General features: G+C 36.1%; 1 protein-coding gene across 1 annotated transcript; it reads left to right on the top strand.

The window, feature by feature from the left end:
- Positions 1 to 67,288: 67,288 nt before the first annotated feature.
- MAP3K7 (mitogen-activated protein kinase kinase kinase 7) lies at positions 67,289 to 143,927 on the top strand. The gene is given in 18 exon segments (XM_047733596.1): positions 67,289 to 67,711; positions 81,561 to 81,671; positions 84,734 to 84,799; positions 85,303 to 85,348; positions 86,429 to 86,567; positions 96,188 to 96,312; positions 99,507 to 99,635; positions 101,401 to 101,531; positions 103,314 to 103,395; positions 106,115 to 106,245; positions 106,924 to 107,053; positions 110,804 to 110,884; positions 120,191 to 120,255; positions 132,886 to 132,942; positions 132,944 to 132,987; positions 137,418 to 137,484; positions 138,602 to 138,717; positions 140,563 to 143,927. Coding segments are annotated over 18 exon segments (1,821 nt in total). The 5' UTR covers positions 67,289 to 67,591; the 3' UTR covers positions 140,744 to 143,927.
- Positions 143,928 to 144,179: the final 252 nt, after the last annotated feature.

Genomic DNA, 144,179 nt, shown 5'->3' with positions numbered 1-144,179 from the left:
CCCATACCCCCTCCTCAGATTTGATAATTTGCTAGAACAACTCACAGAACTCAGGAAAGCACTTTACTTACTATTACCTGTTTATTATAAGATACAACTCAGGAACAGCCAAATGGAAGAGATGCATAGAACAGGGTCTCAGGGGACTGGGGCGCGCACAAAGATTCTATGCTCTTTCTGAATGCACCACCCTACCAGCACTCCCACATGTTCTCCAACCTGGAAGCTCTCCAAACCCCTTCAGTTAGAATATTTATGGAAGCTTTATTACATAGGCATATTTAATTAAATCATTGGCCATTAGTATTTACTCAAACTCCTGCCCCAGACACCAAGGAGTGGGGCTGAAACTTCCAACCTTTTAAAAGATTAGGTTGGTTCCCCCTGGCAACCAGCCTCCATCCTTAGGTTATCCAGGAGCCCCTCCGCAAATAGTCATCTCATGAGCATACAAAAAGACACTTATCCCTTCAGAGATTCCAAAGGTTTTGGAAACTATACGCCAGGAAATAGGGGCACAAGCCAAATACATATTTCTTATTACGTCACAGTTCATTTCTTTGTTTTACAGAAAATCCATAGTGCTAAGGTAAGGTAATGCATATTAAATTCTTTTTAAAAATCAAGTCCTTGGGCACCTGGGTGGTTCAGTTGGTTAAGTGGCTAAGTGTCTGCCTTCAGCTCAGGTCATGATCCCAGGATCCTGGAATCAAGTCCACCATCGGGCTCCCTGCTCAGCTGGGAGCTTGCTTTTCCTGTTCTTCTTTGCTCATGCTCTCTGTCACTATTTCTGTCTCTCTCAAATAAATAAATAAAATCTTTTAAAAAATGTAAAACAAAATAAAAATCAAGGCCTTGACTTAAAAGAGCCTCACGTTAATACACAATGGGTTTAAGCTGGGAGTTGTGCTCATGATTAAGATTCTCTTTACAAGAAATCAAACCTGAACACAGAAGTTGCTGTCACTAAAAGTCACACTGCTAACAGTTTTATGAGTCTTCTGAAAATGATCAAGTTGACTTAGAAGATGAAGATTTGCCCGAGAGATGTTTTTGGCAACGCACAGTTCCTTGTTGAAATGAGATACAACGGGAAACACAAAAATGCAAAGTTCATGGGAATATAATTTATTTAATGGACAACACCATCTTATTTGGTTAAAAGAATGTGTTTCCAGCTAGTAGCTCCCTGTTATATGCTATTACAGAGCAAACTGTTAGAGTTACCAGACAAACCTGCTAGAAAAGAGTAAGTACACTCTTCCAGAATCACTGACATAACCTCAGCTTTAACAGTCCAGGTATATGGTTTCTATTCACAGTTACAGACTCTCAGAGACACCCATGTACTCCACATCTATGTCTCTGGGAGAAAAAACCTCTTATTAAATTGATTTGCCCTTTGTCACTGTCACAGATATGTTTTCCCTGTTTTGACAGGTAGTTGTAATTCTATTAGCAGCCCATCGACTTCCCTGTGAAATCGATCTGTGTTGGGCTAGCTGGATCTTCTTAAACTGGCTGATTTATTGCTTCTGCATGTTTTTAGAAAAAGAAAGCACGTGCATGCTCACAAGTAAGCTAAAGAGTCAAGGAGCAAGAGAGGAAGGAGAGAAAAACAGTCCTCTGTCACCACAGTATAAAGTATCTAAACGATATTTGAAAACAAATCATTTTTAGCCTCACTGTTGGCTGCCTCTGTGACAGGTGAGCTGTGACCTTTTGTCAGCAGCCTAGCTGAGATGTCTGTGATGCCAGCCATATAAATGACTGTCAAATTCCCTTACTAATTTATTTTGCTGTCTCATGTACAAACTAGAAGAAATTGCTCACTTTGCATGTCCTCAATGTCGATCTATCATGTTTACCTAATTTTGATCTTGTACATCACATCTCACAGTAACCAGAAAACAAGTAGCTGCCTCCAGATACCCCTGTCTCTGCCTGAAACCTTGCCATTGAAAGGAAAGCACTCAAGCCAATTTGCAGGAGATCACAGTTTGCCAGAGGTCAGAGACAGAAATCACCACAGCATTTTGTTTAAAGAACCACATCAGAAAAGAAAGAAAGGAAAGAAGAGAAGGGAAAGGAAGGAAAAGGAGGGTGCAGGAAGGGAAGGGAAGGGAAGAGGCAGGGAGGGAAGGGAAGGGAAGGGAAGGGAAGGGAAGGGAAGGGAAGGGAAAAGAAACTTAACACACACCCTTGTCTTAAAGTTCCATCCCAAGATTTATAAAGAAATCAAGCAATGCTAAATTAAAATGGAATTTGTAAAGACGAAGCAACCTGAAAATAAGTTGATTTTCCTGGTATTAAAGAAGAAAATTATTGCACAGTTACATTTCATTTCAAACTGAAAATTATTCTAAATATTCTAGTGTTAACTTCATGAACATAAGTATGAATAACATCTCATGAGTACCATTTGTAATTTCATCCTTGAGCAATATAGTGAACAGGCTAATTCTAAGCAGAATTAGTACTAGAAAATAAAGTAGGAAAATTGCACTTCTGCAACCTTTCTTCTCCATTTATATATCCCCTATACATTTAGGGACTTTCAACCAAGACACTCCATTCACTCTTACCTTCAGGATAACAATGGATCTTTCTCCATTTTCTTTACCCAAACCTTTTCAGATGGTAAGCCAGCAAAGTGATAAAGTAATGTTTATATAATGACAAACTAACAAGACTTAGTATATTAACTCTCCCAGATTTTGCATTTTTCCTGGAAATTTTTATAAACACAATAATCAAAAATAGAGACTGATGATGAGAACCCTCAGCACCACTGAAGATAGATCAGTAGATGGGGATATTCGTCAGCAGGGGTACCTTTCAACAACCTTCAAATGACACACTTAGAATGTGCTGTTTCTAAAATGCAAAATATAACTCTTCTGTCCTACAGAGCCCTGTAGACACTGACAGTCCTGTGCTGTGCTGTGCTATATTATCAGCTTAGTTAAGCTGAGACACCCTGAAACTTCCAGATTAAGTTGGCCCAAACAGGAATTTGTGTAGGACTGGAAGACAGAAATGAAGCAGCAAACTTTACTCATGAAAGAAGGTTACAGTTAGACATTGTAGCAAAGAGATGCAGAGCAGCCTGGTGGGTCCCAGCTTATCCTCACTTTCCTCTGCTCTGTACCCAGCTCTTCTTGACAACAAGATGGCCCTGCTGGCCAACAGTGGCCCCAGGCTCAGCTATAGACCCTCAGAGGTGGTAACTACACAAAGCAACAGATTCCCAAAGATCTTTCCATGGTCTGACGTCGGCAACTTGATGAGCTATGCTTCTCAGATAACTCAACACAGATTTCCGTGCAAGCTCTGACTGATCCATCTTGGCTAGTGCTTCAGGCATGATGGTTAATAACTCCTTCTCAGATCCTCAACTCCCTTTCAGGGCTGTACCTCCCCAGTTCCTCCCACATTTGTGTCAGGTCTAAGCCCTATAAAAAATCTCCTATTCACCTAATACTCACAGTGCCCCTGCTTCCTAACTAAACCTGACTGATACAGTCCCCTGCAGAGGATCTTTATAGAGGCATATCCTAATACATGTGAGGCTGTACACATATGCATGATTCACAGCCATAAGGTACTATCTGTTACCAAGTACCATAACCAAACTTAAACCTATATTATATCTGAATCTCTGACTTGTGTTGTGTGAAATGAAATTCATAATTTGTCTTTAAAATTGTTTATTTTATCATTTTTAAAGCTGAGCCTGACTTTCAATATGTGCTCTCTATGCATTAGCTAAATTAAGGAGGTTACAGACTCAAGGTTCAAAAACAAATTACCAATGTAGTGATCATCAACAACCATCTTGAAACTCCAAGCTAAATAGATGGTATTATACCATTTATCCTCTTAAGTGGGGTCCCAGGTCATGAATATTTGCAGTTCCTGATCAATATTAGTCCTAAGTCAGAGGTTGAAATACTTAGATCTCGGAACACAGAGTACGTAGGATAAATACAGATCCCAGAATGTGTCCTATCTAAAATTTTGTACAAGTTGGGAGGAGGGAAAGGCCAGTTTATTTTGTTTCATTGTGGTAAGAACATTTAACATGATATTTATCCTCTCACCAGATTTTTAAGTGTGCAATACAGTATTGTTATCTATAGGTACAATGTTGTACAGAAGATCTCTAGAACTTATTTATCTTAAATAACTAAGAAGCACAGGCCACTAAGGTCTGATCGCATCCCCAAGAAATCAGTGTTTAGCTTATGGCCTCCAAGTGTCTTTTTCTTTAAGATTTTATTCATTTATTTGGTAGAGAGAAAGAGAGCAAGCACAAGGCTGAAGAGCGGTAGGCAGAGGGGGAAGCAGGCCCCCCACTGAGCAAGGGACTTGATCCTAGGCCCCCCAGGGTCACGACCTGAGCTGCAGGCACATGTTTAACTGAGCCACTCAGGCATTCCTCCAAGTGTCTTGATAACAGAGTTGACTTAGGTTGGAGTCATATATAACATAGCAGAGTTGTTATCCATTCACAGTTGCTATTAAAATTTAAAATGACATGCATAGATACTGGTTTCTATTTTATTTATTTTAAACTTGGATATGCGTGTAATGAGGAAGGGGCTTGAGTAAAGTGTAGGAAGGAGACCAGTGCAGTATGAACAATGGAAGATTCACAAAGAAAAGTAGAAAAGACAAGACCAATTCAGTATGAACAATGGGAGATTCACAAAGAAAAGTAGAAAAGTATTCATGCACTGAATAGTAAAAGATGGAATGGAGGTACATAGAGATAATAAGGAGGGCCTAGAGTTTAGGAAAAGTAAGGGAGGAATTTATAAGCACACATGTATACACATGCTGATTATAAAGTATGAAGGCCAAGGGAATTGGAAGATAAACTTTGGGAGGGATAGACTTGTCAGCCTATAAATGTTGCCTTTGGATCTGATGCTCACAACTGGACAAATCAAATTTGGTCAGGGCCAGGTTCACATACTCACTGGAAAGTTGACTTATGAAACTGACAGGTGCACTAAGACCACTCTTAAAGGGACCTGCTTCTGTCACTTAACATGCATGATAGCAAAGTAGGACTTCAGAAGGGAGAAACACAAACTTCTTCCATGAATTTTACCCCCATTTACTGTATGGATTGAAGGGGGCGGAGAATGAAAGACCTGCATCAGTAAATACCACAATCAGAGAATTCTAGCTACAACTTTTTTCCTCATAGCGAACTGACTTTTAAAATCCTATCTCTAAAACCATTGAGGCTGGAAACATAACTATAATATGCAGAGATTTTCTTCTTTGTCATTAATATCAAGTGCTGAAAGAGTGCTCAGAATTGCACAAGTCACACAAACAAGCACAATACCTGCCTCTGAAAGAAGGTTTCAGAACATCACAAAATAGCATAAATAAAAGAAGAAAAACTTCTCTGAAGTTACTTGGGTGTCAGATTACATCTGTAGAATCAAAATTATATCACAATATTCTGGTCTGATTTTTAATTTGCTTCAAGCCAAGTAAACATGAATAATGAGAAAGAAATCTCAACCTAGGAGCTGATAACATCATAAACTATATAAAGGACACTTGGTTGGTTTCTGTCATAAAATTCCATCATAAAATCACACCTGCATGAAAGAAGTTTTTGCCAGTTTCTGTCTTTTCCCCTCAAAATAGCCATCTCTGCCAAAGGACATTCAGTTCAATGCCTGGAACTATCAGTTATTAGGGCTTGTCAGCAGTCAGAAATCATTCAGATATACTTCCTGCACCCCTCTGAAGCTATAAATAAAAATTGTACACTAGCACATACTGAACAAAAGGATTTGGGCTTAAATGACAGCACTCAGAATTTAGGTTATATAGAAATAAATATTTTGTGATAAGGGAAGATAAGATATTGGAAAGGGACATATTGAGAGAGACTAGAGCCCCCTCACCTCTCTAAAATGATTTGAAAACAACATGTATTTTTCACCAGGACCCCACAAACCAAGAACTCAGGTATATAACAACAACAAAAAAAGATTGTATCTATTCATTGCTTTATACATTATCAAATTCTACAATTCTATGATTAAATCAGAGAAGCAACATGGAGAAACTTAGTCCTCATTCTCATTCTTTTATAAAATATGAATCCTTCCATGTCTTTATCACCATTTTCCCATTCATCAAAATCACCCATGAATGGGGTTATTAAGCTTGATAGCAGAAATCCAAGAATAATTGGAGGATCTCTGGACTTTGGTTCAAGAGACCTCAGTTCCAGTTTCAACACCACTCTACTAGCTGTGTGATCTTGTTAAAAAAAAAAAAAAAATATATATATATATATATATGTGTGTGTGTGTGTATATATACCTATATATGTATATGAATTAACTGCTCTGATCCTCAGATTATTCATGAGTAAAGTACAGGTCATGATCCCAGGTTTACCTTACCTACATCACAGGTTTGCCATATGGATCATAAGCAATAATGTCTATGAACTGCTTTGTAAACTATAAAACATAAATCATGTAATGGTGTCACTATCGCTATATGACAAGTGGCTGTACAATCATATCCAAATCACAGAAAAGCAGATTGTGCTCAGTTAATAAGAACATATAATGCAGGGGCGCCTGGGTGGCTCAGTGGGTTAAGCCGCTGCCTTCGGCTCAGGTCATGATCTCAGGGTCCTGGGATCGAGTCCCACATCGGGCTCTCTGCTCAGCAGGGAGCCTGCTTCCCTCTCTCTCTCTCTCTGCCTGCCTCTCTGTCTACTTGTGATCTCTTTCTGTCAAATAAATAAAATCTTTAAAAAAAAAAAAAAGAACATATAATGCAAATTCAGTGAATAGTAAGCAAACACCAGCAGGATAGGGTCAGGGAACAAAAACCAACTGAAACGTTTACCCAAGTTGTTATTGAACAGATGGAAACCACAAGGTCTCTGCCATACTTCATATTCTCTGGGCCTCCTGTGTTTAGGGGACAGATTTGTCCCTTTCAGCTTTTCAATCCTTGATATATTTTTCCACCACCTTTGTTACACTGAGATTCACTGTGTTAAAGCTACTGACATCTAGCTCTCAGGAATCTAGACACTTGTTCAACTTTAGGGAGTATAGAATACGAAACGATTCTCTGTCTTAGGCCCATGAGGGTTTACATTTAATTTATGAATGTAGGTTGGTCTACCTTTGCTCTGTGGTGTATTCTTAATCTAGAAGGCTTTAAACTTTTTCAAGGCAGTGGGATGGGCAAAATAAAATTTCTTAAAATGAGGAGATAACCAAAAACCAAGATATTCCAGAGAAACTTATATAGAAATTCATATAGAATGACATACTATTTCTGTAATACATTTGTCATAATAATTAAAATTATTTCAAGGTACCTTGCAAAATATAAAAGTACTAAATAACAATTATAAAACCTTACAGGTAAGTGTTTGATGACAGATATGGAAAAAAGATGAGGTGTGACAGATAAATTCTCTTTTCTTTTGAAATATAATATAATAGAAATAAATTGTGAAGTTCAAAGAGGCATTTAAATTTCAAGACTCTGCTAAATATTACCTATAGGTATACCCAGGTACTTTATGGCCATTTTGTACTTTATGGTTTTCTTCACAAAATTTATAGAACCCGTTTTAAATTTTGTTAAGACAATAGATAACTTGAAATTGCACTAAATGTCTCTAGTAGCCAAAAATGGCATCCTTAAAAACCAAGATGCTTTTGTGATGCATAGATGATTCAATACTCAAATGCACAATTTCTATTGATAATACCTGAATCTATTTAGCCCAAATTAGCAACCTCATATAAATATACTAAAAATAATTCAAGAGTTAATTTTCTATTTAAGAGACTATTTAGGCTCTTCAATTACCCATGTCCATTCTGGTGTACAATTTTTAATCATTTTAGAGATTATCCCTCCAACAGAGTTCTAGCTTTGTTATTTTGTCTTGCTATTTCAAAAGTTGAGGTTATAGTCTTTTCCTTGTTTTGAAAAATGTGTGTGCTCCTGAAAGCTAATAAACCAATGTGTATTTACAATGTGTTAGGTTTCATACTCTGTTAGGCAGTAACAGACACAGAAGACGGTCCCCACACAAGAATCAGCCAAAAATCAAGCCAATGAATAATTGAGTGCTAAGTTGTGCCATAGAATACAAAAATGTTCTTGCAAATCAGAGGAAAAAAGAACTCTAGGAATGGAATTGTTCAGTATAATCTTCCTGGAGGAGAGGATTTAAGCTAATCTTTGGAATATAATTTAGGATTCAGGGGAAAGGTACTGGATTTTCAAGTTGGGAAAAGTCTCTGAAGAAATCAGTCCAAAGTCCAGACTGACTGGAAATAAGGGATGATGTTAAAATGAAGGATAAATTTGGCTAGGCAGAAAAATCATTTCACACAATCTTGATAACCTGACAAAGAAGCCAGGCTTATGCCAAAGATAGCCATTAGGCTACTTCATGAATAAGGATGTAACATGAAAGATTAGTGTTTAATGGAAGCTTCAGGTAACAATTATATGCAAAGAACTGAATGGAGACACCAAAAGCTGGGACACAAGTTTGGAGGCACTTACATATATCTAGATGGTAGTTTCAGAATCAGAAAAAAAGGTATAGGACAGAATACCTGCAAGAGAAATCACTGAGTATTTTTTCAGATGTGGAAACTAGGGGTTAGGAAGATTGTATGACTTGTACAAGTCAATCATCTCCCCAGTTAGCAGCAGTCAGGACTAAAACCTAGATTTCTGAACACCTAGAAAATGGGAGATATTTTGAAGAAAGAAATTGCAGTTCTTGATCATAGGCAAGTTTGGCAATAACAATAAAGATGGAAAGCATAACGCTAACCACTGTGGTTTAGATTCTAAAGGTAAATAGTATGGTTTAGCAGTGCTATACAACTAACCACGAGGGAAATAAGAAAACTAAATGGGGCAAAGCTAAGGAGTTAGAATCTTATTATGTTGAATTTTAGATGATGGTAGAATATCTAGGTGGACTCGTCTTACAACAATTGAAAATAAGGAACTGTTCAGGGCTGACAGCACATTTCTACAGCTCCTGCCCAGACCTCTCTCCAGACTTCCAGTATCATCATATATCCAACCACTCATCTGACACTGGCACTGCAATTTATATTAGCCCAAACTGAATTCATTGTCTCAATTCTCTCTCTTGGTTAGTGCCATTATCCATGCTGTTCATTCACTGGAAAAATATTTATTGTCACTCACGTCAGTAACCTGAGATTCATCTTCATCTCCTTCTCTTACCTCACTAACTACAGCCAATCAGTGACCAACTCCTCAGTCACGTTTCCTCCTTCCTATTTGTTCATCTTTACTACTGCCATCTTGGTTTAGACTCTTGTCAACTCATGCCTGGTTTATGGCAATAGTCTCCTAACTGGTTCCATTGTCTGCTCTGGATCCCATTTTAGCCTTACTCCATATAATTACTAGAATGGTGTTCTAAAAAGCAAGTCAGACCATTAGGTTACTAATTTACTTATAATTCCTTGATTACTATTCTCATAATCTATATGGAGTTTAAGGCCTCATAATCTTATCCTTGTTTCCTTCTTAGGAGTTTCAAACAATGGAAATATATGGAATTGTCTGAGTCTATATGGTTTACATCTCAGTAGCTTTGACTGGGTAACTCTCGCTTCTTGGATTGGCCTTCTCTCCACATCTCCCCTACCCATACTTTCCACCCCTCCTAGCTACTGAACAATTCTCCTATTGAACAATTCAGTTTTGAGTTCAAAACTGAGCTCAAAAATGACCTCAAGCTTCTCCTTTATATCTCCTTTGTACATAACCCATATTAATTTATTGCAAGTATAGTTGAATGTCTATAACTTCACCTAGACTGGATGGTCTTTGAAAGCAGAAATCATATCCTATTCACCAACTGTATCTCCTAAAAGAGAGCCTTGTTAACAGTATTTACTTTACAAAGGTCTGCATTTATGCATTACATAGACATCTGAGATAAAGACACACATTTGAATGAGTCTGGAAGTGCAAAATTCCCAAACAGATTGCTTCAGAGAGCTAGATGACAGTTAAGGTCTAACAACAACTAAAGAGGCCATAAAAAAAGACAAGAGAAGGAATGATTAAGTACTTTTCAAAAAGCCAAGCAAGAAAATAGTTTTAAGGAAAAAATAGGAAGAAATCATTTAAAGGGAATTAAAAATATTAAGATATATTTATAAAGTTATATTTATTATATTTATTAAAGAGATTTATGATTAATATAACAGTGAAAAACTAAACAGTCCAAATTTCAAAAAAGGATACCTCATGACATACTGATTTGATAAAACATATGATGCCAAAGGGTTAAATATGAAAATGCTCATGTACAACAATGCTAAATGAAAAGTAGCAAATAATGCTGCACAACCCATTGATTATGAGCATATAAAGATCAATGAACTTAAATTAAAATACTGCAGATGAATTTTTTAAAGATTTATTTATTATTTATTAATTTATTGTTATTATTTATTATTTATTTATTTATTAAGATTTATTTTTTATTATTATTATTGTATGTGCATGCAAGCACCAGTGTGGAAGGGGCAGAAGCAGAGAATCTTCAAGCAGACTCCCTGCAGAGCCCAATATGGGGCTGATCCCACAACCCATGAGCTTAGGAACTAAGCCGAAACCAAGAGCTGAACGCTCAACCGACTGAGCCATCCAGGCAAGTCAACATTGCAGATGAATTAATATAGTTACTGCACTAAGACAAAGGAATTAAATAGATGTTTTCTGAAATATTTGTTTCATTTAAAAGTTTAATTTTTTTAAGTAATGAGTGTTCTCAATATTGAACTCAATTGAAAAGGTCAGTTATTTATAAATAAAGTCATGTCTTAACCTGGGCTTGATAGTTCCTACTCAGAAGTATATAGTACTGGGTGCCTGGGTGGCTCAGTGGGTTAAAGCCTCTGCCTTCAGCTCAGGTCATGATCCCAGGGCCCTGGGATTGAGACCTGCATCAGGCTCTCTGCTGAGCAGGAAGCCTGCTTCCTCCTCTCTCTCTGTTTGCCTCTCTGCCTACTTGTGATCTCTGTCTGTCAAATAAACAAACAAATTCTTTTTAAAAAAAATGTATATAGTACTGAGTCCTTTTATAAAGAAACAATGCATAACAAAAATTATCAAATCATGATGTCTTTGCTTTACAAGCTCAAATTGTTATGGTTTGTTTTTTTAAAACAAGACATACTTGCACTAACTAATATAAAGTTATTTTATGGTTGTGATGGCCTTCACTCTAAAACATGAATAATAGGTTTGACTTTACCAGTTCTGTTTCCTAAATTAAAGTTTCCAAAAGTTCTTTATAAGTCAATTACATGCTAAGTCAAACAATAATATATATGGAAGACCTAATTATTAGGAGTAAAAGTGTTCAGGACACCAAGTCCCTTTATTCCTAACCACCTACATAGAGCCATCATTACTTCCTTGGGATATCATAAGAAAAGGTTTGGGTATAGATAATAGGTTGAAATAGGAGAGCCAAATTAAAATGCCCCAGGCAGGCTAGGTAAATTAATGAATCAAATCAAACTTAAGAGCACATGCCCATCCATAAGAGAACAGTAGCTACTCAATTCCGTGACAGGTTGCTCTAAAGAAATGCCAGTTCAGTGTTGCCACAGCTTCACATTAAGCAAGAGAAGGAAGAAATCCAGATTTATCTGTAAAATCTCACAATATAAATGTCTCTTATGTGAATGATGATATTAGAGAATAATTGGGTCCATAGTCCTAGCTAGGCCCAATTATTGCAGGTCATATTGAAGGTCATAGCTTGAAAGTTTTATTTCACTTATTCAGTGTTTTTTAAAATGTTGAGTTTCTGCTCCATTCCAGGCACTCAGTTAGGCAAATGATTAGCAGGAGTTATTAAGGATACAGGCCTAAGGTCACTATGCTGAAGAAAAGTTTACAGAGGAAAGCAGGGAGGCCCGGTCAGAAAACCAAAAGGAGATCTAGTGTGCTCTGGAATAGAAGCTAAGAAATCACAGAATTCCAGTGAAATAAGGACTGAACAATGTTAGAATTGAAAAATCAGAAGTTATGGGTGATGTTAGAGAGAAACATTTTGATATGTGCTAGGAACACAGATGGAATAACATAGAATGGAGAAATAAATGGAACGGGAGGAATTAAAGGCAGCAAATATGAAACAGACTTTTGAGAAGTTAAAAAAAAAAAAGGAGAAAAGATCTATTGTATAATAGCTATAGTATACCATGTAGGAAGAGTTTAAGAATCCTTAAGGATGGTAACACTTAAGCAGCTTTGTAATCTAAGGGGTAGTCCCCATTACAGGGAAAGAGGTTTAAATACTGTGGATATTTAAGATTCAGGAGAGAGAATGGAAGACAGAGAGGAAGTTTCTAGGGGATGCAAAAGGGACTGTACTGGGGTGCAGCTGAAAAGAATTGGCCTTAAGTGGTATGACAGAATTCTTATCTTAAGAGAACAGGAGAAAGAAATAGGAATTGGGTAAAGATGAAAACAAGTATGGGGGCTACATTGTAGGGGTGGTGGGAACAATAAAATGGGTTAATTTTTCTCAAAATAAATCTCTTCTCTAGAGAGTTGTGTCAGACCACATATAAACCTCAAAGACTTCTCTTTATCTGAAGGCCCATGCATCCTAGTCCACAATCCCTTTCCCCAAGCCCAAACATTGAGGTTGGCATCATAGAGCTTATCATTTCAACAGAAGGAAAGGAAAGAAAAAATGAATACATTTTTATTTCTTCTGAACCTGAGGTATCATTAACATAAAATTGTAAAATACTTAAAATGTACATCCTGGTGGATTGATATATGTATGCACTGAGAGACAAGTCTCCCATCAGGTTAATAAATGCATTTATTTATTAAATTGGGGAGTTGCAAACATTAAGTTCTACTCTTTTAGTCAATTTCAATCATATATGACAGCATTATTGACTATAATTGCAATGTTTTACATTAGATCCTCAGAACTTACTCATCTTATAGCTAAAAGTTTGTACCCTTTTGCCAGCCCCTCCCTATTTAATTGATCCTTCAGCCCCTGGCAAACATTTTTCTATTTCCTGTGTCTATGAGTATGATTTTCATTTTTTTATATGAGAAATCTAAAAAAAAAAAAAAAGATCTGAGAGACACTTTACTGAGGAGACCTACTTTTTGTCATTGTATGTACTTGGAGCTCTTGTCAAAAATTAGTTGACCATGTATGTGTAGGTTTAAGTCTGGGTTCTCTACTCTGTTCTATTGATCTATGTGTCTGTTTTTTATGCTAAAACCATCCTGTTTTGATTACTATTGCTTTGAAATATAGTTTGAATCCCCTATTGAATTATTCAATATATTTATATTCTTCAGCTCTGTGATTTCTGTTTGGTACTTTCTTATATTTTCTATCTTTTTGTTGAAATTCTCACTTTGTTTATGCATTGTTCTCTTGACCTCAGTGAACAGCTTTATGCCTATTATTTTCAACTCTTTATCAGAGACATCACTTGTCCCTATTTCATTAAGGTCTGGAGTTTTATCTTATTCTTTTGCTTGGAACATATTCCTCTATTTCTTCATTTTTCTTCACTCTTTGTGTTGGATTTTATGCACTATATAAAACTTCCACCTTTCTGTCTTGATGGAGTACTCTGTAAAGTCTGGAAACTTATCTCAGCCCTAGCTCTTGGTTTTCTCAAACCTTTGCGATTGTCCAGATTGCCCTCTTCATTCTTAATGGCTCCCAGTAGTTGAGGCTATGCCTAAACCTGTCCATGTACCAAAGGGGAGGATGTCAGTAAGCACCTAGATGCAGTCAGATAGAAAGCCAGACACTTGGGCAGCAGCTTTTAAAGTATGCAAGTAGACCTCTTCCATGAAAAGAAAGATGGAGTTGGGTATTTCTGTCTGTTCCCTGTGTACTGAGTCCAAGGGGGATAGCCAGTTAAGAACTATTTCTTTCATTGCTACAGATCTGTGGGGCCTGAGAACATAAGCCCCATTGGCTTTCACAGTCAGATGATCAAGGGGTACATCCTCTGGGGGCAGCAACAAAAGCCAGGGCATCAGACATGTGTATAAGCTCCTTCCAGGGAGAGATCAGCAACCTGGAGTACACCGGAGGGAAAACACGGAGACGACACCTACCAGCCTCCCAGGTTTTAGGTGAAGATCACAATCAGCCCCTAAAAGTGTGTCAAATTAGAATCCTGACCCTCAGACAGCAGCTTTTAAAGTAAATAAATAGGCTTCTTTCAGAGGAAGATTGGCAGATGATGTCTTTGTCTGCTCCCTCTGTGCTGAGCCCTGAGGGGAATAGCCACACTAAGTCCTTGTGAGTCCATTAAGAACTGTTTTTTAGCTCATGATAGTCTTATGGGTCTCATGGAAGAAAGCCTTTGGCTTTCAGAACTAGATGTTTAAGGGCCCCATCCCCCAGGTGGAAGACTTAAAAATTGGGGTGCTAAATGTTCAGTCCAAACCCTCTGCACCTCAGGGAGAAGCTTGGAGTGGAGTACCTTCCAGACTATATGTCACTTTGCTGGAAGTGGGGTTTATGGTATGACTTCGTCTCAGCCTTTCTTATCGATTTTAATGTGTATATTTTTTCATTTGTCAATATGTAGTATTCACTCTGCTAATTTCTGGATTTCTTTCAGAGGGAATTTCTCCATTTATAGCTATAGATTCAGTGTGTCTGTGGGAAGAGGTGATTTCAGGAGCCTCCTAAATTGCCACCTTGAACCAAAGCTCACAGAGGACATTTTAATACATCTAGAAACTCCTAGAGAATCAATGATAAAACTATCTCAATAAATTAAAAATTAATCAATATAAGAATATACAGAACTAACATGTAAAAACCAGCAACCTTCAACTATTGAAGATGGCAGAGGAGTAGCAGAGTGAAATGACATCAGGTCATAGGAGTTCACCTAGATAGTTATCAAACCATTCCGAACACCTATAAACTCAATAGGAGATCAAAGAGAAGAAGAGCAGCAATTCTAGGAACAGAAAATTGACCACATTGTGAAAGGTAGAATGTGTGGAGAAGTGAATCTGAAGCAATGGGAAGATAGACTGCGGGGGGAGGTGCCAGCTCCTGGCAAGCAGTGGAGCAGTTGAGCACAAAAATTAGAACTTTTAGAAGTCTGCTCCACGGAGGGACATGGCTCCAGAGGCTAAGTGGGGGTGGAGTCCTCGAAGGGACAGTGTGGTCTCAAGTACCACGGGGTCACAGAAAAATCAGGGATGTCTGAGTGTGGCAGAGCTACCAAGTATTGGAGCGAGGAAGCTGGCTACAGAGACAGAGCCAAAGAGTGAGCTCTCAGCTCGGGGTAACCTTTAGGTGAAGGTTACTGTGATCTGCAACACAGTAGGGCCACTACTCTTTGAGGAGGGACCCGACAAGTGGCAGATCCAGGGAGACTCACCTTCATCCTCTGGAGGGACAGCATGGCAGGAATCTGCTGGGTTTGGAGACTCCAAATGGGGTTGTGTGCCAGAGACAGAAATGCTCAGTCACAGGCCGAGTAAGCTCGGAGAGACCAAGGAGACAGGAGTGATTGACCGCTTTTCCCTGAGAGCCCACTGAGAAGTGGGACATGAGCTCTCAGCTCCCCCAGCTGGAGATTGGGAGGCCACCATTTTCGTTCCTGTCCTCTAGAGCTCTACGGAAGACATTCAGGGAACAAAAATCCCAAGAGCAAACCTGAGCAGATTTCTTAGCCTGGCCCCTGGCAAGGGTGATGCAATTCCGCCATGCACAAAGGCATTTGAGAATCACTACAACAGGTCCCTCCCCCAGAAGATCAGCAAGAACATCCAGCCAAGACCAAGCTCACAGATCAAGGAGAACAGTGGAACTCCAGAGCTAGGGGAAAGCAACACATGGCATTCATGGCTTTCTCCCCATGATCTTTTAGTCTTGCAAAGTTAAATTAAATATTTTTAATTTTATTCATATTCTGATTTTTTTAACTTTCCCTCTATCCTCTTTTAATGTTTTTAACTAGTTTATCTTAACAATACTTTTCTTTAAAAAAAAAAAAGATTTTTTAAACCTTCTTTATTATAGTTATATTTTATCCATCATTGTATTTGACCTTTTTTGTATATAGGTTTTTTTTTTTTCCAAAAAATTTTTGGGATACAATCTCTTCTAATAGGTCAAAATATACCCTAAATCTAGCACAGGGCTTTGTTCTAGACTCCAGCCTGTGCCTATTTTCTCTTTTTTTTTCTTCTTTCTTTTTCCAGCCAACTTATCGTATCACTTACTTTTTTTAGAATTTCTTTTAATTTTCAACTTTACAGTCATATTCTATCCTTTCATCATGTTTACCCTTATTTTTGTGTATATATATAAGTTTTTTCTTTCTTTAAAATTTTGGGAGGTAGTTTCTTCTAAGAGACCAAAATACACCCAAAATCAAGTGGGTGGCTCTATTATATTCACCAGTGTGTGTGTGTGTATTTTTTTTTAATTTATCTCTATCCTCTTTCTTCTCCCCTTGGTTGGGGTCTCTTCTGATTTGGTTAGTGTACATTTTTCTGGGGGCTCTTCTGCCACTCTTTTAGTATTTTATTCTCTCATTTATATATTCTTACCTGGATAAAATGACAAGGTGGAAAAACTCACCACAAAAAAAGAAGAACAAGACACTGTACCAAGGGCTAGGGACCTAATCAATACAGACATTGGTACTATGTCAGATCTAGAGTTCAGAATGACAATTCTCAAGGTGCCAGCTGGGCTTGAAAAAGGCATGGAAGATATCAGAGAAACACTGTCTGGAGAAATAAAATCCCTTTCTGGAGAAATAAAAGAACTAAAATCTAACCAAGATGAAATAAAAAACATATTAATGAGGTGCAATCAAGAATGGAGGCTCTTACTGCTAGGATAAATGAGGCAGAAGAGAGAATTAGTGATATAGAAGACCAAATGACAGAGAATAAAGAAGCTGAGCAAAAGAAAGACAAACAACTACTGGACCACGAGGGGAGAATTTGAGAGATAAGTGATACTATAAGATGAAACAATATTAAAATAATTGGGATCCCAGAAGAAGAAGAAAGAGAGACGGGGGCAGAAGGTATATTGGAGCAAATTATAATCGAGAATTTCCCTACTATGGCAAAGGGAACAAGCATCAAAATCCAGGAGGTACAGAGAACCTCCTCAAAACCAATAAAAATAGGTCCACACCCCATCATCTAATAGTAACACTTACAAGTCTTAGTGACAAAGAGAAAATCCTGAAAGCAGCTTGGGACAAGACGTCTGTAACAGGGGCACCTGGGTGGCTCAGTGGGTTAAGCCTCTGCCTTTGGCTCAGGTCATGATCTCAGGGTCCTGGGATCAAGCCCCACATCAGTCTCTCTGCTCAGCAGGGAGCCTGCTTCCCTCTCTCTCTCTGCCTACTTGTGATCTCTCTCTTTCTCTCTGTCAAATAGAATAAAATAAAATCTTTAAAAAAAAAAAAGAAGTCTGTAACATAGAATGATAGAAATATTAGATTGTCAGCAGACTTATCCACAGAGACCTGGCAGGCCAGAAAGAACTGGCATGATATATTCAGAGCACTAAATGAGAAAAATATGCAGCCAAGAATACTATATCCAGCTAGGCTCTCATTGAAAATAGAAGTAGAAATAAAAAGCTTCCAGGACACACGAAAACTAAAAGAATTTGCAAACACCAAACCAGTCTTACAGGAAATTTTGAAAGGGGTCCTCTAAGCAAAGAGAGAGCCTAAAAGTAGACCAGAAAGGGACAGAGACAATATACAGTAACAGTCACCTTACAGGTAATACAATGGCACTAAATTCGTATCTTTCAATAGTTACCCTGAATGTAAATGGGCTAAATGTTCCAATCAAAAGATACAGAATGGATTAAAAAAAAAAAAAAAAACACCATCAATATGCTATCTACAAGAGACCCAAAGAGACCTCCAGATTTAAAGTGAGGGGCTAAAATACAATTCACCATGCTAATGGACATCAAAAGAAAGCTGGGATGGCAATCCTTATATCAGATAAATTAGATTTTAAGACAAAGACTACAAGAAGAGATGGTGAAGGACACAATATCATACTCAAAGAGTCTGTCCAAAAAGAAGATCTAGCAACTTTAAATATAAATGCCCTTAACATGGGAACAGCCAACTATATAAACCAATTAATAACAAAATCAAAGAAACACATCGGCAATAATACAATAATAGTATTATTGTATACTTACACCCCCGCTCACTGAAATGGACAGATTATTCAAGCAAAAGATCAGCAAGGAAATAAAGGCCTTAAATGACACACTGGACCAGAAGGACATCACAGATATATTCAGAACAGTCCATCTCAAAGCAACAGAATATACATTCTTCTCTAGTGCACATGAAACATTCTCCAGAATAGATCACATCCTGGATCACGAATCAGGTCTCAACCAGTACCAAAAGATTGAGATCATTCCCTGTGTATTTTCAGACCACAATGCTCTGAAGCTAGAACTCAATCACAAGAGAAAACTTGGAAAGAACTCAAATACCTGGAGGCTAAAGAGCATCCTACCAAAGAATGAATGGGTCAACCAGGAAATTAAAGAAAAATTGAAAAAATTCATGGAAACAAATGATAATGAAAACAAAACTGCTCAATATATGTGCAAGGCAGTATAGGTGGTCCTGAGAGGAAAACATATAGCGATACAAACCTTTCTCAAGAAACAAGAAAGGGGGGCACCTGGGTGGCTCAGTGTCTTAAGCCTCTGCCTTCAGCTCAGGACATAATCCCAGGGTCCTGGGATTGAGCCCTGAATCAGGCTCTCTGCTCAGCATGGAGCCTGCTTCCCTTCCTTTCTCTCTGCCTGCCTCTCTGCCACCTGTGATTTCTGTCTGTCAAATAAATAAATAAACTCCTTTAAAAAAAAAAAGAATGAAAGAATGAAACAAGAAAGGTCTCAAGTACACAATCTAACCCTACACCTAAAGGAGCTGGAGAAAGAACAAGAAAGAAACCCTAAACCCTGCAGGAAAAGAGAAATCATAAAGATCAGAGCAAAAATCAATGAAATAGAAACCAAAAGAACAGTAGAACAAATCAACAAAACTAGGAGCTGGTTCTTTGAAAGAATTAATAAGATTGATAAGCCCCTGGCCAGACTTATCAAAAAGAAAAGAGAAAGGACCCAAATAAATAAAATCATGAATGAAAGAGGAGAGATCACAACACCAAAGAAACACAACAATTATAAGAACATATTATGAGGAACTATATGCCAGCAAATTTGACAATCTGGAAGAAATGGATGCATTCCTAGAGACATATAAACTACCACAACTGAACCAGGAAGAAACAGAAAACCTGAACAGACCCATAACCAGTAAGGAGATTGAAACAGTCATCAAAAATCTCCAAACAAACAAAAGCCCAGGCCCAGACGGTTTCCCAGGGGAATTCTACCAAATATTTAAAGAAGAACTAATTCCTATTCTCCTGAAACTGTTCCAAAAAATAGAAATGGAAGGAAAACTTCCAAACTCATTTTATGAGGCCAGCATCACCTTGATCCCAAAACCAGAAAAGGATCCCATATAAAAAGAGAATTACACCAATATCCTTGATGAACACAGATGCGAAAATTCTCACCAAAATACTAGCCAATAGGACCCAACGGTACATTAAAAGGATTATTCACCACAACCAAGTGGGATTTATTCCAGGGCTGCAAGTTTGGTTCAACATCTGCAAATCCATCAATGTGATTCAATACTTTAATAAAAGAAAGAACAAGAACCACATGATACTCTCAATAGATGTTGAAAAAGCATTTGACAAAGTACAGTATTCTTTCTTGATCAAAACTCTTCAAAGTGTAGGGATAGAGGGTACATACCTCAATTCATCAAAGCTTTATGAAAAACCCACAGCAAGTATCATTCTCTATGGGGATAAACTGAGAGTTTTTCCGCAAAGATCAGGAACACAGCAGGGATGTCCATTATCACCACTGCTATTCAACATAGTACTAGAAGTCCTAGCCTCAGCAATCGGACAACAAAAAAAATTAAAGGCATCCGAATCAACAAAGAAGAAGTCAAACTCTTTCTTTGCAGATGATATATACTCTATGTGGGAAACCCAAAAGACTCCATTCCAAAACTGCTAGAACTCATATAGGAATTCAGTAAAGTGTCAAGATATAAAATCAATGCACAGAAATCAGTTGCATTTCTCTACAACAAAAACAAGACAGAAGAAAGAGAAATTAAGGAGTTGGTCCCATTTACAATTGCACCCAAACCATAAGATACCTAGGAATAAACCTAACCAAAGAGGCAAAGAATCTGTACTTAGAAAACTATAAAGTACTCATGAAAGACTCATGAAAGAAATTGAGGAAGATACAAAGAAATGGAAAAACGTTCCATGCTCATGGATTGGAAGAACAAATATTGTAAAAATGTCATTGCTACCTAAAGCAATCTACACATTTAATGCAATCCCTATCAAAATACCATCATTTTTTTTTTCAAAGAAATGGGACAAATAATCCTAAAATTATATGGAACCAGGAAAGACCCTGAATAGCCAGAGGAATGTTGAAAAAGAAAGCCAAAGTTGGTGGTATCACAATTCCAGACTTCGAACTCTATTATAAAGCTGTAACCAAGACGGTATGGTACTGGCTCAAAAAAAGACACATAGATCAATGGAACAGAATAGAGAGCCCAGAAATAGACCCTCAACTCTATGGTCAACTAATCTTCGACAAAGCAGGAAAGAATGTCCAATGCAAAAAAGACAGTATCTTCAACAAATGGTGTTGGGAAAATTGGACAGCCATATGCAGAAAAATGAAACTGGACCATTTCCTTACACCACTCGCAAAAATAGACTCAAAGTGGATGAAAGATCTCAATGTGAGAAAGGAATCCATCAAAACCCTTGAGGCAAACACAAGCAGCAACCTCTTCCACCTCAGCCACAACAACTTCTTCCTAGAAACATTGCCAAAGGCAAGGGAAGCAAGGGTAAAAGTGAACTATTGGGACTTCATCAAGATCAAAATCTTTTGCACAGCAAAGGAAACAGTCAACAAAACTAAAAGACAACTGACAAGATGGGAGAAGATATTTGCAAATGACATATCAGATAAAGGGCTAGTATCCAAAATCTATAAAGAACTTAGCAAACTCAACACCCAAAGAACAAATAATCCAATCAAGAAATGGGCAGAGGACATGAACAGATATTTCTGCAAAGAAGACATCCAGGGCCTACAGACACATGAAAAAGTGCTCCACATCACTCGGCATCAGGGAAATACAAATCAAAACCATAATGAGATACCACCTCACACCAGTCAGAATGGCTAAAATTAACAAGTCAGGAAATGACAGATGTTGGAGAGGATACAGAGAAAAGGGAACCCTACTATACTGTTCATGGGAATGCAAGTTGATGTAGCCATTCTGGAAAACAGCACAGAGGTTCCTCAAAAATTTGAAAATAGAGCTACCCTACAACCTACCCTACAACCCAGCCATCACACTACTGGGTATTTACCCTAAAGATATAAATGTAGAGATCCAAAGAGGCACATGCACCCCAATGTTTATAGCAGCAATGTCCACAATAGCCAAACTATGGAAAGAACCTAGATGTCCATCAACAGATGAATGGATAAAGAAGATGTGAGATATTTTATATACATATACATATATATATATATATATATATATATATATATATTTGTGTATATGTACACACACACACATATATATGTATAATGGAATACTATGCAGCCATCAAAAGAAATGAAATGAAAATGAAATCTAGGGGTGCCTGGTGGCTCAGTGGGTTAAAGCCTCTGCCTTCAGCTCAGGTCATGATCCCAGGGTCCTGGCATCAAGCCCCACATCAGGCTCTCAGCTCAGCAGGAAGCCTGATTCCTCCTCTCTCTCTCTGTCTGCCTCTCTGCCTACTTTTGATCTCTGTCAAATAAATAAATTCTTTAAAAAAAACGAAATGAAATCTTGCCATTTACAATGACATGGATAGAACTAGAGGGTATTATTCTGAGCAAAATAAGTCAATCAGAGAAAGACAATTAACATATGATCTCTCTGATATGAGGAATTTGAGAGGCAGAGTTGGGGGTTTGGGAGTTAGGGAGGGAAAAATGAAACAAGATGGGATCAGGAGAGAGACAAACCATAAGAGACTCTTAGTATTACAAAACAAACTGAGGGTTGCTGGTGAGGGGAGCGGTATGGAAAGGGTGGTTGGGTTATGGACATTGGGGAGGGTATGTGATATGGTGAATGCTGTGAAGTGTGTGAGCCTGACAGTTCAGCTGTACCCCTGGGGCAAATAATATATTATATGTCAGTAAAAAAAATTTTAATAAACAACAAAAAATAAATATATAAATAAAAACCAGCAACCTTCAAATGCACAAATAATAAATAGAAGATATGATGGAAGAGAAAACCCCATTTACAACAGCAACAAAAAAATTAAAATACTTAGGAAAAAACTTAACAAAAAAATGTTCAAAATGAATATGTGAGTAAAACTATAAAACTATATGAATAAACTACAAAACAGTCCTAAATGTAAAGATACTCTTTGTTCTCAGTTAGAACATTTCAACATCATCACAATGACAGTTCTCCCCTAAAGTTAATTTACAAATTTAATACCAACCCAATAAAAATACCTACAAGTTCCTTTCTAGAGCTAAATAAGATAATTCTAGAGTTTATATGGAAAAAAAAGGCAACTTATAGAATGGGAGAAGATACTTGCAAATGATATATCTGATAAAAGATTAGTATTCAAAATATATAAAGAACTTTTAAAATTCACCACTCCAAAAATGAATAATCCAATTAAAAAATGGGCAGAAGGCATGAATAGATATTTCTCCAAAGAAGACATCCAGATGGCTAACAGACACATGAAAAAATACTCAATATCACTGATCATCAGGGAACTGCAAATCAAACAATACTGAGATATCACCTCACACCTGTCAGAATGATTAAAATCACAAGAAACAATAGGTCTTAGCAAAGATGTGGAGAAAAAAGAACCCTCTTGCACTGTTGGTGGGAATGCAAACTGACACAGCCACTCTGGAAAACAGTATGGTGGCTCCTCAAAAATTTAAAAATAGAATTATCCTATGATTCAGCAATCACACTATTATGTATTTACCCAAAGAATACAAAATACTAATTCAAAGGGATATAAGAACCCCAATGTTTATACCAGCAATACCTACAATAGCTAAATTATAGAAACAGATCCAGTGTCCACTGGCTGATGAATAAAAGAAGATGATAAATAAGATGTGGTTTATATAGACAATGGAATATTACTCAGCCATAAAAGGAATGGAATTTTTCCATTTGTAATGACATAGATGGAGCTAGAGAGTATTACACTAAGTGAAATAAGTCAGTCTTAGACAAATATATAATTTCACTTATATGGAATCTAAGAAACAAATGAGCAAAAGGGGAAAAAAGAGAAATAGAGAGGCAAACCTCTCCTCAGAAACAGACTCTTACCTGTAGAGAACAAACTGATGATTACCAAAAAAAGAGGTGAGTTGGGGAATAGGTTAAATAGAGATGAGGATTAAGTGTGCACTTATCATGATAAGCACTGGGTGATGAATGGAAGTGTTGAGTCACTCTATTGTACACCTGAAACTAATACTACACTGTATACTAACTAACTGGAATTTAAATAATATTTTTTCAAATTTATTTATTTATTTATTAGCAAGAGCACAAGTAAGGTGAAGGGAGGAGGAAGAGGGAAAGAGAGAATCTCCAACAGACTTCCCGCTGAGCACAGAGCACCATGAAGGGCTTGATCTCAAGACTCTGAGATCATGACCTGCGGCAAAATGAAGAGTTGGATGCTTAACTGATTGAGCCACCCAGATGCCCTTAAATAAAAACTTAAAAAAAAAGAAAAAGAAACATGAAAGTATACTCGGAAAACATAGAAAAAGAAAAGCTAGGAGAGGGTACAATTCCTAACAGATTAAAACATACCAAAGAATAGTATACTATTGGTGCATGAATAGAATGACGAGAATAAAAAGTTTACAAACAAGACCACCTATATATGGAAATTTAGTATATGATAAAGGCAGTACTCAAATTACTGAGATGATGATAAATGTTTTAATAAACAGTATTGGGACAACTAATAGCCATTGGAAAAAGATAAATCATTCCTAACACATACATTAAAACAAAATGAAACAACACAAATACTCGAAGAAAACACAGGTAGATTCCTTTACAATGTGGCTAGAGGAAAAGACTTATTAATAAATATTCAAAATCTAGATACAGTATAAGAAAATTTAAAAAATTTTACTACGTAAGAATTAAAAAACCACTTGCTTGACTTAAGATATCATAAGACAAACACAAAAGACAAATGACAGAATGGGAGAAAAATCTGAAACAAATATTACAGATAAAAGGCTAATATCTCTGACATAAAAAGAAATGAGGAAAAAAAATGACCAAAAATCCTCTAGAAAAGTAGACATGACATGAGCAGTCAATTCACCAAAGAAAAATAAATTTTAATAACTCTAAACATGAAAAGATGTTCAACTTCACTCATAATAGATAAATTAAAATAACACTGAAGTACCATTTTTTACCCATCAAACTGGCAAAATAGGAAAGCTTGGCAATATACTGTGTTCATGAAGTTATGGAGAAAAGCACTCTCATGCAAAACCCCTGGGATGCAAAATGATACAACCCTTATGGAGGGAAATTTAACAATATACAACAAAACTGCAAACACGTATATCTTTCAATCCAATGATCTCATTTCTAAAATTTTTACCAAGAAGTTACAGTTCTAACAATATGAGATTATCTGTTTCCACATTATTTGCAATTGAAAAATCTAAAAGCCCAAACAAGAGGTTGAATGAATTAACTGTGGTATAAACACACAATGAAGTATCATGTAACAGTAAAAAAAGATTGAAAAGAATATCTCTGAACTGATATGCAGTGATTTTCATACCAATGCAAAATGCATATATAATACACTACTTTTGGCTAAGAAAGAAGAAAAAGTAGGAAATATACAGGAACATGCTTGTTTTGGAAAAGCCATACTTGTACAGAGGTGGAGGGAATGGAATGAAAGGGATAGATGAGGGACTGAGGATACCTAGGTATATCTTTTTGGATTCTTTTGAAAGGATGTTATTGTTCCATATATTCAAAAAATAAAATTAAATCAACAAATATGAGGAAAACTATAAAATTAATACAGAAATAGGTGATCCAAACTGTATTTTAAATAAATAATATAAGCATGCCATGTGAGAAATAGAGAACTAACCAAAATTACTTTTGAACAGTGGCTAGAGAATAAAAGATTTGCAAACAAATCTGGATCTCATCTCAGTGGGTCTGTTTTTGTGTAGTAAAAGGATATGAATTCTTAAACAAGTTGATGTGCATTGAAGGATTAAACAAATGATTAAATGTGTTGATGTGGCCAGAGCCAGATTTCTTTTGCAGAAGAGACATCCAAATATGGAAGACAGAAAGGCAAATGAAGAATTTTGTCCTGCTCAACGGGGAGCCTGCTTCTCCCTATGTCTCTCCCCCTGCTTGTGCTCTCGCTCTCTCTCTGTCAAATAAACAGATAAAATCTTAAAAACAAACAAACAACAACAACAACAACAAAAACTTTGTGAATTTGGATTGAAATTAGAGTTATCAGTATGCACCCATGATTTCTAATACACAAAAACACACATACAAGTTATACCCACTAAATGGGTCTCAGAGCAATGAGCATATTTAACATCTCATCTTGGTTTCTAAATGTCATTCTCTACTAATAGGACAAGAGTTCCTTGCAGAAATGCTGATTCCAGGTCTGTGGCAGGAAAAGTTTAAGATCAGCCTTAAACATCCTTTTATAGCAGAAAGTTAAAAAGCACTCAAAAAAATGACGGAAGCATATCAGAAAAACACAAAGCCAGATTAAAAATGTATTCTGGGGCAACTTGAGCATGAAAATAAAACAGTAAGAATTATAATCCAATGACTAAAATAGGAATCCATGAGTTCATACTGATACTAGAAGACAATGATGATGATAGATGGTAGGTAGATACATACATACGTAAACTTTTCTCGTGTATCTTTAATATTTTTCGGGCACCTGGGTGGCTCAGTGGGTTAAGCCTCTGCCTTCCGCTCAGGTCATGATCTTAGAGTCCTGGAATCGAGCCCCGCATTGGGCTCTCTACTCGGCAGGGAGCCTGCTTCCCCTTCTCTCTCTGCCTGCCTCTCTGCCTACTTGCGATCTCTCTCTCTGTCAAATAAATAAATAAAAGTCTTTAAAAATATATTTTTCAATATTAATTTCATTGATTACTACCAATAATAAATTTTAGGTTCTTCTATTTCTTCTTCAAAATGTCTGCCCATGTTGTTTCTTTTCATTTCGATTGGAGTTTCAGTATCTTTTGTAAGACTATAAGCTGTCTCTCTCTCTTCCATGTATACATTATGATGGCAAAACTTTATCATATTTATTGCAACTATTTTTTAATTTGTCATTTTTAATAAACAAAGCTTTTAACTTAAAAACTCCTTCTGACACTACATGCACATTAAGAAAAATACTTACTGCATTGTATTCCTTCCAACATATTCCTTAATTTTTCCTCACAAAAATAAAATAAAATGTCACCCAAAATCCCTACAAGGCACCACTAATGCCAAAATGGAAGAGGAAAGGAAAGAGACAGAAAAGAGGAAGCCCAACTGTGAGGGTTAATGAGAGAGAAGTCATATTCCCTCCATTGTGCCTTAAACCATTCAGTTGCAATTGGGAAGGACATCAGAAGACAAAAATGCTCTTCTTCCACAGAGAAATTAATTACTTTCTTAGATTCTAAACCCTTCCAATGAAAAATTTCCTGTTGCCCAGAAGCACCATTCTAATTAATGATCTTTAGTTTCTCAGGTAAGCTCATGCTGCACAAATCCCTTCTCAGCTTATAAGAGAAGAGGCATTTAAGGAGTGAACTGCGAGCTGAAAGAACAGGAGAGTTACACAGAGGAAATGAACTGACAGCTGGGGTCCATGCGTCCCACTCTTACGCTTGGAGCCCATGAGGGGCTACAAGGATCTTTGTCCCCTGGCTCGGTAGAAAGGAGTGTGTGCTGACTCAAAGCTCTGGCACATTCTTGAAAAATCACTGCACAGTTAACTTCTAAATTACTGAGGACAATTGTAGAGATCAATAGAAAACACCAACCTCTAAAGACATTTCCTACAGCATAATTTGAAGAAGTAGAATACGTGAAGCAGTGAGCCACAGAAAATCAGGTCTTAGCACTAATTAGAAATTTTTCTAAGCTTTCTCTCTCACGAAAATCTGTTCATCGGATAAAGGACCAATTTGAAATATGGTTGGTTTACAAATTATCATTTGGGCTGAAAATAAAATGAACACCCCGATATTTGAACCAACATTTTAAATAAAATTGTGAGACTGATTAATTACTTGCTGTTAATAAAATTGTAATGGAAATTGATTATTCACTAGTAGTTAAAAGCTGTTTTCCACATCAGAATGAAGACAGCCTATGGAGCAAGAAAAATAAAACACCCTCTAGAGTATCTCATTTACTCACAAAGGGAAGAAAAAAGCCTAATACCGTGTCCCCAGAAACATAACTTCTTCCCTTAAACTTTGATTTTATAGCATTTACTTGCAACAACTTAATAAATGCTTACCTCATGGTTAGCTATTAATCTCAGCTAGGAAAGCCATCTTTTTCTTTTATAGCATGATCCTGCCTGACCTAGAGTCACAGAGATACCACAAAGCACTATAGTATGTATGTCTTTGTGTGAGTGTGTGTATATCTATCTGTGTGGGGTTTTGTTTTTTTTTCCCCCAAGTAAATCATTTAGAGGTCATTTCTCTTCTTCTTAAAACAGAAATTCCTGCTTACCTTCTACTTAAATCCACCCATGTCGTTTGATCTCTGTAGGTGTGGTTCAACTGTTTACATTGATGTGTTGTCTGAATTACAGTATCCTGAGAATACTTACCTGCCAAAAGCCACTCTTTTAAAGAGAAGAAAATTAACTCTCCTTGAGCAGATCAATTGGAGCATGTTTTCTCTTCAAAGGGATACAATCTTATAGAAAGGAGGCCAGGGTTGTTAGTCAATGCATCATCTTTTTTTAAATGAAAGTCACAATTTCTTTCCTGACTGGTTTGATCAGTCACTGGCAATAGTTCTATTATCCGCTTCGCATGTGCAGATTCAAAACGTAGTATAATTTGGATCTACTATCTTTCATTTCATTCTTTTTATATACCCAGGTCACATCTTAAACATAATTCCTTCATTTCTCTTAAATATTCCCTTCTCATATATTGCAAAGCTTAAATTTGGGTCCATTGTTTGATTGTCCTTTTTTTCTAGTTATGAATTCACTCTATCTTCTCATTCACATGAGACCAATTAAGTATTATTGAGGATACAGTTTGCTAAATTTTTAATACTTATTATAGTAAAATATGTAAATACAAAAACAGAAAACAAATGAACAAATAGGAATTGTAAACATATGTTAGGACCAACTAAATATCAGCAAGCGTACATAGTTATATTCTAAAGTCATATAAAGATTTTCCTGCTGAACATTAGGCAGACTAGAATATTAAGATATAATATTAAGATATCATAATTTATCACATAATTTAATGTTTGCTGTAAGAAAAATTAGGAAAATATAGATATGCTTAATGAAAATAAACACCTCTCACAATTCCAGTGCCTGAGATAACCACTGTTAACATTGGTATACATGTTTTCTGGTTTTCCCCACTCTTACATATGTTGTTTTTTCTAACAGTAGTGGGCTTCATACTATATAACCTGCTTTGTAATGTGATTTCTACATCAATAAATACACACCTGAAATATTCTTTATGGCTGCATTTTATTAATACCTTAATTTGATTAGCCAAACCTTAAGATCCTTAGATTCTATATCTAGACCCATTTTTTCATTATAATTTTTACTAACTAATTGCTTTATAATTGTTAATGCATAATGAGGCTCCACTTAATGCCTACTATTATATAAAAACATCAGTAAAAATATTTAGCTCTTAGAGGAAGCCATGTATCATAAAGTGAAATCCAGCTAAATAAATTTTTTATTGAACTACATCATTTAGTTCCTTGGGCTCATCTGCTATCAATTAGGGTGATAAGCAGGCACTCAAAAGCTAGCTTTTCAATTATGTTTTCTACCTTTCAACTGAAATGTTCCTGTCATTGCATATCGTGTAGTAATTCTGAAAAGGCTTCATCTTAGCAACCAAGTGATAACTTTAAAATCAAGAATCTGAACCAATTAATTCCTAACATTAATTACTTCTTTTAAAACAAAAGGCACTTTAAAGTAAGTGACTGCAAATATACTTTTTAATCCCACTAACAGTCCTTATCTCTTTTTCTCCCAGCTCACAATTCTGTTGACAACTCATGCTCAGACTCAAATCATCATTCAAATCATAATTAAAGCATAATTCTGAGCTCTCTTTGTACATGCTAATTCCACAACCACCAGATGTAAAAGCCACACAGAAATTCCTATAGAGTATTATTAGCTTGCAAGGAGCAGAATTAAGATGCATAAAAGTATCTTCTATAGCAAGTAAATATTTTGGTTTTAATTACATTATTACCTTGTTTTATGCAACTAATTACTATGATTTATTGTATAATTAACTCTCAGAAAAAAAGTATTACCAAAGCAGTTCTGCAGCCTTAAACCGAAGATAGTATAGACAAATGATTTTGCCTATACCCTCAGTTCCCTTAAAAATATAATGTAAAATATTTTTTGTAATAGGTTAGATAAATCTCTTTTCTATTCTCCACTCATATATAAAGTTATCATATACTACTGGTATTTGCTGATTTATTTCTCTATAAATCCCAGGGCAATTTTTTTAAAAAAGCGTATTTTCAAGCCAGGGACAATGTATTAATCTCTTTATTCCCCAGCACCTAGCCCAGAACTTGAAATTCAGCAGGTGCTCCATTAGCTCTATTAAATAAATTAATGAATTAATTATTTAAAGTATTCTTTTAACTTAATGACATAAAAGCATTATTCTTAAATATTAGCTGGTATCTATTTCAGCTTTACAGATTAAAAGCTGCAGCAGTTAAAGCAAAGACTGAACATTAGAAATAATAACAGTTTGCTATAGATTGAAAACAAATGAACTCATTCTGAGACTCCGCAGTCAGTCATTCATAAGCTTCTTGAGCTCCCTGCCCTCTTGCAGTTTATGACCTCAGCCAAGCCTTTCTACTCAAATAGAGCCTTTTGTTCACTCTGGGGCCGTCCTTTGTTCTCTCTAATTTGTACCAAAATTTTAAAGGTTATGAATACTTGCAGTGAAGCATAGCTCTGAACTACATTCATTCACACTTAGGTGTTTTGTTGTTGTTGTAGTTGTTTTCTTTTAACTACAAAACCAGGGACTGGCATTCACTTACTTCATGATAACCTAATTGGACGTAACTTTGAACTCAGGATGTTCTTCAAATGTCCTCCTTGGTCACATAATAGCGAACCTTGCCAAATTCAACTAGGCCAACCTCATCCTCCTAGGAATAGTAGCTAGCAATAAAAAGTGTAGAGTTATTCCTTGCTTGAAACTATACATACCTGAATTCTTTTCAGATTAAAAAAAAGTGTGGTAAATTATGTTGCAAATGACAATGGGTGAACATAAGCACAGTTAAATACATAAATTTTCTCTGCCTATTACTTCTAGGTCTATTTCCTTCTTTTTGCTATGCTTTTTGTTTAATATTTCTTGGACTAACGTGCCCTCTAATGGTTAAAATAAAAATACAATCAGAACCATAAAAGAAGCACCAACACATTAAATCCAAGGAATAATTCTATTTAAAAGATAGTTCTTTGACTCAAACCTATGTCTTCAGGATTAAAATGGACATGCCTGTAATGAAGCACAAATGACTAGCATTTTATCTGCTCTGTACAATAGACAATGCAAATGAGATACAGCAAACAGAACTTGGTCAAAGAGATTTAAATGTTAGTTCCCATAAAAAGGCATCAAGTGTTTTTAATAATGTCTATAATTAAGGCTTGCATGCGCTGAAGTTGAAATATAGATTGGGATTATGCCGATTCTAGTATTATACTTTAAGCATTAATTTAAGAAAGATAATACTCCAAAACAGATTATTTGGGTCCTTCCTTCATTTTTATTTCTCTAACCTAAAATGAAAGGCTGTCTCAATCTCCAAAAAATATATGTACACAAAAAGATTTAAATAGCTGTGCTATGTGTTCACAATTTACCCTCAGTGTTTGTGCTCTCTTATTTGTGGTTAAGCTGTAGTGTCAGAGAGTAATGGAGATTCAGTAATTACCCAGTTAATGCGACCAATGGCAATCGTCCATTGAGCTAAGGGAAGAATTCAGGGAGAAATTTGCTTGAATGATTTAGCTTGGCTTACTAAGTTCAGGAAAATTATTGTAGTTTTACAACACAATGTTCTTCTAAAAAGGTTTTGGTTAAGACAGAAAAACATATATACAGAAAATATATTTAAATGTATCTGAAAGAGTAGAATTGAAATCAAAGGCATAAACAAAGAATATGATGCTTAAAGATGTTCTGCCATGCTTAACTATATATTGTTAGTACTTCAAATAATTTGTTTCTTATCAAAACATGATAGTATGTCACGAACAGGGAATTTTCAAGCTCCCTTCCAATTTTTGATGCATTAAAAAAAAAAAGAAGAAGAAGAAGAAGAAGATAGCCTTTTCTCTATCTCAGAAAATAAAAACATTATTTTTCCTATTGTATATATGGGGTAACTGTCATTGAGGTGAACTGACCTACCAAATACTGCACAAAGACAGTGGCAAAAGCAAGATTAGAATTTAGAATTGTTTATACAGTTTGCTGATTTTAGCTAGTGCTTTGTGTGCATCAGAGGAATGTGTTACTCTGTTAGAGAAAAAAAATTACATTTTCCTGAATTAGGATTTCCGTCTTTATCTTTCAATATTAATTTTATACAGTACATTCTGTACTCTATTCACATGATACTATTTTTTTGTATTTTAAGTGAACAGTTAAAATACAAAATACTGGAAAACTACTGAAAGGGCTGCTGCAGACAAAGGGACCCTGTTTCTGTTTGTGCTCCCAAGTGAACTTAAGCAAGACCTGAAAAATTCTGTTCCTCAGTTGCTCCCACTATGAAGGAGATTGAATTAGATAACCTCTGACTTCTCTTCTAATTTAAAACTAGAGGACTTTTTAAAATAGTGCACATGAAAAAAAATATACAGGCATTTTATAAATATAACCTAAAATTAAGGATTTTTTTTAAGATATTATGATTTTTCTTTCTGATTTTTATCATTATATTTGAACATTTTGCAAAAATACTCAATAATATTCAAACAGATTAGGATAGGAGAAAATATACAGTGAATGCCCTTTTAAACTACAACCACTGAGACTTAATATAAGTGATTCCATAATAATCTGCCTTTATTTATGTTGCTTTTGGTTTCATTGCTTATTATTTGTTTTGCTTTGTTTTGGGCTCTTACATTTTGAAGACAGGAATTATTTTCTCCTCGTGGTATCATCATACAAAAAAAGGATACTCAGTAATATTAACCAATACAATCAAAATTAAGTTTAGCAATTTAATGAATAAAACAACTGAGACTAGGTGAGTAAATAGTCAATACAAGAGGTGAATGAATGTATTCTCATATTCTTAAAGGAAAACTTAGAAACAATATGTCAAAGGCTGTAAAAGTATATGTAATAAATGTACATTTGCACCAAAATCAATACAATAAATGATTAGAATCAGAGACATCTTGGTTAATAAAGATGAAAATAACTATCTAAAACATCAATACAGGGCCCCTGGGTGATTCAGTGGGTTAAGCCTCTGCCTTCAGCTCAGGTCATGATCTCAGGGTCCTGGGATCGAGCCCCACATGGCACTGGGCTCTCTGCTCAGCAGGGGGCTGCTTCCCCCTCTCTCTGTCTGCCTGCCTCTCTGCCTACTTGTCATCTCTCACTCTGTCAAATAAATAAATAAAATCTTAAAAAATAAAAAAAAGAAGTGCAAATTCTTAAAAAAATAAAATAAAATAAAAAATAAAACATCAGTACAACATGGAGTACCTGGGTGGCTCAGTCTGTTAAGTGTCTGACTCGACTCTTGATTTCAGTTCAGGTCATGATCCCGGGATTGTGAGATTAAGTTCCACACAGAGCCTCAAGACCTGTTTCATGCTTTCCCTCTCTCTCTCTCCCTCTCTCTCTCTCTAATAAATAAAATCTTTAACAACTTTTTAAATTAAAAAAAAAATCAACACAACCCACACTAGAATTGGCATATATTGCTCCCAATCCTTGAATCTCATAATTCCCTACTATAAAGAAAGTGGGAGGGGCACCTGGGTGGCTCAATTGATTAAGCAACTGCCTTCGGCTCAGGTCATGATCCTGGAGTCCCAGGATCCAGTCCCACATGGGGCTCCCTGCTCAGCAGGGACTCTGCTTCTCCCGCTGACCTTTCTCCTCTCATGCTCTCTCTCTTTCATTCTCTCTCTCTTTCAAATAAATAAATAAAATCTTTTAAAAATATAAAAATAAAGAAAGAAAGTGGAAAATCAAGGAATAATGGATCCAGTGGTTTCTCTGTGATTTCTCACACAAAGTCAGCATTGTGGAACCTCCGTGTGGTTTCCAGCAATTTAGTGGTAGCAGGGATTGGAGGCTGTGCCAAGGAACCTCAGTGCATTGACTGAAAACCTCCCTTGGTCCCTGTTTTCACCAGCTTTCTTTCATTCTTTTATTTCCTGGAAGCAAGAGCAAGTCATTCCCGTCTACCAACAAAAACTGAACCCAGGTTTGTACATATAGCTCATGTGTAGACCAAAGAATAGTCAGGAGTCTCCATTCCCTGCCTTTATTCCTCATTTAAGTCAGATGTTCCTTTTTTTTGCCTCTGCTTGCCCTGGGCCCACCATGTGGTTATCATTCCTGCTTCCTTGAAGCATGCGTAAGATCCGCACCTTAGGAAGAACACCAAGAGTCATCCACAACTGCAGTCTCATTCTATAATTTCTGATTTGCAATACCAGGTATTTTTATTGGTCTCTAAGCATCCACTTCACAACCTCCTACCCTGGATTTCCAATTTTTTATGGACCCTAGGATTGCAAACCTCTGAGATCTGCTTAGCCCCTCAAAAACTACTGCTATTCAAGACCTGCCTCCACAACCATCAGTGCTGGATGCATAAGAGGCAAAATAAGGAGATGGTTAAGAAATAAACTTTGGAGCCAAAATACCTGGCTTTGCATCCCACCTCTTCTAGTACTAGCTTTGTGGCTTTGGACAAATAATTTAACCCTTCTAGACCTCAGATGCTTCATCTATGAAATAGAGACAAGAGTAGCTACCTCACAGAGTTATCATGAGGCTTAATCATGTTTTTGCAAGTAAAATACTGATAATATTGCTTGGCACATAATACGTGATAGAAATGTTATCTATTATTAGAATAGCCAATTTAATTTTTTTCCTCGGTCATAATGACTGAACAATAAAAATTAAATTAATTTTAATGATTCAACCTTAGCTTGGCAATCTTAGCTCTTATTTTTTTATAATAAAAATGCTCATAAATCCTAGTTACCCAGTTTATACCTGTTGTCTTGGGGTAATTGTTAACAGCAACCTCTTTTATTTTCAGTGTCCAGATTTGGAAAATAAAGTATATAACCACACTAATTATAATTAGAATGCTGATCAGTTCTGTATAATTAGGAGAATGAATTAGATGGCTTCTGAAGTTAAATAAAACATGAAGGTTTTCATTAAAATATATAGGTTATAAATGAAAAGAAATATTTGAATCTTTTATAAATAAAGTCTAAAATATTAGGAAGTGTTATTAGCTTTGGTTAAGATGACATACTTTGATGGCTTTTTTTTTTTTTTCTTTTTGAATAGAAAGAGTTTGAACTTACCTGTGGAGAGCTACTTTCATTTCACTTATTCAAAATGATGAGAACCTCTCTGGAACTATGCCCTTGTTTCCCCTTAATTTTTCCTCTCCTCTTCCTTACTTAGTTTTACTCCCTCTTCTCCAACTAGATATGAGGTGGAATGGGGAGGGGACAAGAAAAAAAGAGAGCTTTACCTCTCTTCTTAAACTCAACCATTAAATCAGAGTTCTCAAAGAAGCTGGCCAGTCTCCAATCCAAGCTTGGTGAGCAATCACTCCTAAAAAAATATTAACTGAACTTCCTTAAATATAGGGAAGAAAAAAAACAGATTTTTTTTTATTTTTTTAATGATTTTGTTTATTTATTTGACAGAGATCACAAATAGGCAGAGCAGCAGTCAGAGAGAGAGGGGGAAGCAGGCTCCCTGCTGAGCAGAGAGCCCGATGTGGGGCTTGATCCCAGGACCCTGGGGTCATGACCTGAGCCGAAGGCAGAGGTCTTAACCCACTGAGCCACCCAGGTGCCCCAAAAAAACAGATTTGTAAGCATTGGCTGTCACTGCATGATATCTACAGAATGACAATATCGAAGCTAAGAAGTAGTAACATCTTCATTTAGTTCATTACTAACATTTTAAAATACCAAAAGCCAGAAATATCTTCTGGAGGATGACAGGACTTTCTAAAGATTAGGTAAAAATATACCATATGGGAATTGCTTTTATTTCTTATCTTTTTTTCACCATACAGAGTAGCTTTTCCAATTTGAAAATTATACTATTTATGTCCATCTTTAATTGCATTGTTTTGTTATAAGGCATTGATTGACAAAAAAAAATTAGACCAAATAGATATTACTTATAAAGGATATATTGTAATCAATACTACTTACTTAAAAAGTTGATTGATCATATAAACATAGCTCCCAATTATGAAAAGTAGAGATTTTTATATACCTCAGTAGACATGCAAAATTTAATCTTAAATATGAATCACACTATAATTGCTTGATTGTTGCAATGAGCTGAAAGAAAAAAAAAACACAAGGATCCTGCAGAGAACAAGAAATTGTGAAAGCAATCATAGAGGGAAATAATTGTTGCATTTATGATTCTTTCAATTATGGATTATGGAAACGACTGCATGGCAACCTCTTCAGTTTCAAGACAGCATGGTGTTTTATATAATAAGGCTCTGAATAAAGTAACTATTATCAATAGTGTTTGCAACTTAATTGGCTACCTTTGAAGCTAAAGAGGTCTTTTTGCTTTATACCTTTGATTCTCAGCTATATTTTAAAACATTGGCATTCTGTCCAGCTGTTTAACTTCCATTTATGTTCTTAGATTCTCTGGAGGATAGTGCATATACGTTTTACTAGAGCTGAGAAACATTTTCACTAGGGAGGAATAAGCACAGAATCTGTTAAGCATCCATAAATGTATGTGTTTATCCAACAACATGCCTACATTGCACCTCTACCCTATTATAATTACATTCAATTTTAAAAGGAACATCACCTTAAGCCACAAGTAGAATTTATTAAGTTCTCAAATAAAGCCAGCCTCTAATGCCTAGTGCATTTACCAGAATAGTATTAAGAAGGATGCGTTCCCTGTTTAAAGATTTGTCTAGAAGAGGCCTTGCCTTAAATAGGCTTTGGCCTGATACGGGCTGATGTTCTCAAAGGTATCTGTACCAAGAGAAATGCCAGTTAATGAGGATGGCAGTTTGAGAAATGACAGTTTCACTGCCCTGGTTTAATCAATGGAGATGGAGGAGGAGGAGGAGTCGTCATCTTGGTGTAGCCAAAAAAAGTGAAGGCTTGTTAATGTAATACTGTAAATCAAGAAGAAAAGAAAGTAAAAATGTACACCTCACTATTAAAAGTAGAAATCAAGAATTATATGATCTAAAAATCTTGGAGGGTTAAATTTGGGAGAGAGAAACATTCATCTCACGCTAATTTCAATAATCTGTCTCATTTGATTTTCCTATAGTGAGGTCTCAGCTATTATATGACAACATCCTCTTTGACTTATGCCATAGAAAATAAATGTTTATTTAATGTCTGTTATGTGTCTTTTGGTCAGTATTACCAAGGCAGAAAGTGTTAGAGAGTGTATTATTAAAGATAGTTAAGGAGCAATACACTGATTCACATGATGAACTTTCTACATCATGGTACTATGTCAAATAACTCGGTATTTTGACTCATTCCTCTAAAACTATTTTCTGTTTTTCCTGCATGATCTGTACATATATAGAAACATTTGGAGGGGCGCCTGGGTGGCTCAGTGGGTTGGGCCTCTGCCTTCGGCTCAGGTCATGATCTCAGAGTCCTGAGATTGAGCCCCATATTGGGCTCTCTCCTCAGCAGGGAGCCTGCTTCCCCCTCTTTCTGCCTTCCTCTCTGCATACTTGTGATCTCTGTCAAATAAATAATAAAAACTTTTAAAAATTTTTGGAAGGAAGTAAATTCAGTTCTGGGCCGTAAGCTCCCAGCCCTATTTCCCACTTCATCAGTCCCTACAGGAAAGGAGTCCTTCTATCCCTCACACAGTTCCTGCTGCACTTGGCCCTATATGCCGCTGGCCCTGAACAAAGGTATGTTATAATTTCAGACATTTAAAGGTTCCCAAAATACCTCCCCAAGAAATCCAATACTGATAAAAGCCACTTTTGTGGCTTTTCCTGTACCTCAAAGGATTGATTCCAGAAATCCCTTCTTAAAATACAAATATGTTACCAGAAAACATAATACTTTATCATCCTCTATGATAGCAACACCAATTTGTAATTTCATAAGCTCTTTGTTAGAAAAGGCACTGAAAAAATGACGTTAGTATTCATTCATTCAAACATTTGTTGTCAGTCTACCACAGCTAGACTCAATGTAATGATCAGCTGGGATCTCAAGATAAATAAAACAGTATCCATACCATCAGGGAGTTTACTGTCTGGTGGAGAAGATGGAGATACACACACACACACACACACACACACACACATATATATGTATATAATTTCATTGCATATATTAGATGAGTCTTAATAAAGAATCATTTTTTAACAAAAAACAGAAACTCAATTGGACAAGTTAAATAAAGAACATATTAGCATAAATAGCTAAGAGCTTCTAAAAGGCAACTACAGTCTCAAGACGGACTCTAATAAGAACTGAGAAACCAATGAGAAACCAAGACAGGTCTCTACTTATTCTCTTTCTTAGCACATCTCTCATATATGCTCCCATTTTCCTACCTTTTCCCATAGATCAACGTTCTTGGCTTGTATATAGGACCACATCAGCCTTTGACCTACTCATCCAACATCCATAGCCAATGAATTCACTTTCTCTATTAATTCTTGGAAAGAAAAATCTGACTTAATCCTGCCCTAGTCCTAAGACAGATTCTCCTAAAAAGGAAGTGTGGGAATGAGGAGGAAATAATTACCACCTTTAATTCAATAAGGTAATTTCAAAGTGAGCCTGGAAGGAAGGGCAGACATCTTTCAGAGAATCAAAGGGAAAAATGCAATCCAAGCAGGCACACTGTCATGTTCAAAGGTATGGATGGAGAAAAGCAGCCTTTTTAAAGATGCACGTATGAAGATCCACAGTCAAGTGGCCACTGATGATGTTCAGAAGATAGGCAGGGATCAGAAGACAATGTACTTTCTATGCTCTGCTAAGGAGTATGATTTTTTATCTGAGAGCTGATGCAAGTGGGGTGTCAAAATTTTTAACCAGAGGAGAGAGCAAAGCATCCCCGTGTTTTAAGAAAAAATAAATACATAAAGCGAAACAAAAACTCCAACAGGAGGTGAAGGATGGGATACAAGAAGACCAGACTGAATGTACCAGTCAAGAAGCTATTGCAGTAATTTAGACAAGAGATGGTGAAGACTCAAAATAAGACTGTGGAAAAGAGGGTATAGAGGAGAGAAAGGATTCAAAAATATTATGAAAGCTGAATCTAAAATGAAATGGAGTCAGTTCAGAAAAGCAAAGAATGATAAGCTTTGACCCAGAGAAAAGAATGAAAGTCTAAACCAAATCCAAGGCCTGTGCTATATGGTGTAACAGACATAGGAAAAAGAACACACTGGAAGAAAGGATGGGCACAGAAGACACACTTTGCATTCTTTCCGGTCTTTCCTTGGGGGTAGCCTTTCCTATGGTCTCTGAATATTTTAACCTAAACAAATAAATGCAGACTCCAAATCTTCAGGATGTAAGCACAGGAAGCAACAAAATAATTGGTAATCAAACCTGAATCAAGAGCATACTCCAGTTATCCTGTCATTTTATTACAATGTCTGTCAATTCAACCCATCACATAAAAGGACAGGAATTGATTCCTGGTGAAGCTGTAACTCACTGGTGCTGGGCCTTGTTTCATTATGTATTTAATTAGAAGTTTTCACGGTGTTGTTTTCCTTTCAGTTCCAAGAATAAAAAGTGAAAAATGAGAAATGCGAACTTTTCAGATGATCCTATGACTTTGAAGCCACATATCAGAATATATGATCTCTTGCTTTTGCATTTAGAAGCCCTGGGGAGGAACACTATCAGATTGATTATGAATGCGTATATTTTCATAAGAATATGCAATCTTAGCCAGCTCAGCACAGGACACTGAAGTGAGTAAGTATCAAATTAAAGATTATTCTTTTTTGTGTGGAATTCACTCCAGCAAGAAATTGAACAAGGGGATTTAAAATCCAAAAACAGTAGGACCACCTCCTGAGACATTATTAATTATTAGTGGGCCCCAGTCTTCCAGTTTCTTATCTCCCTATACACCCAATGCTCCCATTGCTTTAAATTATTATCATTATTTGTTAAATGCTTTCAACGTGCTTAGTAACCTGGCAGGCACAGAAAAAAGGTACCATATCTTCCCAGGGGCTTTCTACCTAAATTGTACAGATATAATTTAAGTTTGAAAATGGGTTGTAGTTATCAGTTACAGTCTTTTCCAAAAGCTTAGAAGCAATAGAACAAAACTAAAAGTATGTAAGTTCCTATCCATTGCTTTTTCCTCCTTGGGCCTTCTTTATATTCCACAATATATTTGGAATATATTCCAATATACTGGAATATATTCCACAATATTTCTGGGTGGTCTACTCACCCAGAAAACAATATTGTAGAAACGTGCCAGAGGTCAGTAATGGGAGGTCAAATTAACAACACTTAGAAAGAATCTTGTGTGTCTGACTTATCACCCTGCTCCCTACTGTCCTAGACTGAGGGTAGCGGGTGGGGAGAGGGAAGCTGCTGCGGAGCCTGTATTCTGAAGCAGTGGCAACTGAGGAAAGGTGAGTGGAGAGCAGAGGCCCAGAACTGACTTTTTCTTCCCTATCCTCGACTTTCCCCACCCAGTTCAACCTGCGACATGGCCAGCAGTGCCCATACCTGCTTCAAATCTTCACTATCTTCTCAGAAGCCTTGTCCTTCCCTGATGTCTTCTCCAACTTCTTTGACAAATAACAAAAGTGAAATCTGAAACCTAGCCTCTGATTTAGATTCTTCTATATACATTTTTGATTCCGTAAAAATTAGTTGTTTAAAAGAAAGGAAAAATGGGGATACTCTCACACCTCTATCTGCCCCCCCCTGCTTTCTCATTATTACTAATAAAAACAATCCTTTTTAAAAATAAAAAATGCTGTCTTTGCTTCAAGATCAGATGGGTGATAGGGCAAAAGCAGTGAATTGGGGCTCTATTCCACCATAGAATGAAGAAAAACGCACACAAAAACTGTAGGAAACAGATGTGGAAAAGGAAAACATGCAGACCAACCCTTGGGCCAGTGAAGAAAACAACAGGAGGATTGGTGGATGGGAGGAGGTATTAGGAAATATTCTAATGCTTTGGAGAATTACTGGGGGTTTACTAAAAAGTTTCCCACCCTATAACCCCACTGCCACTGCAGTCACCACCAAACTGATAACATCCCCAAGCCCTACCCCAGCCTCCACTAGTAGCCTTGGGATCTACCACCAATGGTTTGGCATTAGGGAATTCCCTGCTTCCACCATCCAGCAGAGAAGAAAGAGAGGAGCTCTTCTTGATTGCACAGAACTATGACGTACACACACAAGTTCAATGACTGAAAGCCATTTCCTGATACATCATTATGCACAGTGAATTATCTAAATTCAAAAATATATGCTTTTCCTTTAAAATACATATTCCTTGAAGGCAACGCTCTTATAAAGTGACCAGTGCATATGTATACATGTCCACTGCATTATTGCCTACCAGTTTTACCCTATGCTTTAATTTCCAGAGCCAGTGCCTCAGTCACTGCAACCCAGTAAAACACCACCAAATATGCCCATTTCTACAACTAACAATGTCCAATTCTGCCACCTCCGCTGGCCTTCTCTTTTTTGTTTCCTATCTGTATTCATTCTGTCCTACATTCTCTCGTGCATGAAGGTGTTACACAAACATTCATTATTGATGTAAGAATTATTCACTGAATGCCTACTATGTACAAGACATCGTGCTGAGTACAAAGCATTGGAGTACCTGGAGTTTTAGCATTCCATTCATGTCTGCTCTAGCCCACCAATTTCTAAAATGTCAACCAGGTCTTAGTCCACTGATGCAATATGAACCTAAGTTCTTATTCCTCATACTCCTGGCATTTGTCTGGAGATTGTTGAATGCATGCATAGTTCTTTTCTTACTGATCCTTGGTAGTCTTATTATGTAGACCACAAAAACCCTAGCTCATTTTTTGAGAATGAACCTCAGTTGTTCAATCATTTAAATAAATGAAATTGCCTTCAATAGATAGTTCTGTGTTTTACAGAGATTGTATAAAAGTCACTTTTTAAATAGTTATGTTCAGAGGTAATTCTGAGGAGATAAAGGGAGCAAAAGGAGATGAAAACTATAATAAAAGTAAAATAAAATTAAAATAACTAAAATCCTGAAAGTAAGAGGCATAACTGTGCCATGTTTACCTGAAAACACCGATTTTCAGGGCAGAAAAACCCAAAGCAGAGGTGAGTTTTCACTTGACAAAAAGATTTACAGTATCGCTTTCCAATATGAATAAAGTACAATTCAATTAGTAAAAAGAGAATATACGTGCTATTTTCTAGTATATATCGATATAGCAAATCTGCAGTATTTGTACACTTTACTCAGCATAAGTTTGATAATTGATCATTGATGCCCACCTTCTCAATTTCTGGCTCTTACTTCATTTTCAAAACCTTATTTTCTACAAAAATAAGAATAACCAGGTGAGAGGCATATTCTGAGAACAGGTTAAATGATTTAAGATTGGATCAGTCCTCTGCTTCTTCTCAGCCACCCAGACAAAGGCTAATATATGATTGTCAGATCTGGAATCCATAAATGTCATAAGCACAAAGCTGAACAATCCATATCAGTGCACAGGGCTTGGGGGAAGGTGTGGGAAACAGAGGATAAAGAGGCAGAGAGATTACATTTAAAGAAAAAATTTTATAATCATAGTTTCTAAATGTTGGTTAAAGGAACATTTTAATCTTATTATACTGTATTTTTCTTACTTTCTGTACTGCCTGAATTCTTTCTATTCAAATTTCTGCTTATTCTTCCTTGCTAGTAAATTCCCTTTTTTCTCCATTTTTTCTGTAGATCTTTTATGTTCCTTCAGATTTTCTCATCCTTGCTTCTTTTTCCCTTTTCATTAGTCTATGTAATCTATTCTTCTCTCAACCACTTTATTTCTCATTTTTTTTTTCTCATCTTAAATCTGGCTTGCATACAATCAGATCTATAGATAACAGTATTAGCGAATACAGGATGTTACAAATAAGTATAAGAACAAAAGCATCATTCTAGTTTTAATTTCTTTTATAAACCAGCTTTGTGTTTTTCCTCAAGGCTTCTACCTTATTTTCTTTTTATTGTTATAAGCATCTTTATTCAGTTAAATGTATAAATGTGAATCAGTGTTTCCAACAAGAACCCAAACCCCAAACTAGAAACCCAGAGAATTCAGAGTCTGTAAAAATTTGCCAGTGCCTCCACTTTTTGATGAGAACAGATTTGGGTCTGGATGAAGTCACCGATGTGTCTCTGAAGAAACAAATGTCAGCACGACCTATTAAAGTCAACCCAGAGCTAGGTAGCAACAATGAGCTGGGGATTAGCATTGACAGCTCCCTTAATGTGATTCTTTTGGACAGGGATTAATTTAATGTGTTGCTGTCAAATGAAACAAAAAACGAGATGGATTTACTAATGACTCTATTCTATACCACACACTTTTCCACCCCTGATCTATGTCAGAATGAATCTGACAGCAAAAGAAAATAATTTTTAAGATGAAAAGGAAGAAGACATTGCCTTCTTGACAAACTTCCAAGAAGGGAATTTTTACTGGGCTCCCAAGAGGGAGGATGAGTGTAGGGTAGGGGGCCAAGTGAAGGAAGACAGTGGGAACGGCTGACCACCATTCCAACAAAGAAGCAGAGCACAAGGATGGGGACCCGATGTTGGCCCCATGCTTTGGCACAAACTTGCAAGATGCCCTTAACTTCTCCAGGCCTCTTTTACCTCCTGTGTGACAGTAAAGGTTGTATGTGCTAGGAGGCTTCTCAATGTCATTTTACTTCTAAACTGCTAAACTCTGAGAGGGGCCCCAAACCAACTGGGAGCATTAGCCTTGCAAAGACAAGCCTGCACTGAGGCTATGACAGAGAGGGGGCGAATCAAAGAGCGAAGGTTGATCTTTTAGCAAAACGGTTTGCCAAGTCAAATGCTAAAGCCTCCTTAAAATAATTTGGATTCTTCTTTGTTCTCCCTAACAAAGAAACTTTAATTCGCAGTTCTCTGCGAAGACAATGCAGACAAGCCATTTTCAGGTGAAAGGTGTCTCGTCAATTAATAATCATTGAATAATCACTAAGAATTGGCAGGAGATATTCATCAAATTTTGATGCTTATAATATGACACCGCATTGACCTACAATACAAACTGGGCATCACTCTTCCTTGTGATTGTTTTGGGTTTACTTCCTATGAGGTAAACACTTCTCTACTCACTTATTTGTATATCCTCCTGTAAGTTACCATGAGGCTAGTAAATAACCTCGGCTTCCCTGTGTCTGCGTCTGGTCTCTGACGGGTACGCTCCACCACAGAGTGTGCGCACAGGCGCTGGGAAACACTGTCCTCAGAGCCCTGCCTGAAGCGTGTGGTTAACTCAGCACCCACCCGGAACAGGGTCCATCCCCAGCCCGCCCGTCGGTGGGTCCAGGTGGGGGTAGAGGTACAGGCCACGAGAGGGAAAGCGGAGGCACCTCGCCATGGCTTAATTGGGGGACCCAAGTGCGGAGCAGGAAGAACCTGGATGTGACGGGGAGCAGAGGGATGAAACACCTCTCCCCTTGCAGGACCCCAGTGCCGCTCGCCCTCACTCGTCTGCCCAGACTCCGACTGGGGTTATCTCGGCTAGAGATAACCCGTGCTGCGCCCCCGAAAAGCGCCCTTGGTTGGGGAGGTAATGACTGTTCCCCGCCCGGCCGCCTGCGCGGCGCTCTCCTGGAGCAGGGACTCCAGCCCGGCGGGTCCTTCGCTTTGCCTGCCCTGCGCGCTCTTTTCCTTGGGCCGCTGGCACGATCCAGCCAGACCCCGAGGGGGTGAGAATCCTGCCTCCGGTACTTAGCTCGGTGACCTTGAGCAGTTATCTAACCTCTTAAGGTCAGTGATTCCCACTGGTTAAACGGGACCGAAGATGCGGTCTCCGCGGCTCCCTGTGGGATGAAATGAGAGGACCTACGCCCGCCTCGAACCCCCAGTGCCCTGCCCCGTCTTCGTTCAGTTCCGCTTCTTCCTTTTCTATGATCTCCTTCTCCCTTTCCTGGCTTTTGCTGTTATTTTTGATCCCGTGTTTTCCCTTGATTTTATCTCCCCAATCTTTCCCAGAATCCTTTTACTTCTCTTTTTTTCATTTCTCCTTTTCCTTCCATACTCATTATTGTAGCCAACAATTCATCAAAGATTTGTTTCCACTTCCTAGACTTCAGGATTCCCAAGGCAAACCCCTATCATCTCCACTGGCCAGCTCCCCGGGCCACCCCAAATAATCAGGCAGTCAAGGAAGAGCTCTGCTTACTATGTAAATGCTGTCTCAAGATATACGTGCCCTAGCCCCAGTTCCAACCAGTAATTTTCTGCTATGCAGGACCCCTGAGACCACCGCTGCCCTAAAGGCAAGGGCCGCTGAGTTATCTTTGTCACTGTGTCCCTCTGCCAGGCCCAGAAATCTATGCCAGGGTTTAAGAACGACACAAGCTACCAGCGAGCAGAAGCAGGAGCTGAAACTGGAACCCAGTCTTGAACTGACTTGCCTTGATTTCTTACTAAAGAGAAAATCAAACTTATATATAATGTTCTATATTCATATAGGAACATTTTTTTCAAATCTTCGATTAAGCTGAAAGATAAAGTATAAAAAGAAATAGCACAAGATTTACTCAAGTGTTTTGTTGTCTTTTTCTAAGCCATGTTCTGTAATTTTTACCTATAGAACTGAAGTTTAAGATCAAGTTCTTTATTGAGATTGGTTAGAACAGGAAGAATATTGCATTGCTTAAAAAGGAGGAGTTACATTTATGTTCATTTATTGAAACACTTTAAAGATGTCTGATAATGCTATTTTTTGTAATAATGAAAACTGCTACCACATACACTATCATAGTACATATAGTATAAAAAGTATAAATAAAATACCAAAACCTATAACCAAAGTTTGTATATGAACTTTTTAAAAAGAAGCAAAAAGCTAAGGGGAAAAAATTCTTCTAAAGAAGACTAGAGAATTTTTAGTTGCTTGCCATTTACCTCAAACTTAAAAGTATCAAGTTTCCCTTAAAATTATTTCTCATTTTTATTAGAATCTAATTGCAGATCACCTGTAAAATGTTGGGGGAAAGAAGACAAGTGGAGAAATACCAATTCGGTGCTTAGATTTTTGAAAGAGTAAAAGAACCACAGTACCACCTTGTGGGGAACTGAGATTTTTTTCATCAGTATTGTGGTTGTTTTATGCCCCTTCACTATATAGTCACATACACACACAAATTTTAAATAAAAATAAAATGTTTTAAAGCACAGAATAAAAACTTTGGTCTACGTGAATATATTATGATAATATGCCTTCTCTATTATTTTAAACACACTAGCATGTTTATGTCAAAATAACTTTCAAGTTTTATTAACAAACTAGCATAACAATATGCTAGTTTGTTCTTTCAATAAAGAAATCTTGCTTCTAATACTAATCCCAGAAATCAAATGTTAGGCATGAAACACTAAATATAAAATTATATACATATTCCAAAAGAAGAATAAGTCTTTCAAAACTGGTTTAAATTTTATTAAATAGTATTTATGCCTTTTAAATTTCTTTGTTCGGTTGCCTAGACTTGAAAGAGGGATATTCTTAGACAAATACAAAACAGTGTTTTACTTTTTTAAAGCTGTTCGTTTCATTACATTTAAGATTGGTAGGGAAACCAGATGTGTTTAGAACCTATATTTGTTAGTTTAAGAACTGTTCTAGTCATTTAGTGCATATAAAAAGGGCATAGATCATAAAGACTGCATTTTAAGATTATAAGACTCCAAAGCCAAGAAATGCAAAATAAAAACTGTGTCTCTTCTATTGTACATCTGGAACTATCTTACATGACATGGATGTCTCCTGCTTCTAAACATGTTTTCTGCAAGGCAAGAGAGAATTCTAGGGTTACCTGTAGGCATTCTTTATTCTCTGTGCTTTAGAATCACAGAGCTAGGATATCCCTCTGACCTTCAGGAAGGACTAAATCAAAAGCATCCCAGGAAGAGAACAGTGTATTTCAAACTGTGTTCGGCAAGCCCTAGGGTCTGTCAAAAGATTAGAAGGGGAGGGGAACACCAGCAGAGGCCTCTCGCTCCCAGGTTCTACCAACTGACTATGATTACATCATTTTTACTCTGATTTTCATCATTTAAACAACCGGCTCTATGGCTTTAAAAGTGTTAGAAAATCACTAATCTAACATAGCTTATTTTGTAAAAGATTAGTGAAGAATTGCTACAAGAAATGTCCTGATGCTTCCTGTACATTTACTAACAAATGTATTTTAGGAGCAGCCCACCGTGTTTCCATATAAAACATTCCTTTCTTTAAAAAAAAAAAAATGGTTCATTACAAAATGAACTAAAATTGAAAAGTTTGGCTGTATTTAAAAAAAACTCAGTTAAAACATAAGTATATTAAATAAAAAATCTCTGTATTACCACCTCAATCCGCTCACTTCCAAAGAATAACACAGTTAACAATCTGGTTTGTACCCCCCCAGACACTTTATCTCTGTGAGCACAGATACAAATGTGTGTGGGTACATACACACAGATACATACACACAGAGTGTTTGTTTCCAAAAAACAGGATTTTATCATCTGTGGTTTTGCCCTAAATAAAACAATAAAGAATATTTTTCTGTGTCACTGCCTCCAGAACCACCTCATTTCTTGTATTGACTCCATCTTATAACTGACTCCATATAAACTTAATTTCACTTCAAATGTTAAATATTTGGATTTTTGTTTGTATATTATGTATTTGCCCTTGCTCTTCCCTGATCCAAAATGCATTACTTGCATTCCACCTGGCCAATGCGTACACATATAAGTTTCAGTTTTTTATGTTATCTTAGAGTAACCACTCTACCAACCTCTAAGAAGAAACAATTTCAAAATTTTGAAACATAGTTTCTTAATACAAGATACTTTCTTCTCTACCTGAACATTTTAAACACAGTAACACAGGATTTTTTAAAAGCATATTAATTTCTTTACATGAAAATAATAAACCTACATCCTTTCTGGATTTTCCTACCTCAAGAATTGGATTTATGCTTTTTGGAGAGCAATCTGCTTGCACCTATCAATAAAGTGTGGATGTTGGTTCTCATGAAAGAGTGGGAAGAAGGAAAGGAAGGGAGGGGAGGACGAAGAGACAACAACCCAGAGAGATTATAGGATATTGGGATAAATCTGCACTGGATAAATAATCATATAATATGTTTGTCATTATTAATTTTGATAAATAGTAATAAGGATATTACATTATGATAAACTATTTAAAGAAATTGGGTTTTCTTCTCAAAGAGCTGCAAAATGTTACAAAGCCTTTCATTCTTCTTTACCTTTTAAACCCAATCTTTGGTGATATATTTCTGAAGCATCCGACGTATGTTCTTTCCTTTTTAAAAAATATATCTCAACATACAGATAAGCCCCTTTTAAGTCTAACGAATCTTTGATTGAAATTTATATGTCATTGCTTTCTTCTCATTTAATGATTATAGTCTTTGTCCTAAATTTATTATTAACATACTTAGGCCTTTGTTTCTTACCAGCCCATTCATTTTTCTATTCCTAATTCATTTTTCAAATAAAGATAAAATATAATTGGATATTCAACTGTTAAATAAATACTGCTACTTGGATAAAACCAAGGAGACAGGTGAAGCTAAAGTTTTGGTTGATTTCTAAATCAGCACTAATAAGATGGTGTGTAAGAGCCCAAATTCAATATGCTCCGTAGTTCAGGAGTGTCAATGTTTAAATGTCTTAAGTCTTCACTTTAATACATGAAAAGGAATGTATGAAAGCTAAAGGCCAACATAAAACATAAAGTGTTTTCCATAATATTAGAGGAGTAACAACTAGAAAAAAGGTGTGCCCTTATCAGGGGTTTCGTTTTCAAGGATATCATTTGTAATAGCAGCAGCAGCCACCAAGATAAAGCTAAGCTATGAACCCACAGAAAATTCAGACAGGTCTGAGTATACATATCTCGAAGACAATTGAGATTGGGTTGCCAAAGGCCTATTTCTTTTTTTTTTTTTCTTTTTCTTTAATTTTTATTTTTTTTTAATTTCTTTTCAGTGTTCCAGAATTCATTGTTTATGTACCACACCCAGTGTTCCATGCAATATGTGCCCTCCACAATACCCACCACCAGGCTCACCCAACCTCCCACACCCAGCCCCTCCAAAACCCTCAGATTGTTTTTCAGAGTCCATAGTCTCTCATGGTTCGTCTCCCCTTCCAGTTTCCCCCAACTCCCTTCTCTCCATCTCCCCATGTCCTCCATGTTATTTCTTATGCTCCACAAATAAGTGAAACCATATGATAATTGACACTCTCTGCTTGACATTTCACTCAGCATAATCTCCTCCAGTCCCGTCCATGTCGATACAAAAGTTGGGTATTCATCCTTTTTGATGGAGGCATAATACTCCATAGTATATATGGACCACATCTTCCTTATCCATTCATCCGTTGAAGGGCATCTTGTTTCTTTCCACAGTTTGGCAACTATGGCCATTGCTGCTATGAACATTGGGGTACAGAAGGCCCTTCTTTTCACTACATCTGTATCTTTGTGATAAATACCCAGTAGTGAAATTGCAGGGTCATAGGGAAGCTCTATTTTTAATTTCTTAAGGAATCTCCACACTGTTATCCAAAGTAGCTGTACCAACTTGCATTCCCACCAACAGTGTAAGAGGGTTCCCCTTTCTCCATATCCTCTCCAACACACGTTGTTTACTGTCTTGTTAATTTTGGCCATTCTAACTGGTGTAAGGTGGTATCTCAATGTGGTTTTGATTTGAATCTCCCTGATAGCTAGTGATGATGAACATTTTTTTCATGTGTCTCTTAACCATTTGTATGCCTTCATTGGAGAAGTGTCTGTTCATGTCTTCTGCCCATGTTTTGACAGGATTATCTGTTTTGTGTGTGTTGAGTTTGAGGAGTTCTTTATAGATCCTGGATAGCAGCCCTTTGTCTATATTGTCATTTGCGAATATCTTCTCCCATTCTGTGGTTTGCCTCTTTGTTTTGTTGACTGTTTCCTTTGCTGTGCAGAAGCTTTTGATCTTGATGAATTCCCAAAAATTCATTTTTGATTTTGTTTCCTTTGCCTTTGAAGACATATCTTGAAAGAAGTGGCTGTGGCCGATGTCAAAGAGGTTACTGCCTATGTTCTCCTCTATGGTTCTGATGGATTCCTCCCTCATGTTGAGGTCTTTTATCCATTCCAAGTTTATCTTTGTGTATGGTGTAAGAGAATGGTCCACTTTCATACTTCTACATATAGTTGTCCAATTTTCCCAGCACCATTTATTGAAGAGACTGTCTTTTTTCCACTGTATATCTTTCCCTGCTTTGTCAAAGATATTTGGCCATAAAGTGAGGGTCCATATCTGGGCTCTCTACTCTGTTCCACTGGTCTATGTATCTGTTTTTATGCCAGTCCCATGCTGTCTTGGTGATCACAGCTTTGTAGTAAAGCTTGAAATGAAGCAACGTGATGCCCCCAGTTTTGTTTTTCTTTTTCAATGTTTCCTTAGCAATTTGGGGTCTCTTCTGACTCCATACAAATTTTAGGATTGTTTGCTCCAGCTCTTTGAAAAATGCCCATGGAATTTTGATCGGAATGGCATTAAAAGTATAGATTGCTCTAGGCAGTATAGACATTTTAACAATGTTTTTCTTCCGATCCATGAGCATGGGATGGTCTTCCACCTTTTTGTGTCTTCAATTCCTTTCTTGAGTGTTCTGTAGTTCCTCAAGTACAGATCCTTTACCTCTTTGGTTAGGTTTATTCCTGGGTATCTTATGGTTCTTGGTGCTATAGTAAATGGAACCGATTCTCTAATTTCCCTTTCTGTATTTTCATTGTTAGTGTATAAGAAAGCAACTGTTTTCTGTATATTGATTTTGTATCCTGCCACATTACTGAATTGCTGTATGAGTTCTAGTAGTTTGGGGGTGGAGTCTTTTGGGTTTTCCATATGAAGTATCATGTCATCTACGAAGAGAGAGAGTTTGACTTCTTCATTGCCAATTTGAATACCTTTTATGTCTCTTTGTTGTCTGATTGCTGTTGCTAGGACTTCAAGAGTTTAACAAGAGTGGTGAGAGCAGGCATCCTTGTGTTCCTGACCTCAAACAGAAGCTGTGAGCTTTTTCCCATTGAGGATGATATTTGCTGTGGGTTTTTCATAGATAGATTTATGAAGCTGAGGAATGTTCCTTCTATCCCTATACTTTGAAGTGTTTTAATCAGGAACGGATGCTGGATTTTGTCAAGTGCTTTTTCTGCATCAATTGAGGCGACCATGTGGTTCTTCTCTCTTCTCTTATTGATTTGTTCTGTCACATTGATTGATTTGCGAATGTTGAACCACCCTTGCAACCCAGGGATGAATCCCGTTTCTAAAATAGACCAAGGATGATCCTGGGAAATACATCTTTAGGTTATCAGAAACTTCAGGAGTACCAATTTACCCAAGGTAAAAAGCTAGTGTTAACACAGAGGGATGATTTTGGTCATGTTAGCAAGATTATATATGACATGTATGGAGACGTCTTAAAAGCACTGGTAAGAATTTAAGAGACCAGAATGACCTTGGAGTGGCCTGGGGCAAGGGCTAAGGGGAGGAAGGGGGGAGTAGATAACCACAGAAATACAGTTTGCTTTCTGTTACAGTGAACTTGTAACACTTTATCCTATCTATATTCTGTATCTGAGGCACCCTGAGAAAACGTGAGTTAGATAATACAACACTAGGCTCCAACAGACACTGTGCCAAGTTCTTTCTTTCAAAGTTTGATTGATTTTTAATTTTAGAAGCAGAATTTTTATTTGAATCATGAGAAGAACAAATAACTACTAAAGAAAAATTATTTAAGGGCTCATTAATGACCATAATTTGTATAAACCAGTGTCTCCAAACTATGATAGGGAAACAAACAAACAAAACCCCAAAAACAGAACAGCCCTGGCCTTTGAGACCTTTGGGTCAGAAATCAGCTGGTAAAGGGTATAAGGAATATACACAGATGATGGCAATGTTTTATACCTTAATAGGGTTTTCACTTATCAAAACCCAGCAAATGGAATACTAAAGATTTGTACATTTATTGTATGTAAAATTTACCTCAAAAGAAAAAATGTAAAAAATACTGAACTCTTGTTAATGATATGAATGTTAAAGCACTTAAAGAAAAATGTACCAATGTCTTCTATTACTTTCATCAGTGAATATATAAAAAATTAAGATATATCAATAGGTGGATAAAGGGTTAACTATATGGACACGTAATAAAACAAGGAAAGTAAAAATGTTAATGTTAGACTCTACATGGTAAATATTTAGGTTTCACAATAAAAATACTTTTCAGTTTGCTGTACATTTGAAAACTTTCATAATGAAACATTGGAGAAAAAAATTAATGTCTTGGATCTAAGAAGATTTGAAGTCTAAAAGGGATCAGAGTGGGCTGATAGGATCTGTTTATAACCCAACTAAAATAAATAAGCAGTATGGGATGGAAATAGGAAAGAGCACTATATCAGCTCATCTCATTTTTACTGCCTCCAATTCCCCCAGCATTCCCCAGCACCTCAGATTATTTTGATTCTCCCACCTTTGCCTGGTTATCCAGCCATTCTGTGTGTCCGGCAGTCAGTATAAAAATAATTACAGCTGTCCTCCATCCCACCTCCAACTCACACCACAATCACACTCCAAACAAACAAGTTTAGACGCTGATGCACTTGCCCATATTCCCAGTCTCATCACTGGCTTCTATGTTGTGGCCTTAAGCTCTTTAGCCCACAGTCAGGTTTAGGATTCAGTGCTTCCATAATGACCAGTGGGTTTCTGGGATTACCCTGCCCCTTTCAATTCCAGTTCTGAAAAACTCTAGTTGGAAGGGTGGAGTTTCTGTTTTGGTTCCATTTATCTCATCAGGTTTCTGTGGTCACTCTCCCAGTTTGGTGCCTGCAGCCCAGACTATCACATAAACAGATAATGCCTGCTGTACCAGAATGACCTCTAGGATAAGTAGCTTAAAGAAGAGGGCTACCAAGGGTCCTTGACTTGGAAAGCATGTGGCTCAAAGAAGGGTTAAGACAGTAAATGATAAATCTAAAGAGGCTGAGGTCAAGCCACATAGTTATGCAACAAATATATTTAATTCCCTACAATGTGTTGGGTACTACGCCAGGTACTGAGTAATTCAGTGGTGAACAAAATATAGTCTCTGACCTCACAGAGAGGCAAAGGTAGTAAATAAACACTAAAAAACAAATATATATAAATATATACATACTAAATTTATTACAAATACTATGAAAAAAGAGATCAAATATTAAGGAGACCCACTTTAGACTGGGTGGGGAGGGAATGTCTTTCTCTGAAAAAGTGTCATTTAAGCTGTGATCATGTGAAGTGTCAGGGGAAGAAACAGACAAGAATGAGAGAAGATGTGAATGTTTGTGAGACAGATCGATGTTCAAGGAAGGAAAGAAAGCTTATTTACCTGGAGCAGCATGAGTAAGGGAATATAAGTTCTTGGAAAATGTTTTAGACAACTGAACATGGTCCAGATCTATGCAGTACTGGTAAGCATGTTACAGCCTCTCGATTTTATTTAAGTACAGTGGGAAACCACTGGGTTTTAGGCAGAGGAATTAAGTCTTCCTGAGTGCCACCTGCCCCAAAAATGGCTCCAGTTCTGGGTACGAAGGCTTCTGAAATAACACAAGGATGTCAGCTTCAAAAGTTCAGAGATTTTTATCTGTATTGCTCATTGCTCTATTTCCATCAGGAACTTGGTATACATTTGTTTGTATCTTAGAGATACATTGAATCTCTAAGCATAATAGGTGTTCTTTATGATTGCAGACTTAGGTCATACTCAGTTTCAATGGCTTTGCTCTCCTTTAAGCATCTAACTATAGTTGCAACATTATAGACTCTTCTTATTGCTTTACAGAAGAGAGAGCTTAACTCTCTAGCATATATCCCAAGAGCCAAAGGATTTTTAAAATATAAGTCCATGTGTTTGATATTTTGATGATAAATCTTGTTGGGGGAAGGAAAACAATGGCTTCATATAGTGTATACAGTGTTATAAACCCTACAGTTGCAAGTGAGAAAAAAATGTAAATTGTGAAGGGGTGGTGGGGACTATTTGGTGGAACAGTTGGAACTTAATGGTTCATGAAAGTAACAGTTCAGGGGTGGAACTCCAGGCACCTCTGAACACAGATGTTCAGGCATTGTCATTAGGATCCTGTCTCTTTCCATCCATGCAGCAATTCCCTTACAGGCTTTGTTCCAAGCAAGGTCTCCCCAAATGGTCATAGGAACAGTTAGTAGTAGCTCTGGGTATACAAACTACCAGTCTAGCAACCCTAGCAGAAAGAGAATGACTCTAGCCAAAGTCTATTGGCTCTGATTAGCCTGACCTAGTTCACATATCTACTCCTGAACCAGTCACTGTGACCAAAGAGAGATACTATTCTTTTTGGCCACACCTAGATGGTTTTCCCACCACTGAAAGTTGGGGTGGGGGATGGAGCAGTGAACCTCACCTGAAAACCAAGTACAGAGAGGGGTCACTATTCAAAGGAAAACCAAGATGCTAATGCCAGAAGAAAGGAAAGTGAGTATTAGGTGGACAAGTAAAAAGCCAACTACAGAATGTTAAGAATCATTTTTATGTCAAAAAAAAAATTAAAGGCAGGGATGCCTGGGTGGCTCAGTCAGTTAAGCATCTGCCTTCAGCTCAGGTCATGATCCCAGGGTCCCAGGATCAAGTCCCACATTGGGCTCCTTGCTCGGCAGGCAGCCTGCTTCTCCCACTGCCCTTCACCTTGCTTGTGCTCATTCTCACTTACTCTCTCTCTCTCAAATAAATAAAATATTTTTTAAAAAATTTTAAAGGCAGAGAATGGCTAACAATTTTTTTTATGGACCATACATACAAATAAGTACAAACCTTTAAATAACAGACTCTGTGTGTATAAACTTCCTATTTCCTCAAGGTTCAGCTGAGTGAAAATTTCAGGTGAACCCTCCAATCAATGCACGCACTTGAAAAAAAAACACAGCTTTTAACTTATAAATGTTTACCCTGACATGACAGGAAAGCAATAACCATTTACAAGAACTTTATGCATTTCTAAGGAAGTTTTAACAATATTTTTTAAATTAAGCTGAAATGTGAAAAGCCAAATGTGGCATGTCATATAGCAATCAAACTGCTATATGCTATTCTGCATATTATTAAGAATTACTAGTGTTTTGGACCACTTATTTACTTAATAAAAACATATTCAGTTGTAAGTATTTTTATACTTAATCAAAAACTTTTTTAAAAATCTTAAGTATAAATATGGCTGAACCAAGTGTGATAACACTGAAAAATGCTAATTGCAGTGAGACATTCCTAGAATAATAAAGACCTTGAAACAGAGTCTATGGTAATGAGGTTATTCTTGAAAGAGAAGAATATCTGAAACTGAAGAGGGGGGAAAAAAAAGAACTGATTAAGTAGAACTACCAGATATGCAAAATCAGTAAGCTGTAATCAATATGGAAAAGCATAATCGAGAAAATGTATTACAACTTTGACTTTTGCAATGCAAGTACTAGGTAAAAGTATTAAACACATTGAGTGAAACCAATAATTTATTAACAACTATTAAGATTTGTAAGAATAGTATGTAAACAACAAAATAAGCAGCTCAACTTTAAGTTTCCATAAAAAGGTGGAGAGTTAAGACCAATCAATAGGCTCATTAACTGCTGTGAATCTGAAAGCTTGGAATAGTACCTGACACATAGTGGATGTTCAATACATTTTGTTCAATTAAAAAAATGGCATATGTAATCATTCCAGTTACTTCCATTAATTAAAGTGAACAATTTGGTGGATCATTTGGTGAATCCAATACAGCATTTACTAGAATGTGAATTTACAATTGAATATACCCAGTAAGGTTCTGCCAATCTTATGTTGGGGTATATAAGTTCTCAGTCCTGAAAAAGTAAAAAAAAAAATCATACCCACCATTTGAATTTTATAGACCTTCCTCGCTACAACCAAGACTCTATCATTATTGTTTAGAGAATACCAAGTTCTTAGTTAGGTATCCCCTAAAGGCAAATCCTGAGACAAGGATGTAAGGTACCTTGTTTATTTGAAATAGTGACCTTGACAAGGACATGAGAAGATAATGCAGAAAAGGAAAAGCAGCTGATACATGGTGCATACGCCAACTACCTCAGTGGACACATAGGGAAGCTCTAGAATTATGCCGGTAAAGGGATGAAGAGCCTCGTATTTATACCTCTATACCATGGTGACTGGGTTAAGGGTGATCAACTAAGGAATATTACTTTTCATGCATTTTCAGAGCACCCAAGCATGTCAACAAAGTGAGTTTTGGTAACCCAAAGTTAGCCCCCACAATAAAGATGTAATAGCTGGCCCTTAAAAAATCAAGTTGGCGGGGCGCCTGGGTGGCTCAGTGGTTGAAGCCTCTGCCTTCAGCTCAGGTCATGATCTCAGGGTCCTGGGATCGAGTCCCGCATCGGGCTCTCTGCTCAGCAGGGAGCCTGCCTCCTCCTCCTCTCTCTCTCTCTGCCTGCCTCTCTGCCTACTCGTGATCTGTCTGTCAAATAAATAAAAAAAAAAAACTTTAAAAAAAATCAAGTTGGCATGCTTGAAAATACTAAAAGAATCTGAGGGTATGAATATGGCACTCATAGTGTCTGCTACAACAGGCAAGAAATGGCAACTGGTATGTGTAGTGGAAGAGGCTCTAGAGAAAAAGAGAGGATATGAAGATAAAACTCTTCATAGCACCATGCTAACTAGCTTTTAAGGGCACTATAGTAAAGTAGCTACTACTGTCTATACTCAGCAACTCACTGCTGCTGGATGGAGGAGTGAATAAATAATTTAGGACCGTGCTACCCAAGAACAGATAAAACCAGAACACTACAGAGAGCCATGGCAGCTCACTGGCAGTGAGCTCTGAATTTTACTTTTTAATGTTTACTTTTGACAACCTAGCTAAAAGGGCATGGCTTTGAGGTAGGACTTTTTCTTCTAAGAGACAGTTATATACAGTTTTAGCCATTAAATATCAAAAATAAAAGTAATAGATTAAACCCCAACACTTTCTCCTAACATAAACACAATTAGTCAATTAAAAATCTAAAGTAAAAAAGTATCTTGAAAGAAGTGTAGTAATTTAACTTATTCTCTACGTATCCTAAATCTCCCACATTCTTTCTCAAAATCTCATGACATTTCGAGACTAAATTTTTTGTAAAGATTTCATTTATTTATTTGACAGAGAGAGAGCACACAAGTAGGCAGAGTGGCAGGCAGAGGGAGAGGGAGAAGCAGGCTCCCCGCTGAATAGGGTGCCTGACGCGGAGCTTGATCCCAGGATGCTGCAATCACAACCAGAGCCAAAGGCAGCCTCTTAACAGACTGAGCCACCCAGGAAGCCCTCAAGACTACATTTTTAACCCAGATTTCACATCTTATTACAGTCCTACAGCTAAATCTTGCTGCTTTCAGAAATCTTTTGTATGTCAGTTCAATATGTTTCAAATGGAGGTGAATTATCAATTCTGATGATATGCTTTTTTTTTTTTGTAAATTAAGCTAGAGACAGGAAATAATGTATTCTTTGTTTAGAAGTTTACTAAAGTTGGTAATGAGTCCTTTAGAAAAAAACAGAAATCAATTCTGAGCAAGGAATTATGGTAAGCTATATTATATGAAATTGAAACCAAAGATGACTCCATTTTTTTGTTAGTTTAATAAACACCATACGTCAATTCAAATATATGTTATCATTTCCCTTTTAGTGAAGATAGCTAATATTGATTAACAAACTTTTGAATTGTGTGGATATATGAGGAGGTGTAAAACTTACTCTCATTTAGATTGATCAAGCGTTATTTCATTTGATCCCAGAATGAAATTTCTCTTTAGGCCGTGAATCTAGTTTGATCAGGATAATGACACACTAACCTAAGCAAGTGCCATTTATCAAGGAAACACAAGTATTTACTAGGAAAGTTTAAAAAAAAAGTAGAGATTTAAAACCCTAACATAAACTGAATGATAATATTTTTCGTCATCCCCAAATTACCAATTCCTACTTAATGGCCATGCAGTAAAACAGTATTATATTTGATACACTCATTACAGTATGACCATATTCCTAAACATCCCTAAAAATTCATTCTTAATGATTAATTGAACCTGTACTCTTTAAAATGTTTTACTCCACTTAAATTTCATCTTTAATTTCTTCTCCCTGAAACCAAAGAATCTCACCACGACATCTGTAAATGATCAGATGAGAATGGAAATCCTATTAGAAAACTCATAGGGATGCAATCCTAAAGTATAATTATCTCATCAAATAAATGGAAAAGGATATTTTTCCAGAGTAGGCCCATATTCAAAAAATATCCTGCAAATAAAGTTACAATTAATCTATTTTTCTTAAGGGACCCCAATACACCCCAAAGCAATCTGATCATCTGAGAGTTCAATATGCAAAAGCCTAGAACTGGATTGTTAGCAGCTACAAGTAGTAGTAGAATCTAATTCAATAGCTCAATAGAAGCTAGGACTAGTAATCTGGCCCTGAACTTTCAGGCAAATAGATTTTGGTGATTTTTTTTTTAAGATTTTTATTTATTTGACAGACAGATCACAAGTAGGCAGAGAGGCAGGCAGAGAGAGAGGGAGAAGCAGGCTCCCCGCCGAGCAGAGAGCCCGATGCGGGGCTCAATCCCAGGACCCTGGGATCATGACCTGAGCCGAAGGCAGAGGCTTTAACCACTGAGCCACCCAGGCGCACCGATTTTGGTGATTTTACAAAGAACCTCAAGTGTCCATTAAAATGAAACATCTTCCTACGGTTACAGTGCTGGTTACTGTCTTTACAAAAGTGACCAGAGGATGTTGGTAAAATGATTTCATGGAACACTGTGGTGAGTTCATCACAACTGTACCATAATCTTTAATACACCACCTCTTTCAAGCCTCTTTTCTTAATGTATTCTATTATTAGAACTAGGTTCCCTTTCTCCAGCCTCTCACTCAGAAGCACCATACTATAGCATTGGCTTTTTAGTTCTTATGGTTACTAGTGGTTTTGCCAAGTAGGAATCTAAAGTCTAATCATCTTTGAGTGAACCAATAAAATTGAGTTATTGAATTTATAAAACCAAAGATTACAGCCAAGATCAATGTGTCCTCACTAAGGTGAATTGTTCTGTAGATGCTACTGGAAACAGTCTTCAACTGCAGCCAAAAGAAATGTATTACAAATCAGGACACTAACATCACTAACATCAATTTTTTCTTTTAAGTAATAGAAAAATAGGCCCAAGATTATTGTTGTATAATTTTTAATTCTTCAAAATGAATTATTAAAATACATGCTGCTACCTATATGTGACCTTAAAAATTCTCTACTCTGACCAGGCTGTGAAATAGATGCTTAAGGCTGCCTCAGTCATATTTTAGACCTACCTGATCAGATTCTCCAGGAGTAATACTCACTGACAAAACTCTAGGCTGTGGCTAACGTTTGTTATCATATCATGTTCCTTTATGTAGTATTTCATTCATATTAACATTTCTGAACACCATATATTTTCCAGGCACTGTACTATATACTTTCACATATTGTTTCATATACATTAAGATTTAAAGATGGATTGACTTTTTAATATTTAACTTTGATATTATTCATATTCATAACAACACAAATGAAATATTGCAATATTAATAGGAATACAGCATAACTTATAGGGTAATTCATTTAACTCAATATTGACAGTGTGGTCAGTCAGGCTTCAAATAATAAAAAATTATTGGATTATTTAACAATTCAAGCTAAAGCTACCAGCATGAATTTAATAGTCCATGCTATTGCACTACAGGTAGAAAATTCCATTTAAAGAATAATCATCATAATTCCATTTCCTGAATTCTTCTAATACTTCCAGTATTTCTTCAAATATCTGAGCTTTAAATATTTATTTCCCAAACTTATCAAATATGACAGAACAAGTGAAAACTGAAGATCAAGCTAAAACACCACTGGGGGATGATTTCCGTTTAGACTTACTTCCCTTAACTTTCTGAATGCCTCTGGGCATAATCGAAAGACCCTGTTTCTTTTCCTGTACTACGTGTTAATGTTTAAGTGCATTACATAATTGAATTGATTAAGAATTTTTAGAAGATTAATTAGCATCCCAACAGAAATTTAACAGAACTTTTCATTAATACCTTAATCTTGATGGTACCAATTTCCTTCTCAGAACACTCTAAATTCCCAGAGATGGCTTCTAAATATGGAGCTTCTATTTACTTAATGGAGCTTTGCACCACTGAGAGTAGCTCTGTGGGGTACTAGGGAACTCAGAGGAAGATGTGAAATGGGCTGCTTAGGAATAAGAATGCAAAGTAGGCCCCCTCAGCCTTGCAGGTTTCAAGCACTATATATCCCTTACTCTGATCGCAACTTCAGCAGAGTGGAGTGGTTTGTTTGTTGAAATAATGAAGAGTAGATGGCATCCATTTTAGTGGAAAGTTTTAATTTGTGATTCCCTGAGGCTGTGTGAAATAAAACACCCTCATTTATTCCCGTAAATGAAGCCAAATTGCTTTCTGGAATTTCTTCTGAGATAGACCATCTAAGAACACTGATTTGACATATTAGTCTGTGAACTAACACATTTAATGAATGCACTTTTGTAGTGAAGAGCGCTATTTCTATGAAGGTTATTTTTATTTCTGAAGTATATTCTTATCTGATTAAGTTTTTTCTTTTAAAAACCAACGCTAAATATATCATGATGTTTTAAGTTTGCCTCAGAAGCCCAAAAAATAAAAACCTACCTATTCTATTTGATTCTACATCTGTTTTACTTATTTATTATTTTAAGTAAGCTCTCCATCCAACATAGGGCTTGAACTCAGGACCCTGAGATCAAGAGTTTCATGCTGTACCGACTGAGTAAGCCAGGCACCCCGATTTTACATCTATTTTCCTTAAAATACCAGTTATTTCTGAAAGCAATCATTAGCATCACAGTAACATTTCAATTTCAAAATGCAATTTAAATGCATTGCATTGTAATGAGTATTTGGAAAGAATAACAAGTTCATCCTTGAAAACTCTAGAAACAGAAATATCCTTTTTTTAATCTTTTTTTTTTTTGAGATTTTACTTATCTATTTGTCAGAGATTGAGAGAGAGCACAAGCAGGGGGAGCAGCAGGCAAAGGGAAAAGCAGACTTCCTGCTAAGCAAGGAGCCCAATGTGGGGCTTAATCCCAGAACCCTGGAATCACCACCCAAGCCAAAGGCAGATGCTTATCTGACTGAGCCACTCAGGCATCCCCAGAAATATCTTAAAAATGAATCATTTAAAGATTGAAGAAAGATTTAAATAGACCAGGAGAACAAAGCATTTTCAAAACTCTGAAATACTTAAGAAATCTTGATGATAAACAATTGATATGCTATTTATCAATTTAGCCATTTATTAAATCTTCTCTCAATGATAATACAGAAAATATGTGATTAGCTCATTCCTTATACCTGAAATAAAGTGTTTGCTTAGACATAAAGATATTCATTTACATTTTATAAAATGATTAAATGTCTACTTCTTTTCAGGTGCTGTTCTAAGTCCTGAGACAGTGGTGAGCACAATGCTTATAATCCCTGTCCCAAGTGGAACTAACATCCAATGAGCAGGAGTGGGGAGGATGGAAGTACAGAAAATAAACAAGGAGGCAAATAATTAAATAAGATGATGTCAGATAGGTAAGGGCTAGAAATAAAACTGAGTAACGGATAGAAAGGGAAGGAGTATGTTGCTGAAGGGAGGAAATTTGGGAAATTGTAAATCCAAGTTGAGAATGGCTTACCTGAAGATAGCATGTAGGAATAGAAACCTAACACACAGAAAACAGAACTTCTCCTAATATGTATGGGTCCAGGGCATAAATGCCTGGACTCACACGCTACTTTTCTAAATATTTATAAGTTCTAACTCAAGATAACAACCTGGTAAAGGAATATATTCCATCCTTCTACTTCGGTGATATTAAGTTCACCAGAATGTGGTGGTATGAGCAAAGCCTGTCTTCAGCTCCTGACCTAGACTCCCTTTTCCTATTTTGGACTCAAGTCTATATTGTAAGGAACTTTACATACCCACATGTTTAACTTCCTGTAAGCATTGAACACTGAAACACCCTTCTATCTTGGTTTCCACAACATCATAATTTTTAGTTTTCTACAAATTTCATTAGCAATTCCTCTGCATCCACCCATGCCTTAAATATTTCATTCCTTAAGGCTGTTTTCTATCCTATTCTTTCTCACTTGACACATCCTCCCTAGGTGACCTCATTCATTTCCATGACTTAAATTGTTGTCATAAATTTCACTTTTTACTATAAGATTTTTTGCTTAAAATGCCTACTATCAATTCCTGATTAGACCTTTAAGGATGTTCCTTTCAAACTCTTGATAGTCGTCATCAAAGAGAAACTTTGTTCACACAAGGAAATGAAAAAAGTGTTTAAATACTTTTAGAGCCATTTTTAAAATTTGCAACAATTGCAATCATATTTAAGACTCCAACAGCTCTTCCTCTTTTTAAAATACAAATGTAATGTTCAAATTTTTATAATACTATGAATGGATTTTGAAACCAGTTGAACTTTTTCTTATCAAATATTTCAAAAACAAGGGAGATTTTATCTGCAGGACATAATGGCACCATCAAGGCAGTTGTCTTACAGCCAGCCTAGCTGAGGGAGTAAAAATTAAAACATTAGTTAGCTACAAACAGAAATGTCTGTTATATGTAATGTCGAGAATGCTTTAGAACTGTACCTACCTCTACTACTCCCCCAGGTAGTAGAGGCCTAACTTTACCATCCACACTGTGGGCATCTGAAACACAAACCCTTTCTGCAGCCCCATGGGCTGCTGAAGACCTAGGATAAAGATGTCGGGAGTAACAAATATGGATAAACTCAAATATTTAAGAAATGCATGAATTTGGGGAGCTGCTCTCCAGGAGTGTCACTGAATTACTAAGTCATTGGCTATCCCTTGTGTATTGCACTTTTGAATATTTGAACAGAAATCTATTTCTGAACTACCTGGAAAGAATAATATTTGATCAGGTTGGGCTAGTTTGTTTCTAGGACAGGCAGTAAGGATAATACTTTCTAGACACTTAGCTCAATTAGAATAGACATACGAATAATGAACATTTGTTGGTTGCAAACCAAACAAACATTCCCTGCTTTTTCTAGATTTTTCTTCTGGTTGGGAGCCCCTCCTTCTCAAAGCCCATGACTCTTTGAGTCCTCAGTCTAAGTTATACAAGATATTTTCAACCTCAAACCTCCTGTGCCCTACTGGTCACTCAAGGGTACAGTTGCCAAGAACTTTTTGAAAACAGAAGTTCCATGCTCTTCTGAAATAGCCACCAAAAGAGATACTCTGTCATTGTACTGGAGTGTATGTAACTGAACAGTGAAATTTCTAGAGCCTACATTCTCAATGAGGGCGAAAATTGGAGAGAGAGAAAAAAGTCTTACTTTCTTTATGTATAAAGCATAAAATGGACATACAATCCATAAACAGATATGCACCATATCTGTGGTATTAAAACTTGGGGGGGAGCATTGAGAAAAAATATTTTAAAAGGCTCTTGGGGGAGCATTAAAGATAAAAAGATGGAGAAACAATGTTCTAGAGCAACGGCAAATACCACAAAAGGCAGAAGACAACAATGGAAGTAAATTATTGATGCTATCACTAAGTTTATGAATCAAGGTTTATACACCAAAAACCTGTTCTAGCTCAACTTTCCACTTAACTAAGTAAATAAATTCCTTTTATTAAGCCATTATGTGTTGAGTTTCCTATCATTTATAACAAACGTCATTAACTGACAAAATATGGAATTCATTATCTGATGTATTATACATGCCGATGCAACAGAACACTAGAGTGGAACTATTTTAGTCTGTTTCTGCTAAGTTGCCATGAAATTAGGTGCCAGATATCTTCATACCAAAATGAGCCAAGTAGGATGATATTCCCACTTAAAACATGCAAAGAGATAGTGGGAAATGGATTTCAAAAACTCTTGGTCCTCATCCCATGGATAGTGCAGAAGAGTTAAAATTGAAGACAAGGTTGAAGGTTAAAGAGTAGTGATTAGGACACTGATATGAGGGTGGTTGGTGGAGAGTGCTCAAATTGAGAGAGACATCAAGAAGTTCCTTTAAAACCTTACTTATATCTCTGGAAATGTGTGTAGACAAATTAGACTGGTAAGTAAAATTCAAATTGTGAGGTCCAACCATCAATTCTCAACTCATGAAAGTTAAAGAAGTTAAAGGGAATACAAATTAAAAATTGAGGTGAATTAAGATAAGTTCAGCCCTGCCCCCTCATTTCTCTGGATTCAAACTGAATTACTCAGGAATCTTTGATTGCAAGTGACAAAAATACAACTTGGCTTGGCTTAATTGAAAAATGGAAATTTACCATCCACATAATCCAATCACAGGAGGTGATCTGGACTTTGCGGATGACTGGATCCAGACATGATCAGTGCTGGGACGTTATGAGAAGCTAATGAAAAGGATCCAGGCAGACCTCCCTGCTTGCCCGGTACCCCCATAAAAAGCAGTCTGTGAGCACACAGGGGAACTGACTTTAGACTAGTATCAGTATCATAAGTCCAAATCAATGGATAAAATATAGAAGCAGAAATACTGGAGATTTCAAAATCATGTAGGAAGTTCACTTTGAAATGCATCCACCAAAAAAAATGATAGAAGTATGTGTGCATGGTTAAATAGATGGGGGGAAAAAAGACAAAAACAAAACAAAACCAAAAAACACAAAAAACAAAAATAAATAAAGAGATGGACAAATATAGAATAAATCAAGTAGAGTAAAATGTTAATACTAGAATCTTGATGGTAAGTATATAGGAGTTCACTGTAAAATTCTTTCATATTTTCTGTATGTTTAATTTTTTTTTCCCAACAATATGTTGGGGGCGGGTAGAGGAAATCAAGCAGAATAGCATCATGGCTATAAGGATTAGTCCCTTGTCAGCAGAATACTAGTTCTAAACTGAAGGTACAGAAAAGAGACCTTACACCCCAGGCAAAGGGAGAATTAGCAAAACCATTCATTCAACCAGAACACAGAACAAACATTTCTTGAGCTTCCACTTAGTAAACCCACTGAATTAAGATCTAGGTGTTAAAGAGAAATCAGTAATGACCTGCAGAGTGATAGCATGAGGTAAGAGATGACCATCCTAATTTGGGAAATCCAAAATGACAGGTTATCCCATTTACTTAATCTGTTTCTATTTAGTTATTAGTGCACTAAGCATCATTTTAAATGTATAAATAAAGCTCTGATTTTTCACTTGGACAAACGAGTAGATGGATATTATCCTTCACAGAGACAGAAAATGCACACAGAAAAACATATTTGTACTGGGTAACTTTTGCATTTGCTTTTGGAATCTTGAAGTTTAGGTGTTTATGTCACACCTAAATAAAGATGTTCAATAGGCTGGGAATGCAGGTAATATTTGAGCATTGGGAGAGATTGGGCATCATCATAAAAGTGGTCTAGGTATCCAAGACACTGTGTATCATCCAGGGTGTATGTGGAGAAGAAATTCTTTCACTCTTTTTATAGCCACTCACCAAACTATCATTATTACCAGAACTACAAAAATGACATGTTTTTCAGTTCAAAACTTAATTTCCAAATCCAATCACCCATTTGTTATCCCAAATATGTTTCTTACTTCTGTACAACATTTACTGGGTTGGCTACTTTTTTTTTTTTAAGACTTTATTTATTTATTTGACAGACAGAGATCACAAGTAGGCAGAGAGGCAAGCAGAGAGAGAGAGGAGGAAGCAGGGTCCCTGCAGAGCAGAGAGCCCGATGTGGGACTCGATCTCCAGAACCCTGAGATCATGACCTGAGCCGAAGGCAAAGGTTTAACCCACTGAGCCACCCAGACACCCAGGGTTGGCTACTCTTTAATTGGAAAGCTCTCCTCCAGTGATATTCCCATCACCATTCCCCTCTCTTTCCCTGTTCTGACTGTTCCTTTTCTGTCTCTTACCTTACTGAGTCTTAGAATTTGACAACTATAGGGTTTCATCCTTGGTCCTTAAGCCTTCATTTCTAACTCCAATTCTACCAGTTCAGTTTTAGGTCAAATCGACTAAATAAAGTTTAAAAGCTAGTTTAAAACTAAAAATTGAATTAATAGCACAACACAGGCAACACCTTGGAGCGACACTGACCTAGCTTCTTATAGCCTGTGATATTCATAATCTTTTTCCTCTCTCTGAGCTTATTTTCTCATGTCCTTAAAATGGCAGCCAAAATATTTAATTTGCAAGGATATTAATGATCAAATTATAAACGTAAAGCATCTGGGTGCTCCGCACTCGATAAGTGCTATAGATACAACCCGTAACTTCAGATGAATACAAGTTATAAATATCTACCTTACCTAATATTAACTTCTGTTCGTGTGCACTCAGCCTACAGTTATTCAGGTTACATGCGTTGGCTCGCTCTGTATTATTTTCTTTAGAATCTCTCATAGCATCAAGTACTGGCTCAAAGTAACAGTAGCAACCGCTTTCTTGCTTACACCGCATTGAGGGAAACACATTTCCCATGACTTCTTAAAGATATAGTTCAGTTTAGCTTAGAGGTGAAACTGAAAAGCTTAGTCACAAAAACTTAGTCCAACACTAGCCCATCCGTCCGCAGGTCTCTGAGAGAAAAGGGAGGGGAGATACAACACAGTTTACCAAGCAGAGTTGAAAACTTAGTTTTTATCTTTCCCGCGGGTGTCTGAACAACCAACCGCACTAATATACCGTCGTACTCTGCGCCACTTCCGTTCGCGCATTTTAATTACGTCAGGCATCAGCTCTCGCGGTATCACCCGATGCTGCAGCCCCCTTAATAAAGATCTCGCGAAATTTGTTCTACAGTTCCAAGCCGGCCACTCACTCTCCCCTACCCCACCCCCAATCTGCCCTTCCTTTCCCAGTCTCAATCACAAAATTCTCCCCTCCCTTTTCTGGAGCTCCCAACCCTCCACCTATTTCCGATTTCAGGCCGGAACCGGAAGTCCGGTGGGCGGGCCAGGCGGCGGAAAACGCAGAGGAGCCGGAGCCGGGACTCGGCTGTGGCCGCTGTCCCTGTCCCCGCCACGGATCGCCGTGGCTTCAGTCTGAAGGTCGGTCCGGAGACGGGTGGGCGCGGCTCTCCCCCGGAGTCTCGGGGTGGCAGCCTTCCCGGGCCCCCCGGGCTCCGTGAGGGATCATGTCTACAGCCTCCGCGGCTTCCTCCTCTTCTTCGTCTTCGGCTGGTGAGATGATCGAAGCCCCCTCCCAAGTCCTCAACTTTGAAGAGATCGATTACAAGGAAATCGAGGTGGAAGAGGTGAGTGAAGCCTAACACGGGGGCACCGGAACCGGCCTTTGGGTGGTGCCGACTCTTTGAGGCTTCCCCTGGCCCCTCTGATTCTCAGGGCCCTTTCGGGTCCACTCGGGAGTCCCCACACAGGCTACGTATAGAGCGGACTTTGCCTTCAGATGTTCTGGGGAAGCTTGCTTTTTCCTCACTTTCGGCACTCTTGTGTTTGGTCCGGTGCCTGGAGTTCGGTTATCTCAAACAGCTCAACTGGTGAGATGGTGTGGTCCACCAGTTCTTTTGTATATATGTGTTTGTGTGTGGGCGGGGGGTAAATTCATCAAAGACCATGGCCGTTTTGGAGTTTCAGTTCATTGAGACTTGTCTGAAGGGCCAACGATTGTATTATGTTTGACTTATAGCTCAGTGCCAGGTACGTAAATGCTTGTTAAATAAAGTGTTTCCCCAGCTACCGAATGATTCCTCACTTTCGCTGATTCTGTAGAGTAGTATTCATAATATTAAATGTTCTACCTTCAGTTGAACTGATTTGGATAAATTTTACTGTTAGTAATGTAGACTATGATGAAAAACTGCTTCAAGGTAGTATATTCCGAAGAGATAATTAATGATTTCGGTGACAACCGCAATATAACACCAAACCAGAAATCACTATTAAAAAACCCAAATCCATTCTTCATTCTGTAATAAGAAATTTTAGAGAAAGATAATAATGTGCTTTTAACATATTGTTTGTTTATAAATATACAGAGTAGATTGATTCTAAGGACCACAAAATTTAGAGAAGTAAAAACTGTACATATTTTAAAGATGCACTTTAGAAAGTGTTAAACCTTTAGCTGAAAATAGTATCTTTCAGTTATCATTTATTCTTCATTTTTAAAATTTGTTAAATACTTTGCAGTATATATGCCATAAAGAACACTGTGTGTCCTATGTTGCAGACTTTCAGCGAATTATCTCTACTTTGAAAATCCAAAATTCTTTTTAGACAGTGGCAAGCTAAAGTAGTGAGATAATTATCATTCAACAAATAATTTTTTTCTATTCATGTTTTGGAAGAAAAATGGATTCCTTAATCATATCTTTTTGTGGCATAAAGTAATCGTTGAGAACAGCCTCATTTTGCAAGGTAGCATAAACAAGGCTTTTGGAGTTAGCCATGTGATTTGAAGCCAGTTTCCTAACTAATCCCTTTGAGCATTATAGCTTTATCCCTTAACTATGAAACAGGGATAATAATTCCTATGTAATTTTATCTGTGTACTTCCTATTATGCAATAAAATCAAAACACCCAACACAGTACCTGACACTAACTACTAGGAAACTGAGTTCTAGAGAGGAACAGTAACCTTCTTTAAGGTCATGTGGCTAAAAGAAAGCCCTAGATTTTGAAAAGAGGTGGGAATTTTTTTGTGATCATGGGGGTGTGTGTTTTCTATTGAGGCTATGATAAATTCCTTTTTCAGAAGTGGATAGTTGATCTGCTTTCATGGCTTTCTTTTTTAAGAATAAAAATTCAGTGAGTCAGTATAAAAGAATTGCAGTTTTTAAATAAGCATTTACGTCTACTCTGTGGCAAACTGCTGTACTTGTAGACTACAAATTGTTATATAATAATAACTTGTACTTCACCGTCTACCAAATGCTTTCACAGACTTACATCATTTGATTCTTATAACCTTCATTTTCTCACACTATTTTCTAAAGCATTTTACATTATTGCTTCTTGGAAGAATGGAGGTTAATGAGGGGACATTCATCATTTTACTGCTCTTCCCAGAAAACCGTTTAACTTCTGATAAAGTTTTACGTTTCTAAAGATACTTCTTTCAGTTTAGATATTGTTTCAACCTTTCGTTAGTATACTTAGGATATTCCTGAGGAGTAAATTTTTGTTTTCAGATGAAAATTTCTAATACTAGTTGGTTATCTAGTTTAGTTTTCATTTTTTAATACCCAGTTTATTTGCACTTTAAAGATTGAATTTGGACCTTTCTGTTGTTGAAAACATACGTAATTCCCATTACATTCATTCGCACACATTAAAACAGTGTTCTATAATCCAGCGTTTACTATAGGTATTTAGTTAATAACTATTTCTGAATTTAGATTTTGCTTCTAGATTAAAATCAAAAATAAGAGAGCAAAGAAAGATGACCAGAAACAAAAAGTATTTTACATTGCTTTTAGTATTTCATATTATACAAATACATTGTCTATAAATAAAATTAAATTTGTATTTCTTAAGTAACAGTGTAATTGAAGCAGCATTATATTGATACAGTTAGAAACTGTGTAAGAAAAATACTCCAACCACAAGCCAAATATGCAGTCATTTTGTAGATGCATATTTTTAAGGCATCAGCTGATTGTAATCCTTACATTCCTAATCTTGTGACTCAGTAATATCAGAGCAGCACTTCCTAAATTCAGTTCTGATATCAAATTATGTGAGGTCTCAGCCTCAGAAACTTGTATAGGTTTTGGGTTTTTTTTTATTATTTTTGTTTTTTGTTCTGTTTTGTTTTGTTTTGCTTTGTTTTGTTTTGTTTTTAAGCCACCTGGTTTTTACCATTCTGGATCTGAGTGAAGAGAATGTTAGAATAAATAGTGAGGTATGTACATTGAAGACAAGGTTGCAAAAGTGGTAAAAACAGTGTGGTGTGGTTAAAAGTGTGCTGGACTGGATATTTTAAAAAATTGAATGCCGTACTGATTCTAGCGTAATATATTTCAGTAGCCTTGAACAGGTAACTTAATTTTTCTGGGTCTCTGACTTTTCATGTGAACTGAAGGATTAAATATGATCATTTAAGGAGCACCTGAGTGGCTCAGTGAGTTAAAGCCTCTGCCTTTGGCTCAGGTCATGATCTTAGGGTCCTGGGATAGAGCCCCGCATCAGGCTCTCTGCTCAGCAGGGAGCCTGCTTCCTTTCCTCTCTCTCTGCCTGCCTCTCTGCCTACTTGTGATCTCTCTCTGTCAAATAAATAAATAAAAATCTTTAAATAGGATCATTTAAGGTGTCTTCCAGTTCTAAAATGAAAACACGTTTATTATTTCTAGTATTTTTGCTCTGTTTCCACAGTAAGCTTTACATGATCTCTTGTGGAATGTAGTTGGTAACTAACCCTAGTTAGACAAGACAAATATCCCTATTTTACAGATTCTGACAAATGGTCATAGAGTTTGATTTACTAGAATCAATTACTAGAAGCCTCATACCTAAGTAAATGCTAGAGCTGGGAAATTTGAATTTGAGATATCTCACTCCTGAGTCAGTTGCTCTTTCTACTAGATTTACAGTGAAGCACTCTGACCAAACCTTATTCTGAGAATGGAGAAACAAAATACTGATTTTCTTTATGGTGGTTGGTCCTACACATTTAGTGAACATTCTCTTCTGTGTACAATACAGCTAAAGTACTGTGAAAGATGAATAGAAGAATGCTAGGATACTCTCCTTGAAAATTTTTTTTAAGATTTTATTTATTTATTTGACAGAGATCACAAGTAGGTGGAGAGGCAGGCAGAGAGAGAGAGAGGAAGCAGGCTCCCTGCTGAGCAGAGAGCCTGATGCGAGGCTCCATCCCAGGACCCTGGGATCGTGACCTGAGCCGAAGGCCCACTGAGCCAGCCACCCAGGCGCCCTGGCTCCTTGAAATTTTTGACTTATTGTGAGACTAGAATAAACACAGAACAGTTAATAATTAACATTTTTAGAACCATGAATTTAAAACTGTGGCTATAAATAACTGAGCACTGAAGCCATAATTTGAAAGTAGGGTTAATCACAGAAGACTTCACTGTATGGAAAATAGTTTGAAGCCAGATTTTGAATAAAGTAAGCATCACACATTGGGAAAGGCACAAAGGTGAATTTTCTTTGCAGTTGCTCCTCTACCTAGCATTCTCTTCTCCCAAGAGCTTCACATGGCTGGCTCCTCTCACCAAGTCCCAGCGCAAATGTTTAATCCTTAGGGAAACTTTCCCAGATGTGCATTAGTTCCGTTATCCTTTGTGGAACTTAACCAGTAAACAAAATTATGTATCCCCCAGCAAAACATAAGGTGCCTTATTCATACTTGTAACACCAATGCGTAGCACCTAGTTTTTCTATAAATATTTCTTGAATGAGTAGTTGAAGTTATCACAGCATAATCATGAAGATTTAGTGCTCATCCAGTTCTTTCATATTGCATGTGATAAAACCAGAGGTTGCGGTAAGTTTGTGATTTGGCTTAGGCAGCATTTACACTAGAAATGAAATCTGATTCTCTGTCTAAATGTTGATTCCATTATACCTAGCAAATGCATTTGTTTAGTAGGGATTTTAAAAAGTGCTGTGAAGGGTCAGATGCTGTAAGTAAACCATGTATTGGTGGGCTTTTACTAACATCCTGAAAAGACCCTATTTGGCATGGCTGCTTTTTAAAAGGGAGACCTATGGTGTTGACATCAAGTATAATAGGAGCAATGTACATATTATCACTACAGTACTTATATGTTGTTTAGCTTTATTATAAAGACCCAAAGGGTTTGTTTTAAAGGAAAATATAGAAAGAACTTTGGCAGTGATGTATATTTTGTAATTTCAGAGATATATGGGCAACATAATGGAGAAAAACCTCATTTATAGTGGCCTGAAAAAACTGAGTCTATAGATTTGTGAGTCAGTACTTAATTGTGGATATCCAGAATTATTAATAAACTCTTCCATGTGAAACTTAATGATCTTTGGTTTCATTAGAAATCTGAAATTGTTATCACAATGAAGAGATAGGCACATGATAACTTGTGTGTGTGTGTGTGGCTTAAAAGGTGACATGGGCATATTACTTGAAAGAAAGGCCTACTAATTAGGTCAGATGTCTATGCCAGATTTTTAAAAAAGACTGCATGAAAATTCAAAAGTAAGTTTGGATAATCAAAGCTTTACTTTTATGTTGTCAAGCCTGTCTTGTCAGCAGATGGCAGTTCTATTCTGCCACAGTTTATTAATAGATATTGAAGTTCTAAGTTCTGAAATAGTTGGAGGCTCTAAATTCTAACAAATAAATATAAGATCTATGCTTGTTCTGTCATGTTCCATATTTCTAGCCAGAGCATTGGCAGCACAGCCAGGGACCATTCACATAGTCCACAGAGCAGGGCCAAATCAAAGTGACAACTATAGTCACTGAACTAAAAATAACATGAATTGGGACAATTAAGAAGAATTATTTTGTAGTAAATTAAGAGCATATAAGCATCCTTCACCATTTAGTATAGCTTAGGTAGGCTTTTTGTTTTGTTTGTTCATTAGTTTTTAATAATATGACTTGGATAAAGGAATAGTCTTCCATCCTAAAGAAATTAGTTTTTAAAGGAGTTGCTTTCCTTAAACACACAGAATGAATTCTGATTTTGATTTTTGTGCTTTTTAATATTAATTGCATATAAATATTCCCATTATCTCATATTTTTCTGTTCTATTTTTTATTTAAAAATTACATTTAAACTTTGCTTTTACTATATGAAACTAAAGTTGTGGACCCCAAACCAAGAGGACTACACCACAGGGAAAAGATGCATATCATAAGAGAATTAATCTAACAACATTTTAATTTAGAAAACATTCATAAATTTGGAGGAAATATTTCTAAATTAACTTCCCTTTTAAAACCAAAATCCTGTTAGTATTCCTCTGTTCTTCTATTTTTACAGAGGAGAGATTGTGAAAAATAGCTAATATCTATTTCTGGGTTTGCCATTTTGTATGGAATTTGTGTGATAGGGGAGATGCTTGTAATTTGGATGTGTGCCCTTTTTACCCCCTTGCTGAAAATTGATCTTTGGAGAAAGCAGTCATTCAGAATAATTGTTAATGATGATATGTCAAAGAAACTTAAGTTATTTGGATATGAATGCAACCCAGAAAGCATATTGATTTGTCAACTTGAATTAGAAATTTAGTAGCAAGTAAAAAGTACTTCCTTTCTTTGTCTTGTAATTTGAATATTAGGTTTTTCATTGTTTACCTCGGTTGCCAATGTGTCTCAACTTGTCATCAATGCCACTCATTTCTACTGACCTACTGTGTGTCAAGAAAAACCCTTGGGTTGCTCACAAGAATCCCCTTTTCCTTTCTTCCCGCCCAAGGTAGCCTCTTAGTGCTCTGGGAGACTTTCTTAAATAATGTCAACTGGTCTATGTGATGGCTTCCACCAGAATATTTTGTTTCACTATTAATTATGTTTTTAATATGACCTAATGTTGTCATTCTCAAACCAGAATCACCTGAAGAGCTTATTAAAACACAGATTGCTGGACCCTACCCTCAAACTCAGTACTTTTGGGTTGGAACCTTAGAATTTATATTTCTCACAAATATTCTGGTGATACTGATGCTTTTGATCCAGAGACCACACTTTGAGAGAGCCATTGAATTAATGCTTTGCTGTTTTTGCATTTGCTTTCTTGTGACACTCTTCTGGTTTGCCTGCTACAGTACTGACTGTTCCTTCCCAGTTTTTGCTGGTTCTTCCTCCTGTGTTTTTTAGACGTTGAAGTTCTTTGGAACTCAATTCCGGGTCCCCAGTATTTAGATACTGTTTTTTGGTAATCTCACCCAGTTGATTGACTAGAAATAACCAACTAAATGCTGTTATTTAATTGCTAAATGTGTTATTTAAAAAAACATTTTATATATATATATAATTTTTTTGTTTTCCTTCATTAAGCTGTTGCTTAATCTAGACATTATCCTTGATTCATCTCTTCCTCTCCACACATCCTGCTGCATGCAGACCATCAGCAAGCTCTTTTTTTTTCTTTTTAATTTGAGACAGAGGGAGAAAGAAGCATAAGCAGGGAGGCAGGAGCAGTGGGAAAGGGAGAAGCAGACTCCCCACTGAGCAAGGATCCTGATGTGGAGCTTGATCCCAGGACTCTGAGATCATGACCTGAGCCGAAGGCAGTCACTTAATCAACTGAGCCACTCTGGTGCTCCGCAAGCTCATTTAACCCTACTATTAAAACATATCCCAGATCTGCCCGTTTTTCTGCGCTATCATCAGTCTTGTCCTCACAGCTCTTCTCTCTTGCTTGAGCTGCTGTAATAGCCTCGTATCTGGTCTCTCTATATATTCTAGCTTCCCTACAATCCATTTTTCATGTAAGAGCTAGAATGATTTTTTTTAAATATAAAATCATATCACATTGTTTCTTCTTAAACTCCTTCTGTTTCTTCCCATTGCACTTAGACTGAAATCCAAACTCCTTTTCATGATGGAGAGAGTCATTCAGGATCCAGACTCTGCCTATCTCTCCAGCCTTATCTTGCATCACTCTTCCCTTCTCCCACTCTGCACCGCCCACACCAAACCTTCCAAGTATTTCTCTAGGTCATCACTAAAATGTCACCTTTCTCAGTGCAGCTTTAAGGACTACCCTGTTTGAAATAGGCTAGGGGGCGGGGGCTATAATACATACATATTTGTACACACAGTATTTTTCTCCTTTTCTTCTTAGCACACTTGTGATTTACTAAAATATATGTGTTTTCTTGTATATCTTGGGTCCTCTTTATTTGTCTTTCTCCACAAGAATATAAGCAGTAGGAACAAAGATGGTTTATTTTGTTCGCTTCTGTACCTTGAGTGTCTAGGATACCACCTAGTTTATACATGGAGTTCAGATATTGTTGAATAGGGAACAGTGGGTTATTTCCATCCCTCCTTATGGCCTTCATATTACTTGTTTCTTCTTTGATTGGTTCCTTCGATCATTCAAGTACCAAGTTAGTAACATCCCAAGGTTTCCACTAGTCTCTGTCCTCTCATCCTCATTTTGTGTTTTCTACATGGCATTTTTTGCAGTCTGGTATTTTTCTCGTTCATCTTTTTGTCTATTGATTGTCATCGTCGTCCCCCCCCCCCCCCCCCGCCCGCGCCCCCCCCCCCGCCCGCCTCCCTTAATTAAAAGCACATTCAATGTAGATCAGGGCCTTTGTCTTGTTTATTGCTGTATCACTGGTATCCTAAATGGTACCTGGACATAGTAGACATTCAGAAAGTACTGGTGTAAGGAGTGAACAAATGAAGTTCATTATTCTCTTGGCATGAACCTCACCTTTACCCCTTTTGAAAGGAGAACTTACCTGTCCTTCCTCCATTGGCCTACACTGATTCTCCAAAACTGCTGAGCTCCGTGTATTTGAATTATCTGCCATCCCACAGTCTGTGATATAGGTTCCAACAATTTGCTCAACCACAGCCTCCTTCCAGCAGTGTAGAAAACTCTAATTTTCAGTTGCCTCACTTTTCTCTTGATAAGAGTTTTTTGTATCATTTCCATGTTCTCTTGGGGCTGAGAGAGCCTGAGTGGGGCCTCCCTTTGTCTGCCTCTCTTGCATTCTCCATCATCTGTAGCTTCCCTTGTTAGCTAAGCTGCATGAGGCAGCCCTCTCTTAGGGATCTCTTTGAGAAGTGGAAGGGATAAGTCCTTTCTGCCTACAAATCCCTAAACCTGTCCTGAATTCCTAAGCCTATCCCCTGAAGGGGAGGGGGTGTTACTTTAGCCACCATCATAGACTAACCTTTGGCTTACTTTAGCGGTTAAGTACTTAAAAATTATTTAACTCTTGTTTTGCCTTGAATTATTTTTCTAATACCTCACAAGGTCAGTTCTTTATTTTTTTTCTTGTTAACTCTTAATGTCTCTACATTTATGCCTTTGAAAAAATGGGAGGTTTTTTTTGATATTGCATTCTGAATGACCAACTGTATTTCTTAATATATTAATATTTATTATTATATTATATATTATATATATTATGTATATTATATTATATATTATATTAATATATATAATATATATTACTTTTTCACAGTTCCTGGCTCACAGCTCCCAAAACCCTCAAAAGTTCATAAGTGAAAAGAGATATAAAAATCTCTCTCTCTCTTTCTCATATGTTTTGTCTTTGTCTCTCTCTCTCTCTCTCTCTCTCATATGTTGGTATTGTTTACAATAGTCATTATTGTATTTATTGGCATTATTTACATTACATTATTTACAATAGTCAAGATATGGAAGTAGCCTAAGTGTCCATTGATGTGGTTTGTTGGTATGTTAATGAGGCTACTTTGAACACTACCAAAGAGGATAGGGGTTGGTGCAAGGAGAAGCTACTTTGTGATTAGAAGGTTGGAACTTTCATTGCCATCCCCCTGACCTCCAAGGAGGGGAGAGGAGAAAAAAGGAGAAGGGCTGGAGGTCAGACCACTTGCCAATAACCAAAGTTTAATCGATCATACCTGTCTAATGAGGCCTCTATAAAAACCCAAAAGAACAGTGTTTGGAGAACTTCCAGGTTGGTGAACACATAGAGGTGCTAGGAGAGTGGCTTTCCTGAAGAGGTCATGGAAGCCCTCTACCCTTTTCGCATACCTTACCCTGTGGTTCTCTTCCATCTGGTGGTTTCTGAGTTATATCCTTTTATAATAAACTGGTAATCTAGTAAGTAAAATGTTAAAGTTTTGTGAGCCACTCTAGCAAATTAAGTGAACCCAAGGAGGGAGCCATTGGAACCTCCAGTCTGTAGCCATGGTCAGAAGCGCAAGTGACACCTGGGCTTGTGACTGGCATCTGAAGTTGTGGGAGGAAGGGGCAGGTTTGTAGAATGGAGCCCTTAACCTGCAGGATCTGATGCTATGTCCAGGTAGATAGTGTCAGAATTGAACTGAATTATAAGATACCTAGCTGGTATCTGAGCATTGCTTGGTGGTGTGAAGAAAGTCCTCTTCGTTCATTGGAAATGGTGATCAGAATCATTTGATACACAGAAATTTAATTCTTTAAGCATTGATTCTGTGCTTCTAACGTCACTCCTTTGAATTCATAGCAATTTTTTTTTAATCATGAATTTCAGTTTATGTATACAACCTTAGGCATCTTATACTTTCTTTACTATCATTTTGTATATGTTTCACTGTATATGTGAAGTATCTTATGGCCCTAACATGAGTGGAGGCTTTTTGAATAAGCCATGGGCTCTCATCTCACAAGAATATGCCTGTTTTATATGTCAGTGTTCCCAGAAATTAGTTTCTTTAGCAAATGGAAGAAAGTTTATCATGTCCTTTTTTGTTCACATTATGTTCCCATGATTTTAAGTTGAAAACTCAAGATTCAGCCATTATCTCAGCACTAGATGGCTCTTTTGCATCACAACTAGTCCTACAACACCTAACAGTTTTTGTGACAAGTGAATGATCCACAAATGTAATGTTTGGAATTCCTGCATGGGTATTCCTGAGAATAGGAAAATGAAACAGGAGGAGACTTACTAAGTACCAGTTGCTTTGAGGTATTTTTAAATATATGGTTGAAGAATATTTTAAATTTATAATCATTATTTCGTAGTAATATTAATAGTCTGGTCTCTATCCATACCTTCTTAGCCTAATGTTGCCATAAAGTTGAAATTTCTTTCAGGACCTTTTTTGCTATCCATCATGGCTAATTGTGAGACAAATGAGTAGTATCGCTCCTTACACTGATTCATACCTAACTCTAAGCACTTACTCTTCTGTAGGATTTAAGAAAATGCATGGGTTTGGCTTTCTTAAGAACCCTATAGATATCACTGAGGACACTGTAAGCATCTCCCTTTTACTGTTGAGAAAACAGAAGTGCAGAGATGTTAATCTCCCCAGCATTAAGAGCTAGTATGTAGACAGGACCTGTATTCAAACTCAAGTCTGTTGGATTTTAGAGCCGAGATCTGCTCTTTCCTTTATTCTGATGGTGCCAGGTTTAGCCCATACCTATTCATGTTAAAGTAACTGGATGACTAGTGCAATGATTGATGTTGGTTTCTTTCTCTTACAAGAGATATAACTCAACACCCCAAAACAACCCAATTAAAAAGTGGGCCAAATACACAAACAGACATTTCTCCAAAGAGGACATATAGGTGGCCAGACATGTGAAAATATGATCAACATCACTCATCATCAGAGAAATGCAGTTCAAACTATAATGATATATCACCTCACATCTGTCAGAGTGGCTAAAATCAAAAACAGCAAGAAACAGCAAGTGTTGGTAAGGATGTGGAGAGAAAGGAACCCTCGTGTGCTATTGATGGGAATGCAGACTGGTATAGCCATTGTGGAAAACAGTATAGAAGTTCTTTAAAAAGTTTAAAAAAAAAAAAAAAAAGGAACTACCCTGTGATCTAGTAATTGCACTACTGGGTATTTACCCAAAAAAAAAATGAAAACACTAAAGGGATGCATGCCCCCCCCCCCAGGTTTATTGCAGCAGGTTTATTTACAATAGTCAAGATATGGAAGTAGCCTAAGTGTCCATTGACGAATGGATAAAGATGATGTGGTGTGGATATGTACACACGCACACGCATGCACGGGAACATTTTTCAGCCATAAAAAAAGAATGAAGTCTTGCCATTTGCAACAACCTGGATATAGCCAGAAAGTATTATGCCAAGCTAATCAGTCAGAGACAAATACCATATGGTTTCACTCATATGTGGAATTTAAGAAATAAAACAGAAGAACCAAGGAAAAATAAAAAGACAAACCAAGAAACAGACTCTTAACTGAAGAGAACAAATGGATGGTTACCAAAGGGGAGGTGGAAGGGGGATTGGGTGAAATAGGTAACAAGGATTAAAGAGTATCCTTACCATGATAAGCATTGGATAATGTATAAAATTGTTGAATCACTATATTGTACACCTAAAACTAATTTAACACTGTATGTTAACTATTCTGGAATTAAAACTAAAAACTTAAAAAAATACTTAGAGATGACAAAATAAAATAGAGAAGAATGTGAGAATAGAGGAGAATGCATGAAAAGCGCGTAGACTAGTACCTGGCACATGGTGAACATTCAATAAATGGCCCATGGTTTAACCATTTGGGTAGGTTTTATATATTATTTAACATGAGAAACGTCTATACTGCTTTGTGTAACGTATGAAATAGAATTTGAGCTATGGCTAGAGTGGCCATATATCCCAGTTTACAGCCACCGTCCTGGTAATTACTAGCACTTTCTTCTTGCTCCAAAAAGAGTTCTGATATAAATAATAAATTACCTAATCACCCTAGCTATAGCCAGCTTTGTTACAGAAGAGCTTTGTACCCAGGGATTTGTTCTTGAAAGTTTGTCTAAAGTAAAAACTCCTCTAAGGAAAGATAATTGGTACTTCTCTGACATAGAATAGAGATATGTGTGTGTATATTAGCATCCTTAACATTCTGGTGTTAAACTCTCTGGCATCAAACTGCACTTGCTCTTCACGAAGGAATATAGCCTTGGGCAAGTTCGTTTCCTTCTTTAAAACTAGGTACTTTAGGGCTGTCTGGGTGGCTCAGTGGGTTAAGCCTCTGCCTTCAGCCCAGGTCATGATCTCAGGGTCCTGGGATCGAGTACCACATCGTGCTCTCTGCTGGGCAGGGAGACTGCTTCCTCCTCTCTCTCTCTCTCTCTCTCTCTACTTGTGATCTCTCTCTGTCAAATAAATAAAATCTTTAAAAAAAAAAAAAACAAAAAACTAGGTACTTTATCTGTAAAATAACAATAGCATTAGTACCTGTCTCCTATGGTTGTGTAAATGGGGTAATGTAAGTAAAGTGTTACATAGAAAGTGTATCATAAATGAGAGATGTACAGAGGTAGATATTTCACTTAAGGAGAAAGCATTGATACGAAGTATTTAGATACATTGGGAACTGAAAAATTGGAGTAAACGACACTTAACTAAGGTCCTTTACAGTGATAAAAATCTAATGGTTTTGATTTACAAGGATAAAAAGCTATTCTTTTGTTGATTTTATATTAGGGCAAATTTCAAACATTTGTGAAAGTAGAAAGCGTAGTGTGAGAAAGCAGTGAACCCATGAGGTACCCATCACTTAGCTGTCAACAGTAATACAATACATAGCCAATCTTTCTCTTATAACTTTCAAAAATAACTTTAACAAGATATTTTACATATCATAAAATTCACCCATTTGAACTATTAGTCATTTGTACAAATTTGCCAAGTTATGGAACTGTCACCATAAATCAGTTCTCAGACATTTTCATCCCTTTGGTAATATTCATTCTACCACTTTACAGTTAATCCCAGTTTTCACAGTCAGTTCCAAGCAACCACTGATCTACTTTCTATCTCTATGAATTACCTTTTCTGGACATTTCATGTCAATGGAATCATACAGGATGTGGTTTCTTGTGTCCAGCTTCTTTCACTTAGTATAGTGTGTTTGAGGTTCATTCACATTATAGCATGTATCAATTAGTAGTTCATTTCTTTCTCTTGAAAAGTGTATTCTCTTGTATAGGTAATACCTTGTTTCGTTTGTCTTTGCAGTCCCAGTGTTTTATCGTCTGTATTTTTATCCTTTCACGTCTGTTTCATACCCCTAATGAACTATACAAAAGCTATGTTTAATTTCATGAATATGATAGCTTAAAAACATTGATTGTACGTTCTTGCTTTTTATATTTATTTTCCCAAACGTAGTCTTTCTGTCCTCTCATTCATCTTGCCAGTTTTAATTTGTTTTCTTGCTCCAGGGGTCTTTGTTGTTTGTTGTTTGATTTTACCTGACAATAAAGAGCTGTCTAGACTCTAAACTTTCAGAGACAGAGATAAGTTCATTTCTTTATTTCCTCACTTTAATGAAACATTGTACTTCCTCAGTGGCAAATCCAGATAGTGATGATTTCTAAATCTTTTGATAAGTCTTTCAAGTTGGCTTCAGTGTTCTATGTTGGGCTGAATCTATTTATTTCTGATTCTCATGGGTGTTTGTTTTTTGTTTTGTTTTAACTCAGGTTGTTGGAAGAGGAGCCTTTGGAGTGGTTTGCAAAGCTAAGTGGAGAGCAAAAGATGTTGCTATTAAACAAATAGAAAGTGAATCTGAGAGGAAAGCTTTTATTGTAGAGGTAAGTTGAAATGTTTTTTCTAATGTATAGTTCTTTACCAAAGATATTCTGTGAATTTAATATTATGAAAAAGTTATTTCCCAGTTGTCATTTCCCCGTATACTTGAACCTTAGCAGTTTGGTTGAACCAAAGATAATGCTGTAGAAGCATTTTTCATTCACACTCTTAATTTTAATTAAAAATTGGGGGGAAAAGACTTTTAACCACATAAATGAATTCATCCCTGAATTAAAATACAGATCATCTGTGTAATTCAGATCTATTTCAAGGCATAGGATTTAAATTTTAGAATAGAAATGGTATTCTATCCCATTATCTAAAATTAAGAAGGGAAATTTTATGCATTCATTATTGACTGAATATTTTTAGAAATTCAAATGAGATCACTTTACAGGGAAATAATTTCAAATTTGATTTTTTTTCTCATTTAGCATGAAAATCTACAACTCTGTTCTCTTACAGATTCAGTGATCAAGAATTCAATAATCATGAATTTAATAATAGTAATTGTATTATCAGATTTATTCTTTATTAATTTTGAACTATTTTGTATATTAGATCACAGTAGTTCCTTAAATTAGTGGGTTTTTTCCCCCTCATTGGCCAATGGATAAGTGGTCTTTACCTTACAAACCTTTCTGAATTTATATCTGTGGTTATATTTAATTATAATTTGCAAATATACTTTATGATATTTTTAAACGTATAATATGGAGAATGAAAATTTAGTTGGGATACAATGAAGGGGATTTTTGTAATTAATTGAATGAGTTGAGAAATGTTGATAATTTGGGGTCCTCATGAAGAAAAGGTGATCTTTAGTAGTATGCTCCAAGAGTGGCCTCAGCATTGCCTTATTCATGATTTTTGTTTATGGTTGAAATAAGGTTAAAAGTGCATTGGCACTTTCACAAAACTAGCTAAGAGCATATGTGTTAAATGCTAGGAATTAGGAGTCAAAACATTATAATAGGTTGGATAAAAAAAATTTTATCAAGGTTATACATACAGGTAATTCAGATTGTCAAATAGTTCTCCACATAGTCTTATTTTAAAAACTTTTTAATACCCAGACCTCTTCCCATCAAGTTTTTTGCTTATCAGAGGCAACTACTTTGAGCTCATCCCTTAGTTTTGTTTGTGTCCCCCAATCGAGAGACTCTAATCATTGGGATGATAAAGTGGCAGTCACTAAACTGAAGTCAGGAAAGGAGAGAATCTGGTCTGCCTTTCAACTAATCTCTCTGTTCCTTTGTTGGCTTATTTGCATAGGTTCCTGGTAGTACCACCGGTCCAACCCTTTGTAGATTTTATGAAATTAATCTCATTTCTGTTCATTTTTTCTCATTTTTTTTTAGGTCTGCTGTGTCAGTTACTGCTAGTCATTTGCTTTTCAGCTTCCAGAAACATGTGCTGTTTCCTCATTTGACATTCTCTTCATCCTTCTGAATTTGTGCCTTGAAAAAATGCCTGTAATATCTTGGTAGGATTTGGGGAAGGAGCAGAAATAAATGCTTAAGGGACACCTGGGTGGCTTAGTTGGTTAAGTGTTTGCCTTCGGCTCAGGTCAGATCCCCGGGTCCTGGGATCAAGTCCCACATTGGGCTCCCTGCCCCACTCTGCCTGCTTCTCCCACTGCTTGTGCTCTCTCTCTCTGACAAATAAATAAAATAAAATCTTAAAAAAAGAAAGAAAGGAATGCTTAAATAATGTGCTATCCGAAGCTTAGTGCTAAACCTTTAGAAGACAAAATACCATAAATATATTTTTTGTATAATAAATGAATATAATAAATAGTAATTGTTGTGTTGGGACTGAAAATACACAAGTGTTGACTATAGAGAAATCCAGCTTTCTAGTGACATATAGTAAAAAGGTTAACCTTCATATGAGCCGGCTATATAGTGTGGATAATAGAGAAGAGAAAGAGAGGGGAAAAGACAGAAAAGAGAGGAGAAGGAAGAGTAAGTGCAGTTTGGAGAGACACATTAATAGAAGTTTGAGGTGTAGAGCAAGAGAAACAGTACAGCCAAACCTCTCACTGACCTCAATGTGATTCATTGGATTGGGGAAGATTATTTGCATAGGTACCTGGTACTATCATTAGGAAGTAGGGAGAACAGCTAGGAACATACCATAGTGATTACTGCAGCAATTCATGTTGGAATTACTAAGGCAGTGGTAGTGGGAATGGAGAGGACACGATTAATTCAAGAGATGGGAGAAGGAAGAAGACCATACACATATGCAGAAAGAGTACAGATTTTAAGTTGGATGAACCAAAGTTGAAACCCTGGCAGTAGCGATAGGTTATTTAACCTCTCCCTTAGCCCTGTCTGAGCTTTATCTTAAATGTCCCTTTTCTTTTCTTTTAAATTTTATTTATTTATAACAGAGATAACAGGGAACATAAGCAGAGGGAGCTGGAGAGGGAGAAGCAGGCTCGCTGCTGAGCAGGGAGCCTGGGATGGGGCTCAAACCCAGGACGCTGGGATCGTGACCTGAGCCAAAGGCAGCCACTTAACTGACTGAGCTACCCAGGCGCCCCAAAGGTCTCTTTTCTTATAGGCAGAAATGACAATACCTACCTTGCAGAGTTGTGAGAATTACATAGTATCTGTTAAATGCCCACCAGGACCTGGCACAGAGTGAGGTAGGCTATGCAGCCGTAACTCTGAAGGTGATGATGGTGACATAGCTTCATTTGCCTTGGATAACTAAGCTCAGTGCCCTCTCTGGGATGGTGTACTAACATTTCTTGTTAAAGTTTATTTTTCTTACTTGTACTTATCATGACTTGTTCATACTCCTGTTATAGCACTTTGCATTTTGCCTTAGTTATTCGTTTACATGTCTGTCTCCCAAGTAAAGTTTGAGAGCTCCAGGGCAGGGAATCTTTTCCATTCTGGGCAGGCATTTATGACACAGCACCTGCTACATAGTGAATAATGATTGTTAAATGATTAAACTAATATTTTATATACCCTAAAATTGTAATGATATAATGTAATCAATTCCTCAAAAATTAGCATCTTTTAAAAGAAACCTTAATTTGTTACAGCTTCGACAGTTATCCCGTGTGAACCATCCTAATATTGTAAAGCTATATGGAGCCTGCTTGAATCCAGTAAGTTTGTCACTTTTTCATTGTCACCTGTCTATAAGCATTGACATAGTAAATGTTTGCAGGTGTGTAGTTTATGAAGCTATTTTGATCTGTTATTTTTTCTTAAATTAAAAGTGTAAAAATTACCCTTTATGTATTTGTTTGTAGTCTGTTAGCAACACAGTATATTGCAAGAGTTATCTTGGGTGGTCTTATCCATTAACCTCATCTTATGAGGCTCATGATGTTCTGTGCCAGTATCTACTCAATACTGGAGAAAGCTTTCGAAGTTCTGGCAATTATCTTTTTACACACACCTGCATTCTTGGACAGTGGGCCCCTACAAGACAAGGCCTTAGATCATAGATCCCCTTCTTTTTTCCATTAGTACCATTCACATAGCAGAAATCAAAAGAATAATTTCTTGTGCGTTTTTAAAATTAAAGATTGAACTCAGTTCTCTCTCAAGTCACCTAAGATGTTATAGCCCTGTGGTTAATTATACTGACATATGTTTCTTTTAGGTATGTCTTGTGATGGAATATGCTGAAGGGGGCTCTTTATATAATGGTGAGTGTCATTAGACCCGTCTTTATCTAATAGAGTAAAATCATTGAAAAGCTTTTCATATACACTGTTAGTTACTTAATGTTCTTTACAGCTTACCTTCAGAATCTCAAAAGGAGGTAATTAAAAATAAATCTGCTAAAGATAAGAAATGAAAAGAACATTAGTATGTGAAATTTAGAAGTCTGAGTATATCAATCTTTTCAATTGATGGTACTTTTCATAATGTTAAAAGCATTTAAGTCAAGTAAAATTTGCTTTTTAAATAGATTTTAAAATATCTTCATACTTTTAATGTTTTTCTTTTTGTCCTCTCTTAGCTTTGAGCCTCCTCATTTGAAAACTCTTTAAGCATACTTTCTTCCATTTCATTCCTCTTAATTTGCTCTCTTTACAAAAAATGAAATTGTGAAAACTTCAGAAAACATTTTAATTATAACAAAGAAACTAGGTCATTTAGTTATATTTATAGAACAGAGCTAACTTTTTCACTCTTAAGAAACACCAGCCATATAGTAAGTATATTAATTGTTGCATTTGTATAAAATAAATGGTTGTATTTTATTTTTTTAATTACCATTTTATTTAAATTTTTACTTACATTCACTGCCCATGTGTTCATTGTTGATGGGTATCTCTAATACTCCATTGTCTTACTTGAATTATTTCTAGTTTTTAGCTATTGTAGAAAGCATAATTTTAAGTATCTTGACACACGTTATTTTCTTTTTGTACTACTTCTCTGTACTTCTCTTACAGTAGTATGCCATCACATTGCTTATAAGTCACATTATTGTGTGAAAGACTGTCAATGTGGAAAAGTGTAGTGATTCATATTAATTTTGCTCGAGTGTAGGTATAACATTTAATAGAAGTATCACATTGTAGGTGCTTATGTGATAGTTACCCATTTGAAATTATTAGATATTTCCATCTTTGTATTTAGAAAAGTATTAAAAGCAGAAGTGATGGGAGCATGAGTAGGAAAATACCCAGTCATGTGTTCCAATAGTGCTTGCATTCACCTTGTGTCTTTTTTTATATGCAATAAAGTTCTTTTTAGTTTGTGCCTTTCTTTTGCAGTGCTGCATGGTGCTGAACCATTGCCATATTACACTGCTGCCCATGCAATGAGTTGGTGTTTACAGTGTTCCCAAGGAGTGGCTTATCTTCACAGCATGCAACCCAAAGCTCTAATTCACAGGGACCTGAAACCACCAAAGTAAGTTCTAATAGTGTGGTGTCTGTCTCTGTCTCTGCCGCCCAGCCCTCCATCCACTTCCTAATTCAAGCTAATTGTTGCACCTGACTTTATCTTTTCTCTTCCTTTTTGGCTTGTTTGAGAGTGTTTATTTTTAACTCACCTTCATTATTTAGTCATTTCTCAAAGCTTGCATTTTAAAATGTTGTCTTTACTAGGATTTAAATCTTGGTCATATTTTTATTTTAATAATTCTTGCGGTTGATTAGCATACTTCTACAGTTGGTTAGCCTATAAATCTTATTTTGTGCCTGCTCTATATATTGTTGCCCCCAGACAGTCAGTTCCATAAAAGCAAAGACAAGTTTGTCTTATTCCCCACTATATTCCTAATAGCTAGTACAATGTCCACATGTAGTGGACATTCTGCAAAAATTTACAGAGTGGTTATTATTTGCCATTTTAGAGGAAGGCAAAAGGACATTTCTGGCTTCTGGGTAGAAAATGAAAATATTCTGGATTTCTTCATATTAAGGATCCTAGGACTTTGAAAGAACTTAAAAACTCCCTAAATAAGTACTTTAGAAGGCTAAAACTTTAGGGGTTTTTTTGTTTGCATAGGTACTCCAAGTTAAAGAAAACACACATGTGGGTTGTCCCCTTTTCTCTCAGATTTTTTTTTCTTCTTTATCCACTTGTGACAGAGTTAAAAAAAAAGTCCACATGCCATTCTCTCTCTTCCCACTCCCTCTGCCACCACATCAGTCCTCGTGTAAGAGGTTTCCCCTAGGAAATCAGTCTCAAATATTGGATTCTCTTGATACAGGTAGCTTTAAAGTGTCCCTTCTGGGTACAACTTGTCACTCTCATGTCTGATCTGATACGTTCTACATAGGTTTCAGCTCTTGGAATGACTGTTCTCATTAGTGTACCTTATTTCTACTCTCAGACTTAAACTGATTTCTCTTGCCCCAGGTCCCTGGTCAAATAATGTTTAAGACCCAGATTCATGACATACATTTTTTTTAATTTGACTCCTTGAGGCTATTGCCTTAGCTGCCTATCTTGTATATGAATAGTGAAGAAAAAACCACTTTGTCTTTCTTTCTTTTTTATGAAGCGTGAGTCCTCTTTTGCTCCTCTTCATTAACACACAATGGAATTATCAAAACAAATTAATGAGAATCATAGCTCTTATCCAGCAACAAATTGACTAATGATTCAAAAGATATAGGCAAGCATCAGGTACATAGCATCTTTTTCTGAAAGATCCAGAAACTATTAGATGGAACTCTTCAAAAGTATCCCTTTTCTTCTGCATTAGGTCACATTTCAGCTTTGAAATAACTATTTCTAAACAATATACATGAAAATATCTCACAAAAGGAAGTCTTGAGTTTTCCAACATCTTTCCTATTCCATAATTTTACAACTAAAATAACTACCTTCATTCTCCATCTACCCATACTCCATAAATCCATAAATATTAGATGTATTTACTGAACCTACTTAGACCAGTTATGTCCTACTAAAATCATTTGTAGATAGGGCCTCTAACTTGTGCTAATAAATACCATCAGTATATTTACAGGAAGTCTGGCTTAGGTCATACATTCCTCTTGAGCATCCTTATGTGTGCACTCATCCTGTAGTATTTCAGATTATCTTTGGGACATCCGTATTCAAACTGGGCTTTAGAGTTAGAACTGATTTTTCAGAATGTACTGGGAAGAAGGTTCTTTGAAATGGCTGTGTTTTCATATGGAATTGTATATACAAGCACATGTACTATGTTATTGTCACTGGAAAACCTGTGGATTCTGTGGTCAGGAAGAATTCCTCTGAATGGCATATAAAGAAGGCACCTGATGATTTGGTTAGGTATTTTGTATAATGTCAATTTGTGCCCTATTTTATTCATCTTTTGCAGGTTCGTTCGCATGTACTTCAGAAATAAAAGTGTGTTTTTGATCCCAGCCGTGTGAATGTAAGCCTACAGAGAACGTTTAGGTGCATATTTCAGTGAGCCTTGAATATCATGCTCATGGCTAGTGGCATATTAAAATCTTAGTGAAGGAGTACTAATTAAAATAATAATAATAATGTAAAAGTCATTCAGAAAAAATTGAATCTATCAAGATGAAACAAGGAAAACCAGTTATAGTTCTTTTGTTGGGTAAAGAGTAGTTAGAGCTGGAGCAAGAACAGTGAAACAGGAAGTTTTTTTGTTGATGTGCATATAAAGGTAAATTGCATTTAGCATTCTTTCCACTTCAGTTATTATAGGAGTATTTGTGACATTATGGAAATGTGTATAGCAGTTTATCTGGTTTATCATAGTCGTTGGACTAAAAAGAAACTAATTCCTAAATAATCTCTCCAGTTAGAATTTTAATATGAAAATTATATATAAAGAATGTATAAAAATTGTAATTTCAATGGACCCCATATACTGCTATTGAATATTACTACAGTGTGATGGTACAACTTATCTTTATTTCTGTTTGTCATCAAGAGGAAAACCCAAGTAAGGGTATACTACTTGGTGAATATATTTGGGTAATATAGCACCTAGGAAAATCAGAATCTTAAATTCAGAAAATTTTCTGGAAATCTTTCATTAAATTAGTCTAACCATAATAAGAATTATGTTCCTCCCACACACACATTCAAAGCATAAGAATGGTTTTGGGTTTGAACATTTTTAGAAGTATCTTAAAAATAAAGACATTTAAAATAAGGACCATTTTTTTTCCTTCTTCTTTAGAGGTTATTTTACTTTTTTCTTTAAGTTATATGTTGTTATTCTCAAATAATACATGTTTGTGATTAAAAACAAATTCAAATAGTTAGAAAAATATAAAGCAAGTCTTTCCTGCCTCCTATTCCTCAAAGGTAACCACTGTTTTGTTTTTTTAACAATGTATGGGTTATACTGTATATAATGTTGCTTTTTTCACTTACGTGGACATCTTTTCATATCACTGTATTCAAATATTTACCTCTTTATTTTTTAGCCTCATTTTTAATAGATAAATAATATTCCTGTTACCTCTTAAGTAAGTACTTGAAACTATTCTTGGTCTTATAAGCAGTCTTAGAAGACTTGATTTATAGAGCTGTTTTTAGAAAACAGAGTGCTACTGAGTCTTTTAATGTTTTGAGATTCTGCATAGTTTTTAATGCCCTAAGTTGGTGCTTCTCAAACTTTCCTACCCCTCAGAACAAAGTTGTGATATAATGTAACCTCAGCCATTCTAAGACTAGGGACAGAGCCCAAATAACCCTTCTTTAGGAATTTTGCATGCACATTTTACTTCACCTGCATATATTAGGTAATTTGTTTTAAAATCAATGTTAGGATGTTAAAAATACTTAAAACTGAGTAAAAGTGATGGTCCATGGAGAAGTGCTAGCTTTAACCTAAGGCTTTGTAGGCTCCCTGCCACTTATCCTGGCATACACTAATATAATGGCAAGGTTTCATACCCTGGTTTGAAAACCGCATAAAGTTAAGCCACACTATCTATGCACTTAAATCCTAACAACCTGTGTGTGCTGATAGAGATTGTATAGAAATGTGGCTTTGATTCTTATGCTCACATGATAAGAATTTTGACACTCCAGAGTATGGCGATCAACTGAAAAACCATCCTACAACAAACACCCAGAGATAAATGCGTATGACAACAAATATCCTTTTACATGTATAGGTGATCTTACAAGAAAAGAGAAATCATCAGGACAAAAAATGGAAAGCACTGAATCCTGAGAGAATTTAATCCAAGCATGGAAGCTAAAACTATTGTGAGCTGTCATTATCAAAAATGTAAAGCCCTGGTGTTAATGGCTCTTGTGTAATTGGAGGTAGGTCCTGTGTTCTGCACCAGATGAAGTAGCAGAACTGAGATCTCTCCATAAATTTAGGATCCCTGGAGGGAACAACTTAAAAGTGGGCTAGAAAAAATACCAGTTTTCTGACTAGGCAAACATTTATTTCTTAACAGAGGTCTCCCCATATGTTGTTGCGAGTTGAATTTGCCCTGCTTGCACAATCCAGAAAAATCCCAACAAAATAGATTAAACGTGTTTTGGGATTGGTAGTGTCCCACGGCATCTAGTAGTAAGTGAAACTCCATTTTAAAGTCCTATGTTTTGGGGCGCCTGGGTGGCTCGGACGTTTAAGCATCTACCTTTGGTTCAGGTCATGATCTCATGGTCCTGAGAGCGAGTGCTGCGTCGGGCTCCCTGCTCAGTGGGGAGCCTGCTTCTCCCTCTGCCTCTCTCTCTATATCTATATCTCTCTCACGAATAAATAAATAAAATCTTTTAAAAAATAATAAAAATTTAAAAATAAAGTCCTATGTTTTCAGTCCAGATTTTAATTATTCCAGATTAAAATTGGTCAGATATGAAGCCACAATAAAAATTACCACATCCATAAGGGTCCAAGTTACCATGGGTAAAAGTCAGCAGAAATAACACAAAGCAGAAGTAAGCCCTCAAATATTAAGACTCCAGATATTTGGAATTATCAATATGAAATATAAAGTAAATATGCTTATATAATTTACCCCCAAAAAGGAATTAAAGTGTGCAAGGAATAAACTATACAAAATGACCAAAAGAACAAAATACAACATTTAAGAATAATTAAAAATTTAAGCTAGCAGGGGCGCCTGGGTGGCTCAGTGGGTTAAGCCGCTGCCTTCGGCTCAGGTCATGATCCCAGGGTCCTGGGATCGAGCCCCGCATCGGGCTCTCTGCTCGGCAGGGAGCCTGCTTCCTCCTCTCTCTCTGCCTGCCTCTCTGCCTACTTGTGACTTCTCTCTGTCAAATAAATAAATAAAAAATCTTTAAAAAAAAAAAATTTAAGCTAGCAGATCTGAAATAGGTGACAAGAGAATTGGTGAGCTGTGAGATATATCTGTAACTACCCAGAATGCAACACAAACAAATAAATGAGAAAAACAATAGGTTAAGGAACACAGGGAAAGGAAAGACAGGACTAACAGCACAGAACTCCAGTAGAAGAAAATAGGATGGAGAGAGTTTATAATTCAAGAGAGATTACGGGCACCTGGATGGTTCAATGGGTTAGGCCTCTGTATTCAGCTCAGGTCATGATCTCAGGGTCTTGGGATTGAGCCCTGCATCGGGCTCTCTGCTCAGCAAGGAGCCTGCTTTCCTCTCTCTCTCTACCTGCCTCTCTGCCTACTTGTGATCTCTCTCTCTCTCTGCCAAGTAAATAAATGAAATATTTTTAAAGAGAGAGAGAGATTGGCCAAGAATTTTCTGGACAAAGGTATGATTTCTAAACAGGATAAATGAAGTCTACCCTGTGACACACCTTAGTGAAGCTACAAAAGAACAAAAACAAAAGGGAGATTTTTAAATCAGCTGATCAGAAAAGAGATTACCTACAAAGTATTGACAGACTGAAGTACACTTTCCAGCACCATTAGTAAAATCTGGAAAACTGGAATCATAACTTCACAGAGCTGAGAGAAAATAGTGTACGTGCCCTAAATTACTTTCTAAGAAGAAGGGTGGGAGTTAAAGATGTTTTGAAACAAAACTTGAGAGAATTCACTATAAATGGACCTTAATTGAAGGTAGTTGGGATAGAAAGAAAATGGCTATGTAGGACAAGTATAAGATTCAAGAAGGAATGGTGAAACAAAATAAGTAAAAATAAAATAAATGTTGGCTATGTAAAACAAAGATATCTTTTGTGTGTAAGAGAAGGTGGTTGAAAAGGATTCAAAATAAAGAATTATTTCTTTATAGAAAACAAGTAGAATTACTTCTTGTTTACACACGACTTTCAGCTTTTTTTTTTTATAAACATATAATATATTTTTATCCCCAGGGGTACAGGTCTGTGAATCGCCAGGTTTACACACTTCACAGCACTCACCATAGCACATACCCTCCTCAATGTCCATAACCCCACCCCCTTCTCCTAAACCCCTTCCCCCCAGCAACCCTCAGTTTGTTTTGTGAGACTAAGAGTCACTTATGGTTTGTCTCCCTCCCAATCCCATCTTGTTTCATTTATTCTTCTCCTACCCCCTTAACCCCCCATGTTGCATCTCCACTTGCTCATATCAGGGAGATCATATGATAGTTGTCTTTTTCCAATTGACTTATTTCGCTAAGCATGATACCCTCTAGTTCCATCCATGTCATCGCAAATGGCAGGATTTCATTTCTTTTGATGGCTGCATAGTATTCCATTGTGTATATGTACTACATCTTCTTTATCCATTCATCTGTTGATGGACATCTAGGTTCTTTCCATAGTTTGGCTATTGTAGACATTGCTGCTATAAACATTCAGGTGCACATGCCCCTTCGGATCACTACATTTGTATCTTTAGGGTAAATACCCAGTAGTGCAATTGCTGGGTCATAGGGTACTGGCACAAAAACAGACACATAGATCAATGGAACAGAATAGAGAGCCCAGAAATAGACCCTCAACTCTATGGTCAACTAATTTTCGACAAAGCAGAAAAGAATGTCCAATGGAAAAAAGACAGCCTCTTCAATAAATGGTGTTGCGAAAATTGGACAGCCACATGCAGAAAAATGAAATTGGACCATTTCCTTACACCACACACAAAAATAGACTCAAAATGGATGAAAGACCTCATTGTGAGAAAGGAATCCATCAAAATCCTTGAGGAGAACATAGGCAGCAACCTCTTCGACCTCAGCCGCAGCAACATCTTCCTAGGAACATCGCCAAAGGGAAGGGAAGCAAGGGCAAAAATGAACTATTGGGATTTTATCAAGATCAAAAGCTTTTGCACAGCAAAGGAAACAGTGAACAAAACCAAAAGACAACTGACAGAATGGGAGAAGATATTTGCAAACGACATATCAGATAAAGGGCTAGGGTCCAAAATCTATAAAGAACTTAGCAAACTCAACACCCAAAGAACAAAGAATCCAATCAAGAAATGGGCAGAAGACATGAACAGACATTTCTGCAAAGAAGACATCCAGATGGACAACAGACACATGAAAAAGTGCTCCACATCACTCGGCATCAGGGAAATACAAATCAAAACCACAATGAGATATCACCTCACACCAGTCCAGAATGGCTAAAATTAACAAGTCAGGAAATGACAGATGCTGGCGAGGATGCGGAGAAAGGGGAACCCTCCTACACTGTTGGTGGGAATGCAAACTGGTGCAACCACTCTGGAAAACAGCATGGAGGTTCCTCAAAATGTTGAAAATAGACTTTCAGCTTTTTAGGTAATGATACAGAGAGTGTTTTACACATTTAAATGTTTAACTTTTGAGTAAGGTAATAAAACTCTTTTATTTTCATAGTTCTTTTTGCACTTTTAAAGTGCTTTATATTGATTTCAGTTTTTATAGGAATAATAAGTTACATTGGGATATAAAAAACCTAAAACTCTTAGTATCACTTTCTTTAAAGGAATCCTAATAGCTAGGAATATTAGTTAAAACCAGCTGCTGTAGCTAATATTGGGCTTATCACAATAGAAATTTATTGCTCATGCATGTGAAATCCAAAAGAGGAATTCCTGTTTGGCAGATGATCTTCCACATTGTCATTCAAGGACCCAGTTAAGCTCCCTCCGTTTTGTACTTCCTCTGTCCTCCAGGACTTTGGGAACTTAAGCATTCAGCCAGCAGATAAAGAGAATGGAGATCACATATGAGAGGTTTTTTGAACAAGGCCTGGAAGTGACCCTCCCACTACCTACGTATCAGTGGCCCCAACTCAGTCTTAGGTGTAATTACCTACAGTAGAAGTTGGGAAATGTCTAGTATGCCCCAGAGGAAGAAGGGGATGGCTTGTATGAGCAGATGGCCAGTCCCAGTCACCCAGAGTATTTACTGCTCTAACCGCCGGTTAGAGCCACTCACGGCTCTTCGCCAGTTAAACATCCCAAAGGCTCTAACTGTCACCATCCAGTTCACCATCCAGATGAACAGCTCAGGATGACATGCAGTCCTCCACCTGTGGCCTTCCATAGTTTGGAAACGAATGAATTGAAAGGACAAGTTATCTGTCACCTCTCTCTCTCTCTCCATTCACCCAATACATAATAGCTGAAAGATGGGACAATCAGTAAAACTTTCCACTGGGGAAAGGGAAGCATGGAGGCATACAGTAGTTCCTAGTCTCTAGGGGTGAAGTCTTGGCATTGTCTGGCCCCTCTGCCCTGGATTTGTAAGAGGGGTCTTGATCAGACCTTTGGCCCTTGAGAAGGAACTCCCTTATCCATTGCTCATGATTCCAAGCTTCACCCTTTCGTGGGTTCCCCCTTGTGCATTCTTTATACCATGCCAGATGTGGGTATTGGTGTATACTCTCCTCCAAAGCTGTACAGATTTCCCAGCTGCACACTGGTTATGTAAATCTGGGCTCCTGAGGATTGTTGTAAGACTCAAAATAATCAAAAGTCTTATTTAGAAATTTGTGGTTCATTTGACAATATTAAGTTCCTCAAGAGTAGGCTTATGATCACCCTGGTTCCAGTCAATTTCATGTGCCTGTGACTATTACCAGAATTCTTTCTTAGGCAAAATATTGAACCTGGTTTATTTGATTTCTGGCCACATTGCCTTTTCTTAGCGGAACATTTTAATTAAACTATTACGTTCAGGTGGGAAGTACTTTCTCTTAATTTGTTCTTTGCTGCGGTACTGAGTCTTAAGGGCTTTTGTCAGTCTTATTTCCTGCTATTTGGAGTTTAGAAGCAGTCAGCTTTTCCAGTCCTTCAAGGCCACAGATTATCATAGGAGACAATTTTTACAAAATGTTTTGCCATGTCATTACATGGATCTGTTTCTTTCCAGCCTCCAGTTTTTAGCTTTCTTGCTGCCTGTTGCTAAGTTAATATCAAATATATTAGATTTTTGTTATAACAGCATCCACTTCTATACCAATTTCTTATATCGGTTAGAGTTGCACTGTTAACAGTAGGTAAGCTCTGAAATCTCATAGCTTTACAAAATACAAGTTAGTTTGTTGTGTTTTTTTTTTTTTTCCACTCATGTGAAGTCCAAAATGAAATAGCAAGTTTCTCATGTGGTGGCTCAGGATCCCAGGCTCCTTGTAGCTCAAAATCCTCTGTACTCCATGGCGTATGAGGAAAGGAAAAGAAATATATATATGTGGGAGATTTTTATGGCCAGGCTTAAAAGAGAACTACATCACTTCCACCTACAGCCCATTGGCTAGAAAAACACTGCAATAGGTAGTTTGAATTTAGGGGACAAGTGACTTACAAAAGTATTGATATCCATTTACTTCCATTTTAGAACACATAATGTTGACCTACTAGAACTTTTTTAAATCCATATTTTATTTTGGCCCAGAGAGATATATAGTCAGGAAAGATTATGGAGATAGAGATGAAGACATCAAAATGTGGATCTAGCAGTCTCCCTAAGAGAACTAGGTTAAGGCAATTTATTTTTTGCTAATATTCCTCTGAACCATTGAGCTATTAGAGTGACCAAGAAGTGTTTGACAAAAGTTGATGACATTTTGCTTTACCATTTCTATTACCACAAATGCCTCCTCTTTTATTGTAGATAATCAAGTGTTGGTCTTACAACCTTTGTTTTTGTTGTTTTGTAAACAGCTTGCTGCTGGTTGCAGGCGGGACAGTATTAAAAATCTGTGACTTTGGTACAGCCTGTGACATTCAGACTCATATGACCAATAACAAGGGGAGTGCTGCTTGGATGGCACCTGAAGTTTTTGAAGGTAAATGACAAAAGCATGTCGTGACTGATAATCTGCCTTCTTACTCCATGTACATCCAGAGTGTGTTTATGGCTTTACCCGGTTTCAGTGGTTTTATTTCTGCATAGTACATACTAGAAAGGATATACAGTTGACCCTTGAACAACATAGAAGTTATTGGTGCTGACCATCCCGTGCAGCTGGAAATGCACATGTAACTTTTGACTCCCCCAAACTTAAATACTTAAAGACAACTATTGACCATAAGCATTAGTGATAAAATAAACAGCCTTTTAACATATACTTATGTATGTATGATATACTATATTCTTACACGAAAATAAAATAAAAAAAATGTTATTAAGAAAACAGTAAGGGAACTACATTTATAGTATTGTACTGTATTTCTCAAAAAAAAAAAAAAAAACCACATTTAAGTAGACCTCTGCAATTCATACAAGTATTCACAGGTCAACGGTACTAAAGTCTAAGAGGCAGTAAATAAATACAGCCCTAGATCTTAAATCTCATAGCAGGATTTGTGTTGTCTAGCAGTGTCCTATGCAAGTTCAAGTATATGTACAGTCAAGCCTCATGTTCCTTTTCCACCTATTGCAACTGTAAAACGTGCCTATTTTTAACCTGAAAATCAGTATTCATGGTGCTTTCATGGTTATTTGCAGGCATGTATAGAGCAGGGGAACATTTTGAGTCGTCCAACATACGTTCCCAGCTAAGTAGCAAGACAACACACTGCCTTCTTATTTCGGCTCTTTTATTGTGTCATTTTAATGATCTACTTCGTGCTGTGTTTTTTTCGTTTTTTATGTGCTTTTTGTTGGTGATTTCGCTGTTTAAGATGGCCTCCAAGGGCAGCATTGAAGTGCTTTCTAGTGGTTCTAAGTATAACAAGGCTGTGATATGTCTTAACAGAGAAATATGCTAGCTAATCTTTATTCAGACATGAGTTATAGTGCTGTTCCATGAGGTCAATGTTAATGAACTCACATATATATTAAATAAGGTGTCTTAAACAGAAACCCATATAAAACAAGGTTATATACTGATCAGTGACATTAAGAGGTTCACAGGAACCTAACCCTGATTGCCCCCATGAGCAAATGACTCAGCTTTCACTAGTCCAGTCTTCACAGAAACTTTATAGAACATAAACACCAAGAATAACAAGAATCAGTTGTACTTTGTATTGATTTCCTAGCAATTAAAAACTGACAGTCTAAATTATTAGCATGCCTTAAAAGGATTGCAAGTAATTTGGTGGAAATATGATACCGAGAAAGACTAGTAAAGGATGAGATGTTTAATTTCTTTTACATCTCTGTATCTCACTCAAGTTCTAAAAGAATGATCCATAAATTTCATAATACCTTTCTGTATGAAAACATCAAGTTATCTTTTAAATGAGAAAAGTTGAACTGAAGGTGTGTGATTTGTGTGTTAGAAAGTATGTCCATTAAATTCAGATATGTTCAGTAATCAGATTCTGATTATGGCTTCTTTTATTTTCGATGAATTTAAAGTTTTTTTGTTTCTTTGTTTTTAGCCACCTGAGAGAAAGAGAAATTTGCCATGCTGTTGGTCTCTTGAGTGGAACTGTTTTGCCATAAAATTCAGTTAAAAAGTGAATGAACCAGCAGACGTTAAATTGTACAAAATTTAATAGTGCTTCCTGGGTTTTTTTGTTTGTTTTTTTTTTTTAAGATTTTATTTATTTATTTGACAGAGAGAGAGATCACAAGCAGGCAGGGAGGCAGGCAGAGAGAGGAGGAAGCAGGCTCTCTGCAGAGCAGAGAGCCCGATGCGGGGCTCGATCCCAGGACGCTGGGATCATGACCTGAGCCGAAGGCAGAGGCTTTAACCCACTGAGCCACCCAGGCGCCCCCTGTTTTTAAGTTCATATATAGAATACATTGATTTAAAACTATTCAATTTTTTTAAAGATTTTATTTATTTGTTTGATAAGAGGGAGTGGCAAGCAGAGGGAGAGGGAGAATCAGGCTCTCCATGGAGCAGGGAGCCCTATGTGGGGCTCGATTCCAGGACCATGGGATTGTGACCTGAGCTAAAGGTAGACGCTTAACTGACTGAGCCACATAGGCACCCCTGAAACAATTCATTTAAAATGCTTTTCTGTGAGTTAAAATCACATAGTATTACTGTAATGTGAAGAGCAAAAAGACTTATTTATACCAGAAGCCAGAAATAATTCAGAGTAATAAAAGTTCATACTGTAAGGCTATAGTGATTTCTTCATTTCTGAAAGATGTCAGTCCCTATTACCCAAATTAGATTTTAATATTTTAGTGCTTACAGTATACTTCTTAGTGCATGTGTGGTACTATAGTCATTCTTACATGGATTTTAGGGGTTTGGGGAGTTTTTTTGCTGTTTAGTTTGCTAATTGGCCCAATTTAATGATCCTATAAATTTTGCAGCATAATCTGTCAGTTGGTTATAATCATTCTGATAAATTTGTTATCCATCATTTTCACTGCTTACAACTTTAAAGTTTGCAAATTAAGAATTTTTGTCTTGCCAGATATTGAAAAGAAAGTTTTATCATTTAATTAGAAATTTCTTCTGCTGTGATAATAGAGTAATGAATGGGGGAGGAAAATTTAAGAATGAAATTAAATTCTTAAAATGAAAGAAAGGAGGGGTGTCTGGGTGGCTCAGTGGGTTAAAGCCTCTGCCTTCAGCTCAGGTCATGATCCCAGGGTCCTGGAATCGAGCCCCGAATCGGGCTTTCTGCTCGGCAGGGAGCCTGCTTCCCTTCCTCTCTCTCTGCCTGCCTCTCTGCCTACTTGTGATCTCTTTCTATCAAATAAATAAATAAAATCTTTTAAAAAAAAATGAAGGAAGGGAAAGTACAAATGTCTTATACTCTGCCTCACAGAAAGTGAAAGTCTGAATAAATAAAAGACAAATCCTGTGGCTCTCCATGAAAAGGTAGAAAATGACCACCTTTCTAAAGTGGGTTTTTTTAGTGCATCATTAATATTCAGTTCATAAATAAATGTTTTGTTGCAGAGACTTAAGTTACTTAAGAAATTAAGAAAGAGTAATTTCTCAGCTATACATGCAGCATCCTCCTGTTTTTGTACATAGTGCTCATTCTTAAAAATTTATGAAAGCAGTTGTTCCTGTAAGTCATGTGGAAAAGAGTCTTGAAATTATACCACCTTTTTCTCTAGGTAGCAATTACAGTGAAAAATGTGATGTCTTCAGCTGGGGTATTATCCTTTGGGAAGTGATAACACGTCGGAAACCCTTTGATGAGATTGGTGGCCCAGCTTTCCGTATCATGTGGGCTGTTCATAACGGTTCGTAAAAGGAAATTTTTCTTTTATATATTTTGTATATTTTCTGTCTGGACAATTGTATCTACCCCAGAGAAGACCATTTATCTCTAACATTAAAATGTTCCGTTCTTTGTTACCAGAATACTTTGCTGTCATCAGTCTCCTACCCTCCTCCTCACCCCCAGAATCAGGTAGGGCAGTACTGAGAGTGGTCCTGTCCTTTACCCAAGGCTGAGGAGGTCTGCTGATCCTGCTAATTAAGGAAAGGCCATCAGTAGACAGCCAGAGCCAACTACCTAGGTTGGCTTTCTCTAGGGGATAGAGAAGCTTCAGATTGGACTCTGTGGAGAAAATAAAACTTAAAAATAAATAAATAAAATCTTTTTCAAGGTTAGGGTAATTGAGGAGGTATAGCCTTTTCTCCTGAGGGAGCAAAGAATAATATAAGAATTGTTACTTCAGCTATTCATAAAGGCAAAACACAAAGTTTTGCTTCACATATGCTTTCTTTTTATCTTCTCATTCATCCTTATAAGGGGAGTATGTTATTGCTTCATTTAACAGTTATACGATTTTACAGAAACCAAGTCTTAGAGAGGGAAAGGAAGTTACTCAGGGTCATTAGATTAGTAAAGTATTGCTGGGATTCCCATCCAGATCTTTCTGATTCCCAGTGTACCTATTTTTAGCTTACATTGACTTATGAACTCAGTGTCCTTTATCCCTCCTGCTTTTTTTAGACATGTAGTTGTGATGTTTCTAACCACTGAGGATATTAGAATATATGTTCTTCATTAATCAAGTTATTTTACATGATTTGGGAAAATAAACTCTTCATGGAGGGAAATTGCTTAACCTTTTTTATTTTTATATCATTCTCTATTATTTAATTTCTGTCAATTGGTTATAATCATTCTGATTATTTAAATTTTATTGGCATTTTAGTACGCTATTCCACAGATCATAAAAATACCTGCCTAACTACGTCATTCATAGACTTGTCAAACAGTACCATCATATGAGTAATCCTAAGTGTTCTTTTTAGTTTCCTGTACTGTCTTTCATTTTACCACCTTTAATGTCATTGTAGAGAATGCTGGAGCATTGACTAAGACAATGTGTTTTGTTTTTCTATTAATTGTCAGTAAATAATTGACTGTTGGGGAAGTACAGAATAAAAGAACTAACTTGTTAGTTGGTAAAATTACAAGGATTTCATTATATTTGAGGCTCTTTTTCAGTTAGGGACCTTTCTGTTAATCTTGGTAATTACACAAAAGTTGACAGTTTTCAGTTGGTGAAGAGATGGATTCACAGCAGCCAGAAAGGTCTGCCACCACAAAAGAGTCATTTAGAGATCAGTGAGTATAACACCATAGTTGATGACTTTTCTGTTATGGAAGGTGATTTTTCAAACACATTTGAAATTTTTATAGTGAATCTGAAGACCTACCTAGTTCAAGTAAGATTACCTCAAAGCACCCATTAAGCCATTATTACTTGTTAAAAGAACAATGTTTAGAACAAATGAGATACTATTTCTCAGTCTTACTCCTACTGTACTGCATATAAAAATTTTAATTTAACTTTGGGAAAGGTGTACCTTCCCCTTTATGAAAATATAATGTAAACCTAATAGACAAAAAAAAGTAATTTTATTATTCCAAAATAAATCTTAAATTATAAGATCTATAAAATAAATACTGTATTGGGAGTACATATAAAAAGCTTACACCATTCTTTGGGTAAATCCATTCTTTCCCCCCCTTCTAATTTTCAATTATAGGTACTCGACCACCACTGATCAAAAATTTACCTAAGCCCATTGAGAGCCTGATGACTCGTTGTTGGTCTAAAGATCCTTCTCAGCGCCCTTCAATGGAGGAAATTGTGAAAATAATGACTCACTTGATGCGGGTATAATCCTTCTTTTGAGGGGCTTTGGATTTAGGGGAATTTGGTATATATACTGAGTTTGGGATTTTAAAGTGAAAAGACATATTGCTGTTTTCTGCTTTATACTTTCCTGTATTGTCCAAGTTAGAATGGGCATTTATTACTGATACAATTTTGGGGGAAAAATCTAGTTCTTTGTAATGGAAGGATAGCTTAACTAGATTTCTGAACTTGCTTTTTCCTCCTGCTTAATTTAGTGAACAAATGTGTTTGTTTGGGGGCCTGTTTCCTCATCTGTAATCTGAGAAGCTAAATTAGATGTCTTTATACAGGACTTGGGTATTTTCTTACTCTAATACTTGACAAACTAAATTTGAAATTTTCTTGATATAGATCTTCATCAAGCAGTCATTTATGCAAGGCAATAGAATGGTTGTATTCCCAGACACATGTATTTCATGATTTTTACCTTTTGGTGTTTAATTACATATTTTTAGCTTTTCTTGTACCATTAAAAAGTTAAACATCTAGGATTTAATAGAAATTTTTAATTTAGAAGAATCCTTTCAAATGATTATCAAAATTTCTTAGTCTATAATAAGCAGACACTTGGAATTATTTGAATAATTTTAGGCCTCTAGTTTTTGGTACATTAACAAAATCTCCCAGGTGGTACTTTGACTTTAAAAGTTCACATACTTATGAAAGTGTCTGAATTTTAGAACAGTAGAATAATTTTGCTCGGTAGAAGAACCTTTCAGTCTCCTTAAATGTAGACTTCCTAGATGGCCAAAGATTTGTTTATTCTACTGAAAATGATTTAGGCAAACCAAGCTTGAACTAACTTGATTAAAGTTTAACCCATCATATGTGGGTAGGTACCAGCTATATGTAGAATTTTAGGCCCTAAAGATGTGCTCATAAGAAAACAACTTAGTTTTCATAGTGAGATACCTTAAAACATTGGGATATATAAATTGTTCAGATTGTAATTGTACTTATATCTGCTTTGTCTGATTTGAAAAGAACACTTTTCTTTTTTTCCCTGAATTCTAGGGTTGTTTTTTTTTTTTTACGATTGTATTTATTTATTTGACAGAGATCACAAGTAGGCAGAGAGGTGGGGGGAAGCAGGCTCCCTGCTGAGCAGAGATTCCCCATGCAGGGCTCGATCCCAGGACCCTGAGATCATGACCCGAGCCAAAGACAGAGGCTTTAACCCACTGAGCCACCCAGGCGCCCCCTGAATTTTAATTTTTGACAAGCAAAATTTCCAATATTGTATCTCCATTTTATAGAGGAACAGCCATAATCTGTCTTTGATATTCAAAATATTCTAATTATTCTCTGACATACCAAACTCAGTTGTCAGACTGACAATAATTTTAACAATTTGAAAGTTTGTATCAGTGCTATGAGAACATAAATACATTTTACCTAAGTACGAGGAATAATACTATTATATTTGGTATGTTCCTCTAGAAAAATATAGCTGTTTTCTTGAGGAGTATCTAGGCTCTGTGTAAAATAGATACTAAAGTACATACACAGCATTGATCACAGTTGAAATTTAAAAGAGTAGCACATTATCATCATCTTTGCAAGTTCACAAACTTAAGGCATTATACTGAGTTTAGACCTCTATAAATTCAGTATATGTTGTAGGGTAAATAAAGCACCATCTCCGCTACTTTCACATCCCAGGACAAGGAAATAATTAATGTGTATTCTTCGAGTTAATTCTTACAGTATTTATTTTGTATTAAATAAATTTTAAATTTTGATTTACTTTTTCATATATAGTACTTTCCAGGAGCAGATGAGCCATTACAGTACCCTTGTCAGTATTCAGATGAAGGACAGAGCAACTCTGCCACCAGTACAGGTAAATGGATAGATTGGAAGAGTAATAACTTAATTTTTTTTTGTCTCTGTTCCCATGAAATTATAATCAAGAGGCAATGGATGATGTCTCCATTTGCATTTTAATTTCTTCATTTCATATGATTGACTGCAATTTGGATTTCCAGGTGCATCATTCTTCAGGAAGGTACCCAGATTAAAGAGTTACTAAAGTCTTGCTTCCAAGTCTTAGAATTCTTGTATAGTTAAATATAAAAAGATAGTATATTATATTGCTGGGATGTCATTCTTTATTTGAAAAATAATCATTTTTACACAGATATGGGTAAATATCTGTGTATTTACCCATACACAGGTATGGGTACAAATATTAGAAATCATTGTAAATTTTTAAAACTGCATATTTTTTTATCATGAACACTCTTCTTTTTGGTCTTTATAGAAGAGTCTATAGAAACTTATTTTTAGTTCAAAGTTCCTTAGTTTTCTAAATACAGAGTAGTAGTGGGATCTGTAGTTTGTGATCATCAGAAGAGACAGTAGAAATAAGTCTCTAACTTAGAAAAACTGCTTTTCAAAATATATGGCATTTTAAGCACTCATTAATTTAATTACAACTAAAAGATACATGTGTATATGTACACATATATTTATCCTGTACTTAAAATTTTATTTTTACTGAAAAATAAGTTTGCTGTTTCCTTCACCTCAAAAATAATTACGTTTATTTTAAGCTGGTTTAATAGTTTTTCCCAAATTCTATTTTTACTAAAAATCTTTAAGTTGCTCTGAATTCTAAAGTGAACTTCTCTAAAATTCCTTTATTTGTTTCTACCACCACCTCCAAACTCTGTCCCTGTTTAAGTACTGTGACCTTCAGGCCTTTGATCCTTCCATCTTTTCACTGAGCCACAGTTCTCTTAGATCCTTCCTTTTATCCTCCCTTCACTTAATTCCAGATAGTTATTATAATTTCTTGTCTTAGGCTTGTTTGACTAAACCACCAATGGTTCGGTCTGACACTCAGCTTGCCGTTGCCTGTAACTGTGCAACTGAATGTGGCTGGAGACAACATGTGTTTACTGTCTTCAAATGCTTTAGTGATAGAGTGATGCTGGACGGTTGTACTGTAGTTTAGTCTGTCTCCTCTTGCCTACGTGACTTAATTTTACACTTTAGCCTCTCTCCTCAAACTTTAAATACCTCCTCTTCACTCCTCATTTTTAGCTGATCCTATTTACCTATTTCTTTGAAAAATTGGAATGATCAGAAGATAGCTCCCAGAGGCTCCCCTACTACATCTGCCCACCTACCTACGTATTTGTGCCCATCTAGTCTACGTTCTTTTTGTTACTGTGGCTGAGCTCTCCATGCTCCTCACCAGAGGCAAGCTTGTCTACTTGTGCACTATATCCCATCTGCTCTTTGCAGGAGTTCTTCCCTCAGTCTCTTGCATCACCAGCCTTTCTACTGGAATCATTCCCAGGGCATATATAGTCTGTATTTGCATCCTCTTAGCTTCTCTCTTCCTCTTTCTCTATTGCCCAGTCTGTTGAGGCTTTTATTATACCACTACTCCAGAATTGCTCTTGTCAAGGTCACCATTTGTCTCCACATGACTAAATTGAAATGATTTTCAGTTCTCATCATTTTTTTTAAGATTTATTTATTTCAGAGGGAGGGAGGGAGGAAGTGCATCCATAAGCGTGGGGGAAAGGCAGAGGGAGACAGGGAGAGAATGTTAAGCAGACTCCCTGAGGAGCACAGAGCCTGACTTGTGGCTTCATCTCATGACCCTGACATGAACCAAAACCGAGAGTTGGATGCTAAACCAACTGCGCCACCCAAGCACCCCCAGTTCTCATCTTTTTTGGCTTTCAGCAACGTTTGACACAGTTCATTACTTTCTCCTTATATGTAGCACTTTCTTTAGTTGGTCTCTTGGATATCATACTAGCCTGGATTTCCATCTTCTATCTCTGGCCACTTTCTCTGATAGTTTCCTTTGCTGGTAATTTTACCTTCCCAACCTATTCATGTCAGCATGCCTAGGGCTCAGTCATTAATATTCTTTTGCTTATCTCTCTATACTCATTTCCTCAGTAGTCTCATCCAATATTACAGCTCTGTATACCATCTATTTGCTGATATTTTCTTCCCTCCCTGACCTGAACCTCATACTCCTATATCCAACTCCTTACTTGATACCTAATAGGAACTCAGTTGTTAAGCATCTGCCTTTGGCTCAGGTCATGATCCCGGGGTCCTGGGATCCAGCCCCATGTTGGGCTCCCTGCTAGGCGGGAAGCCTGCTTCTCCCTCTTCCACTCTGCCTGCTTGTGTTCCCTCTCTCGCTGTTTTTCTCTCTGTCCAAATATATACAAATCTTTAATAGGAACTCAAACTTATCATTTTCCAAAAACTAAGTTCCTGACATTCCCCTCAAACTTACTTCTCCCGTTGTCTTCCCAACTTTGATTAATGGCTGCTCTGATTTACTAGCTGAGGCTAAGAACCTTATAGTCATCCTTGATTTTTAGAAGACTAAGCATTTTGGTTCCCTTTTTGTGTTATCCTTAAAATTCATTTAAAATGGGTTTGGATCTCTTCATTGGCTTGAAAAGTCTTATTTTGTTTCTGTTCATGTCTTGTTAGTTTAGAAAAGAGTTAAGTTACATATTATTGAATGAAGCCTCTGTATTATTCCCAACCTGTAGTCATAAATATTTCTACTTTCCTAGGCTCATTCATGGACATCGCTTCTACAAATACCAGTAATAAAAGTGACACTAATATGGAGCAAGTTCCTGCCACAAATGATACTATTAAACGCTTAGAATCAAAATTGTTGAAAAATCAGGCAAAGCAACAGGTTTGTTTTGTTACTAAAAGTAAAATTATGTGATGACCTTACTAGTAGTCATAACTTTATACTAACTGAAATTTTTTGTTACCTTCCATTATACTAATGCTGAATCTTGTTCCTGAAGCAGACAGATAAGAATAGAGACATAAAATGAGATTCTCCAACCATTTATCACTGATCAAATTATTTTCCCTTCTGATGTTTGCTGCCTTTGCCAGCAGTGCAGCTCCCTGCCTGTGATGTTCCCTAACTTTAATGGTTGATGATTAAAAATATAAAAATGCTAAAAAAAAAAAAAAAAAGTAAAATGCTTATTTCTTGGTTCTACTACCCAGTTAAAGGATTTGCCCTAAGTCTGTCGTTTCATATTGTCCAGATATATTTTTGCTGTTATTGATTTAAAAGTATTTTAAGTGATTCATTCATCTTACCTGCGGCATTTAGGTTAACTAATAATTGTAGCCTTTAACTCCCAACTCCAGTGACTACCCTTTCCTAAAGGCCCCTTCTGGAGCTTGCTGTCCCTTACCCCTGCAGCTTCCTCTCCCTTAAAACTTCCCTTTTCTTTCAGAACAGAACAGAATCCATTAAGGATCTCAGGTGATATCTTTCTCATCCTAGGCTGCCCAGGATTTTTCAATTTAAAGAGCTTCAGTAATTCAAATTGACCTATAATTTTAACAGAGTGAATCGGGACGTTTAAGCTTGGGAGCTTCCCGTGGGAGCAGCGTGGAAAGCTTGCCCCCAACCTCCGAGGGCAAGAGGATGAGTGCTGACATGTCTGAAATAGAAGCCAGGATTGCTGCAACCACAGGTAAAAAGGAGATAAAAATCTGAAGAGGAGTAGAAAGAGTAGTTTTAATTGTTTCAGTAGTGGGAGTATTGGTTTTTTTGTGTCATAAAATTTTTTAAAGCAGGAAATAGGCTTACAAGATACTTTCTAAGCTTCTAGCGGATAATTTATATGTTTTTCTCCAGTTCCAAATAAAGCAGATATGACTTGTAAAATTATTTGGATCATAAAAATATATTTTATCAAATGTAATTCTTTCAGCTCGAACATGAACTGAAAATTTAAGTGGAAAATTGAAATTTTGCCAAAACCAGAATGTTTTAGAGGATTTTTAGTGATTCTACTAGAATTTGTGCTGACTTCAAATAATAGCAAATACTTTGTTTTGAAATTAGTAGAAAAATGTACTCTAGATCCAAATATGATTTGGCCTTACTATCTGCACCTCTTCCTTCCAGTAGCAAAAATAGCTAAGTTGGGTGTAGCTAATTCTTTTAATTGCTATATAAAAGATCGTGGTAATTTTATTCAATCTTGGAAAAGCTAGCATTTAAATTACATTTTTTCAATTCTTAAAAGGATTAATTACAAAAGCATTGGCTAGCACAAAAACAATTACAGTTGACCCTTGAACATCGTCCAGGTTCGGGGGATCAACCCGCCATGCATTTGAAAATCCACATGTAGGGTGCCTGCCTGGGTGACTCAGTCATTTGAGTGTCTGACAGAGAGCCTACTTGAGCTTCTCACTCTTCCTCTCTCACCCCTCTCCCCTGGCTCATGCTGTCTCCCTACATAAATAAATCAATCAAACCTAATAAAATTAAATAAATAAATAAATGAAAATCCAGGGGTACCTGGGTGACTCAGTTAAGTGTCTGACTTCAGCTCAGGTCATGATCTGAGGATCAGGGGGTCGAGCCCCGTGTCAGGGAAGAGACTCTAAGTGAAGAGCCGCTTTTCCCTCTCCCTTTGCTCCCCACCCCCTCATGCTCTCACTCTCACTCAAATAAATAAAATCATTTAAAAAAAAAAAGGGGGGGGGGGAAGGAAAGGAAAGAAAATTCACATGTAACTTTCGACTCTCCCAGAACTTAACTACTAATATTGACCTGAAGCCTTACCAGTAACAAATAGTAAACACATTTTGTATATTATATGTATTTTCTACTGTATTCTTACAGTAAAGTAAACTAGAGAAAAGAACATGTTATTAAGAATATTGTAAGGAGGGGCGCCTGGGTGGCTCAGTGGGTTAAGCCGCTGCCTTCGGCTCAGGTCATGATCTCAGGGTCCTGGGATCGAGTCCCGCATCGGGTTCTCTGCTCCGCAGAGATCCTGCTTCCCTCTCTCTCTCTGCCTGCCTCTCCATCTACTTGTGATCTCTCTCTGTCAAATAAATAAATAAAATCTTTAAAAAAAAAAAAAAGAATATTGTAAGGAAAATAGGGGCACCGGGGTGTCTCAGTTGGTTGGGTGGGCATCTGCCTTTGGCCCGGGTTATGATTCCAGGGTCCAGGGATCGAGCCCCACATCTGGCTCCCTCTCCCTCTGCTGCTTCCCCTGCTTGTACTCTTTCTCTCTCTGTCAAATAAATAAATAAAATCTTAAAAAAAGAAAAAGAATATTGTAAGGAAAATACATTTATAATACTATACGATATTTTTTTAATCACATATAATTGGACCCACGCAATTGAAACCCATATTGTTCAAGGGTCAATTGTATATGTTTTATTACCTGAGTGAACTTGTAACCTTCTTTCTAACCAGGTTTCAGCTTAGTAATGCTGGCTTAATTTGTTTTCTTTCAGTTCTTCCAGGGGTAGAGGGAAGCTAATTATAAAAGTAAATACATTTCTTTTATGGGAAATGTGGAAATGGAAACAAACAACTAAAAAAACAGTTTTCCATAATTGTCCCACTAAGAAATAAACACTTAACAGTTTTGTGTATTTACCTCTGGTCTTTTAACCATATATGTGTGTACATGTGTATTTTCATGTATCATGTATTTTCATATACATTTTTTAATTTAGCTAACCAGGTTGGTTTGTTTGTTTTTTTAGGTCTTTTTTCTCATTCATTCGTTTTGTTTTGTTTCCTAAATAGAATATTCTCCCTTTTTTGTGGAGCTCTTTTCAGAAAGAAGTTTTCCAGAGGACCAACATACTGTACTTGTCTTCATCTAATAATGAACACTGATTGTATCAGCATTAGAATCAGCTAGCTATAACAGAATATTCAGAATAACAGTGTCTTGAACACATAAACTTTTTTTCACACATAAAGAAATTTGAAGGTAGGCTCTAGGATCATTAGGTACCTGAGCTCATCTGTCTCTGGCTCACAGTCCTATTGTGTGGCTTCCATCCTCAAGGTTACTTTGTGCTCCAGAATAGCTGTCATAATCACCAGTCATCACATCCACAGTCCAGGCAGCAAGAAAGGAAAATTAGGGAAAGGCCAAAGAGTCGATGCCCAGGCTCTTTCAAGGATCTTTACCAGAAGTTCCCCTTAACAACTTCCATATAGATGCCTTCGGCTATAGTAATATGGTCAAATGGCTACTCCTGGCTGCAAGGGAAAAAAGGATCTGTGATCTTTTATCTGGGAACACTGCTACCCTGAGTAAAGTCAGGGTTCTATTGCTAAGAAGGAGGGAAGAATAGAGATTGGCAGGGGACTGGCAGTCTTGGCCACACAGAAGATCTTTATAAATGATCAAGTTGAATGAAGCTCACCAGCCACTAGCAAGCCTTCCTGGTCTCTGAATCGCAGGTGTTTTTCTGTGGGGTGAGGGCATCTCAGTGTAGTGGCAGATGAATAGTGCACACAGTGATAGATCTTCACACTTGGGGAACCTTTTCACTTGAAGGATATCATTCAAGTTAGAACTGCTAAATAATGATTGCTATTCTAAAAAAAGAAGTGGTGTTATAACGGTTTTTATATCTTTGCTAGTGTCAATTTTCTAGTCAGGCACTGGTTTATAATTATTCCTTACAGAAGTGATATTTCACTAGGTTAAAAACAACCATATTTAAATTATCCTACCCTCTCTAAATATAGAACAGATGCTGTTAAACATCACTGAATTTTATATAGTTCAGATTTTTTATGATTGTCTTACTTTGAAAAACTCATACTCTCCAGCTTTTAATACTGTTCACATTTAATGGAAATGCACCTTGAACTTTGGAAAGTACAGTAAATATTCAGTTTAATAGAAGTATATGTAAATATTTATTTACAAAAGCATAAACATTTCACACTTCAATTCAGTAATTACATTTAATCACAAATTTTACTTTATAGCACACTTCAAGAAACATCTGATTTGAACATATATTCCTGTGTTTGTGTGATTAAAACAAATATGGCAGCTTATTTCTTTTTAACTCCTCTCTCCCTTCCCACTTTCATCCTAGCCCTCCCGTCGCTTATCAGTGATTTCACTTAGGTAGTTTGTTTCTGTGAACATGTTTGAAATTTAGCTTTGTTATTACCCTGCAGCTTTGTCTCTGTCCTTTTTGTTTTCTTTACTGCTAATAAAACTAGTATGTGAAACATCTTTATTGATAGTTTGTTTCTCCTAAATCATGCCTTTTCTAAGCATGGATAAAAAAGTTAGATAGTTCTGCATGCCATTCTGCATGAAGTATTATTAACATAACTATTTGAAAAGTATTCTGGTTTTGTAGTTAATCATTTTCCGTGTTACTGTTTGTGGTTGTTTGCATGTATACTGTATATATATATGTTTTTGCAGCCTATTCCAAGCCTAAACGGGGCCACCGTAAAACTGCTTCATTTGGCAACATTCTGGATGTCCCTGAGATCGTCATATCAGGTATCATAGACCAACTCAGGTGGTCTAATAGCTGTGGGACCGAAATAATGAGCCCTGGTACTTATAAAATGCTTCTTGCTCCAATTCGTCTAGGACATAAAAATAGATACCTTGCATGCAGTGACTAGGAAGACAGATTGAAAACTATACATTTATATATACTGAAGCAGACTTGACAGGACACCTTAAATCTCCAAAAAGGAGGGTAGTAAACCTTTTCCCAGAAGGGAGAACACTAGCCTAGAATTTTACCAGCTTGCTTGCTGCTTTTAAATGAGCAGATGAGCTGAACCAAGACTTTTTTTGCACCCAGCAGAAAGAGGAAACAACTATTTAAAAATATTTGTTGTCCCTTGGCTCCTTTTCTTCCTTATTTTCTACTTTTCGGGTTCCTTCTAGGCTTCCTATCCAAGCCTCTTTCTGTTGGTAGCAATTGAAATTTGAAGTTAAGAAAAAAGAATTGCTAAATTCCATTTTGCCTTAACCTAGAAGATAGAAACAAAGTAAAACCAAATGAGATTTGCTGCATGGTATCCTGCCAAAGAATCATGGTCAATTCTGATTCTTATATGCTATCAAGAGAATCTTCTTGCAAATTTCATGTTTTTATACCTAACTCACACATGGTACTTCAGCATCTCAAATTGGTAAATTGCTTTTATTTGTTACGGTAATAATTTCATAGATGAATCTAAATCACCATATTTGACAAAAACTTAAATGGCATATGTTACCTTCATTATTGGTTAATATATGTCATCAGAATTATCATTTATTTCTCCATCTGCTTTGGGTTTTCCTCCACCTCTTCCCTAAAAAGAAATACACAATTTTCCCCACACACATTCATGGGTATGATTTGGGTAAATTCCTCAGCACTCTATACACTGTAATTGTGCTTTTAGCATAGTATTGTATCAAAGTTGAAAACCTAGAGGTCATTTTCTCCTCTAGTAAAATGAAAACAAAATAGAGACCATGTCTTTGTTACTTACTACTGATGGTATCAGCAGTTATCTGACACAGTGCCTCACACATAGTGTTTAATAAGTATGTGCCTATTAAATAAACAAACTGTTATTGACCTCCCATGGCTAGGAACTAGGATACATATAAAATCTGTATAAGTTATAAATATGGATAAAACATAAATAATACAATTCTTAGGCATTTTGTCTGTATAAAACCATTTTATATTAAAGTAATTTTTATTCTTTCAAAGTGCTTTATTCTGTAACACCATCACTATTGCTGTTCAGAAAAAAGAATTAACCCATTTCTTACATAGTAATTTCATTTATTGAGTCATGGCCTGCTTGCAGAATTAACAGAGTACTTAAGATCATTTTACCTCTGTACTGAAAGGTACAGCATTTAAGGGAATAATATTTTGACTAAAGAAGTGGGAACACAAATATGCATACTGTTAAGTTGTGATTACTTTAAATTTTTGAGTGAATCAGTAGAATTTAGAATTTGGCAGTATAATCTTAAGCCATGTCTTATGAGTAGCATTAAGAACACATACACACACATGCATTGAATGATATAGCCAGTACTGTACAAAGTAATGAGGGAGAAAAAAGAGAAAGAATAGTCTTACTGGTTCTCAACCACGATGAATTTGCCCTCCAGGGGATATTTGGCAACATCTGGAAACATTTTTGGTTGTCACAAGTGGCAGGTGCATATATGGTGAGCAGGACCCTGGGACACTGCTGAACATCCTACAGTGTACCAGATAATCTTCCAAAAGCCAAGAATTACTGAGCCTAAAATGTCAACAGTGCCAATGCTGAGAAACTGCTTCGATACTCTTGTGTGGCCTGTAAAGTAGTTTAGAGTACACCATCCTAATTGACCTCTACAACAGTCTTATAAGTGGGTTACCAGATTAAATTACAGCTCTTTCAGGAGTGAGGAACTCAGATCTAATGGGTTTTGAGTGGTTTTCCCAGAGGCAAATAGCCAGATCCCAACCTAGATCTGACTCCAAATCACATCCATTTTCTCCTCTTTTGTTTGAGTCAGAGAAGACAGTAATTCTGCCTTGCTCCTGTTGTGTTCACATTAAAGAGAACTCTTTGGCCAGCAGACCCTTTTTTGACACTGAGTCCTTGTTGGGAGTCAGGAAACCTTAAGTCTGCTCTTAATTGCCAGAGCAACAATGCTGTTCAAATACAGATGGTATTCAGTAACACATTTTATTAAATATTCTTGGTGACTCCCCCCCCCAGATAATCCAAACATTAATCAGTTTTGCTTTCTTTAATAAAAGAATACAAGCACTGAAATTAATAACAGTTGGACATAAAAGCCAGAAATTAATGTGTTCTTAAGTTGTATTTTTAAATTAAATTAAATATAAAAATATAACCCATGCTTTGGGAATATTTCAAATGTCTTACATGGCCATTTTAATTTATAAAGGAAGATGATCCTTAATTCCCAAAATTTCTTTGTACCTTCTAGAATTTTTTTCCTGAAAGTCCATTTCCCACAAGCTCTTGTTGTCAAAACTTCTTGCTATATCCAAACAGGTATTCCTGAATACTGGATCCCATTTGTAAGCATTTTTTTAAAATATAGCTTTTTTTTTATCTTATCTGTTATGAATTAGTATTTTGAATAGTACTGTCCATTGCCCAAGTGTAATATACTGAGTCTAATGTACTTCTTAGAATGAGCTGCATCTTTTAATAAGAGTGTTCTTTTGAGCATCACGAAAACTTTCATGTGTACTTTTGGCAATGTACAAATACATCTTTTTGAAAGTGTGTCATGCTTGAACTTTTTTACATGTACCAAGTTTTTAAAATTGTAAAGTACACACTGTTACTCTAAAGAGTTTTTTAAAAAAAATACATTTTTATAGTAACTGAAATGCCTAGTCAGAGGTGAACAAATTCAAGTCTTGTTTTTTTGCTTGCTCTTCAGCACTGTTTGTATTCTGCCATCCTTCAAGCAATCTGTGGCTTACAATAACTTTCATTAATGTGATAGTCACTTGGGTCATGCAAAAATAGATCTTTAATACCTCAGGAGTTCCTATGGATTAAGCTACACAATTTTTATACTTTTCTACATTGACCCGGCTCTGAAGAAGTGTTGGCGATGTTTGTTGCAGATGACTCCCTTCTACTTTTCTCTATAAGCCACAGAGAGTGGCTATAGATCAATCTGGCTTTTTATTACCAAGTGACACATAGTTAAGAGCAGATTGCCAGTCGAGTATGACATTTTGCTAATTCTTCATTTGTGGAGAGTGCCCTGCAAAATAACAGTGTTCTACCTAAGCAAAGTAAATATAAGTATAGAAGTGTCTTGCCAGGATTTAAACTGACCTACCATTTTCTGATCTATTTGTTTATTGAACATTATAAACTATAAATTGAAATGAATTTTGAGAAAAAGAAATAGACTTTCTTAAATGTTTTCCACTAATACTTGGAAGTTTTAAAAGCGTAATCAATTCTCCCTTTTAGCCAGTTCATTTTCATTTGTTTTACTTTTATTTGAGGAAAAGATGAATGAGTAGATTATTATTAGATTGCTTTAAATTTACTTATTTTTTCCTCTAAGATCTTAATAAAAATGTGAATTTTTGTTTATTTGGTTCTTCTATTTGGATTTTCTTGACTTTCCCACATTTTTTTGTGTCCAGGCTTCCAAGGTTCTATTTTTTCCCCCATCTTCATCTCAGATACTCAAATGAAACAGGCATTATGAATTATGAAGTTATATAATACATTTTGATAATATTTACTAGTATTAGAATACCTCATTTATATTTCTTTCAAAAATCCAGGTGTCAAAGATCACCAGGTAAAATGTCAAAAAAAAAAAGTTAACAGGAGCAACAGTCTTTTCCCATTTAAAGCATGGATAAGACACTAGGTAGTTAATACAAATTTTGTTCCTGGCTTTAGTTCAGTAATTGAAAAAAAATCAGCAGTTCTGCTCTGGAGGCCTTGTGTGAATAATTATAGCATTTAAGGAAATCAACTGCAGTAATAAAGCATTTTGAAATCCACTGAAAAGATACTATCAAATACATACATATATACTGCCTTCGAAAGATTTCACTGAAGCATTAGTCTTCTGTAGTTCCTTACTTTTTAATATGAAACCCCTTACACACAGTTTATACCAGATTGATTACTATCCTAAGATGATATATATTTCCAAATATTGCAAAAGTAAATTTTTCCAAATACTGATATTATATGACTACCATAGTTATAGTATATATACATCTTTTAAAAAGTAACCTACTAAGTTTATAGGATATTTATGTTTAAACAGTTTTTATGCTGTTATACTCAGTAGTACTGAATTTCTTAGGTTAGACTAAATTATAATTCTTGCGTTCACGTAAAACACTTGAAAATTCTCATTTATTCCATAGATTAAAAATTGCTTTAATGTGCTTCTGTTTGAAAACCTTGAACAGTGGTGCTTTAGTGTACCTTTGATAAGGCTAAAATAATGGTGCATAGCATTTTAGAATCATAGAGTGCTTTAACAGAGGTGATTTTTCTGTCTTACATGCAGTGCTTAAAGATATAATAAATAGTAAAGATTGAATGTGCAGATATTTCTTAGTCAGTTGTGTAAAATGTTTTTGCCTAGGTCCCTGAAGAACCTGAATTTAATTGATATTTTTTGTTTGTAATACTGTTCTTAAAGCTGAAAGGAACTTCAGGTGTCCTTATGATTTCAACTACATTTAGACATCTTAACTGAGAAAAGTTTAATGAATATTTGCTTTTAATATGCCAGACATCTTTAGCTCTGTATTAGTTGTTTTCATGAGTATAATGAACAGTTAAATAGAATAAGTAGAATAAGGGAGAGTCCAAGCATATTTAACAAAAATAAATGGATAGTTGAGTTTCTCATACTTAAGTCTTTTCCTCCTTCAGAAGTTTCAGAGATCTTAGATAATAGGCAAACAGATTGGCCTGGTGGGGATGGGGAGTGGAGGGGTGGGGGAGGGTAGTGCAGTGAGGGCTTTGTACAATCCTGGACAGCTGGACGCTGCGATACTGTTCAGAGGCACTTGGGCACTGTTTTGCTTTCTCCCCTCAGGACAAGAATATACCTTATAATACTATATTTGGTTCAAGAACCAGTAGATCCTGTTCATAAACATTACTTTAACTCTAAGTACATCAATTGTTGGTGTAGTTTTTCCACCCAAATAGTGCAGTGCTGGTGTGAAGAGACAGTGAGGCAAAAAGTGTAGATCTGGCAGGTTCCTACCTTGGACACATAGTGTCATTAGCAGCTGGAAACCTTTGAATTTGGGACTCTGCAGCCAAGGAGAGCTATGCTAAAATATTTCTGCTTCTGTTGTGTATAGCCACCTCACCTTCAATAAAATTCTGTAAATGTGGCTAATTAAAAAGGAAGTTAATCTAACCAACATTAAAGAGAACATTTAGTAGTCTTTACATATTGTAGCCTATCAAGATAACATTTTGTAATCGAAAAACTAATAAAACTAGTTTGTTAGAAAGTAAAATACCACTAATAATTACTTCCCTTTGGTAGGAGGAAAAAAACACCCACCGTGAGGGGCCTTCTAAGGAATGAGGCAGAACTTATTAAAATAAAAGAATATGAAATTTGTGGCAGCCTAAATGAGAACATACATTTTTAAATTGCATGATTTAATGTGAAGCAGTGATATAACACAACAGTGTATAGTGCCTGTACAAATTTTTTAATTTTATATATTTTACACATGAAGACACAATTTTAATATTTTGCTATTAAAATTTATACCATTCAGTATTTAATCAAAAATTCTAATATTAAAATATTTTAATGAATATGTAATATTCATTAATAGTTTATATTTGTTATTTATATAATTATTAATATTGTTTTAATATTTTAATATTCAAAACTTATGAATCTCAGAATTTCCAACATTTGTCAAGAGATGTCTCCAGGAAAATGTAGTGTTGATTTTGACATAAAAAGAATATTAAAGAAGTTTGGAAAATAGAAAAATAAGAATAATTAAGGTAAAGAAAATAATGAGCTTACTTAAACCAATAAGAAAAGCCACAGGAGTGTCTAGAAAGGGTTCTGTTCAAATACCAGTTCAGTAAATGAGTTGTACTTCAAAGAGAAGCTTTTTGAAGAGATGTATTCTGTTTTTGTGACATTAATTGTAAAAACAACTGAATTGACAAAGTTGCTGTTTCAACCACACTTTCTTTTTGGGGGGAAAAGGGGTATGTGGGGGCATTATGATGGGCTAGGGATATAGTTTATTCCTTTTGTTGCTCTTACTTAGAGAAATTGTTCTAAAAAAATACCACTTGTTCCCTGTGGTAAGTCCTAAAAGTTCCAGAATTTATTATAAAATGAAATACTCAGGACATCATTTGCAGGTTTCAGATTCCTTATTCAGGCATCTGTGGACATCATACTGACCCTCAATTCTACTTTTTTCATTTATACTATCATGTGTAATATAGGTATGCACATATCAAAGAACCATGAAAAAATATAGAATGAGTTTCTAAATTAGTTTTTAATTGCAAAAAAAAAGTTCAGACTCCAGCTAAATTTACTGAGAACACAACCCAGTAATTTTCTTTTGCAATAATAGTTTTACTTTTTTTTACATTCACATTTCCAAATTATAACTTAAAACTTAATATTGGAGCAACAAGTATTTGTTGATTACAGTACTTTTTTGCTTTGTCTAAACTTTGCCAGATGGTTTCTGCATTGGTTATGCTAATTAAAATGCATTGCCTAATATGCTTGCTTTGACTCATTTTGTAGCTTGAAGATTTCTCATTTTATGGCATTCGTTAACTGTGTCCACCTCTTATTTACCCTACTTCCTTAAAAATTTTTATTCCCCTTCCTTCTACCCTACTTAGATTTGAGTTTGTTTTTGTTGTTATTGCAGTAGTGATGTAATGATTTTTAGAGACATGTGCTGGGTGGTTCCCCAGATTCACAAATGTTGCTAATCTGAAAAGAGAATTCCAGACACGTTTTTATAAGCCTGTCTCATCTCAGCTAATTTTAGAATGATTGTGTTGAATGAAGTGTGCCTAAAATTGCTTATTAGTCATGGTGGTAGGGATCTTTTTGTCCTCAGGAAACAGGGAGAGTTAAAAACTTTCACAACAGTATCTTAGTGTGCCTGATTCAACAGATGTGCTGTTATTTGTGTTATTTTAATTTGTATCCAAAAGTTGGAACTTGCGGGGGACCTGGGTGCCTCAGTCGGTTAAGCGTCTGCCTTCAGCTCAGGTCATGGCCCTGGGGTCCTGGGATCAAGCCCCACATCCAGCTACCTGCTCAGCGGAGAGCCTGCTTCTCCCTCTCCCTCTGCTGCTCCCCCTGCCTGTGTTCTCTCTCTCTCTCTCTCTCAAATAAATAAATAAAATCCTTTTTTTAAAAAGTTGGAACTTGGAATGAAATGAAATTTGAAGTAAATTTGAGCTAAAATTATGCAGAGAATTCTAAAACAGTTTAAAATGAAAAAAAAATGATGTCTTAAAAATTGGAGTTTAGCTATAAACTTGAGTTTTTATATTTGCTACATATTTTACTGCATTAAACATTCTGTGTAAGGTCCTTTTAGTTTACATACAAAATAATAATGGGGTCACATGGATTAAGATGCTCAGTTATATTGCTCCTTGGTTTAAAATAAAATACTGAGTGGGACGCCTGTGTGGCTCAGTGGGTTAAAGCCTCTGCCTTTGGTTCGGGTCATGATCCCAGTGTCCTGGGATCGAGCCCCACATCAGGATCTCTGCTCAGCAGGGAGCCTGCTTCCTCCTCTCTCTCTGCCTGCCTCTCTGCCTACTTGCGATCTCTATCTGTCAAATAAATAAATAAAATCTTTAAAAAAAAAAAATAAAACAGTTTAAAATGAAAAAAAAATGATGTCTTAAAAATTGGAGTTTAGCTATAAACTTGAGTTTTTATATTTGCTACATATTTTACTGCATTAAACATTCTGTGTAAGGTCCTTTTAGTTTACATACAAAATAATAATGGGGTCACATGGATTAAGATGCTCAGTTATATTGCTCCTTGGTTTAAAATAAAATACTGAGTGGGACGCCTGGGTGGCTCAGTTGGTTAAGCAGCTGCCTTCGGCTCAGGTCATGATCCCAGCGTCCTGGGATCGAGTCCCACATCGGGCTCCTTGCTTGGCGGGGAGCCTGCTTCTCCCTCTGCCTCTGCCTGCCATTCTGTCTGCCTGTGCTCGCTCGCTCTCCTCTCTCTCTGACAAATAAATAAAATCTTAAAAAATAAAAAATAAAAAATAAATAAAAATAAAATAAAATACTAAGGATTATAGAAATATAAAATTTTAAGAATGAATTCTCTCTGCTAATCGGACCAAAACTGTTACAATGTACCTTCTCAAAGCTGCCTACTAGTTTAGAAATTATGTAGCTTTCAAAGTCAAAAGAATTTTGAGTATTGTATCAGCTGTTTCTCACAGTATTTTTGTGTTTCCTTTTAGACAGCTGATCTCTCATCTTAAATGATACCGTATAAACAGCTCTATGCCCAAATAAAAGTACTGAGTGAAACTTTTGCTTAATTCATTATATTTTGCTTATATTTTTAGAATTTTTTCGTAAACTGATTTTTAGATTAAATTATTATTAGCATGGAAGTTCCTAAAGCAGCCCATTTCAACAAGCTGTATATTCGAGAATGGAATGAGAGTCATTCTTCTTCAGTAGGAATATTAAAAGAGTTGTTCACCAGTAGTAAATTACTAGATTCTGACAAAGACTAATGGGGTTAAGTGTGACTCAGTATAATAAACTTAAGCCTAAGCATCCTTTTAGGTTCTGAATGAACAAGGTACTGTTGTTGGGTAAAGCCAGTCATGTTCTACTACCTGCTGGCTAGCTGTCTTGCTGTAGAAATTGTAACGTAAGGTCCTTGAAATAGATGCCATCATCAGCCCCAGCCCACAAACATTCATCTATTTAAATACATGACAGAAGATGGTGCAAGAGAGTTTAGCAGCTATTCATGTAGGGTAGGAGCAGGACCTACTTTGTTGGAGGCCGGCAACTTTTGAGTTAAAACTCTGCAGCTGTTTCTCTTCCTTTCCTTACAACATTCTCTTCTTTTTTTTTTTTTTTTTAAACAATAAACTGACTTAACTATTTTTCCCACAAACATTTTGTATAGATCCAAGGAGCAACAAATTCCAGCTTCCTACTGTAGCAGTAACATCCTTGTTGTCTATTTGAATAGATCTCAGTATTCTACTTTTTTTTTATCTTTTAAAAGGCAACGGACAGCCAAGACGTAGATCCATCCAAGACTTGACTGTTACTGGAACAGAACCTGGTCAGGTAAGACTTAACACTTGAATTCTCTGTCTTTGAAGAAGAATAATGGGCAGAAATCAAGAATTAACTATAATATATATACTTTGCAGAATTAGTCTCATGAGTTAATCTAAAATTGTGGTAGAGAAGTTCATTGGCACCTGAATTTAAATACTTTGGGGAAAAAGTGTATATGCCATTGTTAGCTTAACTTGAAGGATAGTTTATCATAGTAGGTTGATTAATTCAGTAGTGTTCCATGTGCATTATATATGTATGTGTGTTTTTATATATGATTTAATAAAGAAATATCAACTTCATAATTTAACAGTTTGTTGTTATCCTTATGCTCTAAAGTGAGTCATTAGTGCTGTCTCCTTTTTACTAACGAGATAAAAAAATTTTTACTATTTTACTAATTACTAATATTTACTAACATATTTTCCCAAGAAAATGTCACTCCTGTGGCATCACGTAAGGCACTAACATACCTAGATGACTCCAACATCTTTTAATTTGTCATATTTACTGGATTTATATTTTTGTGAAATATGCTTAAGACGGTATTTACTAAGCAGATAGATAAATTCTGGAAAGGCTTCTGTCACAGTTGCTAAGGTTTTCTTCATCTTATATTTCTGGATGTTCTTCAAAAGTCTTATTACCTCTTTATCGCTTTCTTTATAAATGATCCAGACAGTGTTATAATTTTAGCCATTACTGACAGAGTTTTAACCAACAAGTATATAAAAGTAGCAGCTCAGCAAGTTATTTTTTTCTGTTATTCAGCTCAATACATATAATTCATGTGATATTTTTAAAATGAATGAGAACAAATTGTGAGGTATTTGTTGATTTATTTTCAGCTGTATTACAATAAGTGTTATGAGCACAACATACATCTGAAGCAATAAAAATCTCACATTATGGTCCATATTCATGTAAAATTACAGGATTATTTATTATAAACAAAGATTTAATTTATGATAAAATGTGCTAGTACTTTTCATTCTAGAAAGGTGTTTTATTATTTCATTTTTATAAATTTTTAAAAAATTCTTTTTTTAATTTATTTGAGAGAGAGAGAAAGAGCACAAGCAGGGGGAGTGGCAGAGGAAGGAGGCAGAAGCAGGGAGCTCCATCCGAGGACCCCAGAATCATGACCTGAGTTGAAGGCAGATGCTTAACCAACTGAGCCATGCAGGCACCCCCCCTTTTTTTAATAATATTTTTAAATTTTAGAGAATCTTTGTAGTCAATAAAAATTTGAAAGCCCTTTATAGGTATCAAATTAACTAACAAAAAGCACTTGAAATATTTAATGATAAATATCCTTGATCTTCATTTATATCTGGATATATTTTTTATTTCTCACAATGCCTATACACACACTCAAACACATATACACACATATGTACATTGTACATATATATTTATTATATATGATATGAAGTAACCCTAAATCTGAAAGTATTATAAATGAATACAGTCATTTTATTTCATTTATTTTAATGGCTTTTTCAGTATATCTGCTTTTGTGAAACCCCAGAACTTTTGAATGACATTTCCCACTTTCTCCCCCTCAAATACTTCAAGTGTTGGTGAGGGCAATTAGTAACAGTTTGGCATCTGGTATTTGCTTTGATTCCTTAGAGGCTTGATGAGCTCAGCCTTTTTAACCCTGTTTACTATTGCCATTGATATTCCAGTTATGAGAAATGCTAGCCAAGTGTTCTCACTTTGACTGAGAATGTTAAGCGTGCTCTGAGGCAGTTCAGAAGCGTGTGTGAGTGCAAGTGCCCTTCTCTGTACTCTGTAGTAAAGGCATTGCTGTTATTTGGGACTCCCCTCACCATACCAGCCTTTGTTACTTCATCACAAGTTCTGTATGACTTGAGATTATGATTCTTAGCCTTTTCATTTGTAATACCTTCCACGGAAAACACTGGAACTGAGGCAGTCATGTCAAATGACTGACAGTCATTTGCATGAATTGTCATGGACTACTGCAAAAGAGTCAGAGTGAGGGGGATTTTAGGGTGGCATGAAACCAGTTCTAAAATGGTTGATAGGGGCGCCTGGGTGGCTCAGCGGGTTAAGTCTCTGCCTTCAGCTCAGGTCATGATCTCAGGGTCCTGGGATCGAGCCGAGCATCAGGCTCTCTGCTTAGCAGGGAGCCTGCCTCCCCCCTCTCTCTGCCTGCCTCTCTGCCTACTTGTGATCTCTATCTGTCAAATAAATAAATAAAATCTTTAAGAAAATAAATAAATAAAACCGGTGATAGATGGCCATTGTATAGCCAGTTTTTAAAACTGATCCACTCTTCCAGAATTAAGTATCATAAATGTAAAATGCCATTGAGGATGGTAAATAGCAATTCTAATACACTGTGAAAACATTTTCCTCTGAAAGTGTTAGGACAAACAAAAATTAAATCTTTTTAATTACTCATGAAAATGATATTCATTATTTGAAAAAAAAATTATGCACAATATGGTTTTTCAGAATTGAAGGTATAGTTCTTTTTAAATTCTGGCTAAACAGTGATAAAACAGATGCATAGGGGGTTTTGTTGGTTGGTTGGTTTTCGCCATGGAAATTGGTAAAGAACATGAAGAAAAGAATTTGCCCACCTGGTACAGTCATCAGAGGAAGAGAAAACTTACTAATTACATTTAATAGTATGTCTCATAGAGGAAAGTAAACTGATTGGAGTTTATACTTTGGCTCTTGATTCAAGACTGACCTTAAAAATCATTTAGACTTTATATCTGTAAATTAAAATTAGGTTGTTTTTATACTGCCGTTGCTGTTGAGCAAAATAGTGAATGAAGCAAACCTCTGAATTAACAGTAGTTGTGATTTGTCTAAAATTCTGTGTCCTTAAACATACAACTCACTTTAAATTCATTCATGTTTTTATTAAGCCAGAAAGCTTATTAAGCACACTTAGTGGATCTGGCCTCTTACTTTGAAAACATACTGAGAAAGAAAAAAGTAGCCCCAGGATGTCCAAGAACTGATCTGACGCTGAGGCCTCAAGGGCTGTTAGAAGCTGGGCATAAACAATGTCTCAGAACACCAATAGACAAGATTATACTGAGACCATGATAAAGTGAGACAAAACAAGAACACTTTTTAGTGTCTCAGCACAGACAAAAACAAGGTCACTGTGCCACACACAAAATACCAGACATTGCCATCTCCCAGCTGATGTGAGTGACTGTGCTTCTTTACCAGCTGCAGCTCTATCCTCATTCTAGTCTAATTTCCCTGGAGAATTGCCTCTGCTTTCTGGCAGTAGCTAATCTAGAGTTCACCCCTCCTTCCTTGGAACTGCTCCAAAATCACTCATCGAAAGCCCCGAATCTACAAGTTCTATAGTCCTTTCAGAGATACCCCACATTATCCCATAGTGAGCACTCTGCCTCGCTGCAGTGAGTGTTAAACTCATCTCATCCCACTGTGGGTATGTTCCTGGTGGTCTCTGCCTACAGAGTATTGACAGTGCCAAGAAGGCCCAGCCCCCTAATGTATTTGAGCACAGCAGACTTACACCCAGATCACTTAGAGAAATGCAGTAATATTGTTGTGCACCAACTTTGTGCTAGTCAGGCCTTTATTTTTTAATTTTTTTTAAAAAGATTTTATTTATTTATTTGACAGAAGGAGAAAGATCACAAGTAGGCAGAACAGCAGGCAGAGAGAGACGGGAGGGTGCGGGGGGGAAGCAGGCTCCCCACTGAGCAGAGAGCCCAATGTGGGGCTCAATCCCAGAACCCTGAGATCATGACCTGGGCTGAAGGCAGAGGCTTAACCCACTGACCCACCCAGGCGCCCCTTCCTAATTTTTTTTAAAGATTTTTATTTATTCATTAGAGAGAGAATGGGGGGGGGAACATGAGCGGGAGAAGGGGCAGAAGGAGGAGAAGCAGACTCCCCACTGAGCAGGGGGCCCAACAAGGGGCTTCATCCCAGGACCCTGGGATCATAACCTGAGCTGAGGGCAGACACTTAACCAACTGAGCTACCCAGGCACCCCAATAATGTATGTTATTTAAATCATAACCCTGTAAAAAATAAATAAATCATAACCCTGCAAATTTGGTACTTTTATTTTCCTCATTTTGCAGATGAATAAACTGAGGGTTAGAGAAACTTTCCAAAATGTCTTCCCTTGTACTGCCAGTAATTGCTGTAGCCAACTTATGAATCCAGATCTGATTCCAGAACACACTCTGTCATTCTGTGTTGCATGTAAAACTGAATATATTGCATGCTAAAGTACTCCTAGATCTCTTTGATTTCAAGATTTCAAGATGATAGTGTACATCATCATTAATTATTTAAATAGTTTTTAATGATGATGAGTTTTTAGCTGTATCATATTACTGAGCAAGGCTAATTTACCTTGATAATAAATTTCCTGAGATGGCTGTACAGATTTACTTTTTATATATCTGGGTGAGCCTTCCTTAAATTTCACCAAAATTACATATTTTTGTGTATGTCTGCATAACCCTTCTGGAGTTTATATATATATAGATCTGTTTTCAGGAGTCTCTTGGGGGGATAGCAATCAGTGAAAATCACAACCGCAAGATAGATGATGTGATGATGATTGTTTAAAGAGTTAGGCCTATTACGATCTGAGAAGGGGTGGGGGGTGGGAGGTTGGGGGCACCAGGTGGTGGGTATTGTAGAGGGCACAGATTGCATGGAGCACTGGGTGTGGTGCAAAAATAATGAATACTGTTATGCTGAAAAAATAAAAAAAAAAATTAAAGAGTTAGGCCTACTATATTTTTAAATGGACTTAGAATCTACTTTCATTAGTCAGATATGTGACTCTAGGTAGGTTCTTTAATTTCCCTGAGCTTCAGCAATCATATATACCAGTGAGGATCACAACACCCACTCCTTGGGGTTCTTATAATATGTAAAAGTACCAGACACACTGTAGATGCTTAAGAATGTACACCTGCCTCCCCATAGTGTACTTCCCAAGGTTCTTATTACTTCCTTGTTCTCATTATAATATATTACTATCCAGAAAACAAAAATAGCACTGGGAAAAAGATAGTCCCATTGGCATTCAGTTTTTTCTGTATTATAGAAGTTTGTGTTAGGGATCATAGAAAGTATTGGCACTAAAGGCCTTTTATCACATATCAGTTATTTATTTAAGGGACATAATTTATTATACTACTACTTCTATCTGTCTTCAGTCTGTACCTCCTTCAGTATAAATAATTTTCTGTTAAAGCTCTAAGTCAGAGGTTCACATAATAGTTTTAAATAATTCCTGGTTCATAGTATACCTTTCTTTTGGAGAATTTAAAGACCATATAAGAATAATAAAATTCTAAAATTTCCTTATAATGAACTATAGTGAAGCTAGAATTAGATTGATCCTATACCATCAGATTAGAAAGAATGTTTTCAGTATTACCTGTCGTGTATAGATTTAATTATCTGTGACTATCATAATGGAGGAAGTACCCTTGTAAACGCCCATCACTAATTTGATACCCTTTTCTTTTTAATGTTTATATTATTCAGATGTTACTTCAGCAAAATTATCATATAAATCTTTAATCTCTGTGCTTTGTGCTTATATAATTTTAGCAACTGAAAGTTTAAAATAGCTTTTAAATGTCAGTCTAAATGGTAGCACTGGCCATAAATTTTTTACTTAAGAAAATATTTTCCCAGTCATTCAGGTGAGACGTAAAAAGCAAAGCTTTATTTTTGTCTGTAAAATAACTCCCAATTCCTTTTTATAAATATTGAGATAAAGTTCTGGGCAAAGTCCAATCCTGTTTCATGTCTACCAATGGTAATTTGCCCTCTGGTTTAAATTTGGCTTTGTATTCTTCTGCCTTAAATTTCAGTGTGGCATTTTTGTACTCTTGTAACCACTTTCACATCCAGCCTTGTGGTAAATCAAGTTTTTCCATCTCTCTTAAACTTTTTACAATTTGTGTGAGAATAGAATAAAGTAATTATAAATATCTTGAAGAAAGAGGCAACCCAAATGAGTTTTATTAATTTGAGAGCATACATGAACATAAGAATTTGACCAATGATTTTTTTAGTAGCTACTATAAAATAAAACTTCTCCCTTAGTAGTTTGCAAGCAGCAACATAAATTTAACCCATAAACTAGTTTGATTTTTTTAATTGTCAAATATTACGTGATCCTCTTATTTATTACCTTATATTTTTCAGATGTTCAAGAAATATAATTATGGCTTATTTTTAAATATTTAGTTTTTTTATATGAACATTTTAGCATATTGTTACTCATTGAAAAACCAATTTATTGAAGTCTGAAGACTTACTTAGTTAATTTATGGATGTAAATTTAGCTCATGATGGCTTTTCTTGTAGTTTTCAGGAAAAACTAGTTTTGAAACTTGACTTTAAAATATTAGCCTTCAGGCATCTAGGTGGCTTAGTCGGTTAAACATCTGACTCTTGATTTCAGCTCAGGTCATGATCTCAGGGTTGTGAGATCAAGCCCCGTATCAGGCTCCAAGTTAGGCATAGAGCCTGCTTAAGATTCTCTCTCCCACTTCCTCCCTCCCTTCCTCCCTCCCTCTCTTAAAAAAAAAAAAAAAAAAAAAAAAAAAAAAAACAGAAGAAGAAGAAGATTTAAAGGACTCAGGAGTAATGTCATAGTATCTGTACTTTTTTTTTTTTTTTTTTTTTACCAAGGGTAGCAGCATCCAAAAGTAAGAGTTAACGAATTTCATCACTGATTCTTTTTGGTATATATTCTTTCTTGTATACAAAAGGTAAATAAGCCTAAGCACCAGTCTTATACCTGAGTACTAAGAGCTTATGTTATCATTTTATTCAATGAGTATTTATTTTGTAGTTATTATATATTCAGTAATTTCCTAACTCCTGGGGAGTACAGTATACAAATACACATGATCTCTGCCCTTAGTATATTATAATATTTTTGAGGAATAACAAACATTGAGAGTAATATAAATTATTTCAATCTCAAGTTGAGGCTTATGTAGTAGCAGACTATAAATACAGCCAAATTCAAAGAAGAAAAGTGTCTTTGTTACAGGGTTTAGTCACTGTGTTTTATAAAAAGAACTGTGATTTTAATCTTGAGAGAGAATTGTTAGGTGCTACAAGTTCATTCATATATTCCCATCTTAGATTTACAACCTAATAATCAGCCACTTAGTGAACATTTTTATTGTGTCAAAAAATACTTCAGATACTTTATTTCATTTGATTTTTTTACAAACTGATGAGGCAGGTAATACTGTCCTCATTTTACTTATTGAGGCTTAGAGATTAAACAACTTACGTAAAGCCACACTGCTAATAAATAGCAGACAGAGATTCAGACTCTGGGTTGTATTGTTTCCAGTGCCTGACTTCTTAACTATTACTACTGTTCAACCACACTTGATAAATGAGCTTAAGGCACCAAAAGTTTTGGTGCCTTAAGCTCATTTATATTCAAGTTCACATAGCCAAAGATGGCAGAACTGAGATTTAAATCCAGGTCTCCACAAAGTATTAGACTAAATCATGTGAACTTGCTGATACTCAATTATTTTGATGTATAAAATGTCAGATTCATGTAGTTCAGTTGTCATATTTGCTCTTTGCATTAGACCATATAATCCTTAAATGAATATAGGGTCAAGATTACAAGCAGGAAGAGAAAGAGGGGCATAAGGAATTGTCAGAGGAGAGATAATCCGGATAGGTAAGGTAAAACCTGCCGATGGAGGGTTAGGAATTCCAGGGTGGGAATTTCAGAATTGATCCATTCGCAACCAGTAGATGAACCTTTGTAGATGCTGCTAGAATAAAGTAGTCTTCAAACACAGGATCTGGCTTTGTGCTCACAGAACCAAGGATGTAGCAAGAATGAACATATAACGTGTTGAAGGGAATCTCAGCAGGGCCCTAAAGGACGAAGAAGAATTAGCAATAAGAAGAGAAAAACAATGAGCATTGTTATACACAGGGCACCTTTGTAAGTATGACATGAATAAACTAAGGTTTTGGAAAGACCAGTCTAATAAGGAGTTGAAAATTGTTTGTGGTATAGGAAAGCTTTTTTGGAATTTCTGAAGCAATTTCTTAGGTACCCAAGATGAAAGTAATATTCCATCAGTCTTTTCTTCAGAATTATTTTGTTATTTATTTCCAAAATTATTATACAAGTGCCTTTTACAGTTTTAGTATCCTCAATCCGTTGTGAGTTTTCAAGGCTTAAGATAATAGAACTGTAGCAGTGGATGAAATACTAAAAGTTAGCACATCTTTAACCCAGCTCCACCCCCTCTCTAGATAAAGAAAACAAGACTTCTTGAAGTAAACTAAATTAGACATAGTACCATAATTAGAACTCACATCTGCTAATTTCTACACATGGGGACTTTCTATAACTATTGTATTGCCCTCATTTTACTTGATGCTGTCTTTGAGTGTTTCTGTTGAAGATTTTTTTGAATTTATGTACTCTTTATGTTTTACTTTGTATAACTCCATATTCTTTTTTAAATATCAGTAACACTTTTAAGAAAAAAAGGTGCTTTTTTGAAAAAGAGTCTTATAGGGACACCAGGGTGGCTCAGTTAAGCTGCTGCCTTCAGCTCAGGTCATGATCCCAGGGTCTTGGGATCAAGTCCCGCATCGGGCTCCTTGCTAGGCAGGGAGCCTGCTTCTCTCTTCGCCTCTGCCTGCCACTCTGCCTGCTTGTGTGTGTGCGTGCGCGTGCTCTCTCTCTCTCTGACAAATAAAATCTTTTTTTTTAAGAGTCCTATAAAATCCATTTTAATTCATATGTCCTTTGAGAATTTTTAATATATGAAATATTAATACATAGATAGATAAGAGTATATGTAATATGCAAGTTATAAAGCCTGATAATAAAATGAACACTTATGAATCCACCACCCAGCTTAAGAAATGGAACATGATCAATTCCCATGACTCTGCCTGTGTGTGCTCCTTGCCTGTGACCTTTCTGTCATCCACCAGCCTACAATGCCATTTTCTGTGCTACCACATTTCTAGACTTTTTTATAAATACTAGTTCTCTAGTTAAGAAACTATCTTCTCTTAAAGGAATTCAAGTCTGTTAAATGTAGTTTCATAAATGGCTGTTAAATTTTGTCAAATGCTTTTTTTATGCATCTGTTGAGATTTTTCTCCTTTAATCTGTTAATATGATAAATTGGATTAATAGAATTCCTAGCACAAACTGACCTTTGCATTTATAGGATAACCTCAACGTTTCAAATTATTTTTATTGTTTTTATACTGCCAAATTCCATTTGCTAATATAATTTTTAGGACTTTGATTTTCGCCCCTATATTCATCAGTGAAGTTGCCTAGCAGTTTTTCTTTTTCTGTCCTTATTTCTTGATCAGATTTACTGCCTTACAGAATGAGTCAGGAAGTGTTTCTTTTTTCTAGAATAATTTCTTCAGGATGGTAAGTGCTTGATAGAACTCAACTGTAAAATCCTCTGAGGTTGATGTTTTCTCTAATATATAGAAACTTCAGTGATTTATATATTTTTTAGAATTTCTCTATTTCACTTTTTTTAATTTTTTGTTTTATTTTTAATTTACTAACCACCAATTTATAGTATTCTCTCATTCTTATTTTGTTATTTTTGAGGGGAGGCTTTTGACTTTGTTCTTTTTCCAATTTTATAAGTTAAATCTCTAGCTTATAAACTGTCACTGCTTCTAATTTTTTTCATCTAAATATTTGGAATTAAGTATTTTTCTCCAAGTGCCTCTGTAGTTGCATCTCCAAGCCCTCTGTAGTTGTACAGGTTTTACTGTGTTTCATGGTAAAAATCAGTTCAAATACATTCTCATTTCCACGTTGCTTTCTTTGAACAGTTAGTTATTTAGAAGTGTTTTTAAATGTCCAGATATATGAGATTTTTAAGGTTAACTTTGAGTCAGTACAAAAATAATTTTTTTTAACTTTTTTTGAGATTTGCCTTATAGCTAGTACATGATCAGTTTTCATAAATGTTCTATGGTGCTTAAAAAGAATGCATATTCTCCAGTTTTTAGGTATAGGATTCATTGATATGTTTAGATTAAGCTTTCTTCTTAATGCAGTTCAGGTTTTACTGGTGTTGTATCTTATTTTTTGATCTGGCTTTATAAATCATTTACCAAGGAGTTTTAAAATACTGCACTATAGTGGTGATTATGTTCCTTTCTCCTTGCAGTTTTATTGCTGTATCTGTTTGGAAGCTATGTATAGATATAGCATATCTTATAATAGGTAGAGCATTATAAATTTTGAATTGTTGTTACATAATGAATTGACTCACTAATCATGTTATCTCTTTCTCTAGTAATTTTTTTTAATCCTAAAATGTATTCTTTCTCATATTAATATAGCTACATAACTTTATTTTGGGTAGGTTTGCCTGTCTTTTTTCATCCTTTAACTTCCTGGTTTCTCTACCCTGTGAATTAGAGCTGTCTCTTATAAAGAGCATTTAATCCAACCTTACAGTCTGATTTTTTAAATATCTTAACTCAGGAAATTAATCCGTTTATATTATGGTTACTGATTGATTTGTTCCTTTTTATCTTATGCTTTCTCTTATTTCCCTTTTTGCTCCTTTTTTTGCCTTCCTTTGAATTGAACAAATATATTTCTCATCCCATTATTTGTCTTTCTAATTTGGGGATATCATATACTACTACTTCTAGTAACTACCTGTGAAATTTTAACACTCATACTCAACCTAAAGTTAATATCTTTACCTCATCTTCAACAATATAAGGATTTTTAAATCAGTCTCTTGCTTATGCTATTTTTTTTAAAGATTTTATTTATTTATTTGACAGACAGAGACCACAAGTAGGCAGAGAGGCAGAGAGAGAGGGGGAAGCAGGTTCCCCGCCAAGCAGAGAACCCTATGCGGGGCTTGATCCCAGGACCCTGAGATCATGACCTGAGCCGAAGGCAGAGGCTTAACCCACTGAGCCACCCAGGCGCCCCTTGCTTATGCTGTTTTTATTCAAGTTTTAGTACTGTCTTATTATCTGTTTGCTTGGTAATTTTGAAAATTACTCATGTTCCCATTGTTTAATATTTTCTGTGCATAGAATCTCCTTATGTTTACCAGTATTCCTGATTGCAACTTGGTCCTTCAATCAGGGAAAACTTTTTCTTAACCCTAAACTACGTGCTTTAGAAATTGTTATAAGAGCTTATGGATGAAAAAAAATTTAGAAATTTAAAACTTTAAAATTTTTTTTAAAAAGAGCTTATGGATGGTAGAGTCTATTTTTGTCTAAGAATGTTATTTTGACCTCATTCTTTATGTTTTTGTTGGCCAAACAATTCTTTTTTTTTTTTTTTTAAAGATTTTTATTTTTATTTATTTGACAGACAGAGATCACAAGCAGGCAGAGAGGCAGGCAGAGAGAGAGGAGAAAGCAGGCTCCCCTCGGAGCAGAGAGCCCGATGTGGGGCTTGATCCCAGGACCCTGGGATCATGACCTGAGCCGAAGGCAGAGGTTTTAACCCACTGAGCCACCCAGGCGCCCCGAGGCCAAACAATTCTAAGATAGTTATTTTCTTTAGACAGCTTAAAAGCTACTCCACTTTCTTCTGGCTCCTTTTTGCTATTACGAATCTAACTGGAGGGGCATCTGAGTGGCTCAGTGGGTTAAAGCCTCTGCCTTCAGCTCAGGTCATGGATCCTGGGGTCCTTGGGATAGAGCTCCACATCGGGCTCTCTTGCTCAGCAGGGAGCGCTGCTTCCTCCTCTCTGCCTACTTGTGATCTCTGTCAAATAAATAAATAAAATCTTTAAAAAAAAAAAAAGAATCTAACTGGATGGTTTTGGGAATAATCTGTCTTTAGCTACTTTCTGCTATCTTCTATTTTCTTTGTTCTCTAGAATTGACTATAATATGACACATGTTTAATTCATTATTGTAGTTCTGTTATTTTTTTCTGCTTGGGATTGATTGTGTTGGGATTTGTTGTAATCGTCCAGCAGTTATGTAAATCTTTTATAAATCACAGTGGATACATTTCTCCCCTCCACCCAAGCCACTCCCAACACAGACAGAATTTATTTGCTCTCTGCTTTGTAGGGTAGATCTTTATTCCTAGTTCACTCTTCCCTAAGACTGAATTCTTTCTTGGTTTTTAGCTTTAAGCACAGCAGTTCTCCAGTCTTATTCCCATCCTACAAAGGCCTAGACTTAATGCCTATTCCTTGAGTGCAGAACATAGTCAAAACAAAAGTTTTAGGTCATTGGTGTCATTTGAAATCCCAGGGCTAACAGTTAAGGCACTTAACTGGGACCTCCTGACCTGCTTTATTTCTGGTCTCAGAGCATTTCTCTTACTTTCTTGAAAGCTCATCAGTTTTAAGAGGTATTCTGCATGAGTGCATATAATTTTTTTGTTTGTGTGTAGACATAGTACAGAACGTGTGTGTGTGTGTGTACAGACGTGTGTAGAGGATTTTATTTATTTTTTTCCAAGAGTATTTCAGGACCTCTAGTGATAGAAATGGAAGGCTGTCTTTACTTATAATAAAATTTTCTCTTATCTTTTTTTTCACTATAAAAAATCACATTTGTTCCTCCTATCATTTCTTCCTATAGGTAAGCAGTAGGTCATCCAGTCCTAGCGTCAGAATGATCACTACCTCAGGACCAACCCTCAGAAAAGCCAACTCGAAGTCATGCATGGACTCCTGATGATTCCCACAGGTGACCAGTGTATTTCCTCACTATAATTAAGAAGTTGAATTCATCATATTTGTTTCCATTATTTGTGTCATGACACTGATCTTTATAAAGGCAGGCATTTCAGAGTAGATTTTCATATTAATAAAATCAAATATTTAGCAATAAACTTAAAGATGAGTTTTTGAGTACTGAGATAGATTGTCTTGCCTTCTGCATTTTCCCCCCAGATACTAACCATCTATATTAAAGATGATTTTGTTCCTCTACAGAGGAGGATACTGTATTCCTGATTCTTTAAGAGTCTCTGATTTTCCTATTTTTGATCCATCCTACAGATGATAGTAGTAAAGTCCATTATCATTTAAATAACTAAAATCAGTAGGAGAATAAAAATAATCATCTTAGTCTTTTGTCTTAAAGACACGAGATACCATGTATTTCAGTAAGAAAAAAAAATTCTGACCATTAATGTTACATAAATTTCTGTTAATTAGACCTTAAAAAGCCTGTTAAATTAAAATTCCCTAGTGGCACCTAGGTGGCTCAGTGGGTTAAGCCTCTGCCTTAAGCTCAGGTCAGGATATCAGGGTCCTGGGATTGAGCCCTACATCGGGCTCTCTGCTTCCCCTTTGTCTCTGCCTGCCTACTTGTGATTTCTCTCTCTCTCTCTGTGTCAAATAAATAAATAAAATCTTTTAAAAATAGTAATAATACTACTAAAATTCCCTAACATGAATGACTAACTGGTCAAAATACTAGTATTAAAATCTAATGATGGAATAGTTTTATTATGGGCAAGCAGGAAGTTATGTGCCACAGTGGAATTAACTTTCCTTAGCATTAAGAGAATTCCCTGATAAATACTCAGCAGTATGGTTCTATAAAAATTTATTATTTATATGTTATTATGTCAGAGAGGGAAAGATGATCTCCTAGGCCTTGGAAAATTAAACCATTTGTGATTTTATTTAAGATCAACTGTGTTATTAATAGTGTCAATTAAATTGAAATTAAAAAGTCAGCTTTCTCCCTTTACAAACTAAAACACTCCTTGTAAGTATTTATAGATATTTGGCATGGCTTAGTCAAGTTCATAATTTAATTTAAAAAAATTAACTGAATAGCTTTCTCTCTTTCATGTAAGATACAACTAAGTTTAGCCAGGGGTGTACTCTCTCGTTTTAGTAAGTTTAAATTTAGTGGTGGCAAAAAACTCCTCTGAGTTTCACCCCTAGCAAGCCCAACCCCGATTGTCCAGAACATTCACTACTCAGCACATATGCAGAATTTGTCACAATGTGCTTTCTCTCAGAGGTAGGTAGGGAAATGCTCTTGACAGATTTGATCATTAACATTCAGGTAAGGTTAGCTCTTTCCTGGTTCTTCAACCCTCAATACTTGCCCTGACATTACACCATTTGCAGAGACCTAGTGCTCATCTTTTGCAGGGCCTCCTGACTTCAGCCTAGACTACTCTAGCCATGCCAGTCAATGGAATTGTGAATTCATGGAAGTAAAATAAAAATTCTCTTATGTCCCTTTCACTTCTGTTTTTTTTTTTCCTACTTCATGTGTTCTTCCAGCCTTTCAAACCCAATCTCACTTTTTTCCTTGCTGGGACCTAAAATACCAATAGCTAGAAATCATATCTAGGTCCAAAATTCAACTGAATTTTGTCTTTCCTTTAAAATACAGCAAGTATGTGGTTATAATTTTAGATAATTTTGAATATAATTTTAGAAGTTGAAACTGGTTTAAGCTTATATTTAATGATGTTCAGCTTTGCATTGTTTCTAAGAAAAGTACTGATAATCAAGCTAATACAATAAATTACAGGGAAGAGATATTAGTAAAGCCTTTTTCTTTGAAGTCTCCCTGATTCAGGAAAAATTTAGAAGTGCATACATAAGTTTAAGTAACCTAATTAATTAGGTAGTTTTATTTTAAAAGAGGAGGGATTTCTATCCATTTTCAGAGAAAAATAAGAAGCATATCAGTTTAATAATCATAGCACACAATGAGTGCTCTTGGATTTATATTTATAATATACAGAGGATGAAGAAAGACATACATACCCAAGAGCAGTTAGAAAGATAGCTAGACACAGTAGAGGGAGCCACAGAGAGGGAAAAACCCACTGAAGAGTTTTTCTTATTTGCAAAGATTAGAAGTATAAACATGGCCCACTGCTTACAATCTTATTAGAGTCATAATACTGACACATTAAAATAAAAAACTCATCATGCTTTATGTAATTTAAAAAACTACTAAATTTGCAGTGGAAAGCTCAGTGTTTTAAAAGTTAATAGAACAATCCTTGAATTTTTTTTTTTCTATTCCCTGAATACTGTGAAACACTAATATACTTAATTTTTAAAATATGTACCAGAGGGGCCCCTGTGTGCTCTTTCAGTTAAGCATCTGCCTTCAGCTCAGGTCATGATTCCAGGATCCTGGGATGGAGCCTGGGCCGCCTTCTCCCTTTCCTGCTCCCCATCCCGCTGCTTCTGCGCTCTCTCATGCTTTCTCTCTCTCAAATAAATAAAATCTTTTAAAAAATAAAAATTTTTTTTAAAAGTAAATATATATCAGATGACAGGGTGCTTATTTGATAAAATATACCAAGTATGAAAGATTTAAGAAAGTTATAAGAATAGAAATATTGAACGAGTTCAAGATACTTAATTCCTTCCTATAAAGCCCAGGGGGAAATAATTTTAATCAATTGTACTTTTGCGGAAAGTAATGTTCCCTGGGCGCATAGTTCGAAACTGTTGTTGTGGGTAGGGAAAGAGTTAGAGAGATAATAAGTTAAATGTAGTTTTCCTTTAGCCATTCCAGAAGAATACTTACATTAGTAAATGATTTTAGGGTAGGTAAGACTGTACTAGGCACTACACTCCACTCTTTATTGCCCTCCAGTATTTCAGAAACATTACTTTTTTTAAACATTACTTTTTCAATCTGAAATGCAAACTTAAGTATGTAAAACTGCCCTTCCTTCCTAATTCTCCATTTAGTGTCAATAATAACAACAGTAGTGGTAACCATCACCACCATGTGTTGACAGCTTACTATATGTTAGCATTGCACGGTATTTCTTACATGCATTTTCTTATATCGTTTGATTTAGCTTCACTTTTGGAGTTACTTGCAAGCACATACACAGTGGCTTTGAAAAAGAAAACTAGAATATCTGTCAGTAATAAATTCTTGAAGTTACCGAACCATCAGACTGTCCTGGATTTTTATTGCATCGCGTGCCGTGCCTTGCTGTCCGCCCGAATGCGTATTTATCTGCACCATCTTTCAAGGAGTCACTTGTTAGGAAAGGGGCTGAACAGTTCACTTTCTTTTTTTAAGACTATTTATATATTTATTTGACAGACCACAAACAGGTGGAACGGGAGGGAGAGGGAGAAGCAAGGCGCTCCGCCGAGCAGAGAGCCCGACGTGGGGCTCAATTCCAGGACCCTGGGGTCATGACCTGAGCTTACAGCATACGCTTTGACAACTGAGCCACCCAGATGCCCTTGAACAATTCCCTTATTTAACTCATTTACTCTTTCCTAACAGTGGGAAAGCAGCTACTTCTGAAATAAAAAAGTCCATATTACTTCACAGTTGCCCTGCCTGCTTCTGGAGGCATTAACATTAATCCCATGTGACTCATGCAAGTTGTTATGACAGTTTACCTCTTTTGAAATACAAATAAAAGCTGTCTGTTCAAATACTTTGATAAAATCAACAGGTTGTTTGATTTAACCCGCCCATGACATCGAGCTAGTTTCCCTACTATTCATTACACCTGTGTTCAATGTACTCCCCTCAAAAACATCTTCCATTTTCTGCAGCGATTCTCATTAGGAGAGGTGGGAAGGAGTTCACACTAGGATATATATAAATTTAAGATATTCCACTGGAAGAGAATGTGTCTCCCCCCCACACACTTTTTCCATTAAAGAATGCTAATATTCAGGGAATTGACACAGCATTATAGTAAACAGCATGATCAAGGAAAGAGATATGAGGTTAGACTAGGTAAAGTTAATGAAGACTGAATTTAAAGTATAAAGGTCCCATACCACTGTTTTTGTTTTTGTTTTCTTTCAGGATTTTATTTAAATTCAAGTTGTTTAACATAGAATGCAGTACTAGTCTCAAGGGTAGATGTTTTTGTTTTTAATTGAACAAGGGCTTATGACCTGTAACGTTACACAATTTATAACCAACTTAAATTGTGCTAGAGTATGGTTGCATTCTGATTATCTGGTGATTGGATGTTCTGTTTTTACCTTTAGAATTCTGAAATAGACTCTCTTCATTATTAATAACAATAACTTTAATGTATTATTTACTTTAGGGAAAAATGCTAATATTCATGCATGCTCTCTTGTGTTTTGCTTATAATTATTCATGATAGAAAATAAAACACATACTTGAATTCCAGATACCAATGGATCAGATAACTCTATCCCGATGGCTTATCTTACACTGGATCACCAATTACAGGTAAAAAGAGTACTTTCTCAGTGAATGTTTACTTTTTCCTTAGAAGTTTAGACATAGTCTCTCTAGAAAGTGGACAGTTTTATTTATATCTGGCATCATATATTCATTTATTTATGCTTTTAGATGGCCTCCTTAAACTTTCTAAAATCAAGTTAAAATGATTTGTCCAGTTAAGTTTAAGTTAATCAGATCTAAAATTGGTAGTCATAGGTTAACAGTTGTCTTTAAATATTTCCATATATTTGTTTAAGAATACCAAGAATGTGGGGGGGTGTCATCTGGATTCCTCAGTTAGTTAAGTACCCAACTCCTTTTTTTTTCTCTCTTTTTTTAAAGATTTTATTTATTTATTTGACAGAGACATAGTGAGAGAGGGAACACAAGCAAGGGGAGTGGGAGAGGGAGAAGCAGGCTTCCCACCGAGCAGAGAGCCCGATGTGGGGCTTGATGCCAGGGCTCTGGGATCATTACCTGAGCTGAAATCAGATGCTTAATGACTGAGCCATCCAGGCGCTGCAAGCATCCAACTCTTGATTTTGGCTCAGGTCCTGTTCTCAGGGTTATGAAGTGGAGCCCCATGTCAGGCTCTCCACTGGGTGTGGAGCCTGCTTGAGATTCTCTCACTTTCTCAAAAAAAAAAAAAAAAAAGGAATGCTAAGAATATCAAAAATAGCATTTTTGCTCTTTAATTTTAGTGCTGCAGTATAAAAATTTACAGAAGCTCATTTCTATTTAATAGATTTCATGGTACACTGCCCTATTCATAGTGACTGAGAATTTAAGTAATACACTTAACTGTCTCCTCATGAGTATGAGAGCTAGAAGCTTCTTTTGGTATAATACAGTTTGACAACCTGAAATGTAAAACCAGAGGCCAGTGATACTCTGGTCATGATTCTCTGTAACAACAAAAGTGTTAAAACAGCGAGTGTGAATTTATATTCTGAGTTAACTCTGTCAAAAGGACACTGACATTTTCTAGACCATGGTTTAACACTTATTTTTAAAAGACAACTGCTTTAGTGCTATAAAAACATATCACTGTTACTGTCTTAACTCTCAGCTTGATATTGAACTTTGATTGAATTATGTTTTAAGAGTCCTGATTTATTTTTAGCCTCTAGCACCATGCCCAAACTCCAAAGAATCTATGGCAGTGTTTGAACAGCATTGTAAAATGGCGCAAGAGTATATGAAAGTTCAAACGGAAATTGCATTGTTATTACAGAGAAAGTAAGTTATCTTTTATGAATAAAACACATTAGTATTTTGAGTTTAAAATATGTTAAGGTGAAATATTGTTGGAAAACATGAAAACTTTGTTAATTTTTAGAACTAACCGTTAAGCATAGAGTTGACCCTTGAACAGCTTGAGGGTTGGGTGCTGAACCCCTACTCATCGAAAAATCCACATGTAAATTTTGACTCCTCAAAAGTGCTATTGGCCTACTATTGACTAGAATCCTTACCAATAACATAAACAGTCAATTAACACATATTTTTATATGTATTATGTACTTTATTCCTAGAATAAAGTAAGCTAGAGAAAAAGTTTTCTTAAGGAAATCATAAGGAAAAGAAAACACATTTACAGTACTGTACAAAAATCCATGTGGAAGAGGATCCATGTAGTTCAGACCCATGTTGTTCCAGGGTCAACTATATTTCCAACTTGAAGGTTTTACATGTGTTCATCTTTAAGTTTAAAGCAACTTTTGGCTATTTTTTTTAATGCAAAATTCATCCCTTTTGACTACATATACTATATTAAAATTAAGGAAAATAAACTGGTGTTACATAAACATTTCTTATATCCTAAGAATTTTAAAACTAAAAGCTATTTAGATTTATAGTTATAAAGATTTATTATTTCTTTAGACATAGATAAAATAATTTGATTTACTAATACTCGGCTGTGTGTGATGAGTGCTATGAAATGTGGAAGCCCAATGATTCACAGACCTGTACCCCTGGGGAAAATAATATGTTATATGTTAACATAAAAAATAATAAATAAAAAAATATTTTATAGATATATTCTTTCTAGGTATATGTTTAAGAGAGTTACTTTATTTTATACATGTGAGTGTTTTTCTGGGGGGTTTTATACTCACGTGTTTTTCTGAGAGTTATAAAGAGGCTGCCTTCCTCCTCCCTTTTTTAAGAAAACCAGTTTTCATGGTCCTTTATTTGAAATTCTAAAAAACAAAACAAAAACTTCAGTTTTCTTAAGCATGATCCTCATGAAATTTTATACCTCTGAAGCTTAATTACTGTGGAAACTGAAATGAAGTGCTGTAGTACAAAATCAAGGCAACTATATGTATACATGGTAATAGGATTCCCTCTGTTGATTTTAACCTAAATAAATGAAAATTTATTGCTTCCTGAAGTAATTTGTGGAAAGTTTTGTTTGTACTTCCAAAAAAAAAAAAACAAGCTCCTACTGTTAAAATTATTTCAGCTCAATACCTTAAAGGATATACAGTAAATAAATATTAGAATCTGCTAATTGTAGAATTGTTGACACTTCATGTTTAAAAAAAAAAACCTCTTTCTTTCACATATTTAATCTATACTTTGTTCATTTGAAGGAGGAATTAGTTGTGTGCTAGAAAAAATAAATGATGGATTAAGGGAGTGTGAAAATTGTGACAGTTTTAATCAATATTAAATACTTTAAATGAGAAATATTATAAGAAAATCATCTAAAGGCTTTTCATTAATTATTCAGTTATATCCAGGAACTTCACTTTAGGAGTTAATAATGAACATCTCCCAAAGTTTTATCAGGCTATAAAAGTGTCTAATGGTCTTTCCTGAAAATGTTCGTAAAAGTGAGTTAACTCATTTGAAAGTGGTACTTTGTATTGTTCTCACTTTTAAAATAGGAAATAGATTCTAAGTTGGTAGCATCTATTTTAATTAGCTTGCACATGTTATATGAGCCCCCACTTTGTACTGTAGTTAAATAAGACTGTAACTTCAAAGCATGAATAAAAGTTCATGAGTGTAAAGGTTATTAGTATGAATTTTTCTATCACATACAATATTTTATTGTGTGGTATTTGTTTTCAGGCAAGAACTAGTTGCAGAACTGGACCAGGATGAAAAGGACCAGCAAAATACATCTCGTCTGGTACAGGAACATAAAAAGCTTTTAGATGAAAACAAAAGCCTTTCTACTTACTACCAGCAATGCAAAAAACAACTAGAGGTCATCAGAAGTCAACAGCAAAAACGACAAGGCACTTCATGATTCTCTGGGACCTTTAAATTTTAAAATATGCAAAGAAAGACTTTTTTTTTTTTTTTTTTTTTTTAGGAAAAGAAAAGCCCTTATAATGACAATTCATGAGTATTAGCTTTGGGGCGTGTTCTGAATGCCAACTGCCTGTATTTGCTGCATTTTGTTTCATCGTTAATTTTCTTTTTCTTATGGTGGACATGCAATTCAACTGTCTCCTTGCATAACATGGGGCATCTGTGACTTGAATAAGCAGCAGTTCTCAACTTCAGAACAGATGCAGTGAACCATGGCTGTATATGCATGCTCATTGTGTGAAGGCTAGCCTAACAAAAACAGGGGGTATCAAACTAGCTGCTATGTGCAAACATCGTCTTTTTTTCGAGGTGGAACCTCAAGAATGATTTTGTTCTTGTATCTCATCTCAAAAAACAATTTTTTTTCCAAAAGATGGTATATGCCAAGTTAAAGACAGGGTATTATAAATCTAGAATAATCAGTGGTACATTATAGAAATGCAGAACATTTAAGGATAGTTGCAAGTGAGGGCTCTGATGCCAGCATCCTTCAATCAGTACTGAACTTAGTTCCATCCATAAAATATTTAAAGGTAAGTGGTGGTTGCTGTATTTAATGAAAACATATTTCATTGGACTAAAATCTGACTATGATACATTGAACAAAATGGAACCTTTTTTTTTTAAGATATAAAGATTTTAATTTTGTGATTGAGTGTATGTGTGTTGAAACTGTAAAGATTTTATCACTCTAATAGTAATATCTCTTAAATGAAATTAAAAGGTAAATGGACACGATCCAGCTTAAATGATCATTCCTTCCTGCAATGATTATTGGATTGTTTTAGTTTATATTTAAAAAACTAAAGAGAAATAATTGAAAATGGAAATAATTGCTCCAGCTAAAAGGCTTGGGCTTAGATTTCTTTTATGATACCAAAAGAGTAAAAAACCTGGCAAATCAGGAGAAGTTAGTAAGGAAATTAAAGAAATAAATACAAATTCATGAAGTATACTATTTATGAGCATTGGAGTAATTGATTTTCCTTGCAAGCCCATCCTAGAATGCCTGCTGCCTTTCAACACTTTTAAGGGAATTTCAACACTTATAAAGAGAAAATTTATATTGTTAACAATAACTTTGCTACCAACTTTGAAAATAAAGGTAATAAATTCATTGAAATAATAGACTATATAAGCTCTATTTTTTCAGTTGGTATTAAAATAAATCACATTTTGATACCAGTACAAGGTGTCTTTTAAACAAGGATGTCATCAACCTCATTTTTATAGCATTAATGTTTTATGAAGAGAAAATTAAAAATGAAAGCATAATTGCTGTGATTATTAGAATTACATCATGATTGTATTGTAGTTTTGCTCTGTTTCAGATAAGCAAGTTGATCTAAGAAGTTATCAAAACTATTCTTAAAAATGCTAAAGCAGGTAACTTTTTCTTCTGTTATTTTTTTCTCCTTCTGAGTTTTATAATGTATTCCTGTGTATACAAGCAATAAAGGTAAAAGACAGTTTGTACTAAACTGTGTCATTTTTAGCTTCCTCAAAATCTGTTACCAGAAAGTTTCCAGTAAATAAATGTCTACCATTACTTTATTTAAATAAAAGAAAGGGCTGTCATTCCCAAACAATTTGATTACCTAACTGAAAGTATACTGTCTGAACACATCAATAGTAAAATAAAATTGACATAGAAAAGAACTGTAGGGTAAGGAAAAGTATAACCCATTCATAGCATTGCTGCTTGTGATATGTGTGTGTCACTCCACCAAAAGGGATCTAGTCAGTGCTCAGAGACTTTTCTGGTTATCTCAGAGCATGAGATATTCAAGTGTGGATGCTAATGCTTGACCTTTCCATTAGGATTTAGCATTATAGATTTCAGATTTTATTTCTAGTCATTAATGTGTTTTTGCTATATATTACATACTTAAAGGGAAAATTTATTATTATTACATGTAATCACTTTATAAAAATCTCAAATAGGAAAATGGAAGAAAACAGTAGTGTTAAGTCATGGTGCCAAATGCCAAAAAAAAAAAAAAAAAAAAAGGCTATTGAACCCTTGCTTGTTTGTTTACAGTAAGTTCCTTGTTTGTTTACAGTAAGTTCCTTCATTCTCACACTGTAATTCTCCTAGACACTGAGTGTACTTCAGCCTATTGGTTTTAAAGTAGTTGTGTTGCAAAGTTCATACCTTTTAAGTCCTGATTATCCTTGATGGGAGAAAAGGGCAGCAGGGATAATCAAAATCTACAGTCGGTTTTATCCAGCATCCTCACCATCAAACCTTCAGACAGATTTTAACAAGGAGCCGAATGTTTTACTTATAAAAAAATTTTACTTTTTATTCTAACTCTCATTTTTGGGTGGAAATAGTGAACAGACAAGCAAGTGGCTTAAAGGCCCTCATGTAAGAAGTTCACAAACAATCCCTAATTACATTTCATTTTTTCCCTCAAGGGAAAGAAAACAAAGTCTAGGGAGAGACACTCCTCAGCATTAAAAATAACTGAGTCGAATGAAAATCATTTAACATTATTAACTTTAGAGCAGCACCGCATATTGAAGAGATTTGCTTGAAAGTTGTTTACAATTGTTTGACTTTTTGTTGAACCATTTTAGAGTACTTAATGTGGTTTTTTTCTCCCAGGTTTCTTCTGTGTTCCTAGTTTCAGGTCCTGCTTGTAGCCAGAGGTCACAGGCCTTGCCTGTGATGCTCTTTTCTTTCTGTAAGTGTGTGGCTTTCAGCAGTGAACTTCTCTCTTCAAATGGTAGGAAGTTCTACTTCTGTCATTCAGAACATTTTATGTGAAACAGTGTAATGCAGAAATCCTTGTGTATACTGTATACTTGAAGGAAGCTTTTTAGATTTATTTTTGTTTGTAATAAAATTCAGATTGTTATTCTAAACTTGTTTATAAAAATGGTTAATGATTTATATCAGCAAATGAGCTATAGGAGTGTTTTACCTTACATGAAATTAAATAAAAACTGAAAAGTGAGTACTCTTAAAATACTCAACACAATTGTAACGTAATCATGATTTTTGAGAGGGTAAGTCACTGGCCAGTTAACATATCCATCTGTAACAATTCACATTATTTTGTTAAATGGGTACTCTTCACAATTTCATTAAATCATGATTTATATAAAGTACAGTATGGCATATACATTACTGAGTGATTCTTCTCATTAGAAAACTGATGTCCTCTAGGTTATCTACCTTTCATTAAGTATTCCATTCCATTATCAACTTCCTAGTCTCCCAGCCATCACATAATGCACACATAAACTTTTACAAACTTGACCTTCATCTTAGTAAATCAGCTCATTCATCATTCACTCATTCCTTTAACAAATATTTATTGAGCACCTGTTATAAGTGAAGCTCCTGTGGCTAATCAGTTACA

The sequence above is a fragment of the Lutra lutra genome, chromosome 6 (assembly GCF_902655055.1).
Source record: "Lutra lutra chromosome 6, mLutLut1.2, whole genome shotgun sequence".
Classification (NCBI taxonomy): domain Eukaryota; kingdom Metazoa; phylum Chordata; class Mammalia; order Carnivora; family Mustelidae; genus Lutra; species Lutra lutra.
This window is presented reverse-complemented; position numbering and strand designations above follow the sequence as displayed.